Source organism: Microcaecilia unicolor, chromosome 6, assembly GCF_901765095.1.
Source record: "Microcaecilia unicolor chromosome 6, aMicUni1.1, whole genome shotgun sequence".
NCBI lineage: Eukaryota > Metazoa > Chordata > Amphibia > Gymnophiona > Siphonopidae > Microcaecilia > Microcaecilia unicolor.
This window is the reverse complement of record NC_044036.1, coordinates 319,934,121-320,037,695: the sequence shown is the minus strand read 5'-3', so window position 1 is coordinate 320,037,695 and position 103,575 is coordinate 319,934,121. Positions and strand designations below refer to the sequence as shown.

The following is a 103,575-nucleotide window of genomic DNA, read 5'->3' as shown; positions in this document are numbered from 1 at the left end:
TTATTCTGTTAATATGATTACCATGATATTCTCATGCACCTTATTTGTTATTTATATTCTGATTTCCTTATCCCATCAATGTGATGTTGTTGTTGTATTATATTGTAATATCACAAAAAACGTTCTTGCTTTAGAATATTTCATTTCTTTTATTACAAATATTTATGTCGTTTATATATCCTATAAGACAACTTATATTATGCAATAACATTATGTATTATATTGTAAGCCACATTGAGCCTGCAAATATGTGGGAAAATGGGGGATATAAATGCAGCAAATAAAAATAAATAAACTTAATATATATTTTGATTAGCCTTCGAAAGGTAATCAAAAAATGTATTAAGTTAGTCCAATAAAAAAGGTATCATCTTATTTTCTCTGTTTTATTTTATTCTATTTCCATTCTACTCACAAAACCACACCCTATCTGAGAACACACCCGTGAATGCTGACCAATGGGAGCGCAGTCCGTCGCTTGGGGGCGGGTCCTTGGCTGTGGTCGCCCAGGTAACCGCGGTGTTTTGCCGATGACGTCGCAGGCGCTGATTGTTCCGGGGCTCTTAGCGTTCTTCCCAAGGATCCGGGCGCGAGCGGAGGGGGCGTGCTCGGGGAATCCCAGCGGTGTTATGGGGGTGTGGGACCCTTTAGAGCTGCGGCTGACTGGCCAGGTAAGGTCTCAGGACGACGAGACGGCTATGGGTCTGCGCATCTGGACAAATGCATTCCAGTGGAGGCAGAAACTGGGGAATGGAATTAAAAGCCTTGTCGCCCTGCCTTTTGTCATAAACGCAGAACAGGACAGATCCCGTTATATTACGAATATGGGTCTACTTATTTTTATACGTGTAAAGTATCATACGTAATCCTACAAGAAGAAGAGAAAGAAAGAACAGGTCTATACGTTCTAGGAGCGGTGGTGCTGCCTGCCAGCTGCCCCCATGCTCAAAGGCGTTGTTCGGTGGCTGTCAGGAAAGGAATTGTGCAAAATGCATTGCGATATGGGTTGAGATCTGCATTAATTCATAAGTCACTTTTGTGTGTAGATAGAGCAGGTGAAGCTCACACAGAAGCGGCTGGAGCGTGCGTTGGAGTCGGCAGAGGATGGTGAGTGGTTTCAGCGAGCCATAGAACTGGAGCGAGAATGTCGGCAACAGGTGCTACTATTGCAGGTAGGAATTAGATACCAGCAATAAAATGTAAACAAAGTGATTCCACTCTTCTTTCTTTCTCACCATTCACACCCCTTTACTTGATCTTCATTGGTTAAAAAAAATAGTACTTTCCTTATTATTATAGTGTTCAAGGTGAGGTACAATAACAGAATCATGTGCAAATAAACCTAAATACAATGAATAATAAAATGTGCAATCTGAAATACATCTTATGCACCCTTTCAAAACTGTCTTGGAACAAAGCTCCTGATTATTCCGTGCATCCCATTTTTTGTGTGCAGAAAAACAAGTTGAAATGTGGACACACATAGGGCCAGCATGGGGAGGGGGGCACAAACAGGCTAATGGTCCTCAAGCTGAAGGACATATAGAGGGGCATAATCGAACGCGAATGCCTTGGTCCAATGCCTTGGGGGATGGGCCTTGGTCCACCTGCCTGAAGTCCACTGCACCCACTAACAACTGCTCCAGGGACCTGCATACTGCTGTGATGGAGCTGGGTATGACATTTGAGGCTGGCATACAGGCTGGGGAAAAAAAATTGTTAAAGTTCTTTTTTTTGGGTGGGAGGGGGTTAGTGACCACTGGGAGAGTCAGGGGAGGTCATCCCCGATTCCCTCTGGTGATCATCTGGGCAGTTGGGGCACTTTTTGGGGACTTGTTCGTGAGAAAAAAAGGGTCCAGAAAAAGTGACCCAAATTCTTGCTTCTGGCGCCCTTCTTTTTTCGATTATCGTCCGAGCGCGCCCATCTTGCCTCGGCCGACAAACACGCCCCAGTCCCGCCTTCACCACGCCTCCGACACGCCCCTGTCAACTTTGTCCGTTCCCGCGACAGATTGCAGTTGGAGACGCCCAAAATTGGCTTTCGATTATACCGATTTGGGCGCCCATGGGAGAAAGACGCCCATCTCCCGATTTGGGTCAAAATATGGGCATCTTTCTCTTTCAAAAATAAGCCGGATAGTCTGCTTATGGGCTTTGGGGCGCCTTCCCAAATTTTGCTATGGGCCTAACATGTTTATTTCTATAAGCTCCTACCTAGTTTTAGGCAACATGTATGTGCTGGTATTCTAGTTGTTTATACACATATATGAATACATGTGCATGTAAATGAGCAGTTTTTAGCTAAGCATATTCTATAAGTAGGCACCTAGACTGTGATGGTGTTCTTTTTTTATTTATTTATTTATTTATTTCTGCATTTGTACCCCACATTTTCCAATCAGGTTGTTGGTTCAATGTGGCTTACAGTTTGATAAAGTTAGTCGTAGCAATATCATTTGTATTTGGTGCGTCATTGTTCGTTTTTCTGTGGTGATCGGGTTCCATGTGTTCCATTGTTGATTAGTTAGTCTGTGCGGGATGTTTGAAGAAAGATTGGCTGAAGAAGTGGACTTTCGAGTGTTTTCGGAAACTTATGTGGTCGGTCAAGCATTTTAAAACTTTCGGTATTGTGTTCCAGATTTTGGGGCATATGTATGTGAAACTGGCTGAGTATGTCGATTTGCAGTTCAGGCCTTGACATCTGGGGAAGTGTAGGGTGAGGTAGGTTCTTGCGCCTTCGATCACGTTTCACATGGGTAGAAAATCTATTATGAATGAGAAATTGTACATGAAGCGAAAAGAAAGTTAATGGTAAATAGAGTAATAACCAATTCAGGTAATAATTCATTGTTTGAGATATGGTTGTTCTTTGTGAGGGTTTGCTTGAATAAGAAAGATTTGGGGATTTTGAGGAATCTAGTATATTCCTGTATATTTCTTCTTTTGGGTGGTAAGGAGTTCCACCATTTGGCTCCTAGCATAGGCGGTCGGTAGCCCAACTGTTTGGGGAGGCTAAAGGGGGCGGGGTCAGGGGTGGGGCTTATATCCATAATTGTCTGACAACACAGAGAAAAATAAATAAGTGAAATAGTCACAATTAATACTGTAAACATTACACTGGGCAGACCCTAATACACCAATTACCACCTATAGGAAAACACAGATTATCAACAATATGAAACAAGGAATCATAACATCACAATTCCTCATGTACAGCCACAAAACAACCTTTTTAGAGTGGATAGTGTTCACAATGAGCTCCTTTTATTAATGACCAGATAGAGATAAGAGTTTTCAATTTCAACTGACACTAATATGCAATGGGATATACCCCTATCAACACTACACTGGCTACAATTTCCAAAACAACCCACCTTACAATATCATTAGCAAACTTGCATGTAAATCGAAGTTAACTTGTTAAAGCTGATTTGAAACAACGCCCCAGAGATCTTAAAAACAAAACACCAACCTTCAAGAAAATAAACGTTTCTTAGAGCAAAGAGCATTTCGCAGGAGCCGCATATGCGCTGCAGCTGCTGCTCCCGCTGCCGTGATACTACTGCCCCCTCCCCCCGCATAGCTCGGGATCGGGAGCCAGAAGAGAAACATGAAGCGAGCCTGGGGGGTCAGCTGACAGAAAGCGAGCAGGCCTGGATGATGACGGAGCAGGAGAAAGGGGTCAGACACTGAGCAGGGGCTTGGAGTGTGTGTGTGTGTGTGTGTGTGGGGGGGGGGGGGTCAGGGTGAGCAGCGGACACAGACCAAACAGGTGAAGGGAAAAGGGATGTCACACACCGACTAGGCCCCCGGACGTTGATTAGGCCCGCTGCACCTCTATCCCTTTCCCCGAGACACTATAACAGGCAGAACGGGACGGAACCTGGCACCCTTCACCGCGCTCCCTACAGGCCCGTGTCCCCAGCGAGAAGCTGCCGGAAGGAGGTTCCCTTCCGGCAGAGATGGAACCGCTGCCAGAACCGCTAGGGAAGGAGGCTTAGGGAGATAGCGAGTCAGACAGGCAGGCAGTCAGTCAGCCTGTAAGAAAAGAAATGCGCGGTGGGGTGGGTGCAGGCGGGGAGCGGAAGATACAACAATTTTGTTCCTGAGGAGGTAGGGGAAGGTTACGGTTGGGCTGGGGAGGCTTAGAGGCATATTTTCAAAGCACTTAGCCTTCCAAAGTTCCATAGGTTTCTATGGAACTTTGGAAAGCTAAGTGCTTTGAAAATATGCCTCTTAGCCTCCCCAAGCCTCTTATATGGGGCGCCTATGGCTCCTAGGTAAGTGAAGTCTGCAGAGTGGACAGTTTTGTAGATGACTTTTTTGCAATTTGGGAGGTGTAGTCTGAGATAATTTCTTGCCTCATATTTAGTGTTTCTTTGAGGTGAGTTTATTAATGGTACCATATAGTCTGGAGCTGTGCCATTTAGTATTTGAAAGATAAAGGAACATAATTTGAAGGCGATTCTTGCTTTGATGGGAGGCCAGTGTAATTTGATTAATAAAGGGGAGGCACTTTCAAAACGAGAGATTTTATATATGAACCTGGCTGCAGTTTTGAGCTGTTTGGAGTTTTTTCAACAGGTACTCCTTACAGCCAGCATATATGACATTACAGTAATCGAATTGGGATAATGTTAATGATTGTACCAATAGTCTGAATGTTTCTGATGAGAAATAGGGTCTGATCCTATTTAGTTTCCAAAGAGACCTAAAAGATTTTGTGATTACTGAGGAAACTTGAGTAACAAATGTTAAATGTTTGTCTATGTATTGTTTTTAATCTACTCCTATCTAGACCCCCGCAGGACCCTTCCACACGGAGGTGTACAGAGGGCTTGTTCTTCTAAGATCTTTTTAACCGCCTCCCTGAATTCCAGTGACACCCCTTCCCATGGGTATCGGCGCTGGGGAGGCATCAGAAGGCGCAGTTCGAATCTTATTCCCATGACCACAGCTTTCTGTCTACTTGGATCTAAGTGAATCTTTGGCCATTTATGTTCCCACATAAAATCTATGAAAACTGTTTCAGTGAGGAATCTTACTTGTGTGTGTGTGATACTTTGTAAAATAGAAGGCAAATAGAGAATAGATTGAAACAAAGACAGACAACAGCTTAGTAACAGAAATAGTCTTTTTTATTCTTACCAAAGTCAAGCTTCGATGTGGTACATTCAATGGACAGATTCTGGATCCAACCGGCCAGAGCTCTGCTCCCTAAGATGCGTTGGGGAAATCTTCCGAAGATTCCTCGGATGCCCACTTCTTATATAGTCTCTGGTCCCCATACAAGTCTATGTAAAGGGACTTTTTTTTTCCTATTCTTGCTTAATCAGTGAATCATACTTAACCGCCGGTCAGGTGCCCACCTGCCCCTCCTCTCAAAGATTGCTTAATAGTGCCAATTTCAACACTTTCACTTCCTCTTTTCCAATCCTAAGACAGAGATCTATGTCTTTATATCTTGTGATACTGAGAGCCATTTTACAAAGACATCCTCCATCTTAAGAACCAAACTCTTTACCATTTTTGTCTCTAATTTCCTCATCTTGAGTGTTACACTCAATTTGAAAGTTGTACCAGGTTTCCTTAAGACTCACCTAGCAGTCCTGCTCTTGCAGGTTCTCTGCTATAAGGCCTTCAGCTGGTTATCAGGCCTAGTCAGTGCTTTTCAGCTGGTTAGAGCCGTGTAGCTTGGCCCACCACTATTCCAGTGGATAGGTCTCAAGCTAGAACACATATTAACAGTATGATTATCTGCATGGGTTTTGATATTTATTTGTTTGTTACATTTGTATCCCACAGTTTCCCACCTATTTGCAGGCTCAATGTGGCTTACTTGTTTAAGTGTGTGTGTGTCTCTGAATGTGGTAGATAGGCCTGTGGTTAGTTTGTACCTGGTGTGAGCGTCCCTTATGCAAGGTGGATAGGAAGAGAGGGGCAGGCCATACTAGAGTCCGTGTTGAATATAATATAATGTATAGGTCATTCTAAATTAAAAGAGATCAGTTTGCATATTCTTTCTTTGCCTTGTCTACTGTTAACTGTGGGTATCAGAAATAGGATATATAAAATATAAAAATTGGAACTTTGTGTTCTCACTCTGTCAGCTTATTAGTGGCTACGTATTAGTTTCCCTTTCCTCAAGTCCTATTATATCAATTCACTTTATTGGAGTTGTGAGTCCGTACCAGTTGTTCTGCTTTCCTCCCTCTTCAAACAAGGGCTTCCGCAGGTCAGTGCTTCTTCCACCGCGCAACCACTTCGCTGAGGAAGAGACTCCTTCAGGGGGGCGGGTGAGTAGGCAGGAAACCATGCGCCATGGGAACCAGGTGGGTCTTACAAAAGGGTCTATTGTTCATTCTCCCTTCGGTCCTCACAAGTTCCCGTGGTTGGGAGAGGAGTTGTACTTACAGTCATAGATTATACATAGATGATAAAATGTTATAGTCTTTTGCAACCCAGGTGTGAGTATTTACATCAGCTCTATGGCTTGTGCAATTGTTTGCACCTTAAATATAGGCACTTTTTCAGCCACTTATGCTAGTGTTCTACAAAACAGAGTAGGAGCCTACTTTTCTTTATAGGATAGGTTTCAAACAGGGGCGTAGCCAGACTTTGGCAGGAGGGGGTTCCAGAGTCTGAGGTGAGGAGCTACATTTTAGCCTCCCCCCCCCCCCGCCACCACCACCAACAACTTTGACCCCCCCACCTGCCGATGACCCTCTCGACCCCCCCCTCCTTCTGCCAACCATCCCCCCGCCGCTGCCATCGCCTACCTTTGCTGGCGGGGGACCCCAACCCCCGCCAGCCGAGGTCCTCTTCTTCTGGCGCAAGGCTTCGTTCTGTTTCTGTGAGTCTGACGTCCTGCACGTTGTACGTACAGGACGTCAGACTCACAGAAACAGAACGAAGCCTTGCGCTGGAAGAAGAGGACCTCGGCTGGCAGGGGTTGGGGTCCCCCGCCAGCAAAGGTAGGCGGTGGCGGGTTGGCGGTCGAGAGGGTCGTCGGCAGGTGGGTCCAGGGCCAAATCTACGGGGGCCCAGGCCTCCATGGCCCCACGTAGCTACGCCACTAGATGCTTTCCTAGTGCCTAAATCTATGTGCCCCCTTATAGAATTACTCTCATAGTGTCAAAAATGGTACGTTTACCCTTTCTCCATTTGCAAACACATGTCTCTGTTTAGGGACTGTTATGAAAACATGTTGTGGTAAAGTGTGTCTCATTAGGATGACGGGGGCTGTATGAATCAAGTGTGTATGAATGCTTTTGTGTATGTGTGTGTCTTTGTGCTTATGAATATAGATGGACAGGTAAACAGACAGAAAGCTGGAGCCTCTCTGACCTCACTCTGCCTCTGAGCTTGCCTACTTTTCCAACAAGTAAAGACATGTGTTGTTTATTGACCCACTGACAGGGCGAGCAATTATCAGCAAATGCCTCCTTCCCCTGTCTTGTGCATTTAGAAACCGACAGGTGAAGGCAAAAAAAAAAAAAAAAATGCGTAGTTTACCCTTCTTTTAGAATAATTTCCATTGCTGAAGATGTTCTGGGAAAACAGGTGCTATGTGTTCACTAGGGACTCTGAAATAAATCCCCTGTGTCTGTTCATTTCCAGTCCCACCCACCTGTCTCTGCTCTCCCTTTCCCCTCCAGACCACACCTGTGAGGTCTGATGCTACATCAACTGTTTTCTGATCACCTTGCCTTCCTCAGCTCCTTCAAAAAGATTTCTGTACAGTTTTAAAAATAGTTCTGCCTGTTTCAGCAACATTAAAGCACAGCTGGATGGAGCATAAGATATGGGATTATTTTAACTCTCTCTCATAACCCCTTCTTATCATATTTCCTGTCTAACAATCTAGGTGATGCAGCTTTGCATTGATTCTGGTACAGGAAAGCAATATGGAAACGGGCGCTAGTAAGGTTTTCCTCGGAGTGTGTATGTTGAGAGAGTGTGTGTGAGAGTGACTGTGTGAGAGAGAGAGAGTGAATGTGCGAGTGTGTGTGTGTGACAGAGAGAGTGAGACTGGGTGCGGGTGTGTCTGTGAGAGAGAGAGTGTGTGTGTGAGCATGAGAGGGTGTGCCAGGGCCCCCCCTCCCAGTTCCAGGGTCCCCCCTCCCTCCCGCCCTCTAAGTTCCAGGGTCATCCCCCCTCCCTCCCTCCGAGTTCCAGGGTTGTTGTCCCCCTCCCTCCCTCCGAGTTCCAGGGTCGTCCCCTCCCTTCCTCCCTGCCTCCGAGTTCCAGGGTCATCCTCTCCCTGCCTCCCTCCGAGTTTCAGGGTCCCCTCCCTCCCCTGCATTATGCTCTCTCCCCTCATTCATCCATATGCAGGCAACGTCCTCTGTGCCCTCCCCCCTTCATCCATCCATGTGCAGCATCTCTCCCCTGCCCCCTCCACCTCCCTCCGAGTTCCAGGCCCCCCTCCCTCCCTCCCTCCCATTTCCAGGGTCCCCCCTCCCTCTGTCCCTCCCTCCCAGTTCAAGGGTCCCATAGAACTAGGAGGGAGGGGGAACGGAGAACGTTGGAGGAGTGACATCAGCAGGTGGTTACAATCCCAGTGACACACATTGGAACGTTGGAGGAGAACGTTGGAGGAGTGATTTCAGCAGGTGGTTACGATCCCAGTGAGACACATTGGAATGTTGGAAGAGCAAATTATTATATTAGATTATTAGTTTGCTAAGTCTATTCCTTCAGTGGGCCTTATTTGCTGTGTTGTTGTTTTTTTAGTGTGCATTTTCTTTTTTTGGTGGTGTGTGTTTTAATATTTGATTGGTTTTATAATGTCTGTGATCATTTTTGTACTGTAAACTGCCTTATTGATTACCTGAAGGGCTGTCCAGCAAATTTTGGAAGTAACTAAAATAAATAGTGGCTGGCGCAGCATGTCTGGATAGCTAACCAAATAAAGTTAATGCAGCTTTTTTGATGGCCTAATTTTTATCTGGATAGTTATTCAGTTAGTGGACTGAGTATTGCTGCCAACTTCTGGCTTCTCCTTCACTCTTCTCCGGATTGTCCTGAAACTGTCCTTGGATAGTGGCATAGCTATGTGGGGCCACGGGGGCCTGGGCCCCTGTAGATTTGGCCCTGGACCCCCCTGCCGACGACCCTCTCGACCCCCCCCTCCAGCCGCCAACCCTCCCCCGCCGCCACCGAGGGCTACCTTTGCTGGCGGGGGACCCCAACCCCCACCAGCCGAGGTCCTCTTCTTCCAGCGCAAGGCTTCGTTCTGTTTCTGATGTGCAGGACGTCAGACTCATAGAAACAGAACGAAGCCTTGCGTGGGAAGAAGAGGACCTCAGCTGGTGGGGATTGGGGTCCCCTGCCAGTAAACGTAGGTGATGACGGCGGCGGAGGAGGGTTGGCGGCGGGAGGGGGGGGTCAAAGTTGTTGTTGGTGGTGGCAGTGGTGCTGGGTGGGGGTGGCAATGGCGCCATGGGGGTCGGCGGCACCAGGGGGGGCTAAAATGTGCCCCCTCACCTCGGGCTCTGGACCCCCCTCCCGCCGAAGTCGGGCTACACCCCTGGTCCTTGGTAACACCAAAGTGGTCTGTAAAGAAATTCAGAGGGGCATTTTTGATATGATGTTTAAATCCGACTTTGCATGTTTTATTCAAAACATCCAAAATTCAAGTGGCGAATATAACGATTGCTGAAAATGAAAAACATGTATCTTTTTGTTTCGAAACTGGCCTTTTTCTAGGCGTTGCTGTACTCAGTGCGGTTATCTTTTTGGACTTTTTCAGAAAAAAAACATCCAGATGAAAAATGCACAAAATCAAGCCATTGGGATGTAGGAGGAGCCAGCATTCTTAGTAGACTGGCCACACAGACATCCCAGCAGAGCAGTGGGGCACCCTAGTGGGAAGCTATGCTCAACAAATGTTCTTTAGATTTGATGATCTTGATTATTAAAACATGTAAAGAGAGAGAACAAAAAGTTAAGGAAGATCTAGATAAGGAGGTTTTTTTTTTTTTTTAAAGAAAATGATACTTGTTTTGATATACTGTATGAGGACTTTAAAAAAAGCAGTGACCAATTTGAAAGGGATTTAAGACTCCTCAAATTTGAGAAGTTTAGAAGGGATGATCTTGATTATAAAAATAACAACGTTTACCCCTGGCATAGGAATAAGCAACAGGGTAAGAGGAATTTTAATAGTAATTACAATAGAACTTTTAATAGGACGACCAGTACGGTCACGCGCTATGGGGCAAGAAACAAGGAAACAAAGCATAGCTGTAAAACAAACACATAATAGGCCATCCTATAGTCCTCAACCAATTAGAGAGAAAAAGAGACCTAGAAGTGAGAATGATGAAGTATTTGACCCTTCGGCGTCACTTTATACCACACCACCACGGATAAACACTGATAAACAGGCTCTTCAGATTGGTCAATTTTGGAAAAGAAAATCAACCCCACTGTAGAAAATCAGAGACAATACGTATACAGTAGAGGGAGAGGTCGAGGACAGGGGAGAGGAAGAGATGGACCCTATTTTCATAGGCAGCCGCAGCCACTAGCAACATTCCATGTAGAAGGCTGCGCAGGCTTCTGTTTCTATGAGTCTGACGTCCTGCACGTATGTGCAGGACGTCAGACTCGCAGAAGCCTGCGCGGCCACATTGGTGATCTGCAAGGGCCGACTTCTAGTGGAACTGTAGAATCTCAAATAGTAGCAACAGTGGAGGAGTGGCCTAGTGGTTAGGATGGTGGGCTTTGGTCCTGAGGAACTGAGTTCAATTCCCACTTCAGGCACAGGCAGCTCCTTGTGACTCTGGGCAAGTCACTTAACCCTCCATTGCCTGCCGCATTGAGCCTGCCATGAGTGGGAAAGCGCAGGGTACAAATGTAACAAAAAAAAAAAGAATCTATTGGTTACAGTGTACAATATATCCAATAGAAATACAAGTTTTAAGTAAAGGGATCTCTTTTATACTGACACCTAAGTTTCAAAAGTCTGTATCCGATGATGTGTATTATCAGGTGGGAGCCACTTGCTATCCGACCTTACCATACACAGATCTGTTATAGTACTAGCTTTAGTTCTTAACGACATCACAGAACTTGAAAAGAAGAACAATGGGCATATATTTTATAATATGACTAAGGAGGAAAATAAAGCTGTTAAAACACTCCGTGATGACCGTAATATTATTATCAAACCGGCTGATAAAGGTGGTGCGATAGTAATTATGTATAGAAACTCAAACATAGACAACAAAACAGCAGATACAAATTTATTGATGATGTCAGATACCAGACTTATTGCCCGACACAGGCCTTGTTTCGCCCAAGAAGGGCTGCGTCAGGGGCTAAACGAATTAAAACACATAAAAATATATACTTAAAAAATACAACATTACAAATTGCTGTAAATAAAAGAATAGAATAGAATAAATATAATACACCATGGATTAAATAAAAAATAAATGACTACATTTATAGCTAATGATAACTTATAATACAAAAATATATGACAGTTAATAAAATACTACCCACATACATTAGTATCAAGGGCATATACAATAATAAATATTAAAACTGAAAATACAGAGACCATATTTCTATAATTTATGAAACCCAGCCCACCCAGGCCTACCTGTATCTACGCCACTGGTATTCGCCATTTTTATGTGCTAAAGTTACAACATTTTTTATGTGCCAAAGTTAATTAATTCTTTATATGCTTAAAATTTTCATGTGCCAGTATTTGTCAAGACTACTACTATTGCTATTGGTTTTTCATTTTATTATCATTGCTGTTTTTGGTTGTTAGTATTGATGATTTGAGTTTTAATTTTATATGCATTGTTATTATGTTATGTCATGGGTATTCGTATATTTTCCATTGCTTTTATTATTAATTTATAATCAGCTTCATTTTAATCATTTTTTTTAATTTTATTTTGGTTTATTTTTATCTGTTTTTAATTACTTGTTTGTTACGTTATCAACATTCGAATTTATCAATTTATTGTTTTGTAGCCCCTGAGGCAGCCCTTTTTGGGCGAAGCACGGCCAGTGTCGGACGATGCAAGGAAATTTGCTATTTGCATCAATAAAGTTTGTGTACCTCACTGATCTGCTCTTATCATTTCCTCTTCTCCACAGTGCACTGCACCAACCATTAGGGCTACTGCAGCGATCTGCTTGCTTCTGTAATAAGACTGGCCATAACATCTGAGGCTGTCATAGAGGCTGATACGTACTGTTTTATTTACATCTTTGTGGGGTGGGATGGGGGTCAGTGACCCCTGGGGGAGTAAGGGAAGGGGGGGTCATTCCTTTACTCCTTCAGTGGTCCTCTGGTCATAAAGGATACTTTTTTGTGGCTTAGTTGGTATTTAAATAGGTGTAGCTCAAAACATCTTAGTTTTAGTCCTGGACATTTTTGTTTTGTTCCATTATGGCAGAAAAACAGCCAAGTGTTGTGAACATCCAAATCCTGCCCCTAACATGCCACCTTGTGATTTGAATGCACTGTGGATGAACAGCATAGAAAAAAAAACATTTAGAAAATGGGTGTCAAAAATAGTGATTTGAACATTTTGGCAAGCAAAACATCCAAATGCTGATTTATGCCACTTTAAAAACTTTTTTTCTCTCTTGAAAATGAGCCCCTCAGTGTCACAATTTGGAAAGTGCCACTGAACCTCCACATTCGGATCTGGCTCAGGCATTGATCCGGATAACTGGTATCTAGATAAATACCTTAGAATATTGGGACAATTATTTTTCTCTAATTGGATCAGCATGGAGTTGGGATGACTGTATAAGAGAGATGGAATTTTGAGGATGGGCATCGTGTTGGGGATTGAGGTGGGGGTTAAGTATTGGTGGGACAGGTTAACTTGCGGGGTGGGGAGCAGAAGGGGAGTAAGGGGGTGAGATAGGCTTGACGAGGAATATTGATTAGCTGCCAGTTTATCATACTTGGGCTAAGCATACAGTAACACATGGCAATAGTCTGTCTACTACTATAACTTGTCTACTATTTAATCAACAATAAATGGGCAGTATGGATACCTAATCCCTACCCGCTCACAAAGGAATGCCTTCAGCTAAAGGATGCAGTATAAGGAGCACCGGGGGGGAGGGGAGGGGATGGGAAGGGTGGCAAGGACTGTACAGATGATAAATTTGGGAATTGCGTTCCATTGTTGATGTTCATACGTTATGTTGTTACTACATGTGAATTTTATAATGTCCACTGTTGAATGACATATCCAGTATAGGGATGGTGGTCATCCAGTAAACGGTTCTAAGCAAACCCTGGGGGGGGGGGGGGGGGGGGGGGAGGGAGAAAACTGTTAAAACATTGGTGATGGAATCTAAAGCTTTGTAGTACTCAGTATAATTTGATATTCAACTCGGTGTACATTGAGCTTGTTAATCATGTTTAATATGATCACCAATAAAAAACTATTGAAACATAATTGGATCAGCATTTTTAGTACAAAATTTGGGGATCTTTTTTACTAAGCTGCTCTAAGAAATGCGGGTCTTTCCTGCTTGCTAAGGCAGCTATGCATAAGGGCTATTTTCTATTTTTTTTGATATATGGTTTTGTGCTAATGTTAGCATCAGTGTGGGACCATTTAAAAAAGAATTACCACGGGAGCACTTATCGCCACCTGGTTGCTAACTAGTTACCACACAGTAATGTAGAAGCACTAACTGGTTAGCGCAGGAACGTCCACTCTCTGGGTCTGACACGCCCCCTCAAAAAAATTTACAAAAATGTAATTACCATGCACTTAGCACACACACATGCCAGAGTGAATGTGGAACGCTCTCCACTCTTATCTCTCCCTACACTCCTCCCCGGAACTCCGTTCATTGGGTAAATCTCTCTTATCTGCACCCTTCTCCTCCACCGCTAACTCCAGACTCCGTTCCTTTTATCTTGCTGCACCATATGCCTGGAATAGACTCCCTGGGCCGGTACGTCAAACTCCATCTCTGGCCGTCTTCAAATCTAGGATAAAAGCCCACCTTTTTCATGCTGCTTTTAACTCCTAACCCTTACTCACATGTTCAGTACCCATATTTTCTCATTCCCACCTTAGTAATTCCCTTATTTGTCCTGTTTGTCCGTCCTAATTAGATTGTAAGCTCTGTCGAGCAGAGACTGTGTCATCATGTTCAAGTGTACAGTGCTGCGTACGTCTGGTAACGCTATAGATATGTTAAGTAGTAGTAGTAATAGTAGTAGTAGTCTTTGGGATTTCGGAATCTTGATACTCTTTGGGATTCCGGAATTTTGATACTCTTTAGGATTCCACACAGAATCTTGCAACTCTTTGTCCTAATCCCTTATTTGTCCTGTTTGTCTGGCCTAATTAGATTGTAAGGTCTGTTGAGCAGGGACTGTCTCTTCATGTCCGGTGTACAGTTTTTTGTACGTCTAGTAGCATGATAGAAATGATAAGTAGTAGTAGTAGCACTGCATCCCACATTAGACTATTTTTGCTGCGTTAAGCATGCATTAGTGCTTAACGCAGCTTAGTAAAAGGACCCCTTAGTTATTAATAGAACATTAAGATATTCTTGTGAACGTATTATTTTTCCTTATGTTTTAAAGTCTGTATAATGAATTGATCCCCTTTCTGTCTAAACTAGAATCTTATTTCACAAGGAAATCTGCAGAAATAGCTCCCCATTTAAAAATTATTCATAGGATAAACTGCAGTACTGCACCCCCACCACTCTCATTACTAACTCTTGAAGACAGGTTAGATTAAAAGCATACCCCAGGAAGCTCATTCGTACACCCTGCATGATCTCTACCTACAGGTGACTGGGAGAATCCATGCAAAGATTCGGACTTTAAGGGGAGAACTGAGCTCTGCCAAGACTGGAAGAAGTGCCCAGAAACTTCAGGAAAGAGTCTTTCAGCTAGAGTGTGAACTTGATCATATCTTGTCCCGTGGCAGAATGTACAAGAGCCCCAGCTCAGAGCCGAGTACAGAGGAGGAGACGGTGAAGGTTGATGGAACCAGTGTGAGGAGTACCACAGCAGAGCGCCTATCCTGGAAGAGTTCAGAAATGACTGCACAGAGTTCAGAAATGACTGCACAGAAAGAGGGAGAAAGAGAAAGCTTTCTGGAGCAATGCCAGGAGATTGGAGCCCACATAGGAAGAGGTAATGTCACCCCTCGTGTTGTCGAACAGTGGTTCTCAAACCTGTCCTGGGGGACTAGCAGCCAGGCAGGTTTTCAGGATATCCCTAATGAATATACATGAGACAGATTGACATGCCTGTCACCTCCATTGTATGCAAATCTCTGTTATGCATATCAGAACATAAGTGTAGCTATACGGGTCAGACCAATGGTCCATCTAGCCCAGCATCCTGTTTCCAACAGTGGCCAATCCAGGTCACAAATACCTGGCAAGATCCCAGAAAAGTTCAAAACATTTTATACTGCTTATCCCAGAAATATTGGATTTTCCGAAGCCGTCCAAACCTTTTTTAAACTCCGCTAAGCTAACCGCCTTTACCACATTCTCTGGCAACGAATTCCAGAGTTTAATTACACGTTGAGTGAAGAAAAATGTTCTCCGATTTGTTTTAAGTACCTGGCAGAATCCCAAATAGTAGCAAGATTCTATGCTACCAGGGCTGTCGAGGGGGGTAGGGGCAAGATTCCCCCCGGCCCAGCCTCCAAGGGGGGCCCGGCGCCGGGATCTCTCTCTCTCTCTTCTGCTTCTGACAGGACTTGGGTGATTGCGTCCTGACAGGAGCAGGAGAAAGAAAATTCTGGCACCAGACCCCCCTTAAAGGCTGGGCAGGAGCAGACACAGGGCTTCGGGGCCTCTGGTTTGGTTGGCAGGGGGTCCCCAGCAGCAGAAGAAGCCTTCCTCCAGCATTGTTCTTCACTCCGCCGCATTGCCTGCCCTGCCCCTGTGGCTGCTTTCCCCTGACGTCGCACATGCTCAATTTCATCAAAACCAAGCATGTGTGATGTGAGGAGAAAAGCAGCCGCAGGGCAGGCAACGCGGCGGAGTGAAGAACAATGCTGGAGGAAGGCTTCTTCTGCTGCTGGGGACCCCCTGCCAACCAAACCAGAGGCCCCGAAGCCCTGTGTCTGAAGGAAGGCTTCTGCTGGCAGGGCTTAGGGACCCCTGCCAGCCAAGGTATGAGGAGTTGCAGTGGGGAGGTGGCAGTGACGATCCTGGGGGAGGTGGCGGTGGCCCTGCCCCAGGCACAACTCAGTCTCTTGGTGGCCCTACATGCTACTAATCCCAGGACATACAATCAGGGGCGTATCTGGACTTCAGCGGTAGGGGGGGCCAGAGCTGAGGTGAGGGGGCACATTTAGCCCCCCCCCCGGCGCCGCCGACCCCCCCCCCGCCGCCATCGCTGACACCCCCGCCATTGCCGCCAGCACCTGCTGCCGCCAGCACCACCCACCTCCAACAAGTTTGACCCCCCTCCGCCCACCCGCCATCCATTGCCGTCTGTACCTTTGCTGGCGGGGGACCCAACCCCCCGCCAGCCAAAGTCTTCTTCCTGCGTTTGGTTTCTTCTGAGTCTGACATCCTGCTGCATGTACAACGTGCAGGACGTCAGACTCACAGAAACAGAACGAAGCCCTGCAGATCGCACGTTGTACGTGCAGCAGGACGTCAGACTCAGAAGAAACCAAACGCAGGAAGAAGACTTCGGCTGGCGGGGGTTGGGGTCCCCCCGCCAGCAAAGGTACAGACGGCGACGGTGGGTTGACGAGGGGGGGGGGGAGTTTGAGAGGGTCGTCGGTAGGGGGGTCCAGGGCCAAATTTACGGGAGCCCAGGCCCCCGTGGCCCCATAGCAGCTACGCCCCTGATACAATGGCCTCCCCATGTCTGTCTCAATAGTAGACTATGGACTTTTCCTCCAGGAACCTGTCCGTACCTTTCTTAAACCCTGATATGCTAACCGCTGTCACCACATCCTCCGGCAACGGGTTTCAGAGCTTTACTATTCTTTAAGTAAAAAAATATTCCCTCCTATTTGTTTTAAAAGTATTTCTATGTAACTTCATTGAGTGTCCCCTAGTCTTTGTACTTTTTGAAAGTGTGAAAAATATTATTAGGAATATCCTGAAAACCTGACTGACTGGACAAGTGAGAGAACTGGTCTAGAGGTTTATTTTCTCAAAGTTTGTGGTGTTCTGTCTTGGGGGTACGAGTGTGAGTCTGACTGAACTCCTTGATAAGATCCTCTTAACTCTGAGTATATGGATGCTAAGAAGCCCATTTTATACCTATGAGCTTCTTGTGTGCTAATTCCATGCTACGTTTTAGTATAAAAGCACCTTAGGGAGGTACATGTGTGTGGCATGATGCTTGTATGCATCTTATGATGGGACTTTGGTTCTGCCCCTAGCTGGCATTACTATACATCAGGAGTGTCCAACCTCGGCCCTCGCTCAGTTGAGTTTTCAGGATTTCCACAGTGAATATGCAAGAGATCTATTTGCATAAAGTGGAGGCAGGGCATGCAAATAGATCTCATTCATATTCATTGGGGAAATCCTGAAAACCCAACTGGGTTGCAGCCCTCAAGGACTGTGGTTGAACACCTCTGCTATACATGTTTGGGACCAGACAAACTCTTCCGCCTTTCTTTTTTCCCTCTTCTGCCCTGGCAATATTCAAAAGCAGTTTCGCAGAGCACTCATAATCAACTTTGGCCATTTTAATTTATTTATTAGGATTTATTTACTGCCTTTTTGAAGGAATTCACGCAAGACGGTGTACAGTAAGAATAGATCATACATGAGCAATAGGCAATTACAGCAGTAAAAATATTCAAAAACAATACAAAGTATGGCATGGTATACTATTTTTATTTGGAAAACAGCCAAAGTTAAGTTTTAAAAAGGGGTGTGATTTGGGGGACAAAGTGAGAGTGATGGGTAAATAGGTATCACTTTAAAATGGATAATATATTAGGGATGGGTAGCCAGAAAATTTTCATCTTGTGTCATTTCTGGAAATGTCGTTTCAGTTGTTTTTGTTTGGCTATTTTTTTTGTCACAGGAGCAAAGTCATATAGGGGGTCCTGTGGAAAAAGGGGGCCTGTACTAGCCTCAGCGCATGCTTTTGACGTTCGCCGTGGCCTCCTTTTACCTCAGCAGTAGAAGGCTGTCTATTTTTTCCCAAAAAGAAATGGCCGTGCGGTAAGTGAACCACTTGCTGTGCGGCCATTTTGGGGGGGAGCACTTACCATTTTGCCCACTGAGGTGGCAGTAAACCGGGCAGTGCCGATTATCACTGGGTAAACGCTGGTGCTACAAAAATAGAAAATATTTTTATAATTCCAGATTGGCAAGCGGCCAGGGCCCCATAGTGTGCACTCTTTCCAAAAGAGTTCAACCTTTCTCCCCGATAGCATGTGCATGTTAATGCTGTTCATGAATGCACAATGGTTTGCACGCTCACCATGGTGCGCTATTGGGAAAAGACATATTCCATGTTGCAAATGGCAACCCATCCCTAAGATGTCCATTTAAAGTTGCATCTGAATTTTCAGTGGTGAGACAACATTTTTCACCACTAAAGATACATACAGTGGGGGAAATAAGTATTTGATCCCTTGCTGATTTTGTAAGTTTGCCCACTGACAAAGACATGAGCAGCCCATAATTGAAGGGTAGGTTATTGGTAACAGTGAGAGATAGCACATCACAAATTAAATCCGGAAAATCACATTGTGGAAAGTATATGAATTTATTTGCATTCTGCAGAGGGAAATAAGTATTTGATCCCCCACCAACCAGTAAGAGATCTGGCCCCTACAGACCAGGTAGATGCTCCAAATCAACTCGTTACCTGCATGACAGACAGCTGTCGGCAATGGTCACCTGTATGAAAGACACCTGTCCACAGACTCAGTGAATCAGTCAGACTCTAACCTCTACAAAATGGCCAAGAGCAAGGAGCTGTCTAAGGATGTCAGGGACAAGATCATACACCTGCACAAGGCTGGAATGGGCTACAAAACCATCAGTAAGACGCTGGGCGAGAAGGAGACAACTGTTGGTGCCATAGTAAGAAAATGGAAGAAGTACAAAATGACTGTCAATCGACAAAGATCTGGGGCTCCACGCAAAATCTCACCTCGTGGGGTATCCTTGATCATGAGGAAGGTTAGAAATCAGCCTACAACTACAAGGGGGGAACTTGTCAATGATCTCAAGGCAGCTGGGACCACTGTCACCACGAAAACCATTGGTAACACATTACGACATAACGGATTGCAATCCTGCAGTGCCCGCAAGGTCCCCCTGCTCCGGAAGGCACATGTGACGGCCCGTCTGAAGTTTGCCAGTGAACACCTGGATGATGCCGAGAGTGATTGGGAGAAGGTGCTGTGGTCAGATGAGACAAAAATTGAGCTCTTTGGCTTGAACTCAACTCACCGTGTTTGGAGGAAGAGAAATGCTGCCTATGACCCAAAGAACACCGTCCCCACTGTCAAGCATGGAGGTGGAAATGTTATGTTTTGGGGGTGTTTCTCTGCTAAGGGCACAGGACTACTTCACCGCATCAATGGGAGAATGGATGGGGCCATGTATCGTACAATTCTGAGTGACAACCTCCTTCCCTCCGCCAGGGCCTTAAAAATGGGTCGTGGCTGGGTCTTCCAGCACGACAATGACCCAAAACATACAGCCAAGGCAACAAAGGAGTGGCTCAGGAAGAAGCACATTAGGGTCATGGAGTGGCCTAGCCAGTCACCAGACCTTAATCCCATTGAAAACTTATGGAGGGAGCTGAAGATGCGAGTTGCCAAGCGACAGCCCAGAACTCTTAATGATTTAGAGATGATCTGCAAAGAGGAGTGGACCAAAATTCCTCCTGACATGTGTGCAAACCTCATCATCAACTACAGAAGACGTCTGACCGCTGTGCTTGCCAACAAGGGTTTTGCCACCAAGTATTAGGTCTTGTTTGCCAGAGGGATTAAATACTTATTTCCCTCTGCAGAATGCAAATAAATTCATATACTTTCCACAATGTGATTTTCCGGATTTAATTTGTGATGTGCTATCTCTCACTGTTACCAATAACCTACCCTTCAATTATGGGCTGCTCATGTCTTTGTCAGTGGGCAAACTTACAAAATCAGCAAGGGATCAAATACTTATTTCCCCCACTGTATATGGCAGCCCTGCCATTGTGAATATTGACCTCTGGGTTTGCCATCAATTATCAGTGATACACAGTGAAGTGGTTGCACTTTCTTTTTTTTTTTTTTAATTAATTTTCAGAATCAATTTCACAAGCGATACACTTGAAATAGTAACACAGATGTACAAAAGAAAATACTAATTCAGAAACAGTTTTATAAGAAATATATGAGCATCTGTCTTTCTTCTATGTTTGTGCAGCGCTGCGTACGCCTTGTAGCGCTATAGAAATGCTAAATAGTAGTAGTAGTAGTAGTATCTTCCTTAGACTACAAACTCAAGGGGGTAGTGGAGAAACTAAGGAGATGCAATAGAGAAAAAAGAAAGAAAGAAAGAAAGTAGCATAGCATAACGTGAAACAACCCCCCATTTCTTCAAAAATCTCAGTTCTTAGAACGTCTCACAATCTTTTTCATGTCTATGAAGGAACGCAGCTGCTCCGAATCAAAGTAAACGTACTTGACACCCAAATATTTAATAATACATTTACACGAGTAAACCAGAAGAAATGAGGTGTCTAGTAACAATGCCTCTTTTCTTAAAGCCAAGAAGGCTTTTCTTCTATCTTGAGTCTGTCTCGTCACATCCTTCTGAGAATTTTGAAAGTAAAGTTTCAGCACAGAGTTTAAATCTTGTTCTGAAACAAATGATACAAAAAGAGTATGTCTCTCCGAGACCTCTGACAAAGAAGCTTCCAAAACTGCCGAAACATCTGAAGACCCAGATTCTATTCCAGCGGGTGTTTTTTTGGAACAGATATAATACACCTTGTTTAAAGGAGGAAAAGTGAAGTGTTTTTCTCTTTCTAAAGGCATTTTGATAACGGGGCACCCACATCAGTGTGGCATTTGGGCAGGTAAATGTACAGAATATCAACACTTTTGCGGGTAAGTGCACACTTTTCCATGTAAATGGCATAGTGTGGAAATGCAAAGGGGGCGTTCACATGGGCAGGGCTGCGCACCTCACAGAATACTGTAAAGCAGTGTTTCCCAAGTTGATCCTGGAGTACCCCTTTGCCAGTTAGGTTTTTAGGATATCCACAATGAATACAAATGAAATTGATTTGCATACAGTCTTCATTATTTGCACATCTCTTTCATGCATATTGTGTATTTCCGTCCCTTAGCCCCCCAGGGAGGGAAAACACAGATAAGAAAGAGAACTTAGACTCCGTTAGGTGCAGCCAGTAAATTACCTTTATTAGCATCTCACAGAGCCAAAAAATATTACATATATACTGTTACAAGTTCTGCTTTCCCAGAAATTATGTGACGTCCCAAACTAGAATCAGAAAGTAGCCTCTTCCATATATGGGTATATCAGTCTCTCCTGACATTGTGGGCACATGCACTCTTAGTGGCCATTGGCTAATCGGTTATCTGTTCTTCGTGCACAGCCAGAACAATACCCTTGTGTTCTCTCTTTGTCTATCTCCCCAAATGAAACATTCTGGACATGTTAGGCTCACACTGTGTCCTCAGCCTGTCTCCTAGCAACTTACAAAGTTACATCCAGGCTCCTAGCAACTTACAAAGTTACATCCACCCTATATGAAAAACATACTCAGCTGCAAACAAATGTTATGAAGTGTCAGTTCTCAGCTCCTGAGAAAGCAATGATTGTTACACAAGATGCTGAGTTAGTAGGCTAACATGTGAGAACCAAACTGACAGTACAGGCCTTAGGCCTAGCCCTTAGTAACAGGCCAAGCATAGGAAGGCATGTACAATATTCATTGTGGATCTCCTGAAACACTGACTGGCAAGAGGGTAATCCAGGATCGATTTGGGAAACTATGCGTAAACTATGCTGTAAACTATGCGTGGCCTTCCCACGTTTAGGTAACTGCAGTTACGCCAGGTCTATTACACCAGTCATGCGGGTATGTAAATGTAAGACATGAGCTACTACTGAAAACGGTGTGAGTAAAATCTAAATAAATAAATAAATGTCAATGCCAGTTTACGTTAGAATTCTATAATGGAATCTGGGTGCCAAGATGTTGTAATTGAATAGGTCAGCGGCCCTCAAATCCAGTCCTCAAGGTCCACAACCCAGCCTGGTATTCGTGATTTCCACAATGAATATGCAGTGAATGCAAATAGATCTCATACATATTCATTGTGGAATTCCTGAAAACCAGACTGGGTTGTGGACCTCAAGGACTGGATTTCAGAACCCCTGGCATAGGCTCTCACTGTGTGGCATTGGATTGGGTAATAGAAGGTGCCCGCTTGTGGAATTGCCTCTCTCTGTGTCCTCGAGGTGACCTAACGTCCCTTTTTCTTTTCTTTAGGTAACTACTTCATCCACAGTGGAGAGTGTGGGGTGAGCAGAATGCCAGTGAAAGAGAAGAGTCCTTCTGATACCGATTTCTTTGTTTTCACCTTTCAGTGGCAGAGCAGAGAATATCTGAATGTGCATTGCAAGAGCACAGACTTTCCTCCCACCAGGTAACCCCTCATGCCCAGTGTGTGCCCTCACTGCACCATTCTGAGTAACTGTAACATGAGTGAGAGAACATGCTCACCTTATTATCACTGTGTAGCACCTGAAGAGGGGACCTCTGTGGCCTGGGCAGCTCAGGTGTAGCTAATTCTTCTACTGACCCAATAAAAGGGCAAAGATTCCTGCTCTGTCATTATAAAATATGGTGGTGGGCATCAGACCCTCACCCCATGTGCCTTGTCAGACTGTAAGGCGCAGCATATGGGAAAACAGGGCAAGTCAACCTGGGAACTTTGGAGAATCATGCAGTTTTCTTGTGGTGTGTTTGTGTGTTTGTGGGGTGGGGGGACTGGAATTCTGGGCAATGCTAATGCAAAGGTATTAGGAACCCTTGACAAACCTTCAGCCCCTGAACCTCTTCCTTCCCCCCAGTTTAAATGCAGCAATCTTATCATCCCAACATCATCATCCATTCCAGAATGGTAATATAAATATATATAATCTCAGGGGTCCTCAGCCTGGTCCTGGAACACACCCAGCCAGAGTTTGGTTTTCAAGACAGTCACAACAATGAATGTATCATGACATAAATTTGCACGCCCTGCCTCCTTCCTTGTATGTAAATCGATCTTATGAATATTCATTGTGTGTGTCTTGACACAAGTGATTAAACTGGCCAGGAGTCTCTCCTACCCCATTAAAACACAGCGAAGCTGCTATGTGAGGTCCCGGCAACCATTTTGAGATTGGAACCAGCACGGGCAGAAGCGAGTCTCCTTCCCATGCTGGTTCCAGTATCAAAATGGCTCCCAGGCAGGAATGAATGGGGTCCTTTCTAACCCCAAGGAGGCCAGTAGACCATCAAGGTTTCTTAAGGTAGGCCAGGAGAGGGCCTACAGGTGGTCAGGTGGGATGGGTGGGGGGTGGAGAGTTTCGGCCTAAAAAGCGAAAACTGAGCCTGGATTTCAGGCCAGTTACGGTGTTGAAACCGAAATTCAGTTGGCCGCTAAACTCCCTTTATTCAGCGATTTAGTGCAGCTTCACATTTTGTCCACAGAGTGGCAGCTTGCAAATCTTTCATACCAGTAATGAAAAAAGCTGAGCTTGTAGTTGTCACTGGTTCATGTGTTGTGAGGTAAAAGGTGTGTGCAGTGGCGTAGCAGGGGGGGCTGCCACCCGGGGCGGGGCGGTTTGCCGTTGCACCCCCCCCCCCGGGTGCAGCACGATGACATCCCCCCCTCGGCGCATCGACACCCCCCTCCCCCCGACCAGCTCCCGCACCCTACCTTTAAAAAGAATGTCGGAATCCGAGGCGAGGCGCAGCGCCTCGCGCCTGCCCTGCACGTAAAAGAAATGTGGACCGTCGGGCCTTCTCTCACTCTGTCTGTCCCGCCCTTGCGGAAATAGGAAGTTGTGTCAGCGGAGGGCAGGACAGAGCGAGGGAAGGCCCGACGGTCCACATTTCTTTATGTGCAGGGCAGGCACGAGGCGCTGCGCCTCGCCTCGGATTCCGATATTCTTTTTAAAGGTAGGGTGCGGGAGCTGGTCGGGGGGTGTCAATGCACCGAGGGGGGGGGGGAGCTGGCAGGGAGCACCCCCCCCTGAGCTGACACCCGGGGCGGACCACCCCTCCTGCCCCCCCCTTGCTACGCCACTGGGTGTGTGTAATGTGGGTGTGGAGTGAGAGAGAGAGAGAGAGGAGAGAAGAACCTGCAACAAAAGCGTATGTTTGTTTTTCTCATGTGTTCCCCTATTGCCCTGCACAGTCCGTTGCCGTCCACATTCTCTACAGCTTTACCCTTCTGTGCTCTTGACGTTTCTCACTCAGAATCCACGGCAGGTTTTCCCAGCAGATCCATCTGTGTGGCGGCGAACCACTGTAGAATTCACTCAGCCCAGGATCGTTGTTCAGCCGACTCTGCTCAACCAGAACCCTGGCACCTTTCGCAGACTGAAGCAGACAAAGGAGATCGAGCAGCAGAAGCTCAGGTTGGCAGATCCTCGCCACAGTCTGTTATAAAAGCACTTCTTCCTTTCATACAAATGCAGAATGGGTTTTAAAAAGACTCCAAAACACAGATGCTTGATTTATTTTTAAAGTTCCCCGTTTTGAGTGAGCCACTGCTTTTATTAATTAGATTACATTAATTGGCTCCCCATTAAAGCCAGGATCTTGTTCAAGCTATGTACCTTTATATTCCAGATATTACATGGACTGGCTCCAGATTATATGAACCATTTAATAGAAATATCTTCACATAGAGGGGCATAATCAAATGTCGCCGGCGATCTATTTTGGCGGCGGCGCAACAGCTGGCCGGAACCGTATTATCGAAAAAGATGGACGGCCATCTTTTTTTTCGATAATACGGTTTAGCCCGGCCAAATGCCAGAGTTCGCTGGGTCTGAGATGGCCGGTTTTGTTTTTTCAGCGATAATGGAAAAAAATGCCGGCCATCTCAAACCCGGCGAAATCCAAGGCATTTGGTCGTGGGAGGAGCCAGCATTTCTAATGCACTGGTCCCCCTCACATGCCAGGGCACCCTAGGGGGCACTTCCAAAAATGTTTAAAAAATACAAAAAAAGCTCCCAGGTGCATAGCTCCCTTACCTTGTGTGCTGAGCCCCCAAATCCCCCCCCCCTCCCAAACCCACTCCCCACACCTCTACTCCATTACCATAGCCCTTATGGGTGAAGGGGGGCACTTACATGTGGGTACAGTGGGTGTTGGGGGGTTTGGAGGGCTCAACACTTAGCACCACAAGTGTAACAGGTAGAGGGGGGATGGGCCTGGGTCTGCCTGCCTGAAGTGCACTGCACCCATTAAAAACTGCTCTAGGGACTTGCATACTGCTGTCAGGGACCTGGGTATGACATTTGAGGCTGGCATTCAGGCTGGCAAAAAAGTGCTTTATTTTTATTTTTTTTCATGTGGGAGGGGGTTGGTGACCACTGGGGGACTACGGGGAGGTCATCCCCCATTCCCTCCAGTGGTCATCTGGTCAGTTGGGCCACCTTTTTGAGGCTTGGTCGAGAAAATAAAAGGACCAAGTAAAGCTGGCGAAATGCTGCTTAACGCCGTTTTTTTTTCTATTATCCGCGAAAGCCGGCCATCTGGTAGCCACGCCCATGCCCGCCCATCTCCCGCCTTCACTTCGCCAGCGACACGCCCCTTTGAACTTTCACCAGCGAGGCAACGGGAAAGCGGCGATGCTGTCAAAAAAGCAGCTTTCGATTATACCGATTTCGTCGCTTTTCCGAGATCGCCGGCCATCTCCCGATTTATGTCGGAAGATGGCCGGTGATCACTTTTGAAAATGAGCAGGATAGTCTTCCTTGGAGCCAGGGACACATTCATACTTTGTCCACCAAATTTTAAAAACATGGTATATAAATTGGTACGTTCTGCTGATTTCACCAATATTGGAACTCTCTCCCAAAATTTGTTAAATTTCATCCTAACTACTTACAATTCCGACAATTGCTAAAAACTAATTTCTTCACCAATTCATTCCAGAATTCATTTACGTTAGTTAATATAACAATCACAAGTTGATAATCTTGTCTCTTTTCTGTATTGTCAATCTATCAATATATACGCTATTTGTTTATTTTATTTTATTGCACTTGTATCCCACATTTTCCCACCTATTTGCGGGCTCAGTGTGGCTTACAATACACTAGCCGTTGAGCCCGTAAAAACGGGCTAGTAAAGGAAGGGGGGGTTTGAAAGGCCCCCCCCGGATAGGCCGCTGCCGCCCCTCTTCCCCCCCCCCCCCGGGGTCGGCGCCGCCGCCCCCCCAGAGTCCCCTCCGCCACCCCTCCACCCAGACCGGGTATCTGGCTTCACTATTCAAACCGCCGGAACGCAGCACACAGCTCATCTGAGCTGCCGTTGGCCTTCCTTCTTCTCTGCGTGTGTTCCGCCCTCATGTGATGTAACGTCGGCGAGGGCGGGACACAGGCAGGTAAGGAAGGCCAACAGCAGCTCAGATGAGCTGTGTGCTGCGTTCCGGCGGTTTGAATAGTGAAGCCAGGAACCCGGGCAGGGTGGAGGGTGGGTGGCGGCAGCGGCGACTCCAGGTGGGTGGGGGGAGCGGTAGCGGCAACCCTTGGGGGGGGAGCGGTGGCGACGGTGGTTCCCTCACTCGCAGGTGCGCAGGTTCCCTCTCTGTCACGCCCCTGTCATCACGTATTGACGCGGGGGCAGGACAGAGAGGGTCTCTACTGCGCATTTGCGAGTGAGTACGCCTCTTGCCATTTATATGTTTGATTGTATTAATGGAAGTACAATTTGTTACAGCTCGATTGTGGTTACATTGTTATGCATTGAGTTTAAGACAGAGTCTACGTATCGTTAAGAGAATAGTACAATGGAACAAAACAGTGGAACAAAGGAAGAACAACGGATACTGATAGGACTATAGAACAATAGCGCGAAAAACTTTCGGGTATAGCATTTTACCTGTAGATTAAGGTTTAAGTATGTTAAAATGAGAGTACAGATGAGAATGTGTTGATGTATTACTAACAGTGTGCGTAGATTTCATGTGTTTTGATCTTTTCGATAGATATTTTCGAAGAGATGAGTCTTCAATAGTTTGCGGAAGTCGGTCAGCTCGTTGGTCGTCTTCAGGTTACGTGGAAGATTATTCCAAAATTGCGTGCTCATATAAGAAAAGGTTGATGCGTGCATCACTTTGTATTTTATGCCTTTGCAATTTGGGAAGTGGAGGTTCAGGAAAGTTCGGGATGATCTTTTAGCGTTTCTAGGTGGTAGGTCTATTAAGTCAGACATGTAGGCTGGGGCTTCACCATGAATAATTTTATGGACTAGTGTGTAAGTGACAGCAAAGTGATTAAGCACTATTCTGTTTGGACACGCGTAAGTGGCATATGGCCAGATTCTATATAAGGCACCTATAAAATCCGCACAGTAAACATTGCCACCTAAGTGTATTCTATAAGCAGCGCCTAGATTTAGGCACGGTACAAAGAATATACTTAGTTATATCTCAGTGCCTAAAACTACGCGCCTCCATTTACACCAAAGAAAATAAGGCGTAAATCCCTGCATGTAGATTTACGTACACTGGGCCGTATTCTATAACTACGGGTGTAAATTTAGGAACGCCCACAAAACTCCCGTTTCCCCACCCGTGACCACGCCCCTTTTGAACTGTGCACATTAGAATTTAGGCACAGTTCACTGCAGAATATGCTTAGTGAGTTGTGCGCGTAAATTCTAATTATTGCCAATTAGTGCATGTTATTGCTTGTTAGGTGCCATTATTAACGCTGCTTAGCTTATTAAGCCAATTAAGTTACGCTGCTATGGAATACACTTAGACTTCAGTGCGGAACGCTAGGCACGCTATATAGAATCTGGCGGATAGCGTGTAAATGGAAGGGGATGTTCACGTGGGCGGAGCCTGAGAGGTGTAACTTTGGTATTGATCTGGAGGCTTAGGGATGTTTCCTATCTGTGATTTCTGTTTGTTTTGCTGGAAGAGCAAGTACTGTTACTGTTCTGTTTTTATTCTGTATGTAGAAATTGTAAACTGCCTATGTTTGACTTGTTTTTGCTATGCACTGCTTTGGGTGAATTTCTTTTTTAAAAAAAAGACAGTAAATAAATTTAAATAAATAAATAAACCAACAAACAAACTCACCTGGCCTGACACCACACTAGAGAGTTGCATGGGGACAGAAATCTTACCCATCCCCGCCCGTCCCTGCTAGAATCTCAGCCATCCCCGCCCATCCCCGCAAAAATTTAATGGCACATAAAAGAAAATTCTGGTCAGCTCCCTCAGTCTCTCTCTGGATTTGAGCCACATCACTGTAGGCAAGGAAGGAATGGAAGCTGAAACTTAGAACACTCTGGTGTGCACATGTAAGATTTGTCTCTGATTTCTGGCACTGTGTGCTGAGAGGTCACCACATGCACGCGCCAGTAGGTCAGGTGACATCCGATGCTCTTGCCTGTGTCAGAGCTGAGGTCTGCGCATCAGCCCGGGAGCAAAGAGGATTAATTGTAACATAGTAAGTGACAGCATATAAAGACCTGAACGGTCCATCCAGTCTGCCCAATAGTCACACTCATTATCAATTCATGATTAAATCAACGAGTGTGATATTATATACTTTCTTTCATGTTTCTGGAACATAGACCACAGAAGTCTATCTGGCCCTATACTTACGTTCCAACTGCTGGAGTTGTCGTTGAAGCGCACTCCAGTCTATTTGTCTTCTCATTTGTGGGATACAGACCGCAAAAATCTGTCCAGCACTGTCCTTATGTTCCAGCTACTGAAGTTGCTGTCTAAGCCCTTTCTAGCCCATCCTAAACCAGACTGCCATATATTAGACACAGACCATACAAGTCTGCCCGGTATCGGCCCTAGTTAATCACAGCCAGAGTCGCCATCTAAGCGTCACTTGACACATCCACACACATACAGCCATTTAAGGTTAGGATTTTTATAACTTCCATTTTCTAATTAGAGATCCTCTGTGTTCATCCCAAGTCTTTTTGAATTCCATCATCATTTGTGTCTCTACCACCTCCTTAACGGAAGACTTTCCACATTTGTGCTGTTAAAAGCAAGGAGGAAGAGGAGGAGGAGGAGACAGCACTCAAGGTACTCGGTAGATGAGACGCTGATGCAGTGCAGCTTACACTTCCACAGGAACCCCGCAGAACTGCTTCCATCCCCGCGGGAACCCTGCAGGACCTGCTTCCGTCCCTGCGGGCACCCTGCAGAACTGCTTCCGTCCCCACGGGAACCCCGCAGAACTGCTTCCGTCCCTGCGGGAATCTCGCGGGTTCCGCGGGATTCCCGCAAACCCCGTTCCCGTACAGCTCTCTACACCACACCTTGCTAAGGGAAGCAAAGCAAATACGTATGGCCAGTGGCAATTTTCTGCCAGATTTCACCTGATCACCAACCCGAAAACATTTTGATTTTTGGTTTCCCAATTCTAAGGACATAAGAATTGCCATACTGGGTCAGACCAAAGGTCCATCTAGCCCAGCAGTGGCCAATCCAGGACATAAAGTGGCAAGTTTCAAGTTGCTGCTGTTACTTTTTGTTGGGGGGGGGGGTTAGGGAGGGGGGGGTGTTTCTTTTTTAAGAACATTACCACTGCATGTGGCCAAGGAGACTGTCTCCTCAACCCAGGTCAACTGAACAGGTTGATCCAGTCCTGGGTTTGCCCCACTGCAGGTAGGAAGTTGTATTTCCAATTTCCCCATTCAGGAACTTGAATTGCACTCATTTGGAATTACACTTAAAACTGCACTTAGTGGGTATTCCATAACTTCAGTGCATAATTTTTTTTTTAGTGCAGAACTGCTAGGGAGGTGTGAACATGGAAGGGGCAACGGTGGGTCAGGGCTGGGCCCAGCATTTACATGCTAAGGTTATAAAATACTGGTCAGTCACGCTCCTGACAGCAGTGAGGTGCCCGTTTCCTTTAAGGGCCTTGAAGATCAGGCCTAGAGTTTTCAATCTAGCCCTAAGTTGTGTTTACTGAAAAGAGGCGGTGGATATTTTACAGTCTTCCTTTTATTCCTTGTCTAGGTTGGTTCAGTATTCCCCACTGCTCCACCGGTACTTGTTTGCTTGCGATCAGCAAAACAAAATCATAGACCGTGAGAAAGACCCACCGAAGTGGCAAAGGTTAAAGGTGAGTGGTGTAGAAATAAACACGGTCAGATGAAAAATGCCATTTGTCAAATTTTCTTGACATAAGAGGTGTCTTAAATATGTTGAGATTTATTCAACAGCTGTAAGTTAAAGCCTACTGAAGACTGCAATTTACTGTAAGCTCACCAGATGGCACTGTTCTAGGGGTTGTCATACAGTATTGTATGGTAGTTGCTTTTTGTTTAATTGTTTTCATTGATCTTTCTGAGTGGCAAGGTTGCCAGGTGGACGGTTTTCCCGCCCAATTGGGCGGCTTTCCGCGACTGGCTGTGGGAAAATTTTGATGGCTGCGGGCTGCGGGAAATTGGGCGGCTTTTTCGCAGCCATGGTGTGGCTTTGGGCGCTTTTCCGGGGCTTCTATTGGTCCAATTTGAAGTCCCGCGGAGGCGGGGTTAATGACATTGGGGGCAGGGTTAATGACATCAGAGGTGACGTCGGGGCGGGGTTAATGACGTAGGAGCCAATGTCGGAGGCGGGGTTGATGATGTCGGAGGTAGGGGTTTGACTTTGGGTGGGTTTGGGGCTGGTTTTGGGCGGGGAAACTTTTTTCAATCTGGCAACCTTGCTGAGTGGGCTCAGTTAACTTGGGTGGGCCCTTCCAACCTGCCCCCCTTTCACTCAGCCTTTCCTCTGCCCTTCCTAACCTCCTCATCCCCAAAGACTGGCATCTGCAGACCTGCCAAGTGCGGGTCATCTCCTGGTGAGCAGCTTTTCCATTCCAGTAGCAGCAGCAGATGCCTTAATAAAATGTCATCTATTGCTGCTGTGGGACCACTCCCATGGCAGCAGGCAGTGATGTTTTATTAAGGCGTCTCCTGCTGGTGCTGCGGGCTGCATCAGGAAGGTGTTTCAGGGGTGGAGCTGTGGTCAGACTGGGGGGCGTGCTGTAAATCTCCCACTGAAAAACTGGCCCCATTGGCAGCTGTACATTTGCACCCTCTCTGAATCCCCCCATTCCTCCCCAGTGTACCTCAGAGGCATCTTGGTGCCACAGCCATTCATTTTTGCTGCTTGCGTCGGCCTTCTCTCTGCCATGTCCTGCTCTCGCTAATGTTACTTCCTGTTTCCTCACTGGTGGGACGCTGCAAAGGAAGTCTGCAGAGGCCGGCACGGGTAGCAAAGGTGAATGGCTGCGGCAGCTGGGACGCCTCTGAGGTACACTGTGGCGGAACAGGGATTCAGAGAGGGGGCAGGTGCCGGGCCACTGGAGGAGAGGAAGAGAGGGGGAGTCAGGCACCACCGCTCAGTGGGCCTGATCCAAGAATAGGTGGGTCTTTGCCCACCCTGGCCAACTTGTAGCTACACCACTGCTGAAGAGATGCTTCTCACTTCCTATCTCAAGTAGTGATATGAAAAGCACTGAATACTAAAATAAAATCCTGTTCCAGACTCCTGCTCTGTTTTATGTTCTTGAATACCTTGGACCAAGTTTACTTACTACTGGAGAGCTCTCAAAGCAGAGATGATACTGAGGTGTATGAGTTACCAGTTGTAGATGGAGGCTCTCGGTGTGATTAAAGGTCTGACACTCTCCCTTTTCTCTCCCATTGTAAGGAATGAATTTTCTTGTGTGATTGCAGGAACTCTCACGACTTTTAACAATGGCCCCAAGGGAGCAGGACCAGGCAGATGCTGCTAAGGTAAAGCTCAGGGTTCCAGTATCTTTGATCCTTCAGCTGGGAAAGCAGGTGTGGTGATAGGCGGGTAGCAGCAGGTAAATCTGAAGGCAGAAATTGTGCGAGGGCTGGAGACTGGGAGAGACGCCTTTGGCAGGAACACGGAAGACTGGCAATACTGCTGGAAAATGGGTGGGATCTAATGTGGTCTGTGAAAAGAGGAGAGATGGGATTGGCTGAAAGATGGATACGGATTCTGGGGAAGGGTACAGCAGGGGCTGGGGGTGGAAGGACCATCAGGAGGGGTGGGACTGAGATCAGGGACATAGCCAGACAGCAGATTTTGGGTGGGCCTAGTCAAGAAGTGGGTGGGCACCAAGTGTTCTCCTCCCCCCCCCCCCCCCCCAAATGCGATGAGGCCAGTATCAGCAGCTTAGGAAGCTTAGACTGCTGAAGTGGAAAGCAGTGTTTTCAGCACCATCAGGGGGAGGTCTTCAGCTGGCGGAGCTTGGGATCCCCACTAGCTAGCACTAAATATGTGCTGCTGTTGGGTGGGCCTGAGCCCTAAGTGGATGGGCCCCGGCCCACCTGTGGCTACGCCACTGACTGAGATAAAGAAGGCTGGGCAGAACAGGGATGGGGAGATATTGTAGATACCGCTCAGCTGACTGAGCAAAGGTGACACCTACATCAGAAGCTATTATTCTCATCCCCAAATGTATTTACTTCCAAACCCTTTAGTAACCATTATGATTATTGAAATTTGAATTCATTGCTAATTCAGCACATCAGTATGAGAGTGTAACAGGAATGGGGATGGGATGACAGGATTGGGGAGAGAGTGAGTGTGAAGACGGTAATGGAAGAAGGTGGAAAACTGAAAAATGACCGTGCACATGATCTATGCCTCTTACTGGGGATTCCTGAGTCTGACCCTAGGGAGCAGTGGCGTAGCCAAGGGTGGGCTCGGGTGGGCTCAGGCCCACCCAATAGCAGTACACCTATGATGTGGCTGGCAGGGATCCCCAAGCCCCACCAGCCGAAAACTCCCAACAACTGTCCCTCCTGCATACAGTAAATAGCAGATCTTCGCCTGCAGCGAGCAGCAACTGATACATACTGCTCGCACTGGTGCTACAGCCTACCCTCTGATGTATTCCTGCTTATGAGGAAACAGGAAGTTGCATCAGAGGGAAGGCTGTGGGGCCAACATGAGCAGTGTGTAATAGTTACTACTCGCTGCCAGTGAAAATCTGCTATTTAAAAGTTATGCAGGGGAGGAGGGGGGGGGGGGGGGGAATGTTTGAAAGACCATATGGCATGCAGGTGAGAGAGAGAGAGAGAGAGAGACCAAATCACTTGTGGGACAAGGCAGAGTTCTTCTGCCCACCCATCTTGGGCTCAGGCCCACTCAAATTGGGTGTCTGGCTACGCCCCTGCTAGGGAGGCCAACAGTAGACTGTGACAAGGCTCCTGCCTAGTGACACAGAGTTGGGATATTAATGGAACAATCTCAGAGCAGAGCACGGGGGGGGGGGGGGGGGGGGGATTTAGTGCCAGTTCTGAAAGTGAAAGTGCAAGCATGCTTTTCTTTTTGAAAAATGCCTAAGGATGAAGTTCCTGCAGGGATTTGCACCTGCTTTTTCTGCAGGTTTTTTTTTAGCCCCAGAACATGGTCCCTGAAAACGTGGGTAAAGGTGTGTGGGTTGTGGATCACACTGTAAACTTCTACCCGCTATGTGATTGGCAGTTTTCATAAAGCCCTTTTCCCTGGATAAAAAGCCATTTACTTGAGTAAATGGCTCTTGATAATTGCCCCCTAAAGTTGGGGGTGGGTGGGGAGAAGAATTTCATAAAAGGTCACCTAAAGACCTTCAAAAGAGTGTCTGTTTTATAAATGCTTTCAAAAATAGTATTTATTTTTATTATTAGTGACCATCATTCATAAAATTTGTTGGCGATTCGACTACTTGGTCCTCCACCTTTAGAATACATTGTAATCATCGGTCCATCTTGAAATTTTAACCCTTATCTTATTTTCCATTCAGAATTATGTTCTCAGATGGCCATTGTTTTGAGCTATATAATTTCAAAAATACGTTTTAAAAGAAGCAGTACTTAGCTTCCGAATGAAGTAATTCCCTTAAATCATAACACTAACACGATCGCATTTCAAGCTGGGTTCAGCAGTAGGGCAGGACACTTCTGTCCGTTAATATAATTTTTCTGCCCGTGACTGCTTGGCTTACTTCATTTAGAAGCTAAGTGCTGCTTTCTTTTAAAATTTATTTTTGGATTTATGTAGTTTGAAACACTGGCTGTCTGAACACACAATTTTGAATGAAATGTAAGATTTCAAGATGGACCAATGATTACAATTTACTCTACCTGGACCAAGTAGTCAAACCTCCAACAGATTTTTTTGTATGATGGCCCACTAATAATAATAAAAAAAAATTGAAAACCTTAGTGTGATTTAAATTTTGAATTCAAGATATAGTGGAATTAGAAAAGGTGCAGAGAAGGGCGACGAAAATGATAAAGGGGATGGGACGACTTCCCTATGAGGAAAGACTAAAGCGGCTAGGGCTCTTCAGCTTGGAGAAAAGGCGGCTGAGGGGAGATATGATAGAGGTCTATAAAATAATGAGTGGAGTTGAACGAGTAGATGTGAAGTGTCTGTTTACGCTTTACAAAAATACTAGGACTAGGGGGCATGCGATGAAGCTACAATGTAGTAAATTTAAAACGAATCGGAGAAAATTTTTCTTCACTCAGCATGTAATTAAACGCTACCGCAGGGTCCTTTTTCCTACAGCTTGGTAAAAAAGACCCCTATTTGCCTCTACAAAGTAGATTCCCACAACTAATACTCTTGCACCTGTTCCAGCAAGTGCGTGTGCGTGCACCCTTTGCATATATTATGAAACACATAGAGGGGCATAATCGAATGGGGCGTCCAAGTTTTCATGTGGGCGTCCTCGCAGGACAGCCCCGCAAAGGGACGGGGAAACCTGTATTATCGAAACAAGATGGGCGTCCATCTTTCGCTTCCATAATACGGTCAGGGATGCCCAAATTTCAACATTTAGGTCGACCTTAGAGATGGTCGTCCCCGGTTTTGAGCGATAATGGAAACCGAGGACATCCATCTCAGAAATAACCAAATCCAAACCATTTGGTCGTGGGAGGAGCCAGCATTCGTAGTGCATTGGTCCCCCTCAAATGCCAGGACACCAACCAGGCACCCTAGGGGGCACTGCAGTGGACTTCACAAATTGCTCCCAGGTGCATAGCTCCCTTACCTTCAGTGCTGAGCCCCCAACCCCCCCCCAAAACCCACTCCCCACAACTGTACACCACTACTATAGCCCTGAGGAGTGAAGGGGGGCACCTACATGTGGGTACAGTGGATTTTGGGTGGGCTCACATTTACCACCACAAGTGTAACAGGTAGGGGGGATGGGCCTGGGTCCGCCTGCCTGAAGTGCACTGCAGTACCCATTAAAACTGCTCCAGGGACCTACATACTGCTGTCATGGAGCTGGGTATGACATTTGAGGCTGGCAAAAAATTAAAAAAAATTTTTTTTTTAGGGTGGGAGGGGGTTGGTGACCACTGGGGGGAGTCATCCCTGATTTCCTCCGGTGGTCATCTGGTCAGTTTGGGCTCCTTTTTGAAGCTTGGTCATGAAAAAAAATGGACCAAGTAAAGTTGACCAAATGCTCATCAGGGACGCCCTTCTTTTTTTCCATTATCGGCCGAGGACGCCCATCTCTTAATCACGCCCCAGTCCCGCCTTCGCTATGCCTCCGACACGCCTTCGTGAACTTTGGTCGTCCCCGCGATGGAAAGCAGACGAGGACACCCAAAATCGGCTTTCGATTATGCCGATTTGGGCGACCCTGGGAGAAGGATGCCCATCTCTCGATTTGTGTCGGAAGATGGGCACCCTTTTCTTTCGAAAATGCCCCTGACAATGTGCATCACAACTCAGCCCAAATTATACCCCCCTTACAGGCTAATCACATAGAGGGGTATTCAGTAAATGGCACCCAAAGTTAGGTTCCGGGAAGATCCACGCTTTCTGGAAAAGGCATTTTGCGCAGTGCACCCTTTGCAGAATACTAGCTTGGCGCGGATTTCGTGCCTAACTTTGGGTGTGAGCACTTACGCCTGCTGAAACCTGATATAAATGCTGACACACAACTAATGGCGTTTGGGCATATAAATGATTCTATAACATTGCACCTAACTTCCAGGAATGCCCCCTTTGGAGTTGCATGCCATAAAATTTAGGCACACAAGTTAGAGAACAGGGCGCAGGGCAGATCCGCACGTAAATCGTAAATGACTGCCATTTAACACCAATTATTGATTGATAATGGCTTATTAATTAGTTTGCGTGCAGATCTGGGATCCACGCCCTAATTTGTGTGCCCAATTTTGGGCAACCTCTATAGAGTCCAGGGGATTGTGCATAGTTTTATCTTTCAGTGCACCTCCTTATTTACAAGTAGGTCGCCGTACAGTTTAAGAGTCATGGCAAAAATGACCCCCTCCCCCCAAATATTTCCTGCTCTGTCATGGAAGGGATGGGACCTTTTTCTGTTTCAGCATCTGTGTTTCTGTTGTCTCCTTAGGCTCTGGGTTACCTCGGCTGCAGGAATGACTTTGTACTTTCAGCGCTGCATCAGGCAGTAGGTATAAATAACTCCTCATCGTAAGCCAGTCTCCCTTTCTTGTGCTGAGTATTTATTGCGTTGTAGACATCTTTGCAGAGCAAGAATTAAAAATAATCCTGAGGGACTATGAGGAGGGTATGGAGAAGAGACCTCTCTCAAAAGTCACAGTGCAGCCCAGGAAAATAAGGGTCCGGTGACGGCTTTTGATATACTGGGCTGCTGTTAATATCCTGGGGCACACTCAGTGTCAGCATCCCAGGGCTGTGGTTAGTAGAAACACCCAAGGGAATTGTTTAGTGTTTTATCCTAGAGAGACTGTTCCTAATTCAGAACCAAGAGAATAATTAGTTTTACCATCCAAGGGAGATGGTTAGAGCCTGAAATGCAAAGACATTTTATGTTTAGTGGAGGACAAGTGCCTTGTCTGTGAATTTTTAGAGATACATTCTTGCTGACCTGTCCAGCACTGTGGGGTGAATTCAAGAAAGGTCACCTAAAGTTAAGCGCCAAGGAATGAATTCTATATGTGGCACTGAAAAAAGCGCTTTAAAGTTGGGCGTGGTTTATATAGAATAACGCTTATGCCTGGGAATTGGCACCAACTGAAACGTGATAACAAATGTATGCGCCAAAATTAGGCTCAAAACCCCTCTTATTCTATAATAGTGTGTGTAAATGCTAGGAATCCTCTCGTTCCACCATGTCCCCCCCCCCCCCCCCCCATTGTGCACCCCTTTTTTAAAAATACTTGAGCGTAAAATTTAGGCATGGGTCCTGCGCCTAAATTTATGCACGTAAATTCCAATTAAATCTAATTAGTGCCAATAATTGCTTGTTAAAAAGCCAGTTATTGGTGCTAATTAGCTTGTTTAATGAAATTGCATGCACTAATTGAGCACATGCCCAAATTTGCACACACTATTTTTATAGAATTACTAGAGGAACCATGCCTGTTTCCTCAACATTGGAACGGGCCCTAGGAAGGCTGTCATGTGCTTTTTTTTTTCTCTCTCCCCTGCCCTCCCCTCCATGTCCAGCAATTCTTCCCTCCCCTCCATGTCCAGCAATTTTTCTCTCCCCTCCCCTCCATGTCCAGTGATTCTCCTCTTCCCTCCCATCCGTGTCTCGCGATTCTCTCCTCTACTGTCCTCCCATCTCATCCATGTCCATCAATTCTCCTCTGCCCTGCCCTCCCTCTCCTCGATGTCCCGCGATTCTCTTCTCCCCTCGATTTGTACCTGAATGTTCTCTGGCTGCTGGTGCTGGCTTCCGTTCCGTTCATAACATCCCTCCTGACGTCAGCTCGCCTCCAGCGTTCCCTTCCCTCTCACAGTTCCGCCCTCTGACATAATTACATCTTGACGCGAGGGCGGGGCAGTGAGAGGGAATGGAACGTTGGAGGCTGGCTGACGTCAGGAGATGTTACGAACCCAGGCAACCAGACATGGAATTTTGGAGGTGCAAATTATTATATAGGATAGGCAAATGTTTGGACGCTAATTATCAGTTATGCAACAGCATTTCCATAGGGAGCAGCCATTCTAGAATACTAGCGTAAGTTTGCATTTACGCACCTAACTTGAGGTGCGAGCACTTATGCCAGATCAGAGGCTGGTGTAAGTGCTTCCACCTACCAGGGCCACCAAGAGACACCGCTGGGCCTGGGGCAAAAAATGTGCCCCTGCCTACCCACTGCTGCCATCTCCGCCTCTGCCTCCCTGCCGCTGACTCCCCCGCTGCCTGCCCACTGCTGTCACCGCACCCCTTTCTGGTTTAATATTTCTCTTCCTTCCCTCCTCCAATCAGCGGGTTGGATGGGTGGGCACTACAACCCCCCCCCCCCCATATGCGCATGCGTCTGTCCAGCACATTTAAAGTTATCGGCGCTGCCTCCACTCACCTTCTCCCACCGTGGCGCTGCCTCCTCTTCTGTACTTCATGGTCTCCGTCTCCCACCCCCGCGGCATCTCTCTATCGGCACTGCCTGCCTGACAGCTGACAGACGCGGCGCGACGACGTCCTGCTCTGGGACCTTCCCTCTGCCGCGAGCAATCCTCCCTGCGTAAACAGGAAGTTGAATCAACGCGGCAGAGGGAAGGCCCCGGAGCAGGAGGACGTCGCGCCGCGTCTGTCAGCTGTCAGGCAGGCAGCGCTGATAGCAAATTGAAAGCGCTGCCGTGAGGGTGGGAGACAGAGACCGTGAAGTGCAGGAGAGGAGGCAGCGCTACGGTGGGGGTGGGAGAAGGTGAGGATGGGCCTGAGACAAAACTGGGTGGGCCTGGGCCCATCCAGGCCCACCTGTAGCTACGCCCCTGGTCAGAGGAGGTGAGACAAAGCAGAAAGAACATGTCCAAGGCCAGGCCCTGACGCCTACCTGCATGTACTCTATAATTGGCCTGGAACCTCCTGGTTTTTTTGGTAGCTAAGAACCTGGTTGAACGTACTACTTTTTCTCCATTGCACACTTATTTTATTTTATTTGTTCAGAAAATTAGCTTTGGGAGCAGAAAGAGAATTATTAACCTAGTGGTACATTTAGTTAACAGAATAATGGAGAGCAGAGAGAAATAAAATATTACCAGAAGGCTTCAGCTACATAGAGCATTGAAAAGTATTGATGCGGCATCCTTTTAAAATGACAAGGAAACAGCATTGAAAGATGCTTTGTTTTGTGTCATTTTCCAAATCAAAATGACACATAAAACAAATGTTTTTTAGTTTAGCACGTGCTAAAGTGAAACAAATCGGAGGAGTGGCCTAGTGGTTAGGATGGTTGCTATTCCACTAGCAACATTCCATGTAGAAGGCTGCGCAGGCTTCTGTTTCTGTGAGTCTGACGTCCTGCACGTACGTGCAGGACGTCAGACTCACAGAAGCAGAAGCCTGCGCGGCCACATTGGTGATCTGCAAGGGCCGACTTCTACACGGAATGTTGCTAGTGGAATAGCAACATTCCATGTAGAATCTCAAATAGTAGCAACAGTGGAGGAGTGGCCTAGTGGTTAGGGTGGTGGACTTTGCTCCTGAGGAACTGAGTTCAATTCCCACCTCAGGCACAGGCAGCTCCTTGTGACTCTGGGCAAGTCACTTAACCTTCCATTGCCCCATGTAAGCCGCATTGAGCCTGCCATGAGTGGGAAAGCGCGGGGTACAAATGTAACAAAAAAAAAAAATAGAAAAAAAGTCCTGAAATACATTGAAAATAAACTTCCATTTTTCCATGCACATGCCTAAGGGAAGGGGATGTTGGGGGTGGGGTTGGGTTTTCTTTTGGGATTCCTTTCTTGGAATCTGACCCGGCCTGTTGTTGTTGTTCTGTCCTTACAGCTGCAGGTGAGCCAGGCACCCAGTGTCAGATATGAAGCGCTCAAAGCCCTGACCCTGCTGGGTGAGTGAAAGCTTTTCATGTAATTGAAGCAGCGGGTCAGTCTCCTCCTAACTGTTACTCCCTGTCCCAGGAGTTGGGAGATGAGCTCTGAAAAATCCAATTCCTGATCCGATGCATCTCTAGACAGAAGTATTTAGAGGGAAGGAAGGGTTGCAAATTTCTTGTAGAACAATGCAAGCAAGCACTTTCTCCCTTCCTGCAGCAGGCCCAAACCCTCCAGCTTCTAACCCTCCCATTTTAAAAGCTGTGCCAAACCTTGGCATGGTTAATTCGCTGCTGGCACCATGTTCTCGGCCTTCTGATACTGCTGCCACTGCTATGTCCACTTTCTGGGCCACCTGGCCTCACTTTGAGGCCACCACTGTTTCTACCTCCTTCGGGTGTCTCCAGAGATGGCACTTACCCCCCCCCCCCCCCCCCCCCACGGAGAAACAGTGGCATATTTATTTAAGGTGAATGTGCTGTGTATTCACCCCCTGTCAGACCTGGCCCCTTGTCCATGCCTTAAAATCATCACCTGGGCAGTGGTAGTGGTGCTCATAGGCTGCCAACGGCCTGCACTGAGACTTTCTCTCTGAAGGGGAGGGGGGCCAGAGTTTAAAGTTGACCGAATCCTGCCTCCCTCGCCCTCCTATTAAAATTAATTCTACAGTCTGGAAGAATTCCAGGCAAAAGAAACTTTTATGGACATTTCCACTGGGCTCATAACAAGTTTTGACGAAACAAACAGCGTTTTGATGTCCAAGTATAGAGAAAGACAATTCCTACGACATCTGATGGAATATCAGTAACGATGGATAATATCTATACGATTTAATACTATACTAGCCGTTGAGCCCGTAAAAACGGGCTGGTATTGGGGTTTTCCTTCCTTCCTTCCCCCCCCCCCCCCCGTGAGGTCGCCACCGCTACCGTTCCCCCCCCCCCGGAGTCGCCACTGCCGCCATCCCTCCACCCGGCCCGGGCCCTCTCGCTCTCCGCTACTAAACTTACACATCCATTCGCCGGAACGCAGCACGCACATCAGCTGAGCTGCCGTCGGCCCTTCCTTCTCTGCCTGTGTCCCGCCCTCCTGTGACGTAACGTCAGCGAGGGCGGGACAAAGGCAGGGAAGGAAGGCCGACGGCAGCTCAGCTGATGTGCGTGCTGCGTTCCGGCATATGGATGTGTAAGTTTAGTAGCGGAGAGAGAGGGCCCGGGCTGGGGGTGTGTGTGTGTGTGGGGGGGGGGGGGTAACGGTAGCGGCGACCTCGGGTGGGCAGGTGGGGGGGAGCGGTATCAACCTCGGCGGCGCAGTTTCCCTCTCTGTCCCGCCCTCGTCATCACGTATTGACGCGGGGGCGGGACAGAGAGGGAAGTCTCTACTGCGCATTTGCGAGTGAGTCGGTCACTCGCCGTTTATATGTTTGATGGGACAACAGATACTATTTACGATAAGATATGTCAAGATAGTCAAATATGAATGTCCAGTTGATATGTGAAGATTTAATATGGTTTTAAGAATTTATTAGGAAATCATATTTAGATTGAAGTGGTTGAATGATAGAATGATTGAAAGTGTATGTGATCTGTTTTATTGGATGTATGTGATATATATATAAAAATACTTTTTGAGATAATAAAGTTGGCATTAGATTTAAGAAGAAAACGGTTGTTTTTAATATTAAATATATATATATACAGTGGGGGAAATAAGTATTTGATCCCTTGCTGATTTTGTAAGTTTGCCCACTGACAAAGACATGAGCAGCCCATAATTGAAGGGTAGGTTATTGGTAACAGTGAGAGATAGCACATCACAAATTAAATCCGGAAAATCACATTGTGGAAAGTATATGAATTTATTTGCATTCTGCAGAGGGAAATAAGTATTTGATCCCCCACCAACCAGTAAGAGATCTGGCCCCTACAGACCAGGTAGATGCTCCAAATCAACTCGTTACCTGCATGACAGACAGCTGTCGGCAATGGTCACCTGTATGAAAGACACCTGTCCACAGACTCAGTGAATCAGTCAGACTCTAACCTCTACAAAATGGCCAAGAGCAAGGAGCTGTCTAAGGATGTCAGGGACAAGATCATACACCTGCACAAGGCTGGAATGGGCTACAAAACCATCAGTAAGACGCTGGGCGAGAAGGAGACAACTGTTGGTGCCATAGTAAGAAAATGGAAGAAGTACAAAATGACTGTCAATCGACAAAGATCTGGGGCTCCACGCAAAATCTCACCTCGTGGGGTATCCTTGATCATGAGGAAGGTTAGAAATCAGCCTACAACTACAAGGGGGGAACTTGTCAATGATCTCAAGGCAGCTGGGACCACTGTCACCACGAAAACCATTGGTAACACATTACGACATAACGGATTGCAATCCTGCAGTGCCCGCAAGGTCCCCCTGCTCCGGAAGGCACATGTGACGGCCCGTCTGAAGTTTGCCAGTGAACACCTGGATGATGCCGAGAGTGATTGGGAGAAGGTGCTGTGGTCAGATGAGACAAAAATTGAGCTCTTTGGCATGAACTCAACTCGCCGTGTTTGGAGGAAGAGAAATGCTGCCTATGACCCAAAGAACACCGTCCCCACTGTCAAGCATGGAGGTGGAAATGTTATGTTTTGGGGGTGTTTCTCTGCTAAGGGCACAGGACTACTTCACCGCATCAATGGGAGAATGGATGGGGCCATGTACCGTACAATTCTGAGTGACAACCTCCTTCCCTCCGCCAGGGCCTTAAAAATGGGTCGTGGCTGGGTCTTCCAGCACGACAATGACCCAAAACATACAGCCAAGGCAACAAAGGAGTGGCTCAGGAAGAAGCACATTAGGGTCATGGAGTGGCCTAGCCAGTCACCAGACCTTAATCCCATTGAAAACTTATGGAGGGAGCTGAAGCTGCGAGTTGCCAAGCGACAGCCCAGAACTCTTAATGATTTAGAGATGATCTGCAAAGAGGAGTGGACCAAAATTCCTCCTGACATGCGTGCAAACCTCATCATCAACTACAGAAGACGTCTGACCGCTGTGCTTGCCAACAAGGGTTTTGCCACCAAGTATTAGGTCTTGTTTGCCAGAGGGATTAAATACTTATTTCCCTCTGCAGAATGCAAATAAATTCATATACTTTCCACAATGTGATTTTCCGGATTTAATTTGTGATGTGCTATCTCTCACTGTTACCAATAACCTACCCTTCAATTATGGGCTGCTCATGTCTTTGTCAGTGGGCAAACTTACAAAATCAGCAAGGGATCAAATACTTATTTCCCCCACTGTATATATATCCTATATAATAAAACTCACCCTCAACGTTCTGAGGACACTGACGTCACTGTCAGTACCTGCGGGCACTTCCTTCCGGTTCGAAGGGTTCGTGGTGGTGAAGCCACCAAAATTGCTGTGTCTGGGCCCCGCCCTCGCGTCAAACGTGATGACGTCGAGGGCGGAGCAATGGCGTCAGTGGCTTTACAACCAACAAGGACTCGGGAGATGAAGGTGGCGTGCGTTGACGAGGTCCGGAACAATGGCAGTCAGTGGCTTCACAACGCCGAAGGGGTGGGTGGGGGGGGGGGGAGTTCGGGAGGAAAACCTTGCTAGCGCCCGTTTCATTTGCTCCAGAAACGGGCATGTTTTACTAGTGTGTATATATATATATATATATATATATTTAGCAATGCTCAACAGTTAGTTAACGATGTTGAATGTATGTTTTCACTGCTCACCACCGCCTCCACTGTTAGGTTCCCTTTCAGTAGATCTAAACATAAATTTTCTGAATAGTGAATGAATATCACTGCTATGAAGAGAATTTTGGGTTATCACCTTTGCCCTGCCCTAATTCCATATCAGCCCAAGTGGTTAGATGGGTTTCAAAAAGGTGCAGCCCTTATTTGGCCTCTTGACCCCTAGTGATAATACTGGGAGACTACTAGCAGGGGTCAACCACACTATTTTGAACCCTGAGCCTGATGGAGCAGGAGCAACTGGGGATCACTCTTGCACCCCCCCCCCCCCCCCTCTAGACACCGGGAAAACTCCCTGGTAGGTCTCAAGAGGAATGGGGAAAGGGATGTATCAGGGAACAGAGGGTTGCTCTTGAGTGCCGGCTTGTTTGAGAGGCTTCCCTTGAGCAATGGGCCACAGGGAGGCAAAATATTTGCATCTCATTATTATGTAACACGTATTGCGCGTAAAAGTGTGTTAATTTCAAAGAATGCAGGATTTTGCTGTTTACTGTGTTTATGTGGTAAAAATCCAACACTATTCCCGTAATGCATACTAGTGTAAATCCCCACAAAGTTAGATGTTCAAATTTTCAGTAAATGGCAGCCAAATTTGGGCACCGGAAAAACATAGGCACGGGGTGTTATTCTATAAAGAGCATTCCGAGTTGAGTGCTTTTATAGAATTTTATTTTATTTGTCGCATTTGTATCCCACTTTTTCCCACCTATTTGCAGGCTCAATGTGGCTTACATCTTGCCGGTCAAGGCGGTCGCCTAGACCGGTATGGAAACAGATACAATTTGATGTTAGGGTCGGGTAAAACTAATATGCTCAGGTGCCTAGGGATCAAGGATAGGAGGTAATATGAGGTGTCCAGTGCAGCTTGTGGTTTGCTGCGTTGCAGATTGGAGGCATCTAGGTTAGATTGGTGGGGAATGCTTTCCTGAACAGTTAGGTCTTTAATTTTTATTTATTTATTTGTTGCATTTGTATCCCACATTTTCCCACCTATTTGCAGGCTCAATGTGGCTTACATTGTACCGTAATGGCGATCGCCAGTTCCGGATCAAGAAATACATAGTGGTATTGTAGTAAAGTTCGTACAAGACAAAGTAAATTAAGCAGTCAAGTGTTAAAAGATTTTTTACCGGGGTAAGAAATCAAGTGGTATTGCATTAAAGTTCAGTAATTGACAGTGAGGGTGAAGTAGTCAAGTATTGATGATCTCCTGAAGTCTAAATGGTCGTAAATTGATTTCACAGTCTTTGGGAGTACATTCCATAATTGGGTGCTTATGTAGGAGAAGTTTGATGCATAGGTTAGTTTGTATTTGAGACCTTTGCAGTTCGGGTAGTGGAGATTTAAGTAGGTGCGTGATGCTCTAGTTCTGTTTCTGACTGGAATATCTGGAATGGTGCTTAGAGCCTATTCCTGTGCTCAGATTTGGGTGTTGGTATTTATGCATTTTGAAACCTTGTTTAGATGCCGATGCCCGACTCTTGGCATTGTGGCATGGGAATGGCAGTATTCGATGGCACCATGCACAATTTTTTGGACCTCCCCTACTCTGCCCCTGGTCACTTCCCCTTTTGAGTTACGTGCTAGGAGATTTAGGCGTGTGGGGTTATAGTATCGCGCACAGGAAGATGCACCAACCGGGCCACCGATTCAGTACTGCATTAATACGACAATGGACGGAACCAAAATAAGTTCCATCGCCCAATCCGTGCCAAACACTTCCCATGTTTACCTGAGACAACTATAAACACATAAAGCCTGTCTAACTCAAGACAAATATTGATCCTGTTCTTCTATATAAATTGTAACCTAGCTCTATACAAACTGTTAACCAATTTACTTGTTCTATATAAACTGTAACCACCTCGCCCCCCGATTCTTGTAAGCCACACTGAACCTACCAATAGGTGGGAAAATGTGGGATACAAATGCGTAAATAAATACAGCAATTTATTGCTAGTTAATGGCTTGTTAGCTAATTAATTTGCGTGCTCATCTTCAATCAGTGCCCAAATTTGGACATCATATATAGAATCCAGAGGATAGTGACCATGTGACTGAATATTAATCTCAGATACGTGAACACTGCATCAATGATTTTATGGTGAGAATACTAAAAGGAAACTTTAAGACAATCCAGATCAAAATGATTAAATATTTTGACACTCACCAGACAGGACTTAACAAAGATCTGGGTTTCCTATCACATTATAAACCATAAAATTCTTCTGCTTTGTCACCCTTCTTATCACCATGCATCTCTCCCTGTCTCATCCACCCAGCTCCCCCCTGTTTTTCACCTTACCTACCCCACTCTCTTCCTGTGAGACAGTCATTGAAATGCCTTTGTGTTTCACTTATATATACTGATGTTTGCCAGCATTTGCTTATTTCTGATCTAAAGAAGAAGGGTTACTTTTGAAAGCTAATCAAAAAATGCATTGCTAGTCCAATAAAAAAAAAGGTATCATCTTCTTTTCTCCGTTTTGTTTTATTTCTATTTATTTCCTTTTGTGTTGCGAGCAGGTTGTCTGCAGGCTGCTGTTGTGAAGGAAATGATCTCCTGTTTCAGGGGTGGCACCAAGGAGCTTATTATGGACATTCTAATTGCCCTTAAAACCACTTTGCAAAGATGGCTTCAAGACACCAGATCTCAGGTAACATGTATCTGACTCCTGCCAGAGAATGTTTACACAGACACACATACCTGCATGTGTGTGCTTTCTGCCATATTCCTGCACTTTACAAAACCAGAACACTGTACCAGTGATTTTATGGTAAGAATCCTAAAAGTGAACTTTAAAACAATACAGGAACGTAAGTCCTTTTGAAGTCAGAATGATTAAATATTTTGACACCCACCAGACAGGACTTAACAAAGATCTGGGTTTTCTAGCCCATTATAAACCATAAAATTGTACTGCTTTGTCACCCTCTTTATCTCCATGCATATCTCCCTGTCCCTCATCCACCCGGCTCTCCCTGTCTCTCACCTAACCCACCCTCATCCTGTTAGACTGTCACTGAAATGTTTTGATGTTTCACTTATATATACTGTCATCTACCAACATTTGCTTATTTCTGATCTGATGAAGAAGGGCAACCTTCAAAAGCTAATCAAGAAATGTATTACGTTATGTCCAATAAAAAAGGTATCATCTTATTTTCTTTTCCATGTTTTATTTTGTTTTATTTCTATTGATTGCCATATTCCAGCATTTCCGTTCCACTTTAATACATTCTTGCTCCTAGGGTGAGTCCTTGGAGAATGAGCCCAGCTTGACCAACGCCCTGCTCCAACTGCTGACCTCAAAAGACCACCTTGATGATGTTTCCCTGGAGGCAGCCATCTGTCTCGCACACCTGGCAACCAGGAATGAGGCTGCTTTTTCCACTCTCATGAGCTTTCTAAGTGACAGAGATATGAAGAAGAGAATGCAGGTGAATTTCCAGCTTGGCCCAGGTGAAGCCGAAATTCACACATGCAGTACCACATACGGCCAAGTGTCAGCAGGGTGAGATGCATGCAAGTGGGAGGGGAGTGTGATTATATGCAGGAAAGGTGACACTGCTGCTAAGGACATACATATGTGTATGTATTTTTGTGTATCTATCTATCTATCTATCTATCTATCTATCTATATATATCTATATCTATCTATCTCTATATATCTATCTATCTATATCTATATCTATATCTATATCTATCTATCTCTATATATCTATCTATCTATATCTATATCTATATCTATATATCTATATATCTATCTATCTATATATATATATATATATATATAATAAAATGCACCTCCAACATTCTGAAGCTGACTGCATGGCTGAGGCATTCCTGCTCTCTGTATCCATCTCCTGAATTGACATCACCTACTTCCGGGTTCGTCACAAGCAGAAGTGACCAACTACATGAGGTTTCTCGGCTTCAGAATGTTGGAGGTGCATTCTATTAAATAGGATTGGTCAGTTCCTTGAAGCACAGCCAGAGCTCAGCATCCTGCACAGTAATGCTCAGACGCCAAAGAGAAAGAGGGGGGGCCTGACACCAGAGAGGGGGGGGGGTAGGTATCTCTGTCACACACACACTCTCTCTCTCTCTCTCACAGTCAATGCCTTTCTCTCTTTCACTCTCACACACTGTCTCTCACACACTCTATGTCTCACACTGTATCACATTCACTCTCTATGTGTCACACAGTCACTCACACACTCTCTTGGTCTCATACACTCAGTCTCACAGAGAGTCTGTGTCTCACACACTCTCTCTCTCGCACACACTGTATCTGTGTGAAACACACTCTCTCTCTCACACTGTCTCACATAAGCACTTGCGCGCACTCTCATTCTCACACACACACACTCTCTCTCACAGACACACTTGCACCCAGACTCTCTCTCTCTCACACACTCGCACATTCACTCTCTCTCTCACACACAGTCACTCTCACATACACTCTCTCAAACATACACACTCTGAGGAAAACCTTGCTAGCGCCCGTTTCATTTGTGTCAGAAATGGGCCTTTTTTACTAGTATATATATATATATAAGATAGATAGATATATGCTTACCTACCTCTCCCAGTGCTCTCCACTGACATTAGGGTGGCCATATTTTAGGATGCTTGGATCCACTGCATGCAGGGCCTTTCCCTTTTGGTTTTCAGGGATGTGGTATGGTATGGTAGGTACCCCTGTGAGTGACTTATAGGGGATGCCAGAAGTGTGATGCTTTCCACACCAGGCTGCGAGTAGAGCAGGTTACCAGTGCTGCCTCCAGCCATCCCAAAGCATAGAGGGTTAAGTGACTTGCCCAATGCCACACGGAGCTACAGTGGGATTTGAATTTGGGCCTTTTGGTTCCCAGCCCACCGTTCTAACCATTAGAAAGGACAAGCGACGCTACCAAATCAAAATTTGTTATCCTGATGTTGAACGTAGTTGCCAAAAATACATAGTTGATTACATCCTGTGCCCGTCCCAAAGATCTTAATCAACTTGCATGTGCCTACAGGATAATATTATGTAAATTCATACACTAGCGAGAACAAGTAACCCTTCGGGTCCTTTTTTAAAGGTAATTAAGTCAGTCAGTGCTCTAATACGTAATGGGGAAATTATTCCACTTACTGGGGCTGGTGATCGAAAAAGTGCTATTCCTAATCGACAGAGGTACAGTGGCCAAAGCGGGGCATCTTTCTTTTGGGTCCTGACTCATGTTGCTATTCTGCAGGCTCTCAGTACCTTGGTGATGTGCGTTGGACTCCACGATGCTGTTACTATCCAGGCAGCCTTAGACCAACTCACCCAGTCCAAAGTGTACAAGGTAAAGAAATGAAGTAGGCACTCAGGGTGATGGCCCTTGAGCAGTGTCGTACCAGGGACCAGGCAAATGGTGCAGCCCACTATCTCTTCTCACTGGAGGTGGGGAGGAATAGGAGCTGGGCGAGTCACACAGGATGCAACCATAGTTCAGTATGGTCCTGCTCTTGAGAAAGATTAAGAAAGATTACTCTAGCACAGTGGTTCTCAATCTGGTCCTCAGCTCATATCTAGCCAGTCAGGTCTTCAGGATGCCCACAATGAATATGCATAGTAGATGACGGCAGAGAAAGACCTGTACGGTCCATCTAGTCTGCCCAACAAGATACACTCATATGTGCTACTTTATGTGTATACCTGACTTTGATTTGTATCTGCCATTTTCAGGGCACAGACCGTAGAAGTCTGCCCAGCACTAGCCCCTCCTCCCAACCACTAGCCCTGCCTCCCACCACCGGCTCTGCCACCAAATCTCTGCTAAGCTACTGAGGATCTGTTCCTTCTGAACAGGATTCCTTTGTTTATCCCACGCATTTTTGAATTCTGTTACCGTTTTCATTTCCACCACCTCCTGCGGGAGGGCATTCCAAGTATCTGCCACTCTCTCCGTGAAAAAATACTTCCTGACATTTTTCTTGAGTCTGCCCCCCTTCAATCTCATTTCATGTCCTCTAGTTCTACCACCTTCCCATCTCCGGAAAAGGTTCGTTTGCGGTTTAAAACCTTTCAAATATTTGAACGTCTGTATCATATCACCCCTGTTTCTCCTTTGCATTCACTACCTCCATTCTTTGCAAATCTATCTCATGCATATTCATTGTGGGTATCCTGAAAACCTGACTGATAGGTGTGTCTTGAGGACTGGTTGAGAACCCCTGTTCTAGCAGAAAGACTCTCCTCCCCCCCCCTGTCAAAAAGGCAGATGTAAATCAAAACAAATGGAAGACAGCAGTGAGGTTGCTGGGATTCATCTCAGGATGCCTAGAGTGAAGGGCCCAGTTCCCAGTTTTACTTATCCCGAAGGAAGATGGCTTTGGTTTTCTGTAATTATGTTCACATCACAATTCTGAACCACAGAACATAGTAACATACTATAGTAACATAGTAGATGACGGCAGAAAAAGACCTGCATGGTCCATCCAGTCTGCCCAATCAGATAAACTCATATGTGCTACTTTTTGTGTATACCTTACCTTGATTTGTACCTGTCCTTTTCAGGGCACAGACCGTGTAAGTCTGCCCAGCACTATCCCCGCCTCCCAACCACCAGCCCCGCCTCCCACCACCGGCTCTGGCACAGACCGTATAAGTCTGCCCAGCACTATCCCCGCCTCCCACCACCGACTCTGGCACAGACCGTATAAGTCTGCCCAGCACTATCCCCACCTCCCAACCACCAGTCCCGCCTCCCACCACCGGCTCTGGCACAGACCGTATAAGTCTGCCCAGCACTATCCCCGCCTCCCACCACCGACTCTGGCACAGACCGTATAAGTCTGCCCAGCACTATCCCCACCTCCCAACCACCAGTCCCGCCTCCCACCACCGGCTCTGGCACAGACCGTATAAGTCTGCCCAGCACTATCCCCGCCTCCCGCCACCGGCTCTGCCACCCAAACCAGAATTTTCCTTTTCCTTGGTTGGGCAGTGCCTTGCATTGTGCCGAAGGGAGGAAAGATTCGAGGTGAGTTGCATTCAGGTGTAGTAGGTATTTCCCTGTTCCTGGAAGGTTTACAATGTAAGTTTGTACCTTATGCAATGGAGGATTAATTGACTTTGGCTAAGATCACAAGCAGCGCAGTGGGATTTGAACCAGGCTTCCCCAGTTCCCAGCCCATTTCTCTAACCACTAGGCTGCTCTTCTGGCTGGGTAGTGCCTTGTATTCCCTTGGAATGTTCTTTCCTCTCACTAGACTGTTATCTGTGTCACTCCAGCATCGAGTGGAAGCCTCCTATCTGCTGATCTCCATAGGCTTGCAGCAAATCAGACAGGAAGGCCTGGAGTGGAAGGTGTTTGATTTGCTAAGGGAGAAGCTGTACATGGATCCAGTACTGGTGAGCACTGCAGGATGGCAGGAAAGAGGAGACAATCAAAATTTCCATTTAGGAGTTAATTCTGTACAGGCAGGGGTGGACTGACCATTGGAGCAACTGGGATAGTGCCTGAGGACTAGGGGGCCTGGGGGCTCTCTTTCCACTCCCCCTGCCCCCCCCCCCCCCCCCCGCACACTACAGCCCTCCGAGCCTCTTCAGGGACAGCCTGCTGCTTCTGCTATTCTGTCCAGTGCTGCCGTGTTTTGAAAAATGGCTGCAGAGACTCCCTGCAGCAGTCTCGCAAGACTACTGCGGGGAGTCTCAGCACCTATTTTGAAAATATGACGGCACCGGGCAGAATAGCGGTAGTGGGCAGGAAAGTGTGGGGATCTTTCCTGCCCCCGAAGAAACCACTAGACCACCAGGGCCTTTACAAGGTGGGGGCTGAGTCTCAGAGGGGTGTGTGTGGGGGGGGGGGGGGAATGACCTTTACTGTCCGGGGGTCTAGATCACTGTCAGTCCCCCCAAGTCATCTAAAGTTAGGCTCTGAGATGCTGCATGGTAACCCCTAGATTCTCTATAGGATGCCGAAATTTGGGCGCAGATTCCAGATCTGCATGTAAACGAATTAGTCAGTTAGGTGCTAACAATCAATTACTGGTGTTAACAAGAGCTTAATGGGCCATAATTAGGCGTTATTCACAGATCTGTCCTACACCCTATTTTATAGCATGCAGCGGCGTACCAAGGGCGGGGCAGGTCCGCCCCGGGTGCACGCTGCTGGAGGGTGCAGAGAGCAGCCGCGTGCCTGTCAGCTCCGCTGGTTCCCTGCTCCCTCTGCCCCGGAACAGGTTACTTCCTGTTCCGGGGCAGAGGGAGCCGAGAGCTGTGCGGCTGCTCCCAGCAGCTAAAAATGCACCTGGGGGGGGGGGGGGGGGGGGTTGATGCGCCGGGGGGGGGGGGGGGGGTGTGAGCATCGGCAATCCGCCCCGGGTGGAAGCCGACCTAAGATCGTCACTCATAGCACGCACACCTAAATTTCATAGCGTTCAGTTCCAAAGGGGGCGTGGTCATGGGAGGGGCATTCCCATAATTTAGGCATGGTGTTAAAGAATAGCTACATTTCTGCACCTAACAACCATTAGTTGGGCATCAGCACTTACACCAGGTTTTGAAAGGCGTAAATGCTCGCACCCAAAGTTAGGCATGAAATGCACAGTAAGCTAGTATTTTATGAAAGACGCTCTAGACTGAGCACGCTTTTCAGAATACTAGCGTAGCATGGCTCATCCCAGTGCCTAATTTTGGGCACCATTCATTGATGCACCAGTATTCTGTCCTGTTAGAGAAAGCTGGAACTACCTTCCTTCCCTTGCCTGACCTACTGAGGGGCACGATCACTCTCTTACACACTATGGGGTCCTTTCAAGAAAGGTCGCCTAAAGTTAGATGCCAAATTATTTCGTGCTAAACATAAGAACATAAGCACCGCCATACTGGGAAAAGACCAAGGGTCCATCAAGCCCAGCATCCTGTCTCCGACAGTGGCCAATCCAGGCCTCAAGAACCCGGCAAAAACCCCAAAACAAAACAAAACAAAAATTTAAATGAATAATGTTTAATGGACTTTTCCTTCAGGAATCTGTCCAAACCCCCTTTAAACTCAGCAAGGCCAACTGCTGTCACTACATTCTCCGGCAACGAGTTCCAGAGTCTAACTACGCGCTGAGTAAAGAAAAACTTTCTCCTATTTGTTTTAAATCTACCACATTCTAGCTTCATCTTATGTCCCCTGGTTCTATTATTGTTAAAAAGTGTGAACAAACGCTTCGCGTCTGTCCGCTCCATTCCACTCATTATCTTGTAGACTTCTGTCATATCACCCCTCAGCAAGTTCTGTATTGAAAATTACACATGTATTTGCTGTTCTACAACACTAGCTTTAGTCGGCACTTAGGCGCGAGCATTTACGTCACGTCAATAGCAGGCATAAAAGTTCACCAGTAAAAACAACATATCATTCGTAAAGTAGCTATGCTTATTTTAAGGCTTTCCATTTAGGCACACCTGATTACCTATCCTGTCTCACAATCCCGTACTCTCCGGTCAGACTTTCTCCGTTCACTCAATAATCATCTTCTGGTTCTTCCAGGTCCTAAACGTGCTCAGCTTGAATCAGCTGGACACTCTGCCTTCTTTTTTTCTTGCTCCTTTTATCTGGCATGGGCTTCCCCTCTGTCTTTGCTGTATTCTCTCTTTTAAATAGGTCAAAGGTGAATTTAAAAACAGGCATTTTCCTGATGCCTTTGGCTAGAGTAGTGGATTAGGGTCCCCAGTGACAGAGGGGCATAATCGAACGGCGCCGGCCAAATAGCTGGCCGGCCATCTTCGGGGCCGGCTCTGCAAGGGGGCGGAGCCAACTGTATTTTCGAAATACGGTTGGGGCCGGCTAAATTGATCGCCAGGTGTAGTTTTTCAGCCATAATGGAAACCGGGCCCGGCCATCTCAAATCCAGCGAAATGCAAGGCATTTGGTTGTGGGAGAAGACCAGCATTTGTAGTGCACTGGCCCCCCTCACATGCCAGGACACCAACCAGGCACCCTAGGGGGCACTTCTAAAAATTAAAAAAAAAATAGCTCCCAGGTACATAGCTCCCTTATCTTGTGTGCTGAACCCCCCAAATCCCCCCAAAACCCACTACCCACAACTGTACACCACTACCATCGCCCTTAGGGATGAAGGGGGGCACCTACATGTGGGTACAGTGGGTTTTGGGGGGGGGGGTTGGGAGGGCTCCCATTTACCACCACAAGTGTAACAGGTAGGGGGGGATGGGCCTGGGTCCACCTGCCTGAAGTGCACAGCACCCACTAAAAACTGCTCCAGGGACTTGCATACTGCTGCCAGGGAGCTGGGTATGACATTTCAGGCTGGCATAGAAGCTGGAAAAAGTTTTTTTTTTTTTTTTTTTTTTTTTTTGGGGGGGGGAGGCAGTTGGTGACCACTGGGGGAGTAAGGGGAGGTGATCCCCGATTCCCTCCGGTGGTCATTTGGTCAGTTGGGGCTCCTTTTTGAAGTTTGGTCATGAAAAAAAAGGGACCAAGTAAAGCCGGCGAAATGCTCGTCAAGCCTGGCTTTTTTTCCCCATTATTGGGCGAAGCCGGCCATCTCGTGAGCACGCCCCCGTCCTGCCTTCACTACCCTACTGATACGCCCCCTTGAAATTTCGCCGGCTCCACGACGGAAAGCAGTTGAACCCAGCCAAAATCGGCTTTCGATTATACCGATTTGGCCAGTTTCAGGAGATTGCCGGCCAACTCCCGATTTGTGTCGGAAGATGGCCAGGGATCTCCTTCGAAAATGAGCTGGTTAGTCTCTCTCTCTGTCTCTCTCTTTTTTTTTTTTTTAAATACAATGTTGATTTTTCCGTGCCCCTTAGTTTATCCATTTTTAAAAATTTTGTTGTATGAATGATTTTACTGTCCTATCAAAATTGTAGTTCCTTTTGTTTTTCTTATATTATGTGTTTTTAATTTGCTCTCCAGTTAGAGCGGTATAGTACATTTAATAAACCTAAATGCAGCAGTTGCCCCTGTAAATGACATTATTCTCTCCATGTGCACCTTCCGTTGCAGTTGTACCTGGTAGAAATGACGTACTAACGTTACAGAATAGTGACGAAGTGCAATTACGCACATAAGTGTAAATTAGTGCCAATCAATGTCAAAATTGCACACAGAGCATGTAAACTTTTGTGTGAGATTATAGAATGAGGGTGTGTGTGTGCCAGACTTCACAGCTCTGATACATTCCTCCAGGTCTGCCTCTCCTGCATCAGTTATGGCCTGGCCTCCACCCTTTTCCTTGGCCAATCCCAATAGTCTAAACCAGCATCCACCATTCTCGTTTCTCAGTCTCTAAATTCATTGGAGAAAGTGAAAAAGAAAAAGTACACCCTTTTGTGTCGCTCGTCAAGGTGATGAACCCCTTTCAATGGACAGCTTTGCTTCAACTTGCACCCTAGAAAGCATTAAGCATTATGAGGTCATGTAGTTATTGCTGGACTATCCGCAGAAGATCTTTCTCTGCTGGAGTCTTGATTGCGTTGCATTCTGTTTTTTGTGTGCTCACCTCTATTCTCAGTGACATAAAAGGGCAACTGGGGGAGAATATTGTATCAATAGCCAATCTTTCCCCATCATTGACATTTACAAAGCAGCAATGGCCCCTCCTTTCCTGCATCTACAATGCAGCCCTTCTTGGGTTTCCCTTGCAGGCCTAAAAGCTCCTAGGACCAGACTGTCTTTCAGGACCCACTTGCCCTACAAGTTCAACCTAGCACAACATGACACTTAGGCCCAGATGCATCAACCATACGTAAAAAAAAATCTAAAACGTTAAAGTCCTTAACGAATTTGAAAAAACGAAGCATGCACCAAAAAAACAAGTCGCACATGTTCGGTGCGGTATTGAAAAGTACAATGTATCAAAGATTAATAATCCCCATTGGTAATCGGCCCCTAAAGCATGCGCAGAGCAGCCAAGCGTTATGCTGGCTGCTCTGCACATGCCACAAACGTCCAAAACAGCAACAACAACAACAACAAAACCCAAACACGTGGCTCCCCGCTTCCCCCTGCATCAATACAAAAATAAACATACATCAAAAAAGGATCTGGAGGGGGCAAAGGCGCTCGTCAGAAGCGTCCAGTACGGACAGCCTTGCCCCCCCCCCCCCCGAGGTCGCCGCTGCTCCCCGCTTCTGCTCGTATAAAATAAAAAATTAAAGAGCCCCCTCTTTCCTGCCCGGAGCTCTGTCCTTACCCAGCATCCTGTTGCTGTGACGGTCTTGGGATTCAAAATGGCCGCTGAGAGTTGAAGTCTCACGAGGCCGCTTCAACTCTCGGTGGCCATTTTGAATCCTGAGACCGTCATAGCAACAGAATGCAGGGCAAGGCAGCGCTCCAGGGAGGAAAGAGGGGGCTCTTTCCTGCCCCGAAGAGGTCACTAGACCACTAGGGCAGTAGATAGTAAGTAAGGGGAGGGGAGGCCCGCCCGCTCGCTTGCTCATCCGCCCGTTTGTCCAGAAATCCGGACAAACGGGCGAACTGGTAAAACCCGCCCGGACACCCAGGCATGTCCTCAAAAAGAGGACATGTCCGGGTAAATCCGGATGTATGGTAACCTTAGGTCTGCCCCCTAATTCTAGAAAGTTGCAGATCCAAATTTCCAACTAACATGCAAATTTGCACATGCAACTTATAGACTAAGGTCAGCTCCACATGTAATTTAATAATGTAGTTATCTGCTAATTATCCTTAACCAATTATTGGCTATAATTGGTGCTAATTGCCACTAATTGGCAGCTGATATTCTGTGTGCTCAAATTCCAGAGTGCGCAACTTCAAGGGAGGCATGGACCTGGGAGGGGCATGGGCAGGTCAGGGTCACGTCAGGCACTTACGCGTGTTTATGCACTTAACTGTCTACAGCTAAGTGTGTGCATTCACACTAGCCATTGAGCGAGCTTAAGTACTCGTGCCTACAGTTAGGCGCGTAAATGCGGACTTAATGGCAGTTGTACGCACAACTTCCGTTATGGATCAACTTCAAGGTTCACACATTAATCCACAAGATTATCCACGGTGAATCTCTGGACTATATGCTCAATCTGATTGACCTTCCCTCCAGAAACATGTCAGTAACTTTGCGAACTTACCTCAACCTACATTACCCTAATTGTAAAGGACTCAAGTACAAAACCTACTATGGATCCAACTTCTCCTTCTTAGGCAGCCAACTCTGGAATGCCCTCCCCAGACCCATCTGATCAATCAGTGACTATCTACCATTCCGGAAATCACTAAAAACCCATCTGTTCAAGCAAGCCTACCCAAATGACCCAATTTAATCCTATGAACCCACCTACCCTACACATATCCAGGAGACAACGACAATGACCCAGACTACATCTCCCACCTAATCTCCATTTGCTTATCCTGTGCCCCATCCCCCCCTCCAATGCTCACCTACCCTTGCTCATACCTATCCTACTCCCTTCACCATTGCCCATCTCTACCTACCTATCTCTTTTATTATTCTACTATACTTATATTCTCTCTATCAATACTATGTAATCGTTACTACTACGTAAGCCGCATTGAACCTGCTTTGAGTGGGAAAGCGCGGGGTACAAATGTAAAAATAAATAAATAAACTTGTGCTTAGCACACGTCATCCTGGTACCTAACTTTAGGTGTTCTATAGAGAATAACCCCCTGGTGCAGCTGATTTATCATACTGTACGTGGAGAACCCCTGTTACAGGTAAGTAACCTTGCTTGCTCCGCTGTAGATCATTCTAATGTTTTCTCCTTTCGTTGTTTTGCCCTTCTCTTTCCTTTTTGTTTAATTCTTCCTTCTTTCTCCTTTGCTTGCTTTCTCTCACCACATATTCTCCTGATCTCCCCTCTTTCACTCTTTCTTTACCCTTTCTTCTGTCCCTTCTTCCCAGGCAGTGAGGCAGGCTGTAGCCCAGGCCGTAGAATCGTTGCAGATGAAGAAACTCATGTATAATTTTGTTGAGAAGTAAGTTATGAGTGCAGAAGTGTTTTAAAGCAAGTTTGTATCACTCTTTTACTTTTCTCTTTTCCTCCATCCCTGTTTCTTCCCCTCCATTTTGTCCCATTTTCTCCCGAATCCTCATACCACTCTGTTAACTTGGGTCTGCTCCTCCTTCATAGATAGGAAAGGAAATCTTTCAGTTTTGTACAGATGTGACCTTATGATCATTCTCCTCATGCTCCCCCCCCCCCCCGCCTCCACCTTTCACAGGATCCAAATAAATTACCCACAGCATCAGCTGAGCTCAGATAAACACAGTTCAAGTCACTCACTGTTTACCCAGCATGGCACCACTTCTGGGCACAGTTTAAATTACTCACTGCTTCCTAGCATGGCATGACTTCTGGACACATTTTAAATCACTCACTGCTTCCCCAGCATGGCATGACTTCGGGACACAGTTTAAATCACTCACTGCCTCCCCAGCATGGCATGACTTCGGGACACAGTTTAAATCACTCACTGCCTCCCCAGCATGGCATGACTTCTGGACATAGTACAAATCATTCACTGCTTCCCCAGCATGGCCAGGTTCCTGGACACAGTTCAAGTCACTACCTGTTTCTCCAGCTGGGTCTGACTTCTGGCCACAGCTGAAATCATTTAGCGCTTTAAAGCATGGCACCTCTCTTCCCCTTGAGTGGAACAGCTGCTTAACCTTTCCTCCAGGCTTTCCCCAGCCTTGAAGGTTTGTTATGAAGCCTTTCAACTTCTTCCCTTGTACCTGAGCTAGAGCAGCAATCTCCATGAGCTCACTTCCCCAGTCATCTTGGGCTTGGATCTCCTCTCCGACCTCTTTCTCCCCCTCCCATTCCATGGGCTCCTCTCCCTTTATGGTCTCCAGCTGGTCCTCTCCCTCCTGATTATTCCTCCTCAGCCAATCCCCCTCCTCTCCCTCGGGATCCTGGGACTTGTAGTTCCCTTTGCTGCTCCCTTTGCTTGCCCCCAGGACTTTGCAGGGGTTCTTGGGAACTGTTGTCCTCCTCCCTTCTCCAGATCTTGGGAAACTTATGCCTCTGTGGGGGCATGGCTTCCCAGCCCCTAGGATCCTGAGACTTGTAGTTGGAATCCCGGGTTTGAAACCTACCCATCTTGCTCCTCTCCTGGATCCCTTCTTCCTTGACCCTCAGGGGTTCCTCACAGTAGATTACAATAATATATCTAGGTATACCTAGAATGTTCATATAATATTTTAAAAATCCATTAAGGAGGAAATGACGTCACCAAGCAGCATGGCTGCTTAAGGAGAAAGCTCCCACCAACCCTGACAGAATTGGCGGTGAGTCCCCAGCGTTAGCAAAAAAATCCATTAAAATACAATATACACCTTGAAGAAATATGGTAGCCCTTGCTCTCAGTAAAATACAGGCCAATGGCTCAGGCTAAGAGCTAGGCCTCTTTAAAAAGCAAAAATTATGTCTGATACAAAATGTATTTCTCACTGCAGCTGAGACTGAAGTGAGTTCCCAGAGAGCTGACAGGCAAGGGAGGGGGCATCTGCTCTGGTAAACTAGCACCTGTGAGAAGTGATGAGAAAGTTGTTTTGGCTAATTTAAGTTGATAAAGGGCTAGATGTACGTAGGATGAGCATACCCAAAGGGAGGGGGGAGAGCTGAGGAGTGCTGAAGAGAGCAAAATGGCCTGTGAAGTCATCTCACAAGATGTGCTCTGGGCCTATTTTGTTTATAGTTAGAGCTGGAGAATAAGTGAAGTCATTCCTTATCAACTGATAAGGGGCAAGAGCCCTGGTGAGAACGCTAGGGGCCATTGGAATCAATTGTGCCAGAATGGTATAAGAGATGCAGTCAGAGAGGTATCAGGGCAGAAGAGAAAGATCAGAGAAGAAGCCAGAAGCTAGGAGAGAGAAGGATACAGACAGACGTGGCGTGAGAAGCTGTTCTACCGTATGACTGCCTGAACTGCTTGTACTATCTTTGGTAAGATATCAATGTTAAACTATATTTCTTTACCTACTAAATACTGGGTTCCTTTATAATTGCATAGGTTTATACTGCCTTGACTGCTAACACTGTCATGTGCAGATACGAGGTTGGGATAATTAAGTACCTAGAGGGGATAGACATCTCTGTCAGGAGTAATAGAAGGGCCATGACTCCGCTGCGCAACAGAGATGGCAGATCCTAATAAAATTAACAACCTGAACACTATTCTATAAATAAAAACATTGGAGGGTTTTAAACACTTCTGAAATATGTTTCAATTGTCGCTTAAAAGACATGTAATTAATATTTCTCAATTCTAAAGGTAGATTATTCCATAATAGGGCACAAGGATAAGAAAACAATAAAAAGTGTATAATTTATATTTAAGGTCCCTAATGCTTGGAAAGCGTAGAACCAACTGATCTTGCATGCGGGAGTATCATAAGTACATAAGTACATAAGTAATGCCATACTGGGAAAAGACCAAGGGTCCATCGAGCCCAGCATCCTGTCCACGACAGCAGCCAATCCAGGCCAAGGGCACCTGGCAAGCTTCCCAAATGTACAAACATTCTATACATGTTATTCCTGGAATTTTGGATTTTTCCAAGTCCGTTTAGTAGCGGTTTATGGACTTGTCCTTTAGGAAACCGTCCAACCCCTTTTTAAACTCTGCTAAGCTAACCGCCTTCACCACTTTCTCCGGCAACGAATTCCAGAGTTTAATTACACGTTGGGTGAAGAAAAATTTTCTCCGATTTGTTTTAAATTTACTACACTGTAGTTTCATCGCATGCCCCCTAGTCCTAGTATTTTTGGAAAGCATGAACAGACGCTTCACATCCACCTGTTCCACTCCACTCATTATTTTATATACCTCTATCATGTCTCCCCTCAGCCGTCTCTTCTCCAAGCTGTATAGCCCTAGCCTCCTTAGTCTTTCTTCATAGGGAAGTCGTCCCATCCCCGCTATCATTTTAGTCGCCCTTCGCTGCACCTTTTCCAATTCTACTATATCTTTCTTGAGATGCGGCGACCAGAATTGAACACAATACTCAAGGTGCGGTCGCACCATGGAGCGATACAACGGCATATAACATCCTCACACCTGTTTTCCATACCTTTCCTAATAATACCCAACATTCTATTCGCTTTCTTAGCCGCAGCAGCACACTGAGCAGAAGGTTTCAGTGTGTTATCGACGACGACACCCAGATCCCTTTCTTGGTCCGTAACTCCTAACGTGGAACCTTGCATGACGTAGCTATAATTCGGGTTCTTTTTTCCCACATGCATCACCTTGCACTTGCTCACATTAAACATCATCTGCCATTTAGCCGCCCAGTCTCCCAGTCTCGTAAGGTCCTCTTGTAATTTTTCACAATCCTGTCGTGATTTAACGACTTTGAATAACTTTGTGTCATCAGCAAATTTAATTACCTCGCTAGTTACTCCCATCTCTAGATCATTTATAAATATATTAAAAAGCAGCGGTCCTAGCACGGACCCCTGAGGAACCCCACTAACTACCCTTCTCCATTGTGAATACTGCCCATTTAACCCCACTCTCTGTTTCCTATCCTTCAACCAGTTTTTAATCCACAATAGGACATTTCCTCCTATCCCATGACCCTCCAATTTCCTCTGTAGCCTTTCATGAGGTACCTTGTCAAACGCCTTTTGAAAATCCAGATACACAATATCAACCGACTCCCCTTTGTCCACATGTTTGTTCACTCCTTCAAAGAATTGAAGTAAATTGGTCAGGCAAGATTTCTCCACACAAAAGCCATGCTGACTTGGTCTCAGTAATCCATGTTCTCGGATGTGCTCTGTAATTTTGTTTTTAATAATAGCCTCTACCATTTTCCCAGGCACCGACGTCAGACTCACCGGTCTATAATTTCCCGGATCTCCCCTGGAACCTTTTTTAAAAATGGGCGTTACATTGGCCACCCTCCAATCTTCCGGTACCACGCTCGATTTTAAGGATAAGTTGCATATCACTAGCAGTAGCTCCGCAAGCTCGTTTTTCAGTTCTATCAGTACTCTAGGATGAATACCATCCGGTCCAGGAGATTTGCTACTCTTCAGTTTGCCGAACTGCCCCATTACGTCCTCCAGGTTTACCGTGAAGTCAGTAAGTTTCTCCGACTCGTCCGCTTGAAATACCATTTCCGACACCGGTATCCCACCCAAATCTTCCTCGGTGAAGACCGAAGCAAAGAATTCGTTCAGTCTCTCCGCTACGTCTTTGTCTTCCTTGATCGCCCCTTTTACCCCTCGGTCATCCAGCGGCCCAACCGATTCTTTTGCCGGCTTCCTGCTTTTAATATACCGAAAAAATTTTTACTATGTTTTTTGCCTTTAATGCTATCTTTTTTTCATACTCCCTCTTGGCCTTCTTAATCTGCGCCTTGCATTTGCTTTGACACTCCTTATGCTGTTTCTTGTTATTTTCAGACGGTTCCTTCTTCCATTTTCTGAAGGCGTTTCTTTTAGCCCTAATAGCTTCCTTCACCTCACTTTTCAACCAGGCCGGGTGTCTTTTGGACTTCCGTCTTTCTTTTCTAATTCGCGGAATATGTATGGCCTGGGCCTCCAGGATGGTATTTTTGAACAGCGTCCACGCCTGTTGTACAGTTTTTACTCTCTCAGTTGCCCCCCTAAGTTTTTTTTGTACCGTTCTTCTCATTTTATCATAGTCTCCTTTTTAAAGTTAAACGCTAACGTATTTGACTTTCTGTGTACAGTTACTTCAAGGTCGATGTCAAAACTGATCATATTATGGTCACTGTTATCAAGCGGCCCCAGTACCATAACGTCTCTCACCAGATCATGCGCTCCACTAAGGACCAAGTCTAGAATTTTTCCTTCTCTCGTCGGCTCCTGCACCAGTTGCTCCATAAAGCTGTCCTTGATTTCATCAAGGAATTGTATCTCTGTAGCGTGTCCCGATGTTACATTTACCCAGTCTATATTTGGATAATTGAAGTCACCCATTATTATCACATTGCCCATTTTGTTCGCGTCTCTGATTTCTTTTATCATTTCTGTGTCTACCTGCTCATCCTGGCGAGGCGGACGGTAGTACACTCCTATCACCATTTTTTTCCCTTTTATACATGGAATTTCAACCCACAGTGATTCAAAGGTGTGATTTGTGTCCTGCTGAATTTGTAATCTATCTGAGTCAAGGCTCTCGTTAATATACAATGCTACCCCTCCACCAGTCCGGTCCACCCTATCATTACGATATACTTTGTACCCTGGTATGACAGTGTCCCACTGGTTATCCTCCTTCCACCAGGTCTCAGTAATGCCTATTATATCCAATTTTTCATTTAGTGCAATATATTCCAACTCTCCCATCTTATTTCTTAGACTCCTAGCATTTGCATATAGACATTTCAGAGTATGTTTGTTGTTCTTATTTGCATGATGCTTAGTACCTGACACTACTGATTTGACATCTTTTGTCTGATCTTTAGTTGTATTTAAGGGCACCTGGCCTACCACGGTCTGTTGTGTAACCTCACTATCCAGAAACCCTATCTTCCCTGTTTGTGAGGTATCTTTGCAAGATACCTTTTCCCGAACCATGCGCTTTAGAGCGACTGTCGGCCTTCCCCCCATTTCTAGTTTAAAAGCTGCTCTATCTCCTTTTTAAATGCCGACGCCAGCAGCCTGGTCCCACCCTGGTTAAGGTGGAGCCCATCCTTTCGGAATAGGCTCCCCTTTCCCCAGAATGTTGCCCAGTTCCTAACAAATCTAAAACCCTCCTCCCTGCACCATCGTCTCATCCACGCATTGAGACTCTGGAGCTCTGCCTGTCTCTTGGGCCCTGCACGTGGAACAGGTAGCATTTCAGAAAATGCTACCCTAGAGGATCTGGATTTGAGCTTTCTACCTAAGAGCCTAAATTTGGCTTCCAGAACCTCTCTCCCACATTTTCCTATGTCATTGGTACCCACATGTACCAAGACAGCAGACTCCTCCCCAGCACTATCTAAAATCCTATCTAGGTGACGCGTGAGGTCCGCCACCTTCGCACCAGGCAGGCAAGTCACCAGGCGATCCTCACGTCCACCAGCCACCCAGCTATCTATATGCCTAATGATCGAATCACCAACTACAACAGCTGTCCTAACCTTTCCCTCCCGGGCAGCACTTGGAGACATATCCTCAGTGCGAGAGGATAGTACATCCCCTGGTGGGCAGGTCCTGGCTACAGGAGTACTTCCTACTTCACCAGGGTGATGCTGTCCTTCTAGGAGACCTCCCTCCTCCAAGGTAGCACAAGGGCTACTAGACTGGAGGTGGGACCTCTCTACAACATCCCTGTAGGTCTCCTCTATGTACCTCTCTGTCTCCCTCAGCTCCACCAAGTCTGCTACTCTAGCCTCAAGAGAATGGACATGTTCTCTAAGAGCTAGGAGCTCTTTGCATCGGGCGCAAACATATGACATCTCACCAACTGGGAGATAATCATACATGTGACACTCAATGCAAAAGACTGGATAGCACCCCTCTCGCTGCTGGACTGCTGACTCCATCTTAGTGTTTTTGAGTTTTCCAATATTTTAAAACTTGCTACAGTATTAAGGATATTAGCCTAATATAAAAGTGTATTTTACTTTATATAGTGTATTGTATGATTTATTTAGTATTTCCTTCTTAGATAGTAATGAAATGTATTTAAAACTCTATAAGAGCACTCCTTGCTTGTTACCCTAATTACAATAACTGACTATAAATGAGGAGTTGTCCTAGGGGTGGGTGGGTGTTGGGGAGGGTGGGTGGGAATACTAAATTAGATCCTGCAGTGGCTGTTAGATTCTATCTGTTAATGCTGTGGTGCAAGGCTTTTAAAACTAAGTGGAAAAGACTATGGAGATTAGTTGTTTTCTGTTAGCTGTTGAAATTTGCTTTTTAAGTTTGCCTAACACTAACCTACAATTCCTCCTTTAAACCCCAATCTTTAAGTTCCCAAAGCACAAGCAAAGTAGCGTTCACTTACCAGAGAAATGTCCTCTTCTCTCAGAACTTCTCAGAAAGAAAGTTCAGTGGGACCTTCCCATCGTTTATCAGATGATAATAAAATGAGTGAATCCATGTAAAATGGTGCCAAGTCATATAAAATCTTAAAAAATGGAACAACCTAACTTAAAAATACTCCCGCCTCAAAGGGTAACCAATGTAGATGCTTTAGAAGAGGAGAAGCCCACCTTTTTGATGCTGCTTTTAACTCTTGTTCACTTGTTCAGAACCCTTATTTTATCATCCTCACTTTAATATTCCCTTATCTCTTATTTGTCCTGTTTGTCTGGCCTAATTAGATTGTAAGCTCTGTCGAGCAGGGACTGTCTCTTCATGTTCAAGTGTACAGTGCTGCTTACGTCTAGTAGCGCTATAGAAATGATAAGTAGTAGTAGTAGTAGAATAAAAGCTTTTAGCATGACCTACTAGGCAAGCCGCTGTATTTTGTAATGTCTGTAACTGGGTCCTTAACTTTCTTGGGCAGCCTATACAATAAGTTAGAAATGCTCAGACTGAAAATAACTGTGCACACGCCTCAACTGTGGTAGCCTACAGAAAGTTTTTCTGATTATAAGTTTAGCATGAGTGTCCATATTTTAATAGTGGCTTTAATAGGACATATAGCACTCTCAGAGAATCTTTAAATCAAGTAATTGTGTCTTCAATTTTTACATAGTCACAGGGCTTCAAATGATAAGGCGGACCCACCCAAAGCAGTTTTGTTTTCTCCTTATTTTTTTTTACCCCGCGCTTTTCCCACTCATCGCAGGCTCAATGCGGCTTAGGTACTTATTTGTACCTGCGGCGATGGAGGCTTAAGTGACTTGCCCAGAGTCACAAGGAGCTGCCTGTGCCTGCAATGGGAATCGAACCCGGTTCCCCAGGACCAAAGTCCACCACTCTAACCACTAGGCCACTCCGAGCTTTAACCTGTGCAAGAAGACCCAGACATGTTTTAAAACGTGACAGAACAAACATATCTTATGTGGGAAAAGCTAGATAAAACTGGTATAAGAAGTGTAATTTAAACATCATAACTATAAAATTGAACTCCTGCCTTTGAGAGCTCATCGCCAAGAGAACACAACATTGGCAATAATGGAGACCCCTGTGTCACACCAAAAAAAGCAGACCTGGGCAGAGCCCCCTTGATAAGAAATCTGTAACATCGATGTCTCTGTCTTCTCATCACAGGCAGCTGGAGGAGCAGAGTGAGGTGTCTCGTATACAGGCTGTGATGTCTTTAGTAAGTAATACTCATATATGGTTAAGTTTCTGTCAAAGTTTAGGAGGTCGGGTATTTATCCTGGAAGGAGTGGAGAACCAGATGATTTTTATGAGAGTTGGAACATATAAAGCTGAATGTCTTGCATTGCCACAGTTCATTCTTGGCAGCTTTATAGACCTTTTGTAAATGAATGAAAGAAGTTATGCCTTTGAGAGTCCAGGTCTGCTATGCAAAATACATAAAATTAGTAACATGTCCTGTTCTCTCCGCCAAGAAGTGGAACGAATCCATAGGCAAATAGAGGCGTTGGCCTGACAATATCACTTTTACGCTTTCTTTGCATCTGCAGTAAATTAGCATGTAACTGTACTTCAAATACAATGCCAGGTCACACCTCCTTTCCCTGTAGGCCTTTGGCTTCCATGTGGGCCCTGAGGCCTACAGTCTGAAGAAATGGTTTTCCGTGGACAGGGAGGAGGATCTATGGAATAGTCTCCCATTGAAGGTGGTGGCGGATTTCAAGAAAGAATAGGACAGGCACAGGGGATCATCTGGGGTGGGGAAAAGAACTGAAATGCCAAGGACCGATTAAAGTCTGTGGTAAAAGTGGAATGGGAGATGGAAATAGGAAGATTGGATAAATCTAAAGATGCCCTTGCAACGTGGTACCTTAAAGTAGGCATACTCTTCCTCATTCTGTCATCGTACTGGTTGATATTCAAAATGATTTTAAGCAGCCAGAAACGGCTGCTGGCTGGTTAAATCGCTGAGAATTAGTGGCAGGGCCGGCCCAAGGCAAGATGCCACCTGAGGCGGAGCTAACATGCTGCTCCCCCTGGGCGTTTTACCTTGTCACGGTGACGTTCCAAACCCAGCAGCGGCTGCGATTCCCATACGTTGCCCTGCTGCCGCCAGCACCCGCCTCTTCCCTTTACTGTGGTTGCCCGAGCCTCTGACGAAACAGGAAGTTACTTCACAGAGACGGCCGCAGTATAGGGAAGAGGCGGCAGGACAACATATGGGAAATGCTGCTGGGTTTGGAACGTCATTGTGACGAGGTAAAACACCGCAAAGCCGTCCCCCGAGATCCTGCTCCTGAAGAGTGCCACCTGAGGCCCCCGCCTCAGGTTGCCTAGTGGTCGGGCCATCCCTGATTAGTGGTTAGCGCCTAAGTGAAAGCTGGCTGTTTTGCGGGCATTCCAGGGCGGAGTCAGCACTTGGCTGGTTAAGTGCCAATATTCAGCACTTAACCTGCCAGGGTAACCACATAAATAGGACTGCATAAAATACAGTCCTATTTTTATGCAGCGAGCCATGGCCGCTTAAGTTCTGAATATCAACTTAATTGGTCTACGCGTTAGCTGGCTGCGCAGAAACCGGATATTCAATGCCGAAGCCATCCTATACGGCCCGCCCACCAGCCTGCCCGTTTGTCCAGAAATCCGGACAAACGGGCAGATTGGCAAAACCCGCCCGGTTGCCCGGACATGCCCTCAAAAAGAGGACATGTCCGGGTAAATCCGGACATATGGTAACCCTAAGCACAAAACAGACACTTGCAGCAATGTTATTAAAACCATCTGGATATTATGAAAGAAAAGGAGCTTTGACACCATTTAAAGACAAACCCACTTAAGATGATCAATAATCTAATAAAGGGCCATTTTGGTTCCATTGTGGACCTCCAACAGGGCAAACACTTGTCACATTTGTTCCGCCACTGAAGTGAACACTCCTTTCAATCAGAATCATCATGTGACTCTACATAAACTGTTCAAACAAGATATTATACTCTTCTAAACATTGTTCAGGCAGAGCCAGGGTGGCCCTAGAAATTATGCAGGTACAGTACAGGTCCAAAACTCCAGACTGCTCAGGTATTGGGTCAATCCGGATTCTCAGGAAGTACTTTTAAAATTCAGATTTAAGGAAGAATAAAAGAAGGGATGAACAAGTAAATCTGGTTGCTTTATTCATTAACAAATGCTTCAGTTATTAAAATGGGTATATTTTATAGGAAAAAATACAAAGAAACTTAAATATTAGGTATCATTGAATTAGAAAGGAAAGGGAAAGGGGATGAAAATTGATACTGCCTTTCTGTGGTTACAATCAAAGCGGTATACACATTATATATAGGTACTCATTTTGTAGCTGGGACATTGGAAGGTTAAGTGACTTGCCCAGAGTCTCAGAAGGACCTGCAGTGGGAATTGAATCCAGTTCCCCAGGTTCTCAGGCTGCTGCACTAACCATTAGGCTATTCCTCCACGTTAGTTGAGGGGGGACTAAGAATCAAAAACCAAAGGAAGATGGTACCCTATGACTTAAACTGTCTGAGTTGGAGGGAGTTGGACCGGCAGATGTAAGAGTGATACGCACAGGAAAATGGTCCCATGCTTGCATCTGTACAGCTCTGTTTACCGGAAAAGATTTGGGTTTCAAAGAGTCCGGATTCTCCGGTGGTCTGGATTTCTGGCATCCAGATTTTTGGACTTGTACTGTACTGGCAATATTTAGAGCCAGTTTCTACAGCGCTAACCTAGCAAATAGGATTGCTTAAATAGCAGTCCTACCCATAGGAGCTGACTCTGTGGGTACTGTGGGTGCTTGAGCATCCCCAATTATTGAGAAGATTCCAGGGAGGTGTTATTTTCACTGGGCTTAGCACCCCCAATAATTTTGAAAAGTTGGCTCCTATGGTCCTACCTTTACTTGCTTACAGTGCATTTTTTTCTAGCAAAAAAGGTGCCGGTACTCAAATGCTAGGCCACCCTTCAGGGGTGGAGTGATCGCTGAGGGACCCACCCCACAATAGCCAGGCCCCCTGCAACCAGTCACAGAATCTATGACAAGGCAGAATTGGTGTGTAGAGCCTGAGTTCTTTCATTAAAACTTGAGGACCATGGGGTCAATTTTAGCAGACAATGGAAAAGGTGCCGGTACTCAGAAACCCCTCATAGTTATCTATGTGTGAACGGCACTGAATATTAGCTGAATCCACAGAACATCTGGGTATCGCTGCTGACCTGGTTATTCAGTGCCTGTCCCCAGACATGGCTCAGTATTGAATATCCAGGTCAAACTTAGCGGGTGATGCTAAGTGTTTAAAATACTGCTCACCACCACTGTGTGGTAATGTGAACAAGGGCGGGCCCAGAGCCCAGGTAAGACAGAGCCACACAGCAGTTGCAGGTAAAGGAAAAGAACATTTATTAAAGCTGTAAGGTCAGGGGTCCTGTTCCTTTCACAGGTAGGAGGAAAAGGCAACCTAAAACTAGTCCATAAATATAATAATGTCCTCATGTAGCATGCTCCTGCTTGGCCACTGTGTACCTTATTACCTTTCATTACAGCAGCATGCTTTACTTGTCCCTGGCCTCGTTCCTCAAAGTTACAAGGGAAGTCTCTAGTAATTACTCAGGTCAAAATACAAAATCTGCAAGGTTCCAAGTGGAGCCTGGCCTACTTGATTGTAGCAGCTGCGGTTCACTTATAATTAGTGGAGACACATGGGGCATCACAGCTCCCTTCTGGGCCTCCTTAGCTTTTATACTTCCCCCGGACCATTCTTTCCTGGCTCCACCCCTCCCGTGCAACTTCCTCCCTGGGCGGGACTATAAGCTTTAAGGTGGATCTGATACTGTGAGGGAGTGCAATCAAGGAAGAGGGGTAATATCCTATAGACTCACTCACACACTGGCTGAATATTGACTAGAAATATACTATTTAGTGGGCCACGGATCTCATTTCCATCCATTATAAATCATTTAGAGTATTCATTATTTCTGAACCTTAGTAATATGTTGTAGCAAACCCAATAGTACCCTGTACTTTCTCAATCTGCCTTTATTAAGTCCCTCTGTCTCTTCACTCTTCCTGTTGTCAGGGTGTTCTTGGCCTCCGCAATCAACGTCTTCTCCGTATCCTGATGGAAATGCTGGATTTGGATGACAGCAAAGAAGTCCGCATTCAAGTAAATATAATGCTATAACTGCAGAACTGCCTCTAAATTCATTTCTTAGCTGCTAGTATTCTTCATCTGCTGGGATTACACAGATGAATGCCTAACCTCTCTTTCATAATGCCTGAACACAGATCATCCGGTTGACTTGCTTGCTCAGACTGAAGGACCCATATATACTGAGGAACCTTCAGCTCAAAGAGCAAGGAGAAGGGCCTTTGGCAAGGTAAGAAGCAAGGGTTCCTCAGAACAGAGGGGTAGGATCATGGGCTTCAGGGGAAAAGTGATGGGTCTGAGTCCTGGTGAAAGGAAAATGGGTAGGACGATGGCCTTCACAGGAGAAATGATGAGTCTGAGGCCAGGTGAGGGGGTTCCTTTTGATTTAGGCAGAACTCTGTCCTGATAAAGACTTTTGGGTCCTTGGGACCTGCAGACTAAGAGCATAAGAATAGCCATACTGGGTCAGACCAATGGCCCACCTAGCCCAGCATCATGCTTCCAATAGTGTTCACCAGGGCTCTCAGGTCAAGAAGTAAGAGGGATACCTTTGGTTAACTGGACACAGGGCTGGCTCAAGGGATTGTGGTGCACCCCCCTTCCCAAATCGCTCCCACCCTTTCCCATAGGCCCAGCATTCTCTCTCCATCCTTTGGTCCAGCATCTCTTCCCTTCTCTCCTCACCCTCCTGGTACAGTCTGTCTCCCCCCCCCCCCCCCCCCCCCCCGAAGTCCTGTAACCTATGTGTAAGTTGCCGGCAGCAGCAGCCTGAAGACAGGCTGCATTCATCCATGCTCTGGGTCTTCCCTCTGCCACATCTCACCTCCTCTGATGCAATTTCCTGTGGGCAGAATGCAGCAGAGGGAAGACCCAAGACCTGGCCAAAGGCAACTGCTACTGGCAACTTGCACACAGTTTACATGACTGCGGGAGATGCAGAGAAGGAGCGATGCTGGATCCCCATGGGAGGGTGATACGAAGGAGGAGAGAGACCGGGCCAGGGGGTAATAGGGGAGAGATGCCAGACTCATGAGGAAGAGGGAGAAGAGAAGGCTTAACCATTAGTCATCAGAGGCTGGGGATTTTGGCGTCCTTTATCACTGGCGCCCTGAGCCAGTGCCTCACCTGGTCCAATGGTTAAGACGGCTCTGTACTCCCAAAAAGCTAAACTCTATTGAAAGCTATCATAAAGACTAGCAGGTCAATATAACTGTGCTGCTGATTACACCTGTAGACCACTGATTCTAGGCATTACCGTTTGCACTTTGCCCTGCTTGCACTATTCCCTGGATTCTATATAACTCGACTTAAGTTGCACACGCATATCCGGTCGTATTCTGGATTTGCGCTCACAACTTTATTTTGTTAAGCTAATTGACACTAATTGACATTAATTAGAATTTACGCGCAGAACTGTCTAAGCGTATTCTATTCTTATTATTATTTATCACATTTGTACCCCGCACTTTCCCACACAAAGCAGGTTCGATGTGGCTTACATAGTAACTAGAATTACAGAGTCTTGTAAGGAGAAATATTACAAGCTGAATAAACATAATAATAGTGAGGTTTTAGAATGAATGAATTGGATAAGGGAAGGTAAACAAAGATAGGATAGGCAAAAGGAATAGGGATTGGGAGGGATATGGTATAGGAGAGACGGAGAAGAAAAGATTGGGGGATAAGGAGATAGGGAGACGGGGTCTAAGGGATAATCGGTGTCAGAGTCAGTATCAGTGTCAGAGCAAAGTTGTATGGGTGGGCTGATGAGCTTAAGTTGGGTCATTATGGTAAGCTTGCTTTGAAGAGATGTGTCTTCAACATTTTCCTGAAGGGTAAATAGTCGTTAATTGTTCGGACATGATGCATGAAAATTCTAAGTTGCATAGTTGTAAGGGGGCATGGAATGAGCGGGTCATGGCCGTTTCTCAAATCGATACGCTTTGTTATAGAGTACACCCAGTGTTCTGTCCTCCGACAGCCTCGCACTAGTTTATAACGTGATCCTAAAATGTGTGTAATGCCTTTACTGTTATTCTCAGTCCCAAGAACTATCATTGCTGCAGTTTCCCCACTGGAAAAATACATGAGCAATGCACTGTGGGTAATGTAGTTCACAGGCAGTGCAACCACACTTGTTTGGCTGTGTAAGAACTGCTATCACTGGTTGTGAGGCTGCTCAGACCTTCTCTCTCTCCCTCTCTCTCTGTCAAGCTTGGCTCTTTTGTCTTCCTGCTCAGTCTTACTATTCTGTCCACAGAGGTCAGCCAGGTATGACCTTTCTCTCCTATCTCTAGGACTACCCCTTGCTATCCGATAGCAGGCTCTGTCCCCATTGGTCTCTATCTGCTCCTCCCTGTGTGAAGCCCCACCACTTCCTTGTCCTTTCAGCCACGAGGGGCTTCTTCCTCCATTACAGCCAGGGAAATGGAGCCAACACCATCTCGCTCCAGACAGCTCTGTCCGGCTCAAACTCCCTGTAACGAACCTGGATTTTTTACCCTGTAAATATCTTCTTCCAAATGAGATATTGCACATTGCAGTCACCCAGCTTTGGACTATTTCTACCTGTTCAACTACCTTCTCCTCCCCCTGCAATACAACTACCTCTCTTCAGATCTCCACCTCCCACAGCCTCCAGATTAAGAAGTCTCTGTATCCTGAACATCTATCTGTGAGTAAATTATCTGTGATTTATTCAATAAAAGAGACTTTATAAAATAATAGAGACTTCAGGTGATTGCTGCGCCAGGGTTATGCTCCATGATATTGGGGCTTCTAATTACCAAGCTCCAAGAGTCATGACACCCAGTCAGCACCTAATTTATGTGTCTGGATTTATACCAAGTTTTACGTGGCGAAACTGCCTGCGACTAAATGTAGTCGCGGAGACGGGTGCTCGGTGTATTCTATAATCCATGTGGAAATTTAGGCATATTCTATAAAGTACGCCTAGGGTAAAGTGCTTTATAGAATACGCCTAAGCATATTTTTTTTCCGGCGTGTATTTTTCAGGTGCCATATGTAGAGAATCTAGCCCTGTACCTTGGGCCATATGTTTTGGTGTTGCCTACAAGTGTGGCTCTTTTGGATTGCCATATTGTCATTTTTTTTTCAAAAAATCTGGACTTGCAACATCCCACATGAGCGAGAACAACAGAAAGGAACTACAATCCATATAGGACAGGGGAAAAAACAGAAAATAAGGAACAAGGTGGGAGGAGAAGAAGGGGAATAGTGAAGGGATGGAACAAAAACAGAAAGGGGAAGACAGAGTCCATCTGGCTATGTGTCGGGAATATGCCTCTCCACAACGGGGGCACGACCTCAGGAGTCGACCCATAGATTTTACTATATTAACACAGTTACTCAGGCAGCATGTTCCAAAGAATGGGCCCAACAGCCGAAAACATTGCTTCTGAAGGGTAACCAACGAAACTTGCTGGACAGCTGGCATAGCAAAAGGTGTTGAGCAGAATGGAATGTTCGAGAAGGAGAATAAAGCGACAAAGCTGCAAATTTTCAGACAGACTCCTGATATTTAAACTCCACATTTGGCTGTAAAATGCTGGCTGCAATGTTTAAAATTATACCGGGATATTCAGTGCTGGCCCGTACTCAGCTATCCTGGCATAGAAGGGCCGTCAGAAGTTATCTGGTGTACCGCTGATAGTCGGCGCTGGACACAGATGCATTTCTGGCTGATCTGGTACAGCTTTGTGTTGTTCTTAATGTGCCTGACTAATTATCCGGATCACAGCACTGAGTATTGACAGTACCGGAATAATTTCCAGCTCCGCCTTGGCTCTGTTCCTGGGCTGCCCTGGCACTACCTGGATAATGAGGCCAGGACCGGCCTTACCAATTGCAGGGTCCTGTGCGGATCAGTGTGGGAGGTCCCCCTCCAGGCAATCCAATATGTTCCTGTTTCCAAACCCCCTACCTTAAAACAGCGTTTCTCCGTGGAGGGCTCAGGGTAATAGAATCCAAAGGAAAAGGGAAAAAAAAACCGTAGTCAAAAAAGCACGAAACACAACCAGAAAAGAAGAAGGGGGTGGACCAGTGGTTCCAACAAAGGATATTTGTTAAAAAATCAATAAAATGACTCGACGCAGTCTGCATTTTGTTGCCACAATGCGCCTGCATCAGGAGTCAAAACAATTTCAATGAATATGAGTGGAGGAGTGGCCTAGTGGTTAGGGTGGTGGACTTTAGTCCTAAGGAACTGAGTTTGATTCCCGGCACAGGCAGCTCCTTGTGACTCTGGGCAAGTCACTTAACCCTCCATTGCCTGCCGCATTGAGCCTGCCATGAGTGGGAAAGCGCGGGGTACAAATGTAACAAAAAAAATATTATGAGTCTAAAAATACTGAGTACAAAGTCCAGTAAACAAATAATACCACATCAAAAACACCAAAGTGAAGTACAAGCCAAGCCTCGTAAAATGATGAAACAAATGGCACAGCAACAGAAAACGGAGTTTAAAAGAACTAAAATCAAAGCTCGGTGTAACACAAACCAAGCCTCGGAGCAGTGGCAGTGATTCACCCAGGCCGCCTGCCGCCGACCTTGAGTTTGCTCTCTGCTATGTCCCGCCCCCTTTTGATGTAACTTCCTGCTTAAGGCAAGCCCTGGCCGGGGCAGTTAGTGATGATTTCCAGTGGCAGTATCCAGACAATGGTGCTGAAAATTGAGGTAAGGTCCCGGTGGGTGGCACTCATCTGGATAGGGGCTGAAAAATCGAGGTATAGCCCCCAGTAGGCGGCACTTATCTGGATGGGGCTGCTGAATATTGGGGCCTGTGTGCTTACTGATTCACATACTACAAATCCTTCTAAATATTGGTCCTTGTGACGTCTTAACCTTGTTTCCATGTATTTCACACCTTCAGAATTCTAACCCTTTCATTTGGTCTTTTGTTGAGCAGAGAAGCTGGGAAAGCCTTAAAGTGTCTTCGGAGAATCGCCAGAGCTAAAGGCCTCTAAGAAGGTGGTTCTGAGGCGATTTGCAGCCCATTCAGAGACTGTGACTGTTTTCTGTCTGTTCCCTGTGTCCTTAGATACGATTAAACAGAGAATAAATAACCCTAATAAGAGAGCCAGTTGTCTTCCTGCGCAGGTTCTTTGTGTGTCTTGTACAGCTTCCGTTGGTTGGCTTGGAGGCTGTTCCGGGTTTATTCTTTTATAATTCTTGTGGCTTGCTAACTAAATATTCTAAGTGGGTAAGAACAAAACAAGTGAAGCTAACCACATCATTCTGTAACGGGCCTCCAAAATGTAAGCTCTTTTTCTATTAATTCACCTGAGCACCATTTATGTGCTTAAAGGTATAGGATACTGTCATCCACGCAGGTAAGTGCACACTTAAATGAAAGCAGAGCCAAAACCACTGTCCCCCTGACCCATTGAACTATTTACTACTACTACTACTATTACTACTATTTAGCATTTCTATAGCGCTACAAGGCATACGCAGCGCTGCACAAACATAGAAGAAAGACAGTCCCTGCTCAAAGAGCTTACAATCTAATAGACAAAAAATAAATAAAGTAAGCAAGTCAAATCAATTAATGTGAACGGGAAGGAAGAGAGGAGGGTAGGTGGAGGCGAGTGGTTACAAGTGGTTACGAGTCAAAAGCAATGTTAAAGAGGTGGGCTTTCAGTCTGAAACTTTAACTGACCCTGTATTTTAATGAATAAACTGTATCTAAATATGCCTGATATTCTCTGATTAGTCAGAAGGCAAGCAATAACAGGCATCAAATGTAAAAGACAAAATGAATTAAGGTCCATCAGGAAACAGAGTGGAGGATGCCGTGATGAGAGAAAGAGCAAGTGACTGTGTGTGTTGGCTGTTTAGCATGGCAGCTTTGCACTCACGTTTTTTTTACAGACGCAATGAGGGCTTTAGAAAAGAGACCTGGAGACTGCTGAGACAGGCTGCTTAGAACCAATTATCTTATAGCTTTATGGACCTGAGAGGGTTGGGGTCGAACTTAATTGCTTTACAATAAAGATTGCTCTCGCACGCAACATGTAACTTCTAGATTTACTGCCTCTGGGAATATTGTCAAATTACCAAGCCAGTCCCGGATCCAGTTGTTAAGTCTGTTTCCACATGACTAGAACAAATAAATTATTCCAATTTGTAACCTGTTATTTCCAGTGGAGCTCAAGTGGCAACCAGCATGATTAAATGCAATATGATAATTATAATATCTCGATGACAGCCCTGCAACATCAAAACAAAAATTGATGAGTATTAAAATAAGATAAACAAATTAGATCCAAGATTTGGAGACAGGGGCTGGTAGAAGAGTATTAGTTACCCTAAATGAGCCTTACTACTACTACTACTACTTGACATTTCTAAAGCGCTGCTAGTGTTACGCAGCACTGTACAATTTAACATAGAAGGACAGTCCCTGCTCAAAGAGCTTACAATCTAAAGGACAAGTGAACAGTCAGTCCGATAGGGGCCGTCAAATTGGGCAGTCTGGATTTCCTGAAAGGTAAGAGTTAGGTGCCGAAAGCAGCACTGAAGAGGTGGGCTTTCAGCAAAGACTTGAATATGGGTAGGGAGGGGGCTTGGCGTAAGGGCTCAGGAAGGTTGTTCAAAGCATAGGGTGAGGCGAGGCAGAATGAGCCTTAGCCTGGCACCCCTCTCAATTCACTTTCTGTCCCTTACTGCATCTCTTAAAATGTCTGTAATTAAACTGAACAATGATGTTCACTCCATCACCACCCCTTAGAATAATCCTGTAAAAACACGTAATTGGACTTCACACTTTTAAACAATACACTTTATCCCAATTATGCATGCTAACCACGTGTTAAGGGTTTTACGCCCTTAGTAAAAGGGTCCTTTTGTCTGGGTGATTATTCAGTTGCAGATTGAATTTTCCCACTAACCAGGTTATCAATAGAAATCAACCAAAATAAAACATGGAAAAGAAAATAAGATGATACCTTTTTTATTGGACATAACCTAATACATTTCTTGATTAGCTTTCGAAGGTTGCCCTTCTTCGTCAGATCGGAAATAAGCAAATGTGCTAGCTGACAGTGTATATAAGTGAAAACATTCAAGCATTACTATGACAGTCTGACAGGGTGGGAGGATGGGGGTGGGTCGGAGGTATGCATGGGGACATCAAAGCATATCATTGATATTCTAACAGACTGTCATAGTAATGCTTGAATGTTTTCACTTATATACACTGTCAGCTAGCACATTTGCTTATTTCCGATCTGAGGAAGAAGGGCAACCTTCGAAAGCTAATCAAGAAATGTATTAAGTTATGTCCAATAAAAAAGGTATCATCTTATTTTCTTTTCCATGTTTTATTTTGTTTGATTTCTATTGATAACCTTAAGAGTGGACTAACACGGCTACCACACTCCTCCACTAACCAGGTAACTGCTCATGCACCACCCTAGCACAATAGCGCCAAGGTGATCTGTAAGGATATTTTTGTCTGCCCTATCTTTATGCTGCAGCTGAATATTTCAATTGGTAGCAGTTGCTGCTAATCAGATAAGTGACCTGTGACCCCCTCCTTTTTTGTTTTTTGTTTGAAGAGCAGCCTGTTTGTGTTTCCCTGGTTTGTTTGTTTTTTAATTGGTGCATATGGAAAACAATTGGAGGCAGGACCTTTTAACCAGGAGCTATCATTTAATGTAAAAACAAAACCTAGGAGGCCAAAAGATCATGAAAGATTCAAATAAAAGGAATTGGGATTTGGAAAGTCAATGGAACACTTTTAAAATATAGTTTATCAAACAAGAATGTCCTTAAGGAAAGGATTTTTCAGATCTATTACCAAGCTCCCCTCTTCCTCTAGTAAGTAGTGTTCCAAATAGGAAATTCTATCCATTATAAATATCCACCAGAATATAGGAATGCAACATCTCATCATTTTGGTGCTTGATCTTTGTCTCCTAAAATAGAAAGTTGAACTCTTTCTTGTGCACCTGAAACCCAGCAGGCCTGAGTAACTCACGCTCATAATTCCGGTTGATAATGGTATCTGAAAACAAAACACTAACCCCCCTGTTTACTAAGCCACGAGGCAATACTGACACAGGCCAATCAAAGTGAATGGACTGTGTCGGCATTAGCACACGGCAGCCGCTAGCAAGGCTTAGTAAACACGGGGGGGGGGGGGGGGGGGGAGGGGGGTAAAATTATTACATTATTGATCAGCTGCTTCCCTATAACTTCATCAAACAATCTGCTCTATATTCACCTCTCAGGGCCAGATTTAAATTTTGGCACAGAAGGAAAAAGAAGGAATAAATTGTAAGTTTTAAAGTTGACTTTTCAGATCCTAACCCTTCTTAATGTGCCTTTATGACAGGTGAGAGGAGGGTGATAAACATAATATTTTGACACCCAACAGACAGGACTTAACAAAGATCTGGGTTTTCTAGCCCATTATAAACCATAAAGTTGTATTGCTCTGTTTATCACCCTCCTCTCACCTATCCATCCCCATCCTCTTAGACTATCTCTGAAATGCTTTGATGTTCCCATGCATACCTCCTACCCACCCCCACCCTGTTAGACTGTCAATGAAATGCTTGGATGTTTCACTTATATATACTGTCATCTACCACATTTGCTTATTTCCAATCTGAGGAAGAAGGGCAACCTTCGAAAGCTAATCAAGAAATGTATTGTTATGTCCAATAAAAAAGGTATCATCTTATTTTCTTTTCCACGTTTTATTTTGTTTGATTTCTATTGATAACCTTTAAGAGTGGACTAACACGGCTACCACACCTCTTTATTTATACACAATTTTAAGCATTATGTTCCTTTTCATTTATGGTTTAAAAACATGGTTTTACATTGCATTATATGTTTTTCTTGTTATGGTATTATTATTATATTATTTTATTGTTTAATTAGTATTGGTTAAATTTTCAGCTGTTTCTATTTTATTGTATAATTTTTATGTTTAGTTTTATTGTATAATCTTCGTGTTTTTATATTTGTAATTTTATTTTATTTATTATTTTGTAGCCCCTGACACAGCCCTGCTAGGCGAAACATGGCCTGTGTCGGGCAACACACTAGCTTGCAACTTTACTATTAAAGTTTCTGTATATCTACTACTGATCTGCTCCCTTTTTTCCACTGCCTCCATTGTATGAAAATAGATCTCATGAATATTCTTTGCCAGCCTCCTAATAACAGCTCAAAAAATTATTCATCAATTTGCAAAAATTCTCTATACACTTTTATTCTTAATTATACAATACAATTCACAAAGAGCATCCAAATTTCCATGCATCCAAACTCTCATAAACTCTCATTCATTCATTCTTCACAATAACATAATATTCAATCAGAACGCTGAAAAAACCAACATTTATCATCAACCCCGTAATTTGTACTAAAACATAAAGAAGTAAACTAAGTCAACTTCCTATCTGTTCATGACACACTTCTCGGGTTGTCCATGCTCAAGTCATTGTAATTAAGTAATAAACGTCCGCTTCCAAAAAGGACCTTCAATCTTCCTATACTATTCACTCAAAAAAACAGTGAAGCTTAGTCCAAAAAAAACAATCTTATCAGCGTATCCGTTCATGAATACTGGCTGCATACGGGTAACTGTTGACGTCATCAAAAAGTGCCCAACTTGCTTTAACGCTCTGAGTAATATCCAAATGTCCAAATGTCTTCACGTTGCATTTTCCAAGGCACATTGAATATCTCCGCTTAACCCATATGTGATACAAATCCCCTGAACAGGAGAACAGGGTAAATACTGATTTTCGACTGCTGTTCTTCCTGATCTTATGCCTGAATTAGTGCCCACGCGTTTTGCCTAAGCGGCGTTTTTGAGCTGTTATTAGGAGGCTGGGATTTAATAAGGTATAACAGGATAGAATTTGTTAACTCTATGATTAAGGGATGAATATTCTTTGGGGAAATCCTGAAAACCTGACCTGGCGAGGGTCGAGGTTGGACACCCCTGTTGTAAACTGTAGTGTTTCATTAATCAAACGGATGTCCAGGTTACTAATGTATCCCTTTGTGAATTTTTCAAATCAAAAGTTATTCAGCATCTGCTGTATTTGAAACCAATATCTGATAAATATTAGGTTATTTTCCTTCTCGTTTCTAAAGCTGTACTGGTTGGCGAAATAGTTTGACACATTATTATAGAGTCTTTGTGTAACCCTAGCTCACAATCACAAGGCAAGAGGCTGTTCCAGTCTAGAACTGTAATGTTTGCTTCATATTGTAAATCTATTAAACATGATATTTAAGTAATTTATGATTGAAGGTGCTTGATCTTTTTCATGGCCTAGTTAAAATCTTCCTCAGGCTGATAATAGCAAAACTCATCAGAATCTTAAAGTCATTTGGTAGCCTATGGTGTTTATTTTCAAAACATTTGGACATCTAAAAACGGCCAAAGAACGGGTCCATCTGCCAAAAGCGTCCACATAGTGACCTTCAAAAGGCAGAATTTGGATGTCCTACACTGCAGTTTGTCCAAATAGCAAGGGGGAGTATTGTGGGCATGTTTAGGGTGGGACTAGGGAGGGCACAAATTTAGGACATCCAACAGTGATGGTTGAATGGAAAGAAACACCCAAGTCAAAAAAGAAGGGCATCTTAAGTTAGACCTATTTCAATCCCATCCAGGATATAAAAAGATGCCCTGATTGAGTAGCCGACCACTGGAGGGATTAAACAGTCCAGAAAAGAAGCACCAAGGGCAAGTGCTCTCAAGAATGGAACAAGTGTGCTTTATTAAAGACCCAACATGGGCCGTGTTTCAGCATAGCTAACACCTGCCTCAGGGGTCAATTCAAGTAACACTGGGGGGTCCTTTTACAAAGGTGTGCTAGTGTTTTTAGCGCGTGCATTAAATATGCATGCACTAAATGCTAGAGATGCCCATATATTCCTACGGGTGTCTCTAGCATTTAGCGTGCGCTAAAAATGCTAGCACACCTTTGTAAAAGACCCACTAGATGCATTAATTTTAACTCAAAATATAGCGACTCAACACTCTGAAAATCCACCTGATCCACAGACAACAAATAGTGCCAGAAGCCATGCCCTAAAGGATATTTCTCTTCTCGTGGCCTCTTTTCCTTTGTCCTGTCCACACATGCCAACAGAACTCCTGCTCCTGCAACCTTTATGTTCTGAGCTCCTCTGGCATTCTTCTCCAGTCAGCTGACCTCAGAGAGTATGTGTGAGAGTGAATGTATGAGTATGCGTGTGTGTGACAGAGAGAGAGTGAGACTGAGTGTGAGTGTGTGAGAGAGAGTGTGTGTGAGAATGAGAGTGTGTGCCAGGGGTCCCCCCTCCCTCCGAGTTTCAGGGTCCGTCCTCCCTCTGAGTTTCAGGGTCCCCTCGCTCCCTCTGAGTTTCAGGGTCCTCCCTCCCTCCGAGTTTCAAGGTCCCACACACCCAGTTCCAGGGTCCCTTTCCTCCCACCCTACCACAGTGCTTCTCCCATCCACCAGCTAAGCCCTGGTCTGACCCACAGCCAGCAGGAGCTGCCTCGTACTGTCTCACTCACAGACAGTGAGAGGCAACGGCGGGGCTGACGCAGCCACGGGCACTCAGCATGATAAAGTTCGGCTCCCGTTTTTTTTCTGCGCGTATGCAGCTGTCAGGTATTTCCGTGCGGCTTTCACTGCCATGCCTCTTTTCTAGTTTGTCGAGTTCTTCGCTCACTCGGCCGCCAACCACAAGATACAGAGAGGGTAGGCTGTGTGCAGGGTCACTTACAACTATTTTCATTGGTTGGTTGCCTTGCCTCTCACTGTTCCGCCCTCGATGTCATCACGTTTTGACACGAGGGCGGGACAGAGAGAGATGGTGACAGACTGACGAACCTTAAGAACCCTTCAGTGAAGCCACGGAGTCATCTTCAGAACGTTTGCGATGGAAATTATTATAGTAGATTATGAGCAGGATGTCCCAGCTCTGATTTGGATGTTCTTTGGAAAATGCTCCTCCATGTGAAATGAGTTGTTTCAGTCCAAATGGACAGGCATCAATATACATCCTGAAAAAAATCTGTCATAATTTAGCACTAATTGGTACACTTGTGAGCATCAGAGCAGAGAAGCCAAAACTTGCCTAGGCATGGAGACTGAGTTACCTTTTCACCGTGGAGATGGTTTCTCAAGAATATTGTTGAAAGAATATTGACAAGACAGTGTGAGAAAGCTTTTGGGAATATTTTTGATACAGTAAAAATACATAAATGGTCTCCTTTATATAAGCTAAAACATATTTGATGCATTGACTTAATCCTAGTTTGAGAGATCTGATTCTAGGCTATCAATGTATTTTTTTAAACAATATGATATGAAAACAAAAATATGCCCTAAGTCAGTGTTTCCCAGGTCCAGTCCTAGAGTACCTCTTGCCAGTCAGGTTTTCAGGGTATCCACAATGAATATGCATGAAAGAGAATGCATACTCTGCCTCTATTAATTAATTAGTTAATTAATTAAAGATTTATTTACTGCCTTTTTGAAGAAAATTCACTCAAGATGGTGTACAATAAGAATAAATCAAACGTGCAATAGACACAGCAGTATTCAAATAACAGTACAAAGTATGGCATTGTATGCTACTTACAATGTCAATATGTAATAGAACATTTTAATTGACAGTGTAGGGTATAAGCACAGATGGAACATACAGATAGGTAAGAGAGTAAGAGGAGTTAGAAAATAAGGTGACTAATTTAAAGAAAGGTGCACATGAGGTCAGACCAAGGGTTAAATATTATCTCAGCTAGGGTAGGAGTGGATATGTAAATCTTTTCCATGCATATTTATTGTGGATATCCTGAAAACCCTACCCAGCGTGCGCCATTTTTGGCGTTGCAAAACTATTTCAATTTTTGTAGCGCCAGTGTGTACCCGGAAGTACTTGGGCAGTGCCATGTACTGTCGGGTTACCACTGGGTTAGAGCGGGAGCCCTTACCGCCACCTCAATGGGTGGTGGCAAGTGCTCCCCCCCAAAATGGCTGGGCAGCAAATAACATAGTAACATAGTAGATGACGGCAGAGAAAGACTCATATGTGCTACTTTATGTGTATACCTGACCTTGATTTGTATCTGCCATTTTCAGGGCACAGACCATAGAAGTCTGCCCAGCACTAACCCTGCCTCCCAACCACTAGCCCCACCTCGCACTACCAGCTCTGCCACTCAGTCTCCGCTAAGCTTCTGAGGATCCATTCCTTCTGAACAGGATTCCTTTATGTTTATCCCATGCATTTTTGAATTCTGTTACCGTATTCATCTCCACCACTTCCTGCGAGAGGACATTCCAAGTATCCACCACTCTGTGAAAAAATACTTCCTGACATTTTTCTTGAGCCTGCCCCCCTTCAATCTCATTTCATGTCCTCTAGTTCTACCGCCTTCCCATCTACGGAAAAGGTTCATTTGTGGATTAATACTTTTCAAATATTTGAACGTCTGTATCATATCACCCCTGTTTCTCCTTTCCTCCAGGGTATACATGGTCAGGTCAGCAAGTCTCTCCTCATATGTCTTGTAACGCAAATGCCATACCATTCCCGTAGCTTTTCTTTGCACCGCTTCAATTCTTTTTACATCCTTAGCAAGATACGGCCTCCAAAACTGAACACAATACTCCAGATGGGGCCTCACCAATGACTTATACAGGGGCGTTAAAACCTGCTGGTCACACCTCTCTCTATACAGCCTAGCAACCTTCTAGCTATGGCCACCACCTTGTCACACTGTTTTGTCACCTTCAGATCCTCAGATACTATCACCCCAAGATCCCTCTCCCCGTCTGTACATATCAGACTCTCACCGCCTAACACATACGTCTCCCATGGATTTCTATTCCTTAAGTGCATCACTTTGCATTTCTTCACATTGAATTTTAATTGCCAAACCTTAGACCATTCTTCTAGCTTCCGCAGATCCTTTTTCATGTTTTCCACTCCCTCCTGGATGTCTACTCTGTTACAAATCTTAGTATCATCTGCAAAAAGGCAAACTTTACCTTCTAACCCTTCGGCAATGTCACTCACAAATACATTGAACAGAATCAGCCCCAGCACCGATCCCTGAGGCACTCCACTGCTCACCCTTCCCTCATCCTCACCCTTCCTGAATTCCATTAACCACCACCCTCTGGTGTCTGTGTGGCAAATGGTTCACTTGCCGCATGACCATTTCTTTAAAGAAAGGGAAACCTGCCTTTTACCCACTGCAGTAAAAGGGGACCTCGGCGCACATCAAAAACAAAGCACCGGTGCCAATGTAGGCTCCCTTTTGCTGTAGCTTCATAAAAGGACCCCTCAGATTGTGAGCCCTCCAGGAACAGAGAAATACCTACTATACCTGAATGTACACTTGCTTCCATAGCTTTTGGGTTTGTAGGTGGTATATAAGAATTTAAAACAACAACAACAACAACAACAAAAAGAATACTACAACCACAGGCCAGGTAGCTTGATTATTGAATATTAATAAGTAGCTCTCCTGCATAACCCAGGTCAGTAGGGAGCTGACGGTGGTGCTGAAACCCATTGAATTTGGGATACAGAAAATTACCTGAATACTCAAGTCTCCTATGAGGAGCTGTTGGTGGTACTGAAATCTCCCGAGGTTCTCTGGGATACTCAGAGTCAACTGTTTTGATTTGAAGGAAAGAAGCTCCTGAAAACTAGTCACAAATGTATTAAGTTAATTCAATAAACAGGTATAACCTTTTATATTTTGTTATTGTTTTTCTTTATTAACCTTTATTTTGAATACACAATTCTTCAACAGAGAACTATTGATGGTGCCAAACATTTACCATAGGGTTTTGTGGCATGGTCTGTACTTACACAAGGCTCTGAGTTGCATTTTACAGCTGTTCAAGAGAGCATCTTTCACCTCCGTGTTTTTTTTTTGTCTGCAAGCGGCTTAAAATCCTGCAATTTATTTGCCCTTGGTCTCTGCCTTCTCCTATAGCGCGTTATTTGGTGTCCGGCCAACAGTTCGTTGCAGCGCCAGGAGCTGATTCAAGAGCTGCGGCTGACAGTTTTGCAGCCTTTATCTTCGGGTCCCGAATCGGGATTGCAGACAAGGTGTTTTTTTCAGACCTTGTCATTTCACAGCAAGAAGAGGCTGTGCAGCTCGCTCGATAACGAATCATCCAATTTAGGCGGTGGTTTCAATATCCAGCCCTTGCTGCATTGAAATCCTGCGGGAGACTGGGAGGGAGTTGGTCCAGCTGACGCAAGGAGATGAATCCGGACTGGGAAAGGGAGCTGGGGGCCAGCGGCAAATCCCCGGCCACCGGAATGGGCTCATGTGGAGAGGAATTCCAACTCTGTCCAAGTGCCACGGCCAATTCGTACTACAACGAGGACTTCCTTCACAAGGTAGGGAGCGTTTCCGAGACAGAAAAATGAAAACAGAGCACCGGCTTCAATGCAGAGAGCTTGGAAAGATAACGTTCTAGAAACATGGAAACAGTTTAAAGTACAAAACATTTTTTAAAAACCTGCTGACTGGCTACTTCACGCCAGGATCATATTAATTCTTAATTGGCTGTAAAAATGAATTGAAAAATATAGCACTTTATGACGTAACAATAGATTTAATCAGTATGCAGATCAATGCAGTTTGTCAGGTACTCCATATAGATGTATGAGAACTTAACAGAAGCATTGCTAGAAGACTAGTGATTATTTAGGGACAGCATATGTTTTACTCTTTTTGGAAGTCTTTATTTGACAGATATTTTGCTGCTCTTTTTCTGGCTCTCGCGTAAGTTGCAGAACGGCAGTTGTTGTGTTGGTTCTGTATGTATGCAAACAGTCTGTTCACGGGCAGGAAACCAGAAGCAAATAATTCCAGGGATCCAGCAAAATATGTTTAGTTGATTAGGATTTTCAACATGTTAGCTAGGTTTAATTAGGCCGGCACTCAGAAATAAGGGCGGCACAGGGGAAGCAGCACTGAAGCCCCAGACCCCGAGCTACTTCGGTCCCTGAATAGAGTCAAGAATAATCCATGTACATCTTAACCAGTGCTTTCAGTCTGAGTCAGTTTAAGCGAATAGTGCTGAAAATAAACACGGTTCCGCGTCTCTATGCTTTGCTTAGCCACCTGACCTGACTTGACCTTCTGAGTTCTACAGAACACCTTGTTTACCAATACAGATGCGGTCTGCCTTTCCATTCTGTAATGTTGCATGCTACTTTCATTCTATAAACTAGGTCAGGGGTTCTCAACCCAATCCCCGGGACACACCTAGCCAGTCAGGTTTTTAGGATATCCACAATGAATATGCATGAGTTAAACTTGCAAAGAATGGATGTGGTGCATGCAAATGTACCTGAAACACAAAGCAAGCTCAAGCAGTGAATGTCTGACCTCAGTGACAACTTATTTCACATGAACACCTCAGCTCATGGTTCACGTTAATCTTCATAGATCATGTAGATGTCTATGTATTCTTTATTTCATAACTAGCCGTTAAGCCTGTAAAAACGGGCGAGATTTCCAGCTACCCTCCTCGCCGCCACTCCCTCCCTGCCTGCAGCGCTTCCACACGGAGGTGAGAGGCGCTGTCAGGTCAGTGCAGGGGGCCCGATGCGGAGGAGGGTGGAGATTGGTGCGCGCGATGTTCGTTTCCAGGTGGCAGCATCCGACAGTGACTCCAACTCCGTTTCCCTCTCTGTTCCGCCCTCTGATGTCATCACGTCTTGACGCGAGGGCGGGACAGAGAAGGAAGTCTCTACTGTGCATTTGCAGGTGAGTCAGTCACCTGCCATTTATATGTTTGATTATTATTTCCTTGTACTAATCTTGTGCATTAAAAGATGTCTTTTTTTTAAAAACTTTGTAGCTTTTTCCCCCAAAATTGATTAAATAGCACACTTATCTTAATTCAAGTTTGCTGTTCCAGTATCACAGGCCCTCACAGTCATCACTGAGGTCATTTTCTTCTAAGGTAGCATGATACTTTATAACAAACCAATATACTGGGCTAAATTCTATATTGAATAATTGCACCCTGTATACAATTAGTATAAAACACACTGTCAGTTATACTCTTATATATTTGAAACACTTTCAATAATTTATTTGTTTCTTACAAAATATCCTGTATCAATATTTGTTGTTTCTCCATGCATACTCATACCCCATTCATACATCAATGCACTTTTGGAGCGAAAACTCCCTAATACAAATTCAATCTAGCTGCTCACAGTATCCACGGACCTGAGCAAGATTTCTTATTTGGAAAGTCCACCTGGACCCCCCCAAAAAATCACTTCTGGATACTATAGTCAATACTGCGCTCCATCAGTTGGTTGCGCACAGTCCTTTATAGTCCCACAATATGTATCACAATGCTTGAACGTGATCGTGATCCACTTTACACCACTCCTCCTTGGTCCCAGATATTCCAAACAGGGAGAAAATCAATAAATTATTGAAAGTGTTTCAAATATATAAGAGTATAACTGACAATGTGTTTTATACTAATATGATACTTTATAAGAGACATTCACAGCGTTGAGCTTGTGTTTGATTCATGTGCTCCCACTGATAGTTTTTGACCTACTTAAAATTAATGCAAAGTTATCTCATGCATATTCGTTGTGCATATCCTAAAAACCTGACTAGCTAGGTGTGCCCAGAGGACTGAGTTGAGAACCCCTGAAATAGAGCAGTGCTTCTCGACCCAGTTCTTGGGGCCCACCCAGGCCAGTCAGGATTTCAGGATATCTTGTCCAGATTATCTAGCTGCTATTACCATTCCCTACACCAGTGGGATAGCTACAGGGAGCCATGGGGGCCTAGGCCCCCTCAAACTGGCTCCGGGGTCCCCGGTTTGGCTGGCAGGGGCCCCCAACCCCCGCCAGCTAAGGCGTCTGTCCCACGCTGGTCTTAAATAGCTGGCACCGTGTCCTGTTTCTCAGTGCCATGCATGCTCATTTTAATGAAACTACTCGCGCATGGTCAGTTTCATTAAAATGAGCGTGCACGGTGCTGAAAGCAGGACAGGGCACCAGCAATGTAAGACCATTGTGGGACAATTTAGCTGACGGGGGCTGGGGACCCCTGCCAGCCAAGGTACCTTCCAGTGGCGGCAGCAGTGATGAGCAGCAGTGGGGGGGAGTAGCAGTGGGGGAGTGGTCACACCTCTCCTTAAGAAGCCTTCACTTGACCCTACTTGTCCCTCTAATTACCGACCCATCTCCCTCCTTCCTTTTCTCTCCAAATTACTTGAGCGTGCTGTTCACCGCCGCTGCCTTGATTTTCTCTCCTCACATGCTATTCTTGACCCATTACAATCTGGTTTTCGCCCTCTCCACTCAACCGAAACTGCGCTTACTAAAGTCTCCAATGACCTATTACTGGCTAAATCCAGAGGTCAATAGTCCATCCTCATTCTTCTTGATCTTTCCGCTGCGTTTGACACTGTCGATCACAGCATACTTCTCGATACCCTGTCCTCACTTGGATTCCAGGGCTCTGTCCTTTCCTGGTTCTCTTCCTACCTCTCCCTCCGCACCTTTAGTGTTCACTCTGGTGGATCCTCTTCTACTTCTATCCCTCTGCCTGTCGGCGTACCTCAGGGTTCTGTTCTTGGTCCCCTCCTCTTTTCTATCTACACTTCTTCCCTTGGTTCATTAATCTCATCTCATGGCTTTTCCTACCATCTCTATGCTGATGACTCCCAAATCTACCTTTCTACCCCTGATATCTCACCTTGCATCCAAACCAAAGTTTCAGCGTGCTTGTCTGACATTGCTGCCTGGATGTCTCAACGCCACCTGAAATTAAATATGACCAAAACCGAGCTTCTCATTTTCCCCCCCAAACCCACCTCCCCGCTCCCCCCGTTTTCTATTTCTGTTGATGGCTCTCTCATTCTCCCTGTCTCCTCAGCTCGAAACCTTGGGGTCATCTTTGACTCTTCTCTCTCCTTCTCTGCTCATATCCAGCAGACCGCCAAGACCTGTCGTTTCTTTCTTTACAACATCCGTAAAATCCGCCCCTTTCTTTCCGAGCACTCTACCAAAACCCTCATCCACACCCTTGTCACCTCTCGTTTAGACTACTGCAATCTGCTTCTTGCTGGCCTCCCACTTAGTCACCTCTCCCCTCTCCAGTCAGTTCAAAACTCTGCTGCCCGTCTCATCTTCCGCCAGGGTCGCTTTACTCATACTACCCCTCTCCTCAAGACCCTTCACTGGCTCCCTATCCGTTTTCGCATCCTGTTCAAACTTCTTCTACTAACCTATAAATGTATTCACTCTGCTGCTCCCCAGTATCTCTCCACACTCGTCCTTCCCTACACCCCTTCCCGTGCACTCCGCTCCATGGATAAATCCTTCTTATCTGTTCCCTTCTCCACTACTGCCAACTCCAGACTTCACACCTTTTGTCTCGCTGCACCCTACGCCTGGAATAGAGTTCCTGAGCCCCTACGTCTTGCCCCATCCTTGGCCACCTTTAAATCTAGACTGAAAGCCCACCTCTTTAACATTGCTTTTGACTCGTAACCACTTGTAACCACTCGCCTCCACCTACCCTCCTCTCCTCCTTCCTGTACACATTAATTGATTTGATTACTTTATTTTTTGTCTATTAGATTGTAAGCTCTTTGAGCAGGGACTGTCTTTCTTCTATGTTTGTGCAGCGCTGCGTATGCCTTGTAGTGCTATAGAAATGCTAAATAGTAGTAGTAGTAGTAGTAGTAGGGGAGCAGTGGCAGCAGCAGGGAGGAAGAAGTGGTGAGGGGACAGAGGTGGTGGCAGCAGGGAGGCGGCCCAAAATGTGCCCCCCTCCACCTTGGGCTGTGGCCCCCCTCCCTTCAAAGTCTGGCTACACCCCTGCCCTACACTCTGCCATGGGTGTTCTGGTCTATTAATGACTTTTGCTTGATCATCCCAGGTCCAAAGCGAGCTAGACTGGAATGTACAAGGCCTTCGGATTGTTATTTTTTGGCTCCTTTCACCTGGAACAATTTTCCCTTGACTCTTTGTGATTTATCATAATTAAAATACTTTAAAGTTGCACTAAAAACATGGCTCTTTGGTCAAGCATTTGCTATTGACCAGGGAAATGGGTGAGGGTCTTCCCCCTTGGGCTGCAGCTTTCTTGAGGTTGTAGTTACATAACTGATGCTATTCCTGTCTTTTCTCCTTTTCTATAATATGGTTTGGATGTTTTTGACTTCTTGGTTTGCATGTTTTCCGTCCTATTGCACATTGTAATTCTTTTCTTACCTTTTTGATTTCTTTATTATTTTAATTGTGCACCGCTCAGTTCTGCCAGTTAGTTTGGATGGCATAGAAAGTTTTTGAATAAACCATATCCACATGCCCTGCTTCCTTGGTATGCAAATCCATTTCAATGATCATACCTTCAGTCCATTCCCGATACTATTACTTAAACTTTCACAAAATCTAAAATGGCACTGGCATTTTCCCCTCTCTTTACAAACAAAACAGCTGATCAACTTCCTTTAATCACACCAATGGCATCCACTCCAATTCCTCAAAAAACATTCAAAATTGGCATATACTGGACACTGTGAAAACAGGTTAGGAGGGAGGCCATTTTGCATGTTTTTTTTATAAATTATAAGGAACAATGATGGATCTTCACGTTGGATTCTGTCATACGGCAAGGTTTAAATAAGGAATTGGAGTGGATGCTTTCGGTGTGAATGAATTGTGCCATTTTTCATTTTGTGAAGTTTAAGTAATCATATCGGGAGTGGCTTGAAGGAATTGTGGTTGTGACAAGAGTTGATTTTTAATGTTTGAGAGGGTTGGATTTTAATTTATTGTTTGTTGTGGGAACCTATATCCTGATGCAGAAAAGTAAAACATGATGTCATGTCGGGAGGTTGCTTGTATTATTGCACCATAATTTCACTCAGGGGCTCTGGAGAGCTATATAAAACACCAGAACGTTGAACAAACAACTTCCTTCAGTTTTCAAATTTTTACTGCACCTCAACATCCGGCAACATGCTAACATACATTACTGTGTCTTACTTTCTGCAAGTTCCATTTTATGCAATGGAACCTATCTCTCTATATAAAACACACCTCCAACATTCTAATGAAGCCTCACTTTCCCAACGTTCTAAAGTGAGGCGGCAGAGACCACTTTTTGAACATCAGTGTTTGCCCCGCCCACGCGCTGCTGATTGGCTGTGCCTCAGGTGATGCACACAAAGTACGGTTCCACCTCCCAAACACTCACATGGACTTAGAAACCACCAAGCCTTTGAATGGGACCGGTGCTGCAGAGGAGCAGGAGTGGGACAGCGAAGAAAATTCAGCGGCGTTCAGGAAAAAAAAACCCAAACACACACGAGTCCCGCCCCTTCCTGAGGAGGGGGTAGCTACCAGCACGGGGACCAACCGCGAGGAAAGCGCGGATGAAGAACGCCACTAAACAACCACTACATCGCGGACCTTACTCTGCAAGCTGTTCATGCGGTGAGTCTCCAAGCCGGCGTTCAGTGCCTACAACAGAGACTTCCAAACACATGCGCCCTCAGCCCCGCCCCCCCCACAGAACGCCACCCACATTCCACACTAAAACCAAACCAACCCCTCCCCCAAAAAAACCACCCAAACGGAAACCTCCGGCGCCCAACCCCCCCTAAAAAAAACGGATAATAGCCCACCTGAAATCAGTGCCTACAAGGAGACCTCCAGACACATGCGCCCTCAGCCCCGTCCCCCCCTACAGAACACCACCCACATTCCACACTCGAAAAAAAACCCATATCTACTCCTACTGCCTGCCTGCAACGGATCCCTCTGGTTTCAACAAAAATACAAGTGCTACAAATACCACATCAGAGTGCCCTGCTGAATTAAGATTACTGTATCACACTCACACGCAGAGAATCACCCCCTACCAGCCACAAAAAACCCCCACATCTAATATGGACAATCAGCATCACTCACTAACACACATACATACAACCAAACTGCCCACCACCCAAAATGCCACACACTGCCATGGACAGACAACATCTTGCTTTCACACTCATACACACACACTCCCTCCCCCAACCCCCTTAATACAAAAACTGAAACAGTAAAAACCTACATCTCTCTCTTACAAACACCCACAGAATCCCATAATCCCCCCCCAAAACACAAACACTCATACAGAACAACCCTACCCCACAAACACCCCCCCACAAAATGGCACACACACCCCCAGACACCCACAACCCCCCTCAAAACCACAAACACTCATACAGAACAACGCTACCCTACCCCACAAACACCCCTCCCCCCCCCAAAAAAAAATAGCATACACCCATAGACCCCCACCACCCCCCCTCAAAACCACAAACACTCATACAGACTTTACAACTTTAAAAAAAACTCTTTTCCTTTTTAAAAAAAAATATATCCCTTAATATCAAACAGAAAAAGAAAACAAACAAAAAAAAAACCCACATGCTAGCGCTCGTTTCATTTGTTTTGGAAACGGGCCTTTTTTACTAGTTTACTAATAATGGGTATTAAAAGCATTTAGCTTGTAGTAACATGGTGATGCAATTGCATATTCCATAATCTTCTAGAACCAAACACCTGTCTCCTACAGCCAGGAGCACATGATTACAAAACTCTGTGATATACCTATAATTAAGTCTTATTCCCAACCAAGGGGCCCCTTTGTTTAAATGCAGTAAAACCGGGTTTAGCTTGTTATAACATGGGACTTTCTCATGCACTAAGCCCAGATTTAATACAGCAATCTTGTATGGCTCTTTATTATTTTAAGGTTCCCATTAATTCATAGTGCCTGCAAAAAATTAATGTGGGAGCACTTACCATCCAATTCAGGAGGTGCTAATTGCTCCCACCTTAACCCTGTACTATCCAACATTAATCCTAATGAACTAGATGGATAACATAGGAATGTCCACTCTCTGCCCATGCAAAATGCTTTAACATGCTCAGTGGAAGCTTGTTAGTATGCGCAAACTGCACACGTAGCCCCTAATTCTATATAGAGTGCTAAAAATTGCATGTGTAAATTTGGGTGTGTACCCAAATTGCCTTTGCAATGTAGTTGAATAATGGACTTGGAAAAATTCCGCATTTTTAGGTATAACTTGTCTGGAATGTTTTTACGTTTGGGGAGCGTGCCAGGTGCCCTTGACCTGGATTGGCCACTGTCGGTGACAGGATGCTGGGCTAGATGGACCTTTGGTCTTTCCCAGTATGGCACTACTTATGTACTTATGAGCCAATTAACGCCAAATAATTTGTTTTTTTAACAAGCAATTATTGGCACTAATTGAAATCAATGAACATGTATGCGCGTGATCCATGCCTAAATTTTAGGCATGTCCCAGAAAAGGGGGCACAGAAATAGGCGGGTCATGGATGTTTTGGGGTGGAGCATAGACGTGGATTCCAGTTACTTGCGTAATTATAGAATAAGGGGGGTTCTAAGTGTAAATTTAGGTGCAGGCATTTGCATCACATTTTCATTGGTGGAAATGGATACACCTAAATTTAAACTTGATCTCTGTGCTTAAGCGCTATTCTACAAATGGCATGGCTTATAGAACAGCACTTAAACATTTTTTCAGTGCCAATTTTTAGGCGCGATTTATAAAATTCACCCCTAGGGGCTTAACACCCTTTATTAAAAGGGTCCCCAAGACAGGTGGCCAGTTCAAATCCCACTGCTGCTCCTTGTGATCTTGGGCAAGTCACTTAACCCTCCGTTGCCTCAGGTACAAACTTAGATTATGAACCCTCCTGGGACAGAGAAATATCCAGAGTACCTGAATGTAACTCACCTTGAGCTACTTCTGAAAAAGGTGTGAGCAAAATCTAAATAAATAAATAAATAAATAAACAAAGTGCCTTCAATAAAAAAAGAAGAAAAATATTGGGTTCATGTAAGGAGACATGTTATGGAAAGTACAAAAGAATCTTAAAATAGTAGCCATGACCCACTGTTATATCAAGTGCTTGAAAAAAAAGACCAGTTCTGTAGCTCTTTTAACAGTAAAACTAATGTGCTTAAGTTTTAGCAGAAAATTGAAGGAGACAACCTTTCTAAAGAGATTTGCACATGACAAGCATGTGAGGGGTGGTGATTTGGCTTCAGTGACGATATATGCAAATGTGTTCTGCTTTGATATGAGACTTCCCTTCTACATGAGTTAAAAATAAGCAGCTTCCCCCCAGGGCATATTCCATTTCTCTACAATAGTTTCATATCTCGGTTTCATGGACAGGGTGTTGTGCACACAGACACAGCCTATGCACAGACAGTTTTCAAGAACTCAGCATCTGTTGGCAAATATTTTTATTCCTCTCCCATTTCATTATCATAATCTTCTCTCTCTCTCTCTCTCTCTCCTTAGGCATTTTGGTTGGTTCTGTTGATTCTACAAACCTTAAATATCAAGATTATAATTAAATAATGAATGTACTTAGAATAAGTGGAGGAGTGGCCTAGTGATTAGGGTGGTTGACTTTGGTCCTGAGGAACTGAGTTCAATTCCCGGCACAGGCAGCTCCTTGTGACTCTGGGCAAGTCACTTAACCCTCCATTGCCTGCCGCATTGAGCCTGCCATGAGTGGGAAAGTGTGGGGTACAAATGTAACAAAAATAAAATAGATACTATTGGAGATTCTACATGGAATGTTGCTATTCCACTAGCAACATTCCATGTAGAAGCCTGCACGGCCACATTGGTGATCTGCAAGGGCCGACTTCTACATGGAATGTTGCTAGTGGAATAGCAACATTCCATGTAGAATCTCAAATAGTAGCAACAGTGGAGGAGTGGCCTAGTGGTTAGGGTGGTGGACTTTGGTCCTGAGGAACTGAGTTCAATTCCCACTTCAGGCACAGGCAGCTCCTTGTGACTCTGGGCAAGCCACTTAACCCTCCATTGCCCCATGTAAGCTGCATTGAGCCTGCCATGAGTGGGAAAGCACAGGGTACAAATGTAATAAAAAAAAATAAGTTATTACTGACATTGAGCTTGAGCTCTCTCTAAGAAAGCTATTCCTTCTTTACACTGTGCAATGATACTGCATATTACAAAGACTAGACCAATGAAATAGGAAAATTTCCAAATTATTCCTCTATTTTGGTTGTCTTCTTGCTCAGTTTGCTTCCATATTCAGGCTCTTCTTTGATATATGTTTTTAATGTTTATTTTTCAAATATTTTTCCTTTAACCACTCAGATCTCTGCTGCTCTAACCTCTCCCCATATGGTCTGCCCAGGTGGCAGAGGTGACCCTGGAAGCCTCCAGGGCTGGAAGAGTGCCAGCTCTAAGATGTGCCATCAGTGGCAAGCACTTTCCTTCACTCCCTCTCTGCAAGTTAGCATGCCACATTCACAGGGCATCAAAGCCAGGTCAATCACATTGGATTCTGCCTCGCCTCACCCTATGCCTGGAACAACCTTCCTGAGCCCCCACGTCAAGCCCCCTCCCTGCCCATCTTCAAGTCTCTGCTTAAAGCCCACCTCTTCAATGCTGCCTTCGGCACCTAACTCTTACCTTCAGGATATCCGGACTGCCCCAAATTGAATGCCCCCATCGTATCGTCTACTCACTTGTCCTTTAGATTGTAAGCTCTGTGAGCAGGGCCTGTCCTTTTATGTTAAATTGTACAGCGCTGCGTAACCCTAGTAGCGCTTTAGAAATGTTAAGTAGTAGTAGTAGTGGATGGGGAATCTGAACCCAGTTTCAAACCCTGCAGTGTAGAGGCTGCAAGTCTGACCCACATTTGATTTTTAAGAATGCGCTTGTGGAATTGTTTTTCAACATTTCTTAAATATTTACCACTCAAGATTAGTAATAGAGACAGATGGGATGATATTGCCACTTGAGTTAATGTTGGCGTGGCAGGTGATTACTCTTCAACAGTGAGAAGGAATTGGATGGCTTCCACGGGGTCTCATAGATGGCTAGTCATGGTCAGAATGGTTAAGTGGTCAAGGTGGGAGACCTGCAGAGCTGCCAAGGGGGTCTGAATTTTCAAAGTGAGATTTTTAGGACACATCACTAGCCTTGTCCTACTCTCCCCAGTACATCTCAATTACTTGACCATAGGGTGAAGGAGGCTGAAGCATCAAATAATGTCTAGCATTATTAACGCAATTCTGATTAAATTTACCATATACTGGTAAATAAATTGACCATATAAAATTAAAAAGACCAAATAGCATAACTTAAAAACAGAACATGACTCCAGCAGAAGCCAGTAGAGTTTACAGATCAGTATGTATGGATGGGGAGGAAGGGTTGAGGTAGTACATGGGAGGAACTGGATAAGCTATCCAGTTAAGTAAAGCCAGCAAAATAGCAGACCTAACGCAAGCAGATAAATGGTGGTGTTGGCCATTACATAAACAACATATTCAGCAGTGCTGCTTAAATACAAAGTGCTGTTGAATATAAGAATCTTAATTCTGTAGCTGCTGCTGTTGAAAATCAGGCACTTTATTGTTCTTAATGTTGTGATTAGCTCTTGTATGTTTTTTTTAACATTGTTTTAGGTTTATTATGATTTTTTACTGATTTTATTATGTTTCATTTGTTGTACTCTACTTGGAGCATTTTGCATATAGGCAAGAAATGAACTGATAGATCAATAAATAAGATTCTGAATTAATGCATATAAATGGTTTATATGCACTAATGTATTCCACTAGCAACATTCCATGTAGAAGTTGGCCCTTGCAGATCACCAATGTGGCCGCGCAGGCTTCTGCTTCTGTGAGTCTGACGTGCAGGACGTCAGACTCACAGAAACAGAAGCCTGCGCAGCCTTCTACATGGAATGTTGCTAGTGGAATAGCAACATTCCATGTAGAATCTCCAATAGGAGCAACATTCCATGTAGAATCTCCAATAGTATCTATTTTATTTTTGTTACATTTGTACCTTGCGCTTTCCCACTCATGGCAGGCTCAATGCAGCTTACATGGGGCAATGGAGGGTTAAGTGACTTGCCCAGAGTCACAAGGAGCTGCCTGTGCCTGAAGTGGGAATCGAACTCAGTTTCTCAGTTCCCCAGGACCAAAGTCCACTACCCTAACCACTAGGCCACTCCTCCACTCCAGTCAGGAAGTTACCATTGTTCTGTGATTGGTATGGCTTCCAACTCAGCAGCACCTGAAGAAAAATATGAGCCCCCAGTCCAACCCAAGCCCCTCTGCATGCTATAGGGAGCCACCTTCTGTGGGTGCTGAACATCTCTAATATTGGGCAAGCTCCTTCATAGTGTCTAGCGAGGGGTAATTTGTATTGTGTATGATACTCCCGATAATTTTGAAATGTTGGCACTGCACCAAGCCACCAGTTGGCCCTCAGTATCCCCTAACAATGTCCAAGAGACTGACGTGGAAGGAATTAAAAGCACCCGTTTCAAACTGACATGTGAGCATTGTTGATGGGTTGCTGTGACAACCGAGACAAACCCTTGATTGGCAGAACACATGAACCCAAACCTAGGGAAAAACATAAACATTCTGGTTTTCTAACTAACTCAATAAAGGAATCCATAAATAACTCTTCTCAGGAGCCTGGTGCCTGCAGACAGACCTCTTTATCGAGTGGCGTTTTAATGTCTTCTTCAACAATCAGAATCCAGCTACAGAAAGGTTGCATCTCTTGATAAATATTCCCAAGAGATGTAGGTTTAGGCAAATGGAGAATATAGCTTTTCAAACTGCAAGTCTTCGAGGCCACAGGACAGTTCCTTAATTAGCATGACTTCTTCATACACATTTTACAAACAAAGGAAAGACATTTTGAATGATCTGACAATCTTATAGGGATGAGCTGTCATTTGCAATGGGAAATGTCTTCAACGACATATGCTACGTTGTTGCATGTTGTTACCAAGCAAAAACATGACGTTTTGTGTAGTAGTAATGAACACCATGTGAAACATTGTATAATGATGTGCAAACTAGTGCACATGAGCAAAGTCAGGAAAAGAGTGTATCTTTTTTCCACATACTGTGCACTCATAAGTACATAAGTATTGCCATACTGGGAAAGACCAAAGATCCATCAAGCCCAGCATCCCGTTGCCAACAGTGGCCAATCCAGGTCACAAATACCCAGCAAGATCCCAAAAATGTACAAAACATTTTATACTGCTTATCCCAGAAATAGTGGATTTTCCCCAAGTCCATTTAATAACGGTCTATGGACTTTTCCTTTAGGAAGCCGTCCAAACCTTTTTTAAACTCCGCTAAGCTAACCGCCTTTACCACATTCTCTGGCAACGAATTCCAGAGTTTAATTACACGTTGAGTGAAGAAAAGTTTTCTCCGATTCGTTTTCAATTTACTACATTGTAGCTTCAACGCATGCCCCCCTAGTCCTAGTATTTTTGGAAAGCATGAACAGACTCTTCACATCTACCCGTTCAGCTCCACTCATTATTTTATAGACCTCTATCATATCTCCCCTCAGCTGCCTTTTCTCCAAGCTGAAGAGCCTTAGCCACTTTAGCCTTTCCTCATAGGGAAGTTGTCCCATCCCCTTTATCATTTTCGTTGCCCTTCTCTGCACCTTTTCTAATTCCACTATCCTTCTTATTTTCGAAAGGAGAAAAATGCCCATGTTCGGGAGATGGGCATCCGTTTCCCGTGGGCGGCCAAATCGGTATAATCGAAAGCCGATTTTGGTCGTCTTCAACTGCACTCCATCGCGGGAACGAATAAAGTTGACGGGGGCGTGTCGGAGGCGTGGTGAAGGCGGGACTAAGGCGTGGTTATCGGCTGAGCAGAGATGGGCGTGCTCGGCCGATATTGGAAAAAAGAAAGGTGTTTTTAGCGAGAATTTAGGACACTTTTTTGAACCCTTTTTTTCTCACAAACTGGTCCCAAAAAAGTGCCCTAAATGACCAGATGACCACCAGAGGGAATTGGGAATCACCTCCTCTGACTCCCCCAGTGGTCACTAACCCCCTCCCACCAAAAAAACCCCACTTGCAAAAACCTTATTTCCCAGCCTCTGTGCCACCCTCAAATTCCGTACCCACCTCCATGACAGCAGAATGTGTTCGATCCTCTCACAACCATTCCCTGGGTCAGATGTGGCTCTTGGGTGCACTGCAGGGTCACATCAGCATTGCATTGTGGTGGGTGTAGGGCAGTGGCGTAGGAAGGGGGGGCGGTGGGGCGGTCCGCCCCGGGTGCACGCCACTGGGAGGTGTCGGCGCCTCGCTGGTTCCTTGCTCTCTCTGCCCCAGAACAGGTTACTTCCTGTTCCGGGGCAGAGAGAGCAAGGAACCAGCGAGGTGCCGACACCCCCCCAGCGGCGTGCTCTCGGCGGATTGGCCCTCCCACCCACCCCTCTACCGCCTTCCAGGTATGTTCTCGCGGGCGGGGCGGGGGGGTGTTGCGCTACGGAGGGGGGAGGGTGCGTCGCGCTGCACCCAGGGGGGGGTGCGCAGCGGTGACCCGCCCCGGGTGTCAGCTGCCCTCGCGACGCCACTGGTGTAGGGTATTGGGCTCCGTGGTTTCACTAGCTTGTGTTACAGTCTCACGATGTTGGTAGTTGGTAGGCTCTTCTCCCATGGTGCTTTTCCCTCTGCTTACTGGGTCAGAGTGTGCCCTGTTTTGTTTCCGGTAGTCCACGAGGTAGTGGCCATTTTTGTAAGTCCATTTTAGATCCCTTTCGTGTGTTAGCCACGTTACAGAACTTGTACACCATTCTGCCAGCTCTGAGCTACTGCTAATCTTAGTACCTGGGAGACTTGTTGCCAGTGGGGCACAGCCTCTGACCTGCAGTTAACTGTGAGTAAACGTGGTTATTGAAATAAAGGACGTTTTCAGCGAGATTAGTCTTACGGTGTGAACTGCTGTGCCAAGGTTATACAGCAGCAACAAGTCCTGTCCCTGGAGCCCATCCCCCCTACCTGTACCACTTGTGGTGGTAAATGGGAGCCCTCTAACCCCCCCCCCACCAAAACCCACTGTACCCACATGTAGGTGCCCCCCTTCACCATTAAGTGCTATGGTAATGGTGTTGAGTTTTGGGGAGTGGGTTTTGGGGGGGGATTTGGGGGGTCTCAGCACCCAAGGTAAAGGAGCTATGCACCTGGGAGGTAATTTAATGTTTTTTCCTATTTTTTAAAAATGCCCCATAGGGTGCCCGGTTGGTGTCCTGGCATGTGAGGGGGACCAGTGCACTACAAATCCCCCTCCCACGACCCAAAGCCTTGGATTTGGTCATTTTTGAGCTGGGATGCTTCGGTTTCGATTATCGCAGAAAATTGAAAATGCCCAGCTCAAACAAACGCCCACATCTCAAAAACGCCCACATCCAATGCATTTGCCTGGCACAAACCGTATTTGCGAAACTAAAGATAAACGTCCATCTTTTTCGAAAATGCGATTCGGCCCACCCCTTCACGGACCCGTTCTCGGAGATGGACGTTCTTACACATGGGCGTTTGCGTTCGATTATGCCCCTCCACATCTTTTTTGAGATGCGGCGACCAGAATTGAACACAATATTCGAGGTGCGGTCGCACCATGGAGTGATACAAAGGCATTATAAAATCCTCATTTTTGTTTTCCATTCCTTTCCTTATAATACCTAACATTCTATTTAACCTCTTTGGATACAATAGTGCTTGTTCAATATTGGACGTGCTCAGATCTGACTCCTATGGTTCTGTGGCAAAGTGAGGATAAGTCAACAATACATAGATGATATAATCTGATGGTATCAAGACAGAATCACCTCCTTGAGCTCAGAAAGATCTTTGTTTTCTTAGTGGCACTGAAGGTGAGGCAGAAGGATAAGTAGATTAGAGGAAACATTTCCTCAGCAGCATGGGTGACCATGAGACTGCTACAACGCAGGAGAAGGATATATGGAAAAACCCGTTCAGTGGTCGAATAGAGGAGTGGAAGAGTAATCTAATGGTGAAAGCCACGGGCTGAGAACCAGGGCAGCCCAGTTAAAATCCCACTTCAGCTCCTTACTTCAGGTACAAACTTAGATTATAAGCTCTCCAGGGACAGAAAACCACTTACCAGGCCACTTCAATAGCTTTTGGGCCTGCAGGTGGTATATAAGAAATTAAGGGGCCCTCTTACAAAGGGACGTAAGGGGCTACCTGCATCCAGCAAACGCCAAATTGGCATTACCGCATGCCCCAGGCAGTAATTCCAAATTTGGCATGTGCCAAAAACACGAGATAGCGTGTGAGACCTGACCGCTAAGTCAGTGGGTGGCGGTAAAGTCTTGGACCTAAAATGGAAGCGACCTGGTTTTCATTTTTCTGCACGTTCATTTTACAGACCATTAAAATAATCCCTTTTTTTCCCAGATGTGGTGCAATAAGGGTCTGGTGTGTGCTAAAAACACGCACCCACACTGCAGCAGGCCAGTTTCTGGTGTGCCTTTGTAAAAGGGCCCCTAAATTTAAAACAAACACGTCTGATGGCTGACATATGAGTTTAAGGTATGAGGGTGTTTCTCATAATAAAGTTGTCAGGTGAATAACATAGTAACATAGTAACATAGTAGTTGACGGCAGAAAAAGACCTGCATGGTCCATCCAGTCTGCCCAACAAGATAACTCATATGTGCTACTTTTTGTATATACCCTACTTTGATTTGTACCTGTGTTCTTCAGGGCACAGACCGTATAAGTCTGCCCAGCACTATCCCCGCCTCCCAACCACCAGCCCCGCCTCCCAACCACCGGCTCTGGCACAGACCGTATAAGTCTGCCCAGCACTATCCCCCCTCCCAACCACCAGCCCCGCCTCCCACCACCGGCTCTGGCACAGACCGTATAAGTCTACTCAGCATCATCCCCGCCTCCCAACCACCAGCCCCGCCTCCCAACCACCGGCTCTGGCACAGACCGTATAAGTCTGCCCAGCACTATCCCCCCTCCCAACCACCAGCCCCGCCTCCCACCACCGGCTCTGGCACAGATCGTATAAGTCTGCCCAGCACTATCCCTAGAAAATGCAAAAGTTCATGGTAGTGCAGTCATAGGGCTATGTGAGCAGCTGTCAGGGATTATATAAGTGCACTGAACCATATTGCAAGACTGTATGTGAATTGTATTAATTGTTATCTCCTTTTCTTGTTGTGGATTGAATGTTTAGGTCAGTGCTATCATAATTTCAATTTCTTTTTCCTCTTGTATGTTTTTATACTGTTTAATTATGTAAACCACAGTGACCTGTAAAGCTAAGTGGTATAGTACAGTGTTTCCCAAGTCCGGTCCTGGAGTACCACTTGCCAGTCAGGTTTTCAAGATATCCACAGTGAAAATGCATGAAAGAGATTTGCATATAATGGAGGCAGTGTATGCAAATCAAGTTCATGCATATTCATTGTGAACATCCTGAAAACCTGACTGGCAAGAGGCACTCCAGGACCGGACTCGGGAAACACAAGTATAGCAAGTTTTAGTAAACATAAACAGGTGACACTGAGCAAGTTGTTGAAATTCCTTGTGCTTCAATGTAAAATGTCAGCTCTTTGAGGAAGGGACCGATATCAGTCATTATGGGGGCCCTTTTATTAAACCGCATCAAGCGCTAATGCATATTTCATGCAGAAAAAAGGGCTTAATACAAATCACAATAAAACGATTCACAGTAATTTGCCTGTCGACGTATGCTAATTGTGCACTATTTAAAAAAAACTTGGGCGGGGGAGGTGGCATGTCATGGGCAGGGAATAACATGAATAAACAAATTTTCCAACCAGTCCAGATTCAGTTACGCTATTATATTCAAAACCCCATTCTTCTCAGTACTTTAGTACAATGCAGTAACTTTCAGTATATCGCTATAGCTTTCCCATAAACCTCAGTGATGTGCGATCATCAGAAATTTTTAAACACTGAAGATCCTCACACATATCCACCTCTTCATCGGTTTAGTTAGATAATTTTAATTTCTTTCAAATGGTTAAAGCCCATAATTTAAAGTGAACTTATCTTTTCTTTCTGTTATTAGTCAGACCCAGGGGTTAGGCTGCCAGACATGCACGTTTCGCTCCGAAATGAGCTGTCTCAAGGACATCCCCTACAATATATAAAGTATTTTATTAATATCTACACCCCGTACACCAGCAGTCAACCCATGTCTAGAGCGTATATATATTTAGTTTAAACAAACCAAAGAAACTTACCCCATGATCTTAGTAGCGCCAGCTCAGCAAAAGTAATTCAGAAGCCAAGATGGCGCCAGCGTTTTTTCAAATCAATTAAATACCAGCTGATCTCTGACGTATCAATCTTGAGAACCCCGCCTCCCCTGGCGTTCCACCGGCAGCTTTCCTCCCTACATTGCTACCGGTGGTAAGTTGGAAAAGACTAAATAAGTGTAGCCCATTCAATTTCTGCATTTAGACCCATCGGGGTTACCGTCTGTAGCATAAAGATGTTAAATTGTTCTCTAAAGTTTAAGAGTTTCTTTATAGACCCTCCCTCCTCCCGAGCATCTAAACACTCAATAATCCGCCATCTAATATTTTCGGTTCTATGCTGCTTTTGCAGCCAATGGTTCACCAAAGGAGCCTGCATGTTCTGAGTTTGAATTCTCGATTTG

The 103,575-nt window shown here is 45.3% G+C and overlaps 1 protein-coding gene across 1 annotated transcript; it reads left to right on the top strand.

Annotated features, from left to right (window-relative positions):
- The first annotated feature begins 589 nt into the window (after positions 1-589).
- Positions 590-75,008, top strand: HEATR9 (HEAT repeat containing 9). Its single transcript, XM_030206635.1, has 18 exons — positions 590-671; positions 1,047-1,172; positions 14,812-15,160; positions 22,594-22,652; positions 24,476-24,636; positions 30,234-30,339; positions 31,940-31,999; positions 36,619-36,675; positions 39,988-40,048; positions 46,316-46,446; positions 47,042-47,230; positions 49,034-49,126; positions 51,058-51,177; positions 57,672-57,745; positions 65,959-66,010; positions 69,882-69,968; positions 70,091-70,182; positions 74,881-75,008. Exons 1-18 carry the CDS (start codon positions 630-632, stop codon positions 74,936-74,938), a joined length of 1,917 nt encoding a protein of 638 aa, XP_030062495.1. The 5' UTR covers positions 590-629; the 3' UTR covers positions 74,939-75,008.
- The last annotated feature ends 28,567 nt before the right edge of the window (positions 75,009-103,575 follow it).

Bases quoted from the DNA above. Each gene is read 5' to 3' on its own strand.
- HEATR9 (XM_030206635.1), top strand. From the start codon at position 630: ATGGGGGTGTGGGACCCTTTAGAGCTGCGGCTGACTGGCCAG. The intron at 672-1,046 runs GTAAGGTCTCAG...TTTTGTGTGTAG, and splicing joins AGCTGCGGCTGACTGGCCAG to ATAGAGCAGGTGAAGCTCAC. The intron at 49,127-51,057 runs GTAAAGAAATGA...GTGTCACTCCAG, and splicing joins CCCAGTCCAAAGTGTACAAG to CATCGAGTGGAAGCCTCCTA.